General features: G+C 34.3%; 6 protein-coding genes, 2 long non-coding RNA genes and 1 pseudogene across 36 annotated transcripts in view; 4 read left to right on the plus strand and 5 right to left on the minus strand.

The window, feature by feature from the left end:
• LOC115965100 overlaps positions 1-10899 on the plus strand; it is an 11348-nt pseudogene extending 449 nt beyond the window's left edge.
• A 20233-nt stretch (positions 10900-31132) lies between these two features.
• LOC115962514 (UDP-glycosyltransferase 74F2-like) lies at positions 31133-34624 on the minus strand. Its single transcript, XM_031081367.1, has 2 exons — positions 33813-34624; positions 31133-31935 (listed from the first exon to the last, which is right to left on the minus strand). The coding sequence occupies exons 1-2, from the start codon at positions 34455-34457 to the stop codon at positions 31213-31215; spliced, it is 1368 nt and encodes a 455-aa protein (XP_030937227.1). The 5' UTR covers positions 34458-34624; the 3' UTR covers positions 31133-31212.
• Positions 34625-45001: 10377 nt separating this feature from the next.
• Positions 45002-45844, plus strand: LOC115965101. Its single transcript, XM_031084298.1, has 2 exons — positions 45002-45321; positions 45421-45844. The coding sequence occupies exons 1-2, from the start codon at positions 45002-45004 to the stop codon at positions 45842-45844; spliced, it is 744 nt and encodes a 247-aa protein (XP_030940158.1).
• Positions 45845-56306: 10462 nt separating this feature from the next.
• Positions 56307-60449, minus strand: LOC115963179 (putative disease resistance RPP13-like protein 1). The gene is made up of 5 exons (XM_031082092.1): positions 60344-60449; positions 59694-60005; positions 57287-59598; positions 57090-57166; positions 56307-56717 (listed from the first exon to the last, which is right to left on the minus strand). Exons 2-4 carry the CDS (start codon positions 59991-59993, stop codon positions 57136-57138), a joined length of 2643 nt encoding a protein of 880 aa, XP_030937952.1. The 5' UTR covers positions 59994-60005; positions 60344-60449; the 3' UTR covers positions 56307-56717; positions 57090-57135.
• Positions 60450-73519: 13070 nt separating this feature from the next.
• On the plus strand, positions 73520-90554 carry LOC115963229 (formin-like protein 14). Of its 2 annotated transcripts, XM_031082159.1 has the most exons (18): positions 73526-73833; positions 75282-75405; positions 75528-76234; positions 76359-76580; positions 76828-78488; positions 78904-79030; positions 80405-80476; positions 82565-82663; positions 84445-84486; positions 84572-84652; positions 84754-84804; positions 84889-84970; positions 85064-85158; positions 87198-87269; positions 87380-87496; positions 89185-89253; positions 89329-89395; positions 89862-90554. In XM_031082159.1, the coding sequence occupies exons 2-18, from the start codon at positions 75333-75335 to the stop codon at positions 90053-90055; spliced, it is 3831 nt and encodes a 1276-aa protein (XP_030938019.1). In that variant the 5' UTR covers positions 73526-73833; positions 75282-75332; the 3' UTR covers positions 90056-90554. The 2 variants fall into 2 exon arrangements, with proteins under 2 accessions (XP_030938020.1, XP_030938019.1); XM_031082160.1 differs by lacking the exons at positions 87198-87269; positions 87380-87496; positions 89185-89253; positions 89329-89395; positions 89862-90554 and adding an exon at positions 86049-86550 and having other exon boundaries at positions 73520-73833.
• Positions 90555-101813: 11259 nt separating this feature from the next.
• Positions 101814-108696, plus strand: LOC115966032 (BTB/POZ and TAZ domain-containing protein 3-like). 3 transcript variants are annotated; one of them, XM_031085372.1, is made up of 8 exons: positions 101814-102029; positions 102582-102668; positions 103948-104339; positions 104609-104739; positions 104848-105158; positions 105296-105381; positions 107340-107653; positions 108233-108696. In XM_031085372.1, the coding sequence occupies exons 3-8, from the start codon at positions 103998-104000 to the stop codon at positions 108360-108362; spliced, it is 1314 nt and encodes a 437-aa protein (XP_030941232.1). In that variant the 5' UTR covers positions 101814-102029; positions 102582-102668; positions 103948-103997; the 3' UTR covers positions 108363-108696. The 3 variants fall into 3 exon arrangements, with proteins under 3 accessions (XP_030941232.1, XP_030941233.1, XP_030941234.1); XM_031085373.1 differs by lacking the exon at positions 102582-102668; XM_031085374.1 differs by lacking the exon at positions 105296-105381 and having other exon boundaries at positions 101816-102029; positions 104848-105154.
• A 4312-nt stretch (positions 108697-113008) lies between these two features.
• Positions 113009-119803, minus strand: LOC115966038. Of its 3 annotated transcripts, none has more exons than XR_004086290.1 (5): positions 118054-119803; positions 115729-115862; positions 115133-115563; positions 114460-114520; positions 113009-113285 (listed from the first exon to the last, which is right to left on the minus strand). It is a non-coding gene; the product is annotated as an uncharacterized LOC115966038 (long non-coding RNA). The 3 variants fall into 3 exon arrangements; XR_004086291.1 differs by lacking the exon at positions 118054-119803 and having other exon boundaries at positions 115133-115199; positions 115348-115563; positions 115729-116320; XR_004086289.1 differs by lacking the exon at positions 118054-119803 and having other exon boundaries at positions 115729-116320.
• A 456-nt stretch (positions 119804-120259) lies between these two features.
• Positions 120260-122202, minus strand: LOC115965103 (putative disease resistance protein RGA3). The gene is made up of 3 exons (XM_031084299.1): positions 121842-122202; positions 120843-121791; positions 120260-120647 (listed from the first exon to the last, which is right to left on the minus strand). Exons 1-3 carry the CDS (start codon positions 122200-122202, stop codon positions 120260-120262), a joined length of 1698 nt encoding a protein of 565 aa, XP_030940159.1.
• A 19648-nt stretch (positions 122203-141850) lies between these two features.
• LOC115966036 overlaps positions 141851-144179 on the minus strand; it is a 12656-nt gene continuing 10327 nt past the window's right edge. For 23 of the 24 annotated variants that reach the window (XR_004086280.1, XR_004086277.1, XR_004086274.1 and 20 more), the window contains 4 exons: positions 143722-144046; positions 143297-143420; positions 142957-142991; positions 141851-142374 (listed from right to left, as the gene is read on the minus strand). This is a non-coding gene — a long non-coding RNA (uncharacterized LOC115966036). The remainder of the gene's footprint in view (positions 142375-142956; positions 142992-143296; positions 143421-143721; positions 144047-144179) is intronic. The other variant, XR_004086267.1, reaches the window with a different exon arrangement.

Consider the following 144179-nt stretch of genomic DNA (forward strand, 5'->3'; position numbering starts at 1 on the left):
GATTTTTTATTTTTTTTCCTTTCTTTCCTTGCATCCATACGAACCACACGTTTCTTTTTCTTCTTTTTTTTTTCTCTTGTTTTTTATCCTCCACACACGTATCCCCATCCCCATCCCCTTATCTGACTCCTCTCTGCTTTTATTTTTCTTTCTTCATCTCTAGCTCTCATTCTCTTTAGCTCTCTTTCTCTCATACTCTCACCCTGTCACACACACATTACGGGCGAAGAACAAAGCCAGAAGATCTCCCCTCTCGTCTCCAGTTCCCTTCCTCCTCCAAACTCAACGAAGATCTCCCCTTCTTGCTCAAATCCCTAAATTACCCTTTCAAATTAAACAAATCCATTCTCAAAACCCCTGGTACTCCTCACCACTGGCCTTCCATTCTCACTATCATTCACTGGCTCGTCCAGATCACTCTTTTCAAAGAAAATCTCTCGTCTTCTGTGTTTTGTTTTGTTTTTGTTTGTTTGTTTGTTTTTTTTTTTTTTTTTTTTTTTTTAGGTTCAGATTCAAAGGGAAGTAGGGAATCGTGAGAAGTTGTCTAATCACGGTTCTCAAAACCGTGAGGTCCGATTGCGGTTTGCATGGGTCCCTGCTTTTTTCCCATAGAGCGGTTCTTGAGGCTAAAAGAACGGCAAAAATGAGCGGTTCAAGGTTTTCCCAGTCGAACTGTATGGTCCAGTCCGACTTTCAAAACCTTGGTTTTGTACAGTGCACTTATAAGTAGCCTTCGTAATGAAGGGATTTTTGATAGAGGAAAAGAGCTTTTTGATGAGATGTTGGCGAAGGGAATTTTTCCCAATGTAATTACCTATACTTGTTTGATGCATTGCCTTTGTAAGATAGGGTGATGGAAAGAAGCCATTGCTATTAGGACATATGTGGAACTTGTTGTAAACATATGTCATTTAGAGTTGGCTAATCCTTTTGACAAAACGCACTTTACTTGTATTTGGGTAGATCTAGGATAGGCTTAGTATTTCAAGAAACAAGAGTTCAAGTCTAGTATTGAAGTCATGCAAATTTGTCCAAAAAATAAGTGAAGAAGTGCTGATTCATTAAAGCTCGACAGCTACTCAACAGATAACCTATCTATCGAGGTCTCGATAGATAGCTCAACAGCTATATCTATCGAGAATTACGAAATCAGAATTTCCAGATCTGATTTTCGGCCCATGCTAACATGTATGTGTAGAGTTTCTTTTCTCACAACCCTAGACATATATAAAACTTATTTTAAAAGTTGTCACATAAGAGAATATAAAGAGAACACATGCAAAAAGTGATCGATGTCTTATTCTCTCTGAAAGAAGCTACTGCGTCTTTGTGCCTTAGGGTCTTGTAGCCAAGTGCTTCTTGATCTTCATTGTTGATGAAGCGAAGAACTTTGCAACCAACATCTTCTTCAAGTTGGTGTCTTAGTCACGTACTGGGAGCCGTGCATCATTGGTTAGTCACGTACTAGGATCCTTACAAAAAGGGTGGCATTCATATATTGAAGAGTTCAAAGGTTCTGAAGCGGTAGAAGGTTTCTGTTGTAAGTTCATCTATGGGGATTGTAGAGTTTAGGGATAAAGGTTTTGTTCTAGATCTGAAACTTCTTTTTATTATAGTGGATTGCTTTTCGGGAAGATTTCCTCCCAAGTTTTTTACTATGAAACTAGTTTGTTTCATTCGTTTTCCTGAGTCATCATATCTTGTCCTATTTACTATTCCACTGTGCATGATATTGACATGATATTGACGTTAGTTAGTTTTATCAAGGTTTATTCATAATAAATCTAATTAACAACTTGGGTTTAAAACTTGTTAATTCTATCAACCAGGGTCTAAATTTCTAAACAAGTGGTATCAGAGCAGGTACACTCTAATTGGATTAATTTCCTGAGTGTGATCCTTGACCCCCGTTGTCATGGATAGTGGAAAATCTCTTTTTATTCCTCATTTATTTGATGGCACTAATTATGCATACTAGAAAGTTCATATGAAAGTTTTTTTGCAGGCTCTAAGTGAACAGGTATGACTAGCTATTAAAGTTGACTGGATTAAGCCAAAGGAAGTGCCGATGGATTGGGATGAAGCAACAATCAAAGCGGCAAATTTCAACAATAAGGTCTTGAATGCTTTGTTTTGTGGGGTGACCAATGAGGAATTCAAGAAAATATCATCCACGGAAGTTGCCAAGGAAGCATGGACCATTCTTGAGAACATTTATAAAGGTACCAAGGCAGTAAAGACTGTGAAGGTTCAAAGACTCACTATTAGTTTTGAAGAAATAAGGATGGAGGAGGATGATACCTTTGATGAGTTTTATACTAAACTCAAGGTTATTGTAAATTCTGCCTTTAACCTTGGAGAATCTATAGCAGAATCCAAAATTGTTAGGAAAATCCTTAGGTCCTTACTTGAAAGATTCCATGCCAAGATCACTGCCATTGAAGAAGTAAAGGACATTGATCAAATTCCTATAACTGAGCTTGTAGGGAACCTTCAAACCTATGAGATGGGATTAGGTTTAATGAGAAAATGTGGAAAGAGTAGAAACTTGGCACTCTTAAGGGTATAGAGGAAGAGATTGATGACTCTGAAGATGAAGATGAAAGCAAAGATGAAGATGATGATGAGGATGAGGATCTAATCTTCATAGCTAATGAGATTATCAAGCTTCTTCAATTTAGGAAAAAGGATAAGAACAAACCTCTTAGGAAATCTAAATCCTCTAGGAAGGGTAAGAGTGAGAAACCCCTCATCCAATGCCATGAGTGCAAAGGTTTTGTTCATATGAGGATAGAGTGCCCAAACTATCTTATGAAGGAAAAGACCAAGAATTCAAAAGGTAAAGGGTTGGTTGCTACCTGGAGTGATATTGAGAATGACTCTTCTGATGAGTATGTAAATGAATGTGGACACTTTATAGCTTTTGCTGCCACAACTGACAAGGTGATTGTGGAAAGTGCTAGTGACAGTGAAGATTCTTCTGATGATGAAGTACCCAAGAAGGTGACCCTTCAGGAAGCTTATGATAAGCTATGCATTGAATTTATAAAATCTGAAAAGACTTCTTATAAATGTAGAAAATAGCTTAATGAGGTAAAAACTGAAAAAGCTGATCTATTAGTCAAATTAGATGAGACTAAAAGGTTGGTTGAGACTCTTATTGTGGAGAACATCTCATAATGAGAAAGTCAAGAATCTTGAGGTAGAGTTTAGTCAAGCTAGAACTTAAATAGAGAATATGTCTAATGCAAAGTGTTGAGGTACAAATTTTTGGGCCCTAATTTCATTAGCCCACTCACTAAAATATAATTCCCACGCAAGCCCATAAACTATTTTGAGCCCACATAAATATTTCCCACATATTACCCAAATATTCTCTATATTATTGGGTTCCCACAAATATTCCCTATATAAGCCCCATAAATTACCTTGGACCCTCTCACAAATACTACCCATTATATCCTACATATTATCCAACTTGGGCTTTCAACAAAAATGCTTATCACATTACTACCGAATTGGGCCACAGAATTACACTATCTCCACAAAAAAGCCCAAAATCATTTAACTTGTGAGCAAAACCCAAAAAGCCCAACAAAAATCTCTTATAAAGCCCGTTGCTACACAGCAGTCTAAAAGCCTGTTGCTACACGGCACTCTAAAAGCCCATTGCTATATGGCACCTCCAAAAGCACGTTGCTACACGGCATTCTAAAAGCCCGTTGCTACACGGCACCTCTAAAAGCCCATTGCTACATAGCACCTCTAAAGCTCGTTGCTACACGAAAATATTTTTGCAAAATCTTACAAAGTCCAAATATTATTTTGGCACCTAATTTTACAAAGCCCAAATGCTATTTTGGCACCTATTTTACGAAACCCAATATTATTTTGGTACCTATTTTACAAAGCCCAAATGCTATTTTGGCACTTATTTTACAAAACCCAATATTATTTTGGCACCTATTTTACATATACTAAAGTCTCTAATTCATGGGAAATATAATTACTCATCCCTTAAAAAATACTTCTCTTTCAAAATTTATAAAAGCCCATGTATATCACCCATGGTAAAACTATTCATTTTTGTAGGGATGACCAAGCCCAAAGAAGCTCAACTACAAAGCCCAGCTAAGCCAGCTCAGTTCACATTCAAATCCTAGCAGCTGAAGCTCACGTGAGTTGTCCAGTCAAGCTTCAGCACAACCTAACAGCTGGGGCCCATTGTCAATTAGTTCTAGCTTGTCCAATCAGATTAGAAGAGGACACGTGTCCAGCAGGGGCTAAACCCTTCCTTGCCAAGCTGAATTCCATCATTTCTCATGTGACACAAAGCTAGGATGACATGATATAAGGCTGGGAAGCTTCAGCCAGCTGTCTTTCCTTTCTTCTCCAACCCATTCGGTCAAGGACTAAGGGCAGCCATAACCAGGCCATGAAAACTTCTGGAACAACTTGAAATCAGTTCATTATCATGCCAAAAACGTGTACTCTCTGGTTCATGGACCAAGCACATGAACCCCAAATGGGGAAACTTAGGAAAATGTGGTTTGGAGAGCACTAAAGGGATCTCCAACAGAGTTACCAGCAAAGGGCTCCAAGATTGACACCTGGCTTGGGGTGATACAATCTGCTCTAGGCAGCTCTAATCCTAGCAGCAACAAGACCAAGATTATTAGCCTAATACATGCTCTAATTCCATTAGCTGAGGACAATCAGCATTTAATACCAAGTTAGAATTCCAGCTATTATTACCCGAAAGAACAAGAACTTTCTAAAGGCTAAGCTTACCACTCTTGGTCAAAATCTTAGGAAATAATTTTCTAAGGATTTTCTAAAGATTGAGGTTGATTTAGTAGAGATTATTTGCTAATCACCCCCTAAAACTCAATTATAAATAGAAGCTCTCCACCAACACTCCAACACACACTAATAGAAAAGAGTTCTTCCTTAACTTCTCTGTTTAGCCATCTCTAAGCTCTAACAAAGTTCTGAGTCACTAAGTTCTTATCTTCAAGCTTAGAAACTAAGTTCTCCAGCTCCTAGCTCATAAATACCCCTCATACCTCTACCTATAAACACTTATCTATCCCCAGCAGAAAGCTCCAGCAACTTTACTGAACACTCTCTCTCACTACGCATACTACCCACAGATGGCCCTCACTACCCACAAATGGCCCTCACTACTCACTACATATACTATATTCATGAGCATGCCCTGGCATCATAACGATCTTGTTGCGCTAGCTAGAATTTCTCTCTCTCCCTTCATCTCACACTAAGTTTCCTCATTACTTGCTATGATGGAACCTATGATATTTGTTTATTCATTTACTATTGAAGGTTATGACATGACAGTTACTATAGAGTTTTTCTCTCATATTATTGTATTAGAAGACTTTTCTTCAAAGCCAATGGATGATAAGTTTGAAGATATAGATACTTTCCTTAATCTGTGAAATAGCTAACGGCTGAAGGTTTATTCTACTCTGTTTTATTTTACCGCTGGTATACTTTACCGCGGGGATACTTTACTGCTGAAATATTTTACTACTGGGTTATTTCTTTATTGTAGTATGCTTTTTATTGTGCTGACGTGTTTGCTGTAGGAAGTGTTTTTAGGCCATCTCATAACCCTTGTCAGTCCCATCCTAGGCCCAAGGTATAAAATAAGATGAATTCTTCAAAAACTTCACCAATAGCCTTTGAGTCGTGCTTCAAGCCCATCGTCGAGTCTCAGTTTAGGCCCCCAACCCAGCATAAATCTCATTTGTCAAAAGGAAAACTTTTCCACCCCCGACACAAAGCCAATGGATGATGAGTTTGAAGATGTAGATACTTTCCTTAATCTGTGAAATAGCTAACGGCTGAAGGTTTATTCTGCTCTATTTCATTTTACCGCCGGTATACTTTACCGCGGGGATACTTTACTGCTGAAATATTTTATTGCTGGGTTATTTCTGTATTGTAGTATGCTTTTTATTGTGCTGATGTCTCTGTTGTAGGAAGTGTTTTTAGGCCATCTTATAACCCTTGTCAGTCCCATCCTAGACCCAAGGTATAAAATAAGGCAAATTCTTCAAAAACTTCACCGATAGCCTTTGAGCCGTGCTTCAAGCCCATCGTCGAGTTTCGGTTTAGGCCCCCAACCTAGCATAAATCTCATTTGTCAAAAGGAAAACTTTTTCGCCCCCGGCACAAAACTTGATGAGGTCTTAAGTGCTCAAAAGCCTAGTTCTGATAAGACTAGCTTAAGATATGCTATTTCCTCCGGCCCCTCCTCTTCCACGGCTTCTAGATCAAAGATTGTCTTTGTGCCCCAATCTGAGAAAGGTGATACAGGTATGAAATCTATAACTGATTTGTCTAATTCTAAATCCTTTGTTAGACCTCATGTTTGTCACCATTGTTGTGTTTCTGGACACATTCGTCCTAATTGCTTTAAGTTGTATCTTCAAAAGCAAGTGTCCGATGGTCACAAGTTTCCTCTCAAGGATCTACATCTTTTTTTGGAGAGTTATTAAAAGTTTTGAGCTTTTTAACTCAATTTTAGGAGAATTCGAATTCTTCTATCTCCTTTAGTAGGACACGTGCCTTTTCATCTTCACAGCCAAAGACTCATGCTGTGTGGGTGAGAAAGAAGCCTAAGACTTAATTGTCTTTTCTATCTGTCCTCTACTTTAATTCTTTCTATCTATAGTAGGACTCTCTTTGCTTGATTTCTTATCTACTTTGGAATCATGCTTTCATGCATATGCATCTTTTCTTCGTACTTTCATGTTGTTCGTCTGTTTTTATTTGGTTGTTTAGTTTTTATTTTGTTTTGTTTTCAAAATAAAAATAAAAGGAGAAAAATAAAAAATCAGAAAAATACAAAAATAGCTTGTGTTTGTGTACATTGGTACTTGTGTACCTTAGATGACCATTGAAACAAAATTTTCTAAACTTTGTATCTTTTGTAACTTAGATGAGCATCTCTATGCACAACCAAGCAAGTGAGATTTGTGGCTCGTGTTTGTAATGTGTAAGATTTAATCTCTTGTACTTAACATTCGTATCACTCTATTTGACGAGAAGAACTAAAAAATCCTAAGAGAAATGCATAAATAACCATCTCACCACTGTTGCCCACCAATCATGTCAATGACATCTGTATGCTTTGGCATAGCAAAAGTGCAATCAAAAGCTTAACATTATTGGGTATCTATTTTCTCTCTCTTATATGCCCATGCATGATATGCTTTACAAAAGAAAATATGCAAAGAAAAACAAAAGCAAAAAGAATCAAAATGTTTTATATATGATTGCAAGCGTGTCTTTTAAGAGATGTGGGAGTTATAGGATGTACCTTGAAGGTGATAATCCCCATCAAGCAGTTATGATTGTGTGTGAGTTGAAGTGATTTTCTCATATCTCAAATTGTCATAACATGTAGACACTTATGCAATCTTGCGATGTTTTTCACACACAACACGCAATATTCTTTGCTACTCTTAATACATATGCAGGTACAATATAATTTGGTCATCACAAAGAATACACATGTTAATGTATGCTCACTAAATTGTCTTGACTTGTTTTTGAAATATAAAATTTGTTAGACTTGTTTTGTGTGTGTGTGTGTGTGTGTGTGTGTGTGTGTGTGTTTTGGATCTAAATGCTTGACATTTTCTTATTAAGAGATATTTTTGAGAGCTTAAAATGTTGATTGGATCTTTGGCTGAGTAGCATGCTTGATTGCATTCATTTCTGTGTTTTTCTCTTTTTTGAAAAATTGTTTTTACATATCTCGACAGCTTCTCGACACCTAAGCTATCTATCAAGCCTCTTGATCTTCCTTTCTCGACAGAAGTTAACGCATTGTCGATCCATCGAGAAACTTTCTGTTTGCTCGATAGCTATTCAATCGAGGTTGGCTTCTGCTCGATAGCTGCTCAACAACTTCTCGATCTGCCGAGATCCTCTTACATGCATTGTTTTTCACATGTTTTGCATCTTTCTTTTATCTTGTTATCTATAGCATCTTGTTTCATTACATTCATGCATTTATATGGATTCCTTGTGCCTCCTTAATCATCTTTATGTTTCTTGGGTGAAACTTTCTGGCTTCTTTTACCCTTTGTCAATTATGAAAAAAAGGGGGAGAAATTGTGGAGGATATGTGGTTTCTTTTTAAGATTCTACATGTTAAGGGGAGAAATACATGTCTTTGTATGGGGGAGTTGTGTTTCATCTTGTTAGGGGGAGTGTTTACCTCCTTGTTGTTTTAGGAGCTTCTTTTAGCTTCTTGTACACCGGTCTTGTGACCATGTTTACATACATTGTGCTTATCTTTGATATATATATGATGATGTATGTCTTCTTCACTTACCTTTACATGTGTTGTTTCTTTTCTCTCTTTATACACATATTTCTTTATTGTATGTAAACTTTTATTTCTATTTCACACTAAGATGCCTTGATGAGTTTTATTTAAAGTGTTTCAGAAATATAGGTTGTCCAAGTCTATCATACCATGAACTCTCTTCTTACAAAGTTTTTCAAGAGTTTGTGTTAGGATTAGATTTTATTGTATTCAACAATTGATTATGAGTTGAGTGATTTATGACTTCTCTCATATTTCATTTGTTTGTTGTGGTTTTGTCACGAATTGCCAAAGGAGGAGATTGTTAGGACATATGTGGAACTTGTTACAAACATGTGTCATTTAGAATTTACTAATCCTTTTGACAAAACGCACTTCACTTGTATTTGGGTAGATCTATGATGTGTTTAGTACTTCAAGGAACAAGAGTTCAAGTCTAGTATTGAAGCCATGCAAATCTGCCCAAGACACAAGTGAAGAAGTATTGATTCATTAAAGTTCGACAGATGTATCTATTGAAAATTACGAAATCAGAATTTTCAGATTTGATTTTCAGCCCATGCTGACATGTATGTGTAGGGTTTCTTTTTCCACAACCCTAGATATATATAAGGCTTATTTTAAAAGCCATCATATAAGAGAATACAAGGAGAACACATGCACAAGGTGACCGATGCCTTATTCTCTCTGAAAGAAGCTACTGCGTCATTGTGCCTTAGGGTTTTGTAGCCAAGCGCTTCTTGATCTTCATTGTTGATGAAGCGAAGAACTTTGCAGCTAACATCTTCTTCAAGTTGGTGTCTTAGTCACATACTAGAGGCTGTGCATCATTGGTTAGTCACGTACTAGGACTCGTACAAAAAGGATGGCATTCATATATTAAAGAGTTCAGAGATTCTGAAGCGGTAGAAGATTTCTGTTGTAAGTTCATCTACAGGGATTGTAGAGTTTAGGGACAAAAGTTTTGTTCTAGATCTGAAACTTCTCTTTATTATAGTGGATTGCTTTTCGGAAAGATTTCCTCCCAAGTTTTTTACTATGAAACTAGTTTGTTTCATTTATTTTCTTGAGTCATCATATCTTGTCTTATTTACTATTCCGCTGTGCATGATATTGACATGATATTGATGTTAGTTAGTTTTATCAAGGTTTATTCATAATAAATCTAATTAATAACTTTGATTTAAAACTTGTTAATTCTATTAACCGGGGTCTAAATTTCTAAACAACTGCAATGCTGAATGACATGACAGAACATGGAATTCGCCCAAATGTTGTTACTTATATAGGGTTAATTGATGGGCTTTGCAAAGATGGGAGAGCTACACAAGTCATGGACTTGTTGGATTTGATGCTTAAGAAGGGTGTAGAGCTTAATACTGTAACATATAATGTTATAATTAATGGACTATGCAAGGAGGGTGGGGTTGGAGATGCTTTTAAGATACTGGAAATGATGACTAAGAAGGGGAAGAAGCCGGATGTGGTTACTTATAATACATTGCTGGTAGGTCTTTGTGCTGATGGGCAGATTGATGAGGCAATGAAACTTTTGGAGTTAATGTTGAAGGATGAGAACTTTGTTGAACCAGATGTTACGATATTTAACTCATTAATCCAAGGATTCTATAAGGAAGGCTTCCTTGATGGGGCTGTGGAGGTATATCATATGATGGTTGAAAGGGGGATCTCAGGTAGCATGGTAACTTATAATTTCTTGATTGGGGGGTATCTGAAGGCAGGAATAATTGACGACACCTTGGAACTCTGGAAACATGTACTGAACTTGGGATTTGCTCCAAACTCGACTTCCTGTAGTATTATGATCAATGGGTTCTGCAAAATAAATATGCTTAGTTTTGCTAAAGGACTTTTTAGTAAAATGAAAGCTTGTGGAGTTGTGGGCTTAGTCCTATGGTGATTGATTACAATACACTGATGGCATCCTTGTGCAAGGAAGGTAGTTTGGGGCAAGCTAGGGGGCTGTTTCAAGAACTGAGAAATGCAACTCATAGACCAGATGTTGTATCATTTACTACAATAATTGATGGAGCTCTCAAAGCAGGAGATTTTCAATCTGCCAAGGAATTGCTAATGGACATGCTTGGAATGGGTTTAGCTTCTGATTATATGACCTTTTCCTCATTGATAAGTAGATTGTCAAAACTTGGTCAATTGGATGAGGCTAAAAGTGTTTTTGAGAAAATGATAGCTAGTGGTTTTACACCAGACACCTTTGTATATGATTCTTTACCAAAGGGCTTTGCCTCAAAGGGAAAAACCAAGGAAATCATTGACTTACTTCGTCAAATGGCAGATAAAGGTGTTGTTCTTGACTCAGAAATCATTTCTACTATCTTGACATGCCTTTGTGATATGTCAGAAGTTCTTGATGTTATGGAGATTCTGCCGGATTGTTCTTAGAAGCATCAAAAGAAGCAAGCATTTCATGTGATAAGCTTTTATCAAAACTGAATAAGTCTCACCCAGAACTTAAATTATGTGCTGCATGATATTCTCCATCTCATGACAGGTTTGCTGATGCTAATATAGATCTTCATAAATGCTCTATTAAGTAAGTCCTTATGCAACCTTTTCCTTTAAAGTACCTTTTTTTTGGGTTTAATTATAGTGAAGGATTGCTCTAGATGTCATGGTTATGTATGTGATGTAGTCAAAATGGGATGAGAAATGTGAATTAAATAATAAATTGATATCCTTGTATATTTCTTGGATTTATTTTAATGTTCTGAAGAGTGGTCTACCAAAATAGGGGAAGAATTGTCAATATTTTATTTGTTATTTTGATTATTATTTATTTTCATTAGTTTTGAGGTGTTGAATCGATATATGCACTCCTATGGTATGGTTCTTGTAACTTACTTTGAACTGTAGTAATCTTCCAGTTTTGCTCACAAAGAACAGTGCATCTTCTGCTGTTACTCTCACTAGTGTTTAGCCCGCGCAATGCGTGGGATCATTTTACATATTAATGATCTTTGCATCCAACATAAACTTAGTTCTCATAATTTAGTATATTTAAGCATATAGTATCCAATATCCACTAAAATTAAATTTTAAACATTACTCTCTTCAAATCACATCATGTATGTACTTCCATTCTCCAATAGACCACTTGGAGGAACATATGAAATGAGCAACCACCACTTGTATTACTTTCATTGCATTCAAATGAGTTTGAATGAAGGGAATTCTCTAGGGTGCTTTCTATTTTGCATGTAAAAATGCAATATCTTCAAAACCATCCAATATCTTCAAAGCAATTAAAACTTGACTTACTTTGAGCAAGAAGATTGACATAAAAATCTAAACTTGGTGTACTTGTCATCAACTAACAGACATCATAACTTACTTATAAATAAGGGGAAACAAATAATAACAATTTATTACAGTGGAAATCATTTAGAAAATAGTGCAAATATATCCAATGAATTGGTATAACATCGTTGTGTAAACATTTGGGATTAATCTTCAAAGTCAAGTTAGTACATTGAGGAGGATATTCATCAAGGGTTTGTTGTAAATGATAATTTGATGGGACATTTGTTCTTAATCTCTGGGGACCAATATCTAATAAGCAACCTGAAAATTAAGCGAATTCAAAATATCACTGTAAGAAACAGATATAGCACCAAATTTGTCAAGAGTTTGATGAAACTTAACACAAAAAATGAACACAATAATTACATAATGGCAAGATAATAAGTCTGTAATTTAGATAATATATAGACCATGAAGAAAATATATTAAAAGGCAACCTTTATAAAGAATAGCCCCTTTAACTCATCTTTATTCAGTATTAATAGTATCATTACAAACTCATATAATGTGTCCTCTCCTATAATTCCAATTCACATGAAAATTGTTCTAGGTATTATAAGTTCTATTGCAATTTTGTTACAAACCAATTTGGAAGTTGAATTATGATGCCATGCATAACCGGTCGGCAAGTCCACATCAATTCACAACAAAAATGTACTCAATGTCTAGTAGTATAGATCATTGTGAATTAAGTTCAATGCATAATTAACCATTATTCCTCACTAAAACAACCATAATAAACAGGACCCAAAAAGATCTAACCTTGGCAACTAAATCCAATACAATTGACACAAAAAAGTGTAGATAACATTAGATATCCATGCCCATCATTGTAAATTTAGTTCAATGTATAATTAAACAAATACCCATTAATCATTATTCCTCACATAAACAACCCAACAAAATCCAAAAAAAAAAAAAACCCAATAGCAGTACCAACTTCCCAAAAATTCAATACCTTTCACCTCAGTTCACCTTGGCCTCCTTCTTCCCAGTCCCATTTGCCTCCACCTTCTCCCCTGAATATATTTTGATAGTTAATAATTTAAAAAATAAAAATAAAAATAAAAAAATAAAAAAAAAATTCAAAAGGCCTTCACAAAACTTTTTTTTTTTTTTTTTTTAAAAAAAACAAAACAATAGTGGTTGTAGGGACACAATTTTTAATGACCCAAGAATGACATTGGGCTCATATGTAAAAGGCCCGAACAAAATAATTCATAGAGAGTGGGGTAGAAAGGCTGGACCTTGGTCGTTGGACGGCGGTTTAGTCATGATTTTCATGGAAGCTCATACGAAGGTAGGTTTGACTAGAATAGATTGGCTTTACATCGGTGTAGCTCGGAGGGTTCGAGTCCCCGGACTTAGTCCGAGGAGCATCACCTTCTCTCCATTCTTCTTTTTTTTTTTCGGATCCCTTTCTCCCCCCCCCCCCCTCTCTTCTTTTATACCAATGTTTACTCCCCGTTTTTTGTCTACGTGTCAGTTTTTCCTTTTTTGGAGTAATGACTCGTCCTATCAATCCATACGTCAGAGTGGTTGGGGGTGGTTGGGAAAAGTTAAATAGCATGATCTGGAGTATGGGCTTGTCAGACGCAGGGCTCCACATTACGGTGTTGGCAGCTTTCTCCCTTGTACTGCTGTTGTACTGAGTTTTGTCATTTTCTTCAGGCGTTTTGTGAGATTTTGAGCCTGAGATCGTCCTCGGCCACATCCTTGGGCCTTTATGGGGCTTTCATCATACGTCCTCAGCAGCAGGGCTCCTCGGCATGGGCTTTGGGCCCTGAATACAAAGTGGGCTGGGACCTCAGATTTCGGGCCCCACAATGGTATTTATTGAGAACTTATAAAACTTGTAAATCAGTAACTATTGAATCTGAAATACATTTACAAATCATTCAAATAATGGTTTTTGGTAGTAACAATTGTATCCTTCCAAGGTCCAATCCTAACCACATAGTTCTTCATGAAATCAAGATAACTATCTGAAGTAATATCATAGTATGTTTGCACAAAACATTTATTCAATCAAGAACGCAATTAGAAAAGTTACTGTATGGAACAGATAATTAAAAAAAAAGTGACTGCATCTGAAGTACACTTTTGGAGTTAATAGATGATATGGAACAAAATTCTTTATTGTTCTGAAACTATATTGAAAAATATTTTCTATTATAGTACATATTAATGAACTTTGCATCTAACATAAACTTAGTTATCATACCTCTATTACATATATTCAAACTTTAATAACGTAGTATATTTAAGCATATAGTGTCCAATATTCCCTAAAAATTTTAAAAATTAGTTTCTTCAAATCACTTCTTGTGTGTACTTCCTTGCTATGAGAGACTAAAAAAAATCAGAATTTAAGCAATTAAAACTTACATGACAATTTCAAATAGCAAATCTGCTATTCCTAGGAACCCCAATGAATCACACCGAACTAAAACTTGCAAGACAATTTCAATTTTACTACCAAAATGTTTAAAAGGAAATAATGGCTACAGGTTTATGAAAGCCATTCACCAAAACTAATGTCTAGAGTGAAGTTGCAATATCATAACCAACTAAAAATTTGTTTCTTCAAATCACTTCTTGTGTGTACTGCCCTGCTGTGAGAGACTAAAAAAAAATTTGACTTTAAGCAAGCAAAATTTACATGATAATTTCAAATAGCAAGTCAGAAAAATATTAGTCAAATAATAATGCTTAATTAATAGTACTTGGGAATTTCAAATTGTAAAACCAAAACAATACATAACCTTTAAAAGGGACATTGAATCCAACTTTTTAATCGTAAAAGAAAAAAAGAAAAAGCTATAGTGAATTTAACGTTTATACCTGTAGGCCATTGCAAACGTAGTAAATAAATCTTATACAGTAGAAGGAATCAAGTTTGAGTAATATTACAATCAACCAAAAGCAACTATAATAGTTAAATAATTATAGTTCAATCAGGGCTAAACTCCAAATATAACAGTTATGTACAAACATATATATATAAAAGTCACCTTTGCAGAAAGTATTCGCACAGTATATGTAACTGCACTTCTGCAATATTGTTACTACAGTACACGTATCTGGCAATCAAAGAATTTTACACACTAAAAACTTTAAACTTAATACGTTGTTACACCGAAACCCAATCACAACACTACAATAGTAATAGGAATCTTACCGATGCATTAGCCGCAACCATCATCAATATTAGCACTTACATCAATTAACACAAACCGTAACAGGCAATACCATATTATCAGATATTAGTGTACTACTGCGAACATTAAAGTTCACATTACAATGCTAAGACGTTCATTCTATGTCGAAAAACTTCATATTACATTAAAGTTCAAAACCTGAATGCAATCCAATCCAATCCAATCAAAATACTCAGATCTAAATCATATTTAAACCCAGATTTAAAGAACCAGAAAACAGAGACTAACCGGTAGAGGATACGGATCTGATGGTGGCAGAGGCCTGACTTCTTCTCAGATTTTCTCTCTCTCCACTCTCTATGTCTGACCAAATCTCTCTCTATTGTTCTCGTTCTCCCCGTCTCTCTGTTTAATAATTCAACGTTACATATCTTCTTGAAGGGCTGATTGAGGGCAAGATTCTCAAAATCCTTATACCGGTGTAATGATCAGGCTTTCAAACAGTGTATAAATCAGGCTTTTGGTTGGGTTTAACTGTAAACGTGGCGGTTGTCAAAGTCCGGTGATGGAACAGATGGTGGTCTATCTGTGTCGTAATTTTTTTTTTCTCCTTCTCTATCTTTGTATCGTAGGTTTCTTATTTTCCTCCTATCGCAAGTTTTTCTCTTGGACCTTTCATCGTGACCGGTGGTGGTTCTCTGTGTCTCCTCTGTATGGCACGCTTTTTTTCTTCTCCTTCCCCTTCTCTGTATCGCTAATTTTTTTTTTTTTTTTTTTGTTGCACGGCTTTTTTTTTTTTTTTTTAACCGTTTTTTTAAAAAATATATATACACAACCACAAAACGGTGTTAACCTAGTAAAACAATATAATGTATCATTTTTAAAAGTTATACGTATCTGAATTTTGGATAGGCACTTTTTCTATTTGTCACCATCTCCTTAATTGTAGTAATCCACTTTCTCTTAACTGCTATTATATATATATATATATATATATATATAGTTCTACCTGGCATTCCATCCCATGCAGGGCCTCCAATAACTTGGCTTTGGTAGTGCATATTATCTCTCTATAAATATTTTGCTTGCCATGTGTTTGTGTTTTCACTGCTCTGACTCCTCTCTTTGACAGGGCCCGAGCTTCTTTGCCAGGTTTTCAGGTTTTTCCTCTCCAACAATTTGGAATCTGGGGACCTGAGATAACTACCAAGTTGGATCCTCAAAAGAATACTTATGTTATGGTCTGTAGACATTTTCAGATGCAAAAAGTTATGGTATCCTGACACTATAGTTTGGATTATTTACAAATGTCACCGTAGTTCAGATGGGAGAAGTTATGTAGGACATAATAACATACAAAAAGGCTATACGGACTTTTCATAATTGAATGCAAAAGATATCCTCCAATTTCTTCAATAAAAAGTGGAGGATGATGTCTACTCTTGTATGTAGAGTAGCACTTTTCCTCTTGTCCTTGCAAGGAAGTGATGCTCTATGTTGTAGCACTTGATGCCTCACTACTGGTCCTGCAGGTGAGGTAGCCGCCACTCCTTTTATCCTGATTCCCTAGGGTCTCATCAGAAAGTGGTTTGGCATTTTGCTATGCTTTAGACTTTGTCAAAATATAAAATATGGTTAAAAATAAAATTAATAAAAAAAGATAATATGAGAAAGGAAGAGTGAGAGGGTTTATTATTTCCTCTGCTCCAGTATCTCCCTCCTTCATGCCACTCAAGAATGAAAAAGAAGGAAAGGAAAAATCAAGAAATGAATGGAAATAGGAAGAGCTGATTACTCCCGTTCTCAAGAAGTTGCGCCATTGCTTAGAAATACAAAATTTATGCAGTCTGATGCTTTAGCTAGGTTGTTTGCGTCTCTATTATTATTATATGGGTTTCTGATTCACATCTTGATTTTTCAGTCATTGACTGTTATCATGGGTGTTGATCCAGTTGGAAACTTTCTATATTTATGTTTTAATTCCTATGGAGGCAAAAGAGAGCATAAAGCCAGCATGTATATTTGGTCAGGGCAAGAGTAGGTACAGAAAAATATTAGAAGTTTTGGGAGATCGGTTGATGTTAAATGCTCCAAAAATAGATATGAAATAAACCCTATGACCATTAAATTACCAATGCTATATCAGAGGGCCTTCAACGAACATGACTGAAAAAGGCTCAGTGCATGGTGTGTGCAACGTTGCTAGGTGCTGGTCTATGTTTTGTAGTGGTGTATATAGCATAGTAGTGGAGAGTACCAATGTGTTGATCTAAATGCTTCACTTCTAGGTTTCAGATTGCACCACTTGAATGTTGACACCTTTTACAATCATTGTTGGACAAGGCTAAAAATTACAGCCAATACAGAAGGTCCAAAAGAAGGGAGGGGAATAAAGAGTTCAATCAAACTCATTATGAATCTAAAATTCATGTCAACGCAAAAATTTTAATACATTTTCTTACATAGTGATAGTTTATGATAATCAATGAACAATGTTGATTACTTCTACCTGTAAGGTAATGCTTGATATCTATAAGTTTGTAGCTCATTTTCAAGTAATTGTCTTTTTAATATATTAATATACTAGTTGTGGTATTACATAACAAAATTTATCCTTCAATTTTTAGTGAAAGAGATAGATCATTAGTCAAAAGGCCCAGAAAACGACCATCAGAGAGGGATAGTGAGAAACAACCTTTTGGTTGTTGATATTTCTGGTCTGAACCTGGGAAAATTCCAGATCACACGTTCAGACTGGAACGTCCATATGGAATGTAAGGTATTATCCCTCTATATATAATACTGACAAATAGAAGTGTTAGTCAGATTGGGAATTTTCCTCGTTTTCAACTTGTCATGTATTGCAGTTAGTAGAAGTTTATATTGAACATTTCTAGAAAAATATTTCATGCATTGAGGGTAAAAAAATATCCCTTTTCACGTTTACCTGTATTGTGGGAAGACTCATACTTATGCACACTCAGTTCCAACTTCCAAGCCTGGAGGATTGAGTATTATTTCCTTTGGCGAACGAACGGCAAAGACTTCCATTTTCTTCATTTTACTTTTTTTTTTTAATTATCAGCACTGGGTAATGACCCCTTCTAAAATTGCTTCATATGAGTTTCTCAACTTTCATCTTTTAAGGAATAACCCAGTGTGATCAATTCCAAGGATGAGCTTAAGTTTACGTATTCTTTTCGTTGTCCATGTTCATTGAATGTGAATCCTTGCTTGCTTCATAACAGCATCTGTTTATAGAGTACTAACAAATCATGTCTTAGACTGCAGTGTCACCATGGCATGCAATCATTACAGGTTGCCAAGTGGTTGCAGACACAGGTACAACCTTTTCTTTTGTAGTCATTTACTGTGAATGAAATTCTTTTTTCAGTTCTTTGGGCACCTCATGAAAATGGAATCGTGGTTTCAATTTTATTGCTTTATAGCACCTAATTTCTACTTGCATATATATTCAGGACACATTAGGACATTACTTTAAGGTCATTAGCTAATTTTTTTTATATATATGATTATGATATGCTGCCTATAAAGTAGAAATAAACTATTTAAATGTACTATGCCCCGTCATTTATTTAGTTCCAATTTTTCAGGGTTTTAAAAGAATATTTAATGTATCTGGGGGGAATCCATGCATATATGCTGTCAAGGCTGATCAGTCCATTCCTACTTATTGAGAATATGCATTCGCCTTCCATCAAAGGAGTTGCCTTTTTCACCTTCATTGGTTTTCTCTCTCTCTCTCTCTCTCCCCCCCCCCCCCGGTCTTTTTCTCTTTCTACATTATGTATTCTAAATACATGTTCTGAAATTTTGTCAACATCCCTTATGAAGTAATAATTTATGCAATCACTCATTTCTTTTAATTTTTGTATATACAGCAGTCATGATTTCTTTGTGCTCTTTTGGTTTTTCTTGGATTTTGATGGATCTAACCTGCACTCTAACCACCAATTATCTTGCTGGGATTTAATTTCTTAGTATTGGATTTGTTTGACGAGTTTCTTGCTTGGTATTAAAGATGTAGGCGAGTGGATAGAATTTGTAAGTGTTAATTCCAAAAAAAAAAAAAAAGTACAAAACAAATCAGAGGGGGTGAGGCGTCCATTATCTGTATAGTGATGTAGTGAACAGACACTTCCAACGCTAGACATGGACTGGGGTCAGCGATTTGAGGCAAGTTGGTATGCGACCATAAAGGTTTTCTTCAAATTTTAAGTTTTTTTTAGTAAAAAATTATGCAAAAAATAAAAATAAAGATATTTATCTAGGGTAAATAATATCTAATTTGTACGAAATTGGATACGCTACTAGCATTGTGGCAAAGGTTTGGGCATTGAGGGATGGGCTGAAGCTGGCTTCTAGCATTGGTATCCAAAGCTTGGTTGTGGAATTGGATGCGAAAGTGATTGCGGAATTGCTTAATTCTAACAACAGTGCTAATAGAACTTTTTCTCCTATTCTTGATCACTGCAGCCTGCAGATCCTTACTGGGCAGATTCCACCAAGTGCGAGTGGAGCATGTGTATTGGTAAAGAAATAAGGGTGCAGACGCGCTTGCCAGAAGGGGCACGATTATGTCAGAGAAGAGAATTTTGTTGTTTTTGATTTTCCCCCCCAACTTTGAGTCTCTGACATTCTTTCTATTGTAAATATGGATGTATCTGATCTGCACTACAGTAGAATTACGAATGCTGGCCTTGCCCCTTTGGCGAGGCAGTGACTTTGTATCGTGTTGTTTATTTCAATTCCTCTTAACCAAAAAAAAAAAAAAAAAAAAATTGATATGCCTACGAAAACATTAAAAAAAAAAACATGCAATTTAACTATTAATTTTTCAAAATTCAGGAAATTGAATTCTCTCTCCAAAACCTTGTCCCCCGTGTGTGCCCTCATCTGTACCATTTTATCACTATTTTCACTGCACTTTTTCAGCGGGTTTGGTGGGATGAAAGCAAACAAAACAGCTAGTGGAGCATGTTTTGGATTTGAAACATGGAGACTTGTTTCAAATTCAAAAAACACGTCTTCATTTCCGTTTGATTTCACAACTAAGATTTATTGCCTGATATTTTCCATCTCTTAAAATCTTCACTACATTTCTTTGTTTTTTTAATTTTCTAAAGCCATCAAAAACACAGAGAGATTCAAATATCTTGGTAGAAAATCTCAGTCCTGAGGGAAGACAAAAGACAAGAAAAACCCCAAATCCCCATCCAAACCCAAACTCAAACACCTTTCCTTCATAAGCAACAAACCCCAAATCTCCAAACACAAAATAGCAACCAGCAAACGCCACCATACGGATCGATCAGAATTCCAAGCCGCCGCCACGAATGACCAGCCATACCGTCCATGGATGCTGCTAGACCCATTGCTAGATGCTTAGCGGAAAATGCTGCGTATATATCTAGGTTATGGGCTCATTGTTGGGTTATACTTTCTTTGGACTAGTTGTTTAGGTGATAGGTTAGTTAAAATAAATGGTCCACCGTTTAGTTAATAGGCCCACATATTAGACTCACTCATATATTAAACCATACGCTCTGGCTTCGTAATAATTAACTAGTGTATAATTCGAAAATATGAACAGGTACAATTAAAAAAAGCAAGGACTATAAACATTGTTGTAGTAGACTTAAGCACTAACTTTCTAGGCTATGGGCTCATTGTTGGGTTATACTTTCTTTGGGCTAGTTGTTTAGGTGATAGGTTAGTTAAAATAAATGGTCAACTATTTAGTTAATAGGCCCATAATTAACTAGTGTACAACTTGGGAATATGTACGGGTACAATTTTTGTTTTTTTTTTTTAAAAAAAGCTAGGACTATAAACATTGTCGTAATAGACTTAAGCACTAACTTTCTAGGCTATGGGCTCATTGTTGGGTTATACTTTCTTTGGGCTAGTTGTTTAGGTGATAGGTTAGTTAAAATAAATGGCAAAAATGGCCCATTACCATCAATTTTGGAAATAATTTGCTCAGAAACACTGTTTCCGAACTATATAGTAATGTACCACTTTTTCGGGTACTCGAGCATGGTGAGCTCGAGTACCATCTTTTCATTGGTCAAACATCTTCTCAAAAAAAAAAAAAACGCCGCTATAGGGCCCGAAAACGTCACTATAGGGCTTAAAAAACGCCACTATAAGGCCCCTTGAACCTGTTATGGAGACTTATAAAAAATTTTGCAGGAAAACGCCGCTATAGGGCCCAAAAACGTCACTATAGGGCTTAAAAACGCCACTATAGGGCCCCTTGAACCTGTTATGGGACTTATAAAAAAAATTTTGCAGGAAAACGCCGCTATAGGGCCCGAAAACGTCACTATAGGGCCCCTTAACTGGTATGGGGGCTTAAAAACGCCGCTATAGGGCCCGAAAACGTCACTATAGGGCTTAAAAACGCCACTATAGGGCTCCTTGAATATGGGGCGATGGTGGATTAAAAAAACATGGTACTCGAGCTCACCAAGCTTAAGTACCAGAAAAAGTGGTACATTGCCATATAGTTCGGAAACAGTGTTTCTGAGCAAATTATTTCCAAAATTGATGGTAATGGGCCATTTTTGCCTAAAATAAATGGTCCACCGTTTAGTTAATAGGCCCACAGATTAGGTTCACCCATATATTAAACCATACACTCTTGCTTCATAATAATTAATAGTGTAAGAGTTACACATTACACCTTTTTTAAGTCATAAATTTCTAAAACTTGTAATGATTTAAGGCAATTGAGCATAGAAAACTATATTTTGGGTTTTAGAGTTAGAGTTGACTCCAAAATGTTAATAACTTAATTTTTGAATGAAGTTAGTTAATAAATTGAAAAAACTAGATTGACTCAAGTTATTGAATTAATGAATAGTTGTTACAATCAGTTTATGCTTATAATAATTTCATAGATTAGACAGAATTGTAACTCCAGTTAACAACTTATTAGACTTTTGCCATGGGGACTTCAAAACTCTGGCCTTTTTTCATAGATCTTCATCCACAAATGAACTTGTCCACACCAACAACACCAATGAGCTCACTTGTAGTTGTAATTTGAGAGAAATAATCTTGCACGAGGTTTAAAAAAAAAAAAAATTCTTACAGTATTTAGTCTCTCTTGAGGAATATGAGATGTTTACCTTCTCTCCGAAAAGTGTGCATGATATATATATAGGTGAAGGTTTAGGTTCAACGGGTGTTTAAGATTGTTCAAAACTCAAAAGACCATCTCTCCCAACACAAAATTTTCCAACTTATACTTATATCCTAATAACACAAATTATCCCTAAATGTGATCTTAGAATTATAATTTCATATAAATAAATGTGATCTTATAATTATAATTTCATATTAATAATTCCATATTTGAATTATACTTTAAAAATAGAGTAGGAGCTTGATCTTTTTTTTTTTTTTTTTTAATTGAATTGAAAGTTAGAAAAATATAAATGTTAAAAAAAAATTTTGAAAAAGTTTTAATCTATGGCGTTCGCTTCTGATGACAGTTCTTTATTATCAAACCAAGACACCAATCAATTTCTGATGTAAGCGGTAATTGAACCTCGAATCTCTTATTTAATCATCGGAGACTTAAAAAGTCCTGACAATGCTCACTTGTGAGCCACATGGTTCGGGGCCCTAGCACGCCCCCTAAGAAAAAAAACTAATAGGCCCCACTTTGATGGGCTTATGATTGTTCATTTTCCTAGAAAAGGACTAATAGGCCCCACTTTGGGCCTATTAAACATATTCTCAAAAGTCAAAACATTAAAAACTTTTTCTTTTTCTTTTTTTTTGATAACGAACACCGACTACCATTTCATTGATTTGGACAACTATCCATAGAGATTAAATTCATAAGAACCTGATTTGATACAATGGGAGGGGTATCCTCCACCCAAATAATAAATTCATCCTCAAACATAGCATGCTTGGCTAACTGGTACGTAACCATATTTCCATTTCTACCTACATGAGAGGCCGTCTAGGCTTTAAAGTGCAACAGCCAGAATCTTATTCCCTCTATCACCTTACTGATAAAGCTTGGGGCATAAACTGTATCAGAAATGGCCATCACCACCTGCTTTGTGTCTCCTTCAATGATGATCTCCTTGAGGCTTAGATCTCTTGCCAACTGAATGCCTTTCTCCATAGCCTTTGCCTCAACCTCTGAAGGCCATAAAGGGAGCTTAATTCTTTTGCTTAGTGCACCCATGAGCAGGGACGGATCTATATATTGACTAGGCAGGGCAATGGCCCCCCCTAAATTTTTTTTAAAAAAAAATATTAGTATATTAATAGGTACTACTTTTAGCAATTTTGTTTAATAAAATTACATTCCCCTCCCCCCCCCCAATAATGCCATCAATTTTTTTAAGAGTAATGTTATAGTCACACTTTTTTACAACATTTTTACAAACTATTAAGGTAGCAAATTCTTATTAGTTTGCACACTTGCATTATTTTTTACTTATCAATAATCACTCACCACATTAGCAATTTGTAAAAAAATTGTAATTTTATCATTTAAGTCCAATCAATCTTTTTTACCCAAAACAAACAACTTGGCCATTTAAAAAGTTTTAAACAAAAATTCTTAGTGATAAAGTAGTAGAGTCAAAGGCCGGAGCTGCTACACACAACTAGCAGCAAAACCGCCCCCCTAACTTCAAGTCCTGGTTCCGTCCCTGCCCATGAGTTGGCCCTTCTCATTTTTTATTACAACTCCAACACCACAGCTACCTGAATCCGAGAAAATAGCTCCATCCACATTAACTTTATACCATCTAGCCCTTGGTGGCTCGAGTAAGGATTCAAATTGGGGTAGTAGTATCAGATTGTCTGCATTCCTCAGTGTGGTTACGGGCCTCCTCTGCAACTTGCTTAGGCTGTTTACAATGTCCTTCATGCTTGATAGCATTTGTATTATTCTAGATTTTCCATGCCATGACTACGTACCTTTCCCAGTCCTGGACACTCTCATCGTCCTTCAGCCTCCACACCAAGTCAATGAATTCCCTCAGGCACTAAAGCTGGTCCCTAGCCTTTGTTGGCAGTCCCACAATTTTCCACACCTCTAAAGCAAACTTACAACCCCAAAGAACATGACCCAAGGTTTCACACAGACCACACAATCCATAACTATCATCCATTGTGATTTTCCTTGATGCAAGCTGAGAGTTGGTTGGTAGAATGTTTTTCCAAAAAAACTATTTTACCTTATTTAGGCATTCCAACTTCCAAATGAACTTCCAGAATTTCCTCATCTTTGTTCTGTCCGAGCTTCCCCCCCCCCCCAATCATCTTGCTTTTTTTCCTTCCTTAAGGAAATTGTATGCCACCTCATAGGCACTTCTGACAGTGAAAGAGTCATTCCTTGTCCATGCCCAAACCAGCGAATCCTCAAGGAGTGTGGGACTAATGGGGATGCCTAAAATAACTTCTGCTTCATGTGCTAAGAAATTTCTCCTCACCAAATCAGCATCCTATGAACCTCTCCCCTATCTATTAGCTGCTCCACCCTGTCCATTTCTTGTGTCTAACTCCTCAGGCTGACTGCTTTGAAGGTATGTGGGGTTGGGAGCCATCTATCCCTCCACATCTTGACCTTCCCATTTCCAACAATCCAACGGGACCCCCTTTCAAGAACTTCCCTTGCTGCCATCAGACTTCTCCACACATAGAAGGGTCTTTGACCCAAGTTTGCCTCCATAAAAGTGCTTCCCGCGAAATACTTTGCTTTAAGTATTTTGTGGGTAATGGAGTTTGGGTTTTGTTGAATCTACCACCTTGTTTGGCTAGAAGCGCGAGATTGAAAGCCTTGAGATCCTTAAAACCCATGTTGCCTTCTAATTTTGGGATGCACAACTTCTCCTATGAGATCCAAGCCATTTTCCTCTCCTTATCTTTCTGCTCCCACCAGAAGTTTCTCATCATCAAATTTAGTTCTTTGCAAAGGGAATCTGGGAACTTGAAACAGCTCATTGTGTAGGTAGGTGTGGCTTGGCAACCGCCTTAATTAGAATCTCATGGCCCGCATTAGACAGTAGCTTGCCTTTACAATTTGCTATTTTCCTTCTGATTTGGTCTTTGATTAGGTTAAAAGCCTTTTTCTTTCCATGGCCCACTAATGGGGGGCAAGCCCAAATAATTTTCATGTTGTTGGATGATTTGGGCCCTGAAGAGCTCCTTAATTTCTTCTTGGCTCTCTCTGTTGGTATTTCTACTAAAGAACAGTGATGTCTTCTTCTTGTTTAGCTTATGCCCCAATTCTTGTTCATAATCAACCAGTACCTTCATCACCCTCTGACCTTCACTCACACTTGCCCTACAAAAGGTGATACTATCATCTGCAAACAGCAGATGGGACACTTAAGGAGCACCACGGCCCACCGACACCCCTTTTATTTTGCCCTCTGTTTCCTCTCTCTTCAGCATGGCAGAAAGCCCTTCCAAGCATAAAAGGAAGAGATACGGGGAGATGGGATCGCCTTGACGCACCCCCATTAATGGGCTTATTCTTCCTCTCAACTCACCATTGATGAGAACTGCACCGTCGTCACACACATCATGATCAGCTTAATCCTTCACTCTGCAAACCCCAGTTTTCTCATCATTGCATCCAAATATGCCCACTCCACTCTGTCGTACGCTTTGCTCATGTCGTGCTTAATTGTAATCAGACTCTGTTTCCCCTTTCTTCTTAGATCAATGCTATGCATAGTCTCGAATGCTACAATCACATTATCAATTATCTGTCTTCCTGGTACGAAAGCACTCTAAGACTCGCTAATAACTTCAGGTAGAATCAGTTTCAACTTGTTAGCAAGGACTTTTGCTGCAATTTTATAGAGAACGTTACATAGACTAATAGGTTTGAATTCAGATATTTTTTGAGGGAGCTGACCTTAGATATAAGACAAATATAATTTTCATTCCAACCATTCAGCATACATCCAATATTTAGTACTTGAAGAACAGATTTTGTTACACTATCTCCAACAACATCCCAGTACTTTTGATAGAAAATAGGAGACATACCATTGGGGCCAAGGGCTTTGGTAGGGTGCATTTGATGTAGCACTTTCCAGACTTTCATCGCACTGAACTCCTTAAGGGGTGAAGCATTCATATCTGCCGTGACCTGCAGATTTATGGCTTCCAGGCTAGCTGCAAAAGAAGATGGGCTTGCTGTGCTAAAAATAGATGAGAAGTACTCAAGAAATTCTTTCTCAATGTCTTCTGGCTGATCATACCACACGTCATCCGCCCCTTGAAGCCCTTTAATCTTGTTTATTCTTCGTCTTTGATTTGCCTTAACGTGGAAGAATTTTGTGTTACAATCGCCGCATTTAATCCAAAGGGCCCTAGATCTCTAATTCCACATTACCTCCTCCCTTATGAAAGTCTCATTGATTTCCTTTTTCAATCCTTGAATTTCCTCCACTGTCTCATGCAATAGGTTAAATGCTTCCAGTTGTCTAAGTCGCTCGTGTTTCAACTTCAGAACCTTATTCACATTCCTATAGACCCCGTGATTCCACCTTCGTAGCTACCCTAGGCAATTTTTTATCCTTTCTTGAATATCGACATTAGCCCACAATAGATCCCAAGCCCCTTCAATCACCTTTTTGCATCTATCATCTCTAGTCCACATTGCCTCAAAAAAGAATCTCTTCCTCACTTTCTTTGGTGGAACCTTTTTCCTCAAAAACAAAGCCAATAGGCAATGGTCCAAAGCTGCCATTGAAATATGATGGACTTGCGCTTCGGAGAATCTCGCTAGCCAGCCCTCGTTAGCCACCACTCGATCCAGCCTAATTAGAGTCTGTTGGTCCCCAAACCAACCATTGCACCATGTAAATCTGCTACCAAAAAAACCTATATCATGTAGTCCGTAAGCACTCAAGCAATCTCTAAAGCCCCTCATTCGATTGGCATCTCAGTCTGCCCATCCCAGTTTCTCGTTGGGGTGGGTGATCTCATTGAAATCACCAAAGACCACCCATGGAATATCACACTGGTTTTTCAGTGTTTCAAGCAAACTCCAAGAAATACTCCTTTTCCTTGCATTTGGATGTCCGCAAAACCTAGTCGCCCTCCATGGATTCAACCCCTTCTCATCGTACACCACATGGTCAATATGTGAGTTGGAGCAGCTCTTAAATCTAATGTCCGTTCCCTCCTTCCAAATCATTGCCAACCCGTTGCTCTTACCGTCGCTTGGAACATCAATCCCCTGAGTCAACTCCAATTTCCTCATTAATCCCTTCATTCTGCTAGAATTCGCTTTAGTCTCCACAAGGAAAACCAGGATCAGATTTTTTGATTTCACCTCGTCAGTGAGAATCCGAACTATCGAGGGTGATCCAAGACCCCGAAAATTCCAAGCCAAGATGCTCATCGGGCTCAGCGGTGCTGCTGTGCAGCCGCTGCCTCTTCGCCATCCCTATTAGTTTCCTTTTCTTATGTGGTGTTTGTTTTGCTCTCTGTTTTCCTTCGTTTCTGCACTAACGTGTTTTTGTTCAAGTTCTTGAATGGGTATAGGACCGGTTCTCTTACTGCCCAGTTGGTCTAAGCCCATACTCTCCTTTTCACTTTGGGCCTTCCTCATGAGTCTCTTCTAGTGCCTACTTTTCGGGCCCAAGCTCTCAGCCACCCAACCCAGCTCTTCATTAAAACACATGGCCATTGGGCCCTTTACTTCCTCATTTTTAAATGGGCTTTCTTCTCCTTTTGGGCCTTCAAGCCTTGGTGCCAAACAAAAATTGAAATGAGGCTCTTCCCTCTGTTAAGTCCCTTTCTCCCACATCATGTCTTCTCTAGCTTCTTTTTGGGTTGTGGGCTTAGTCAAATTTTCCTTTCCTTAGAAAGGAGAGATGCTTCCTGTGTTCACCCCGATACCACTGTCCATTCCCTTTTCGTGAATATTTCCTGGAGTCTGATTTCCAGAATCAGACTCGTTTGTCTCATCCTCTATGTTCCTACTTTCAAGGCCGTTTATCATTGACCCCAAATCACCTCCCATCCCCACTGTTGCAAGTGGCGCGTGAGGAATCTTCTCTGTGAGCTTTCCTTCATTGCCACACTGTTTGTCTCCCATACTCGGCCCAAAACTTTGTCCTCCTTTTGGTGCCTCACTTCCTGACCTTTGTAACACCTCCCCTCTCAACCACGGTCCGTATTGAAAAAAAAATTTCTCCGATCTGTTTTCTTTATCCGAGGCTTCAGCATAATCTCTCAAATCATGGTTAAGAAGACCACATCTATAGCAAAAATTCGGAAGTCTTTCATACCTAAAGTTAATCCATCTTTGCTCACCACCTTCAATCATAACTTTCTTTCCTCTGTCTAATTTCTTAGTGACATCTATCTTCACACAAACCCTAAGGTACTTTCCCCATTGGACCCCTGAATCAGCTACATCAACAGGCATCACCTCTCCTAAGGTGGAGCCTATAACCCGTCCTGTCTCACAAGTTCTGCTCATCAATGGAAGATTATAAATCTGAACCCAAAATGGAGATTGCCTTATAGATATATCCTTTGGAACTTGCTCACCCTCAAACTCCTTTAACAAAATCAATTGCTTCTCATAGCTCCAAGGGCTCATATCCATGATTTTCTTCTTGTCCCGTCCATCGCTAAACTCAACTAAATATATCTCATCGTCTATCTCCATTATCTGAACTCCCTTATTGGGTTTCCAAAGCATTCTCAAATTTTTTCAAAGCGGCTCCAACGATATACTTCTGTGCGCAAGTACTTTCATCACGAGGCATTTCTTCCCTATTTCGTTTGATGCTTCTGTGCTATTACTCCCCAGAGATATACTCTCATCTTCCTCTTCCATAAAAGAGAATTTTTTTCCAAAGCTCTTCCAGCTCTACCGTCATTGTTTCTTGGAACGACTAGCACAACCTCACTAAACAGGAGGTCACAAACACTCTTGCAAGGAGACCTACAAGACTTAAATTGCTTCTACATGCACGAGAGCACATGAAAGTGGTATTCCAGTTTTTTTTGAACCTGCCTTGTTAAGTTTGCATATGCTCAACTCAACATCATTTTTACATGCCTTTATTATGATTCACTAAAACATTAAAAACTTAAGCGATGGTTTCATATAGGCACACTCAAAATTATTAGAGGGAATTTTTGGGGTTAGCCTTGCCTAAATTCTCGAATAAACATTATTTTAGTATTCCCTCAGTTGACATATTTTGAGGGGACAAATTTAAATTAGATGGAATTCATATAAATTTAGTTCATTAGTAAAGTTTAGAGTCAGGAAATTAATTTTTCTATTTCATTGTATTTTGTTGATCTTGAGGTGTCCTAACATTGAAAGTGTGGTAAATTTGATAAAGCTATTGGAAGAGACTTTTTTTTTCCTTAACTAGTACTATTTTTACTTAAAACATATTGTTTAATTTAACGAAATAATTATTTGTTTCTCTATATAAAATTTAAGACAACGTTTGGCCACAAACTTAGTTGTAACCTAAGGCTACAACTTCAATCAATATCTTTTTATTGGATATGAATTTCACCGTTAAAGTAAATTTACTTATTATATCCTCCATGCTTGCAAAAATTTTACAAAATTAAAAAATCAATATCTATTCCATCAATCAATTGTTTAATTGCAAGGTTTTGTAGTTTAAAATTATTCTTAAAAAATAAGTTTATGAATCTTATAATAAATAATATCCGATTAGCAAAAAATTTGACATGTGTGTTAAGAGTATATAGAATATGCAATCCAATAGTTATATTTTCTTAATATATAGTCATGTTAGTTATTTTAATGGAAATTGTAGTCTTAAGCTACAACTATGTTTGTAGCCAAATTTTTTCCAAAATTTATTGTTGGAATTATCCTAAATAAGTTCTTTAAAGAGAAAAACCATAGTTTCCTTTCCCTAGGAAATGATATAGTTTTACATAATTCAAAAAATTTGGATCAAGCGTGCGAAAAGTTTAGTAAAAAGAACCAGCATTTTGAATGAAATTGATACATAATATTCTTTTCTTTTTTTTGAACTGAGATGTTATCATATTTGATTTCAGATATGACTACAAACAAAATTGATTATGTTGTAGGAAATTGAACAATTACAATCTGATTATTCTTAGGAACCCACAAGTGAACTTATTTATTGTTTCTATGTCTACGGAGTTTATTTACTGTGAACAATTATGTTCTTGTTTTTATATGTTTGTTCTAGCAAGTTAGGTTTATTGATTATTTACTGAGCTATGGAGCTCAGATTTTTCTCCTTTTTACATTTCAAACTCTAAAGAATAGCTAGCTCACAAGACTTTTCTTTCGGCGCCCATAGGGGTACTTTTTTAAAATGTTAGTTTTAGTTCTAGGTTAATCTTGTGGAAAGCTTGTAATTTTGTGGATTGTTTGGTGTTCTTAATTATGTGAGACTGTTAGGTTATGTTTGGTAACAGTTTTTGTTTTTTATTTTCAAAAACCTATTTTTGGGAATATAAAGAAAAAACAATTTTCTTGTATTTTTGAAATCAAAAACATGTTTGGTTAGTTGAAATTAAAAAGATAGTTTTTTGAAGAAAAAAATAGAAAAAACTAAAAAATGTTTTTACTAGGGTTTGAACACTAACACTAACTCATTAAATAAGATAGATTCATTAAATTAAATGCGTGTTTTCATTGACTTTTGAAAATTAGAAACTGAAAACAACATTTTGCATGCTTTCAGTTTCCTTCACAATCTGAGTTTTGAGAACATTTTTTGTTTTCTGTCCATTTTAGGTTGCCAAACAAATTTTTGAGTCTCAAAAATAGAAAATTGTTTTTGAAAACAAAAAAAAATTGAGAAAAAACAGTTACCAAACATACCCTTAGTTGCCACTAAATTTTATTAGAGAACAATTTTTGAATCACTTTTGGAGAATAGTTATTCTTTCTTAATAAGACCTTGCAAACTTGTGAGATTCCTAGACGTGTGATCACTATCACATATCTAGCTCGTATAACTGGGTTTGAGATGTGATTTTAAAAAAATATATAATTCAATAGTTACAACGAGAAAGTAGGATTAATGTTTATGTTAAAATGATCAAGAAGTATCGGCTTGTTGAGCTACAAGATTCTTGGCTTGAGGTGTAATTAGTATTTAGATAATGTTTCACAACCAATCACAAACTTAGAATTTTTTTCATTGACCATAGTGAATATTTAAAAACAATGGCATCACTCTCCGTGACAAGACAATTAGAGAAAAAAAAAGTGATTACATTCTCAAACTGCATCATGAGTTAAGATTATTACATCTAAAAAAAATAGCTTTTAAATTAGGAGTTTATGAATTTGGAGACAAATTCATCAATATTCTTGTCTGAACTACCACCCTTACTAATAGCCTTTATAGCCAAATCCCTCCATTTCTTAGCATTCTTTTGGAAATCTTTCCCTCTCTCACCCTCCATTACTTCCTTAATGCAAAACTCAATCTCTTCTCTTTCAACAATGCCATTCTCACAAACCTTAGCCCTCACTCCCACCTTCCACACATCCCGAAAATACTTAGCATTTGTAGTTTGATCGGTCCATTGTGGCACCCCCACCATCGGCACTCCCAAGCTCAATGCCTCCAAGGTTGAATTCCAACCACAATGTGTTAAAAAGCACCCAATTGCCTTATTTGATAGCACTTCTAGTTGGGAGCACCATTGCACTACCAACCCTTTATTTCCTATCTCTTCCACAAACTTTTCAGGGAGCTTTGCTTCCTCAGAAGCCTTAACAACCCACAAGAAATGGAATTTACTTCCTTTTAAAGCAAATGCCAATTCCTCCATTTGCTTGTTGTTTAAACTAGCCATGCTACCAAAGGACAAATAAATAACAGATCCTTCTGGCTTAGTGTTGAGCCAATTATTGCAAACAGATGAGTCTGATACGAAAAGGTTGAGCCCATAATCATTGTCATTTTCTAGACGTTTGTCTAAATAGAAAGATGGAATTGTTGGTCCGATTGGTAGTAATTGACAGACTTTTGACATGGAGTCCACCACCTGATATGAAAAAGGACAATAATCAAATTTCAATCGGCACAAAAGGTTACAATAGCAACAATTATATAATTGAAAACTTGTTGATAATTACAACCTTAACAATAATGCTAGAATCATTGTCACGCACTCCATTAGAATTGTTCTAGTGTGGTAAATTATGATTGGTTGTTTGTTATTATCATAAAAGACCACTATTTTTTCTTCATGACTTACAATATGTTGGACAGTTGTAGCAAAGTGCATGATACTAGTATTATTGCAACCTTAATTCTGACATGATCTTTATGGAAGTTTCAGGTTAATTATGTTAGAATGAGCATTCGCATCCAATTATGCATAATAAATTGATCAAGTATTAGATGGAATAACTATAGCAAAAGTGCATTAATTAGTATAACATTAATAGCCAAGAGTCTCGTAATTTAATTGACACCTCTTGATATTTTCAACCGAGACATCCATGATTCAAAAAAAAAAAAAAAAGTATAACATTAATAAGCTCAAACTCATTGTTTATGCTTTTGAGATGAAAGATATCTCAACATGTTGTTAGGAACTTATGGGTAGAATTCACCTTTTAGACCAACTTGCACGGAAACAGTGCTCAAGAACTTATAAAAACATGGTTAAACTTACACTTAATCCATGTGGGATACTAAGATTATAACACATGCTATGTTAGTGGACTCGCAAAAAAAAAAAAATGGAAATTAAATTTATAACAAAGTGTGGTTGTATAAGAGATCCTTAGGTGAGAATCAAATTTCTAAAGTGATATATATGAGAATTCCAATATAAGCAGTGTGTAAAAAAGGGGGTAGGGTTGAAATCGAAAAAATAATAAATAACAAAGTTTTTTTTTTTATACAATATAGAAATTCTAATCTAGTTTAATCTAAGTGTATATGTGTGTGAAACTTTTTTCTAAAAACTTAAATTCCAGTCCTTGCCTCCTACCCCACAAAAACTTCGTACTCGTAGAGTGATCATCACCCCAATAATGCCAATGATAATAATAAAGTTTTAAAAAAAATAATGAACTTATTTACTGGCTTAAAAAAATGGCTACATGTTTCATTAATAAAGTCACATAAAACAATTCGAAGATTAAATTTCTAACAAATTTCAAATAAGAGCTTCTAAGCGACCATCAAATTAACTAGTGAATCAAGTGATATTAGAACTTCCTCTATGAGCAAGGTAAAAAAATAAAAAAATAAAAAAAATAAAAAGAAAAAAGTGTTTGAAAAATCAAAATTAATAATTAAAAAAATTGAAAATTAAATAATGCATTTATTCGTTGGCTTAAAAAATGCTATACAAACATGTTCTTTTAATGGCTAATTATGTCCGATTCAAATAGGTTGGTGTGAACATGCAACATATTCAATTTGGATGGTTGTGCCCCAACTAATTCGGGTGTACAACATATGGTCAATATTTTTAATAATCAATTACTAAAATTATTACAAAATTATCTTATAAACTGATGTGACATAATTTGTTGATTTTGAGGAAGATCTTTCTTTAGATTTCTGACTCTTTTCTGATTGTGCACCTTTTTTCCAATAATTGTAGATTTGAATAATTAACATATTGACGGTTGTGAGTATTATCAAATTTAAACACTAATATAAATAAATATCTGAATTTCATATTTTTTTTAAGGGATACCTCTATTTGTAAATATTATAGTTTAAAACTTGTACTACCTTTATGATCACTTTCTTCTCCCCTATTGTTTGCACAAAAGTAGAGTGAAATGATAAAAAAATAATAATAATAATAATAAAAAAAGGCAGTCCGACACTCACATAAACAATTTCTAAAACAAAAATTATAAAAATGAAATTGTATAAACATATATAATTACCCACCTCAGGCTCTAGCTCGTAGAAAGTGTTGACAAGAACTGCATCGGCTTTATCTGAGCTAGAAAATTGATTGAGCACCATCTCAAAGTAAGCTGGGTACGATCCAGGCACACTGATGTAAGATGGCATATCTTCAAGCTCAAGCACAGGTAGACCAGGAATTGAGATGGGTGTGGAAGTAATTGGTAGCTTCAATAGTCCATGATGCACATGATAGTATATAAAATTCACGGCACAAGTTTGAGTGAAGAAAGCAGCTCCAAATATACCAAACTTTTTAGCTACTTCCAAAGCCCAAGGCAAAAAAGGGTCATATATTATGCAATCAATTGGGTTTGCTGTGTTTTTGTTCTTTATAATAAGGTCAGCCAGTGTTTTTGAGCCTATAGTTTCCATATGATTGAGATATGTATGGATACTCTCTGCTTGGGCGAACCCACCTTCATCATAGCCATCTGATATTGTGTCAAATTGGAGAGAGCTTGATGATTGGGGTTGCATGGTGTTGTGGATGAAAAGGGTTGTGGCTAGTGTAGCTTTAAGCCCTTTGGAGACCAAACGTTTAGAGAATTGGAGCAATGGATTTATGTGGCCTTGGCTTGGATATGGTAAAACTAAGACATGGCCTCTATATGCTTTGTTTTCCATTTCTCTCTCACTCGGGAGCTAGCTCAACAACTATTGAGTTTAGTAGCTTTCTAACTTAGAGCTATCTTAGGAAAAGAACATGTCTTGCTATTTGGAGAACCCTATTAGTAGGAGGAAGTATGCGACTCGACATTTCCAAATTCCAAAGAACAAAAAGACTGGTAGGTTGTACGTGCCATCTTTTCTTTTTTCTTTTATAGGAAATCTGGAAATTTCATTAACTAACAACAGAAGACAAGTTGATTACATCTTGTGCACACGTGCTCAATAATGGCATATTTCATTATCAGTAATGTTAGTACAACACATAAACGTTTACACTTTGCCTCAATTATTTTGTGCGGCAAACTGTAATTGTTTATCATCACCATAATATGGGCTCAGTATTTTTTTCCTACCACTGAATTTGTCACATAAGACAGTTGCGATAAAGTGCGTTTTTATATGTTACTAGCATCGTTGTTTTACCATGCCATACTTTTTTTTTTTTTTTTACCTTACACCAAGTGGGACATGTACGAAAGGTTGAAAAATACTTGACACGTTTTAGAAATAAATGGGTTTTTTCCAAAAATAAATGCTTATTGTGTTAATGAAAAAAAAAATGCATTTTATTGACTGCATTTCTTTTTGGGGTTAAATTACCAAGTTATTTTGTTTTTATTTAAGATTGTGTTTGGTTCAACAAAGATTGATTTTAAAAAAATATTTTTCATATTTAATTATAAGTGTTAGAGGTGACAAAAAATGTTGGTCAACTAGAAATTTTTATATAAAAGAACCAAGCTTAAACTATTTATGTACTTAAAATCAAATAAAACAGGTATTAAGAATAATCTATATATATATATATATATATATAAAACCGAAGCCTCTAAAGCTCCCACAATTTTCCACGTCACCATTATTTTCTTTTTCTTTTTATTTTAGATTTTATACCTTATATATTTATTATTTAAATAACAAAAATAATTCATACTGAAACGGTGAAACCCCCGACTCTATTTTATAACCCTAAACTCAAAACCCTGAAGGGAGCCATTGTCTTTGCTCTGAAGATTGACACCAATGTGACTGAGGTTGAAGGAGATTTTGGGGTTGTTATCAATTTCCTTAACTCTGAAGGTTGCTGCCTGGCGGGTTGTGTTCATGTGATTAAAGACTCTCAGGTAGAAGTAAATTAAAGATATTAATTTTATCTCTTTTTCCAGTGTCAGACGCAATGGTATTAATCCTGAGGACATATCTCTTTTTGTAATATGTGAAAAAGTTTTGATTCAATAATATCACGGTCTTGATTCAATAAATCTTTGGTTTTCAATGCGTGATTTTCTCCACCGTTGCCAACCTTTGCTTTCCAATGTAATGATTTTGGTAGTGTTCCTCGAGGTAAGCTTTCTTTTTCTCTTTATTTTTTTGGAGGGCTCATCCTTATGAAGAACACTGATTGTACAGGGGTTATAAAGGTATTATATGAAAGAATTAATATATGAAGAACTATTATTATTATATTTTTTGGATATTGTTGGAAGTTTTTCAAATCTTAATTTATGAAGTGTGAGTAATATCTGAAGCATAAGTTTAGCCATTGTTCTCCCTCAAAAAAAAAAATCAGCAATTGTGCAAGTTAACTCTAATTGTTATATATATATATATATATAAGTATATTCTTTATCTCAAGAGATAAAGCAACTTACTAAGCAAAAAATTTTGGTCTGCTTTTACATATCTCATAATTTATTTAGTTAGTTTGTAGCATTTACATTATAGAATAATAACTACTACTTATGTGTGTATTGCTCATACAAAATAATCTATGCTTTTGATAGTTTTGTGTTGAAGTTGGAAAAGTTGGTGTGTATTAGTTCCCATTTTATGAAGTGGTGGACCTAGATTTGGTTTGTTATCCATTTATGCTTTTGACAATATTTGATTGATGAAAATTGTGGTTATTTAATTTTTCTATATTATTGTTTTAGCTCTTACTAAATTATCAAATAGTCATAATACAATTGTAGGATAACTTATGTCTCTTAAATTTATGATTTGATTCCCTACAATATTTTTTTGGTTAATTGATATTGGTCTTACTTTACAAGAATGTAAAAATCTTGATACTAGGATTTGTGGTAAGTTCAACTTTAAGTGGAAGTCCAGTGAAATATATGTATTCTTGCATGATCAATTTCTTGCAGTTATTGTTGTGTGCTTATATTGCATCTTTTGATATGAAATTGTTGTTTATTTTTGTGTGCCACTTTCTATTTTGGTGAGCCTCTTACATATTTTCAAAAGAATGATTGCATCATTGAAGTAAATATTATGCTCTTCCAAGCATATAAATTCCTTTATAAAAATGTTGTCCTTAGTATAGTCATCATAATCTCTCTCTAAATGCAATTCTTATATAATTATATTTGATGATCAAAGTGTATTCTCAACTGGTATTGTGAGGTGAAGTTTGTATATATATATATATATTTTATGAACTTTTATATATAAATTGAATTATTTATTATCATTCATTTTTAAGTCACTATCTCTTCAAGAAAAATATATATATTTTTTATTAAATTATACTATGCATCGCACGGGTTAGTATTATATATATAAAACCGAAGCCTTTGACTTTTGGTTAACCTCTCCACAATTTTTCTGCATCAGCATTTTTTATTTATATTTTTTAATTTGATTTAATTCTTTTGATTTTATAGTACCAAATTGCAGAAAATTTGAGGAGGGAAGAGAGAGTCCTAACAGGAGTCTCTCTCTCTTTTTTCCTTAATCCTAAAGTCTTTTTTTTTACGTGAGTCTTTTTTTTTTTTTTTTGAAACCTAAAGTAAGTCCTTTTTTTTTTCTTTTTCTTTTTCTTTTTTTTTTTAAATTCTAACGTGAGGTCTAATTAAAAAAATATATAATTATTTTTTAATCTTAATTCTAACGTAAGTCTCACAAAAAGTCAAAAACTTCATTTTTATATTATATATAGATAATAATACTGATGTGGCAAGCTTTAAGAATATGAGAATGCAATTTGTAGATCTACTATCAAGATAACATATATTAGATTGGTAATAGATATTAGATTTAATTGCAGTTGAGTATTACGTGAAGTCATCACCATAGAATAGCCCACGCCGGGATGTATTATGTGAAACCAATGATATGAAAGAAAAAGAATTTTTCTAAACCATTATATTGAACAAAAAATTACTTATTTTCAAGTTATTCAATTTTTTTTTTTTTTTTTTAAGTCAAGTCATAGAACTTTAAGCAAAATAAATACTTTTTATTTTTATTTAACTATCTCGTGCATCGCACGGGTTAGCGACTAGTTGTTTATATGATCCAAAAGTAAGATATCTCAAAAAAAAAAAAAAAGAATTGGCTCATTTACAGCCCTTTAAGCAGGTGCCCGAACAGGTTGCTCTTTTTTTCTTTTTTTTTTCTTTTTTTAACAAAGGAAATTCTGCATATTCTTGCACTTCCACCAATTACTGTTTATTTCCATATTTTCTTTAGACATTCCACGTGCTCCCTGTACAAATCACACGATAATCTTTTGATAATGGAAACTCATATAAAATTACAAAATATGTGCATCAGTGCATACGTATGGTGGAAATCATTGAAATTAATAAAAGACAAGCTCTTTTTATTTATCAAATGGTGGGTAAAGAATAAAAGTTCCAATCCTATCAAGAAATGATAATCTCATGTGTGCCAAAGCGTACTGGCCCTCAAAGACAAAAGTCTGACCATCAAAATAATTGTTGACAGAGAAGAAAAATCTGTGTGGCATGTCATTTTCTACCAATCTAATCATCCTTCCCAATGACCATATCACCAAATACAAAATGCTAAATTAAAAGAAAGCCCAATCTTTGTCGCAAATTTGATGCATAAATAAGATTTATGCACCTTTTTTTTTTTTTTTTAATGAACAAAAAGAATGGATATAGGGGTAATTTGCATTGACATCTTCCATTTGGGTGTTGTCATAGTGACACTTTATTTGTTGAGTCTCAGTCTTCAGAAAATCCGGATGAGTCATATATAATTTTACATCTAGTCCCATCGAAGACGCTATTGAATATAAGTTTAGATTTTTATCGCAAGTTTGATGCATAAGATCTACGCACTTGTTAATGCTTCTACGAAATTAAAATTATAATTGCGTGTGGGAACTGGGAACTCATAAAAGACAAATCACACAATAATCTTTTGATAATGGAAACTCATATAAAATTACAAAATATGTGCATCAGTGCATACGTATGGGGGAAATCATTGAAATTAATAAAAGACAAGCTCTTTTTATTTTTTAATGCATAACATGATAAAAGCCAATCTCGTAGTATGAAGAAATTGAGTCTTTGACATGAAAAGTCATAGACGACTCTTTTATCCAACAATTATACAGGACAATCACCATATTATGGTACGAAAAGACAATCTTGGTCTGTATATATGTTATATAAAACAGTCGTTTATGACCTTTTCTGTTGATAGTTTTTATAATAAGTTGTTACAATACTCAAAGACACTTGGTAACCCTTTTCTATAAAATATTAACGTCAGAACAGAACGATTGGTTGCATAATTCTTTGTATAGATGCATGCATGCATAAAAAATAGTTTATAAAAATATTGGAAACCCATAGAAGACAATCTAATGATAACTTCTTCTTCTTCTTCTTCTTCTTCTTTTTTACGTAATAGAGTGGTTTACGACTCTTTCTGTTCATAGTACTTGTAATATAAAAATTAAAAAAATTGTTAAAAAAAAGTTTCGAGACAATAACATCATAACTCTTTTCTAATATATATATCAACTTTTTTCTAATGATTATAGTTTTTAAAACCAGACCGACTACTGGAAACTGGGTTAACCAAAAACTGGTCACCAATTCAGTTTTTCAAACTCAAAAATTTTGAAATTTATTTTTGCTGTGACCTAGGATGGAGCTATTGTTGGACGAGGAGGGCAGTGCACGACGCCCCCACTGGCCCCCATTTTTTTTTTTTTTTTTATAAATACTAGTATATACATACATATAAGTGGTAAATATTATACAAGTCCAAATCTTCTGTATCATTTTCTCTATTCCACTTTATACTTCACAAATAAAAATTTGACACATGTCTACCTATTTAATTAAATGCTAATTTTTTGCCTTTTTATATTCCAAATTTTCAGTTTGCTAAAAAAAAATTTAAAACAAAAAACCAACACATGTTCAACGGCCACCATCACCGGTCCAACCAGCAGAGTGAGAATAGTAATAACTAATAAGGAAATCAATCAATTCCTTGCCTGCTTCAGCGAAGAGCACTTGGTGTCTCTTTTTGTCAATCAAAAGCTTTAGGCTTACCTTAGTGGCTGCCATGTTTTGTATGCTGCTTAGAGCATTTACCTTAGTGGCTAACTTAGGTCCACCTTAGTGGCTACCTTAGGTCCACATCTCAGCCGCCAGGTCCACACCAACACATGGTTTTGTTGTGTTTATTCTGTTGTGTGGCACAGTGCTTCGTGGCTTTCTATTCTTGAAAATTTTCAGTTTCTGTGTGCTGATTGATTAATTGTGGTAATCAAAGTACGGACAAAAGGTTACACACTGACTTGTACCAATTTGGGGTTGAGTATCTGGTAAATTTTTGATGGATTGCTTGTTGGTGGTGACCAATGAAGATGTGTAGGTGTTTTTTTTTTTTTTTTTTTTTTTGGGGGGGGCTAATTGGCAAACCGGCTGAGGTGTGGACCTGGCGGCAGTAGTGGATGGCCAATGACAATGTTGGTGATCTCTTTTTAGTGGAGCCGGCGAAATTGGTGGTGGACCGGTGATGGTAGCCGTTGTAAGTGTTGGTTTTTTGTTCTAAATTTTTAGGAAACTGAAAGTTTGGAATATAAAAAGGCAAAAAATTAGCATCTAATTAAATAGGTAGACATGTGTCAAATTTTTATTTGTGGAGCATAGAGTAGGGCAGAGAGAGTGGTACAAAAGATTTGGACTCATATTATACACATTTACAAAAAAATAATGGTAAATATTGTACAAATTTTGCAAATGTATACAAAAATTGCCAATTTTTATGTGTCTACAATATAAATTTAAATTGTAAGTACAATGTATACATAGAGATATTGTGAAAATATTGTGACACATGTGTCAATTCCTTATGAGTCAAAATAAAATAATAAAATATCATACTGTGATTTAGTACAACTAAAAATAAAGGTATTGTATTGTGAAAATATCATGACATTTTATTATTATCACAATATTTTCACAATTACTGGGGTGTAAGTTCCTTATAGGTTAAAGTAAGATAATAAAATATTAGACTGAGATCCACCACAGTTGAAAATACTCAAAATAGAGATATTATGAAAATGTTGTGATATTTTATTGTATTTATAAACCCTTTTTTTTTTTTTTGGTTTAATCAAATTTAGTAATCTATATATAAAAAGTGCGAATATGAAAAGTTACAGCAGCTTCGCTACAGTAGGTTTGGCTTGTTCAATTTTTACTATTTCGCTGGCCTATTTTTGTTATGAATGCATAAACTTACAATAGATTTGCTACATTATGTTTGGTTTGTCCAACTCACACTATTTCACATTACAATAAAATATTAACACAGCAAACTCGCACAATATTTTCACAATTGTTGAGGGTCTAATTCCTTATAGGTCAAAATAAAATAATAAATATCATACTGAAACCAACCACGACTAAAAATAAAGATATTGTGAAAAAAGAAGTGCAACATCCACAATATTTTTCATAACACTTTCATAACAAATCATAAGTAGTAAATTGTTATTGATTTAAATTTAAACTTCCCAATGAAACTACTTTTTTGCTCACCAATAACAATCTGTTGTGAAAATGTCGTAAATATAACACTTTTTGTAAAAATGTTAAGACATCTTGTTGTTGTAACAATATTTTCAAAGCTGTTAAGCTACCAATTCTTTAAAATTCGAATAAAATATAACAAAATTATAAAAGTATTATGAAAATGTTATGTCAATTTGTTGTGTTTTTAGAAAATTTTTGTTGGTTTAGTCAGCTTTGTTGAACCAAAATTCACTATTTTACCTCGATCTAACCTTAAAAACTTTAAACCTCTCTATTTTTCAGATCTTTTTTTTTTTTTTAGAATACTAAGTATTTTAACACACACACACACACACAAGGGGAGAAGGGAAAATGTTTTAAAGAAACTAACAATAGCGTATATCTAAAAGGGCCAAATTGAATGGTCTTAGTTTCAAAACCATACTAATGATATATATGTTAGAATGAAGAGACATTGATAATAACTCTTTTCTAATGTTATATAAATTAAGAGATCATCATTGCATTAAAATTAAGCGAAAATACACTTTTGGTCCCTACATTTTGGGCAGATTCTCATTTTTATCCCTAAATTGATTTTGCTACTAATGTGTCCCTAAAAAAAGAAAATCAATTCTATTTTGATCCCTACTATCAATCCACTAACGGAAACCTCCTACGCGGTAGACAAAATCCTATACTTGCCGACATAGCGCTGACGTGATCATTAAAATATTATTAAAAATAATTATTTGGCATTTTTAAATGCCACGTTAGCATTTAAATTTTTTAAAACAAAGCCATGTCAAAAAATTATATAAAAAAGAAATTAAATTAAAAAAAAAAAAAAAAAAAACCTTAGATCTAATTTAATTTTAAAAAATTGTTACTTTTCATTATTAATTTTACTAGTCGCTAACCCGTGCTACACATAGGAACTTACCTCTCTATGAGGTAAACTAAAATAATTTTATAAAATCTTAAATTGATTAAGAAATTAAACCATTGCATGATTTGCTATTGTATGACTTCAATTTGTGTTACAATTTGATGAAGAAGCCATTGCTTGAATGTACAATGACTTACAAAAAAATTGTCCGACAATTTCAAATACTACAAAAAAATAACTCAAAAATTTAGATATTAAAACTTCTAAAAGACCAAGAAATATTAAAGAATTAGATAATTCACTGCTTAGAAATTATTGAAACAAAACAAAATATATATGACTAAATAATAGAGAAATATAAAAGAAAGATGGGTTACATTCAAAAGAATAATTTTAATTATTGCAAGCTTTTTAATTTGTAAAAAACAGCTAAAGAGAGTTTGGTGGTTCATGTATGAAAATTAATTTTTTAAAAATACATGAAATACCATAAAAAAAAAAATTAACAAAGTAGAGGAGAAGAAAATAACATAAGAATAGCTCATACCTCTACTCGACTTAAAAAATATATATATTGGGGTTTGCATTGCTTTTATGTTGTTCATAATTAACCTCACAAATTTAGAGATAAATTATCAATATTTGAGTTTGAGTTTAAGTTGGACTTGTTAGAGATGTAAAATTTCACTCCTGGTTAAGTTTGGATTAAACAAAAATAAGTTTGTTTAAAAAAATGATGGGTTTGAGTTTAAGTTAGACTTGTTAGAGAGAAAGAATTTTACTCCTTGTTAAGTTTAGACTAAAAAAATAATAATTTTATTTAAATAAAATTATAATTTTATTTAAATATTGTACTGACGTAGAAAATTGTGAGAGTTCAAAGGTTTCGGTTTGAGTTTAAGCTTAAGTTGGACTTGTTAGAGAGATAGAGTTTCACTCCTTGTTAAGTAAGAATTAAACAAAAATAATTTTATTTTAAAAAAAAAGTTGATGAGTTTGAGTTTAAGTTGGACTTGTTAGAGAGAAAGAATTTCATTCCTTGTTAAGTTTGGACAAAACAAAAATAATTTTATTTAAATATTGTGTTGACGTGGAAAATTGTGAGAGTTTCACAGGTTTCAGTATGAGTTTGAGTTTAAGTTGGACTTGTTAAGGAAATAGAGTTTCACTCCTTATTAAGTTTGGATTAAACAAAAAAAATTTTATTTTAAAAAAATGTTGAGTTTGAGTTTAAGTTGGACCTGTTAGAGGGGAAGAGTTTCACTCTTTATTAAGTTTGGACTAAACAAAAATAATTTTATTTAAATAAAATGATAATTTTATTTAAATAAAATGATAATTTTATTTAAATATTGTGCTCATATGGAAAATTGTGAGAATTTTAAAGGTTTCGATTATATATATATATATATATATATGTATGTATGTATTGATAAGAACATTACAACTTGTTGTTCATGTTCTTCCCAGATCAAACCCAGTAACCAAGAACTCAAACCCAGATTTCAAGAACACAAACCTAACAACCAAGAACTCAAAGCCAAATCACAAGAATACAAACAAAAAAAACAAAAAAAAATAGAGAACAAACAAAAATAAAGACCCAAATCACAAATAGAGATCAAACACAAACGAAAATCACAACCCGAGCCAAAATCATCAGCGAACCCAACCATTGATCCATGTTCACAACACCCACATGCAAGACTCCAAATTTTTCCCATTGTTTTCACAGCATCAAGACCCCATGGCCTCCATGATCAAAACCTCGAAGATTAGCCTCTTGATTTGTTTGCCGTTGGTCAATATCGAGTGTAAGGTTTTGAGCAGCGATGAGATTTTGATATTAGAGAGTTTGGGTCAGATTGGCAGTGCGTGGCGAAGAAGAATCCAATTGGGCACCAAATCGTCCACAAACCCAATCTCCTCCACCGATCCTAGCGAGTTCACCAAAAACACCAAAGCGACGACGCTCTTCTTCACCGAAAAAGGAAACCTCAACACTCAAGCTAGATTGGCATGGTTGAGATTAACATGAACCAACTCAAAGAGTGGGGTTGGTTCATCTTGGATTGCTGTGGTTTGATTGTGGGATGGGTTTTGTGGGTCTTCAATTTAAAGGGTTAGGGTTTTGGGGATTAGGGATCATGAGATTGTGGGTTCTCTTGATCTTGATTTTGAGTGGTCATGCTGTTTGGCTCTTGAGACCGAGAGATGTGTCCTTGTTGGGAATGAATGGGAGAACTCGGGTTCTGTGTGTGTGAGAGAGTGAGAGATGAAAACATGATAAGAGCTTGAGCTTCAATCTTTACAACTTAAAAAAGGTCAATTTTTTTGTTTTTTTTTTTAATTAAAATTAAAATTGAGAATTCCGGTTTTTTTTCTAAAAAAAAATAATTAAAATGCTAACATGGTATTTAAAAATGCCAAATCATTTTTTTAATAATATTTTAATGGCCATGTCAGCAAGTAGGGCATCCTATCTGCCACGTAGGAGGTTTCCATTAGTGGGTTGACAGCGGAGACCAAAATAGAATCGATTTCTTTTTTTAGAGACTACATTAGTAGCAAAATCAATTTCGGGACCAAAATGGGAATCGGCCCAAAATGTAAAGACCAAATGTATATTTTCTCCTTAAAATTAAAGTGTTTCCTAAAATATCATTTATTTTTTACTTATTTGAACTCTTAAAAACTTTCGTTATAAACAGTCCTTTCATGCGCCACAAAGGATCAAACATTTTATCTGGCGTGCGGCAAAGGACTCCCTTCCCACAAAACAAAATCTAGTCCGACAGAAGATTCCTATGGACGTGACTTGCTCCCTGTGCGAGGATTACCAGGAAACACTCTTGCATGCATTATGGCTGTGTGATCAAGCCAAGTCGGTCTGGAAATCAGATTCTAGATTTTCTGGGTTGTATCGAAAAGCTCACAGGAGTTTCGTGGACCTTCTCGACTTTGTTTTTGAGCAAGGCTCTGTTTTCTTTGTTGCTCTCTTCTCAACAATTGCTTGGTGTCTTTGGCAGCATAGAAACAAGCTGCGTGAACGCCAACCCATGTGGCCCATCCAGGAGATATATCAAAGAGCAAAAGAGCTGGTTGTGGAGTTCTTCGAGGTTCACCAGTGACCTACAAACCCAGTGCACCATGCTCCCCGTGTCAAGTGGTCACCGCCAGCAGAGGGTGGGTATAAAGCTAATTTTGATGCGGCTTTTTTTGAAAGTAGTGAGCTAGCTGGGATTGGGGTGGTGGTTCGGGACAGTTCTGGTAACGTCATGGGAGCGCTGAGTCAAAAAATTCCTAGACCCCAGTCCGTGGAGCATGCTGAAGCACTTGCGGCCTGTAGAGCTGTGATCCTGAAAGAATTATTGCTCTTCCAAGCGTGTTTTGAAGGTGATTGCCAACGGGTCATTCAAGCCATCAACGCATGTGGTCCCAGCCGTACTCTGTTTGGCCATATTATTGAAGAGATTCACTATTTTAGCTCATCTTTAGCAAGTTGTTCCTTTGTTCATGTATGTAGAGAGGGTAATAAATTGGCACATGCCCTAGCTAGAAGAGCAGTTTTATCTGCAGATACTGATGTATGGGTAGAAGAGCTACCCAATGATTTGGATGATATATTCCGATTTGATTTAGTTCAATAAACTTATTTACCTCTTTCTCAAAAAAAAAAAAAAAAAAAAAAAATCAACGGATTTTACGGATGTGCAAAATAAACTAGCGTAAAAGGGATGTGAGAAGACAAATATAGTAAAAGAATTTAACAGTTGTCCATCTTTTTCGTACAACTTATTTGTTTGAGATATGTCTCATGCATAGCTACACTTGTAAAAATGCTCTTATAAATAATAATAGTGCTTTCCATTATTAAAAAAAACAGATAGTCCTTTGTCCCTTACATTATCTGATTGGTGCCTTTGAAAAAAAGTGCTTGTCAAAGCATAATGTTAGAATAAAAGAGTATATAAATGATGTTTTCTTTTCATAGCACACAAAATGGACACGACTCCTATATTTCTTTTGCTATTTAATTTTCCCACTTGTCCGAAAATCTTATCCTCAGAGATCTTTTTTTTTTTTTTTTTTTTTGAGGGGATATCCTCAGAGATCTTAGGCAAGAAAGTGAACAATTTATGTTTTTTCATCACTAGAGCTGCGTTTGGGAACTTGGATTTGGATTTAGATTTGAGTTTGGATTTGAAATTAATAGATTTGAAAATAACATTGATTTTAGAAGTTATTTCAAATCCAAGCATTCTAAATATTTAAAATTCTTTGTGGATTTGTCAAATCCAAATCCTTGACCTCTTTTAAACTTCCCAAACAAAAGATTTGGATTTAAGCCCCCTTAAATCCAAATCCAAATCCAAATCCAAATCTAAGAGATCCAAACAAACCATAAGAACTTATTAGTTTCCAAATTGGAACACGATTGCAATAAAGTTAACATTTCAATGAGAATCCATAGTTTCCTTTTCAAAATTTGTTTTAGGGTATGGTTGATTACTACAACGGCATGCTTAAATAATTAGTGATGTATTTGCATCACTTGGAATGAAAGATTCATGGTCATGGTGGAAAAAATGCCTCTTATGTGTGGGTGCATTTTAGCATATCAGTTCTTAATATGTATTGAATATATTCTCGAAAACACATTCTTATTATGAATTGAATATGTGGGTTCCAGTTAACTCAACTGGTAAAGTCTCTAATGGTTGAATAAGAGATCTGGGGTTTAATCCCGGCCTACACCAAAAACTGATTGATGTCTTGGTCTGATGATAAATAGCTATCATCAGGAGCAGACGCCATAGGTTGAAACTCTCTCTCAAAAAAAAATGTATTGAATATATTCTTGAAAACACATACACAATGATGGTTCAAGGTAGAAGACTTAAGGGTGAAGTATATATTACTTAACGCATTTGGCCATAAATAATGTATATTGGAAGCTTCAATGAGGATTAAGGATGTTCATGGTGCAGTTTGGTGCAGTTTTTGGCCATTTTTAGTACCTTTTAGGCTGGTATATTTTTCAAGATGTGATGACCAATTACTAGTTTAGTATTAATAACCATGAAAATATGACAGTAAGTTTCAAAAAATAATAAAATATATAACATATGTAACAAAAAAAAGTAACACAAATATATATAAGACACAAAAAATAATAATAATAATAATAATCTATGATAGATTTATGGTAAACCAAAAGTACCACAAATATATACAAAACAAAAAAAAATAATTCATGACACTAAACCATATACAATTATACATGTTAAACAAATTAACATGTAACACAAAAATGCTTAACAAGTGTACCATATAGACAACTAGTTATGCTTACTGAGAGTGAGAGAGTATTAGGAGAGAAGAGTGAGAGTATGAGATGGAGAAGTGAGTGAGGTTTTGAACTTTGATTTTGTATTTGACCAAAATGAAGAAGTTTTTAATGTGAAGTTGGAACACACTAACGCTAGGTTGGCCACTTCATATAAAATTAAATTATTAATAGATATTTAATATATATATATATAGGTACAAAGTGGTGCGATTTTGTACAGTTTTCTTATTAAAAAATCGCACTCCACACTATACAATGTGGTGCGGTTCACTACCACTTGCAGTAGTCTTTGTAATTACTGTATTTTGCAGACGGTTTTGTTTGGTTTGAGCGATCATGCAGATTGGTGAACATCCCTAATGAGTACAGTAATCATTATAAATGAATCACTACGATTCTATTAGTAAGTTTTACAAAATGGTGTGGCATTGCCATTTTGCTGATGATTTTCTTTGGCAAAATAGCGAATTAAATCATTTATCAGAAAGCGGGTGAAAGAACATTCAGATTCACGCATTGCAATTAAAACAAGGGAAATCAAAAGGCAATGGCAAGTGGATTGAGTCAACTGACATATTTCCCGACGCTTTATTGTTTTTCCTTTGGTTCACACAAGGATGAAAGGGACATGACATCAACGGCCTATATATCTACTTCAAAAGCTAATAAAGAATAGCTAACCAAGTTCACGTAACTTAATTAAAGTTTGTTGAACAATGCTGATGCATGGTACATTTGTCAATTTTTTATTGGATTTACTCAGCACATTTGTCAATTATTCTGAACATAACTTGTAATTGATGAAAAATATTTTGCCCCTAAACTTTTTATAATTCTAAAAAGATTTTTTTTTTTTTTTTTTTTGAGAAAGTAATTCTTAAAAGTTAAACTTCATAAATTGACAACTAAACATGTTTATTTATATTTTATAGACTAAAGTTTAAACTACATTTATAAAAATTTGAGACTTTTTGGATTTTACACTAGAAGTTTATTTGACTTTTACACTTCAAAGTTTTATTCTCCTTGCTTCAGTATCTCATTGATACATATTTTCCATTTAGTGTCACGTAAATTTGTCATACATATTTTGTTCGTTTAATAAAATGATACTACATCATTTTCAGGTTTTTTTTTTTATTGTAATTTATTTTTGTTTTAAATTTTATAGTTATTTTAAAAAATTTAGGCTACAAAAATGACATTATATCATTTTATTAGACAAATTAAACATGCATGACAACTTTATGTAGTACTTAACGGAAAATATGGATGGATGGACTATTTATCCAAACAAAATATAAATCGATGGGTGGATAGTGATGGGTGGTGCTGTGGTGGCCGGCGATTGCTGGGTCACACGATGCTCACCAATGGGTCATGGTTTTGTTTTGAATTTTATTTTATTTTTTGGATCTGTTTGAGGTGTGATGTAAACGGATCTATTTGAGGTTAGATGTTGGATGGTTGATTGGTTGAGTTGATCTATGTTTGATTGCCTTGTGTGATACTGGATCTAATTGGGTTGATCTTGGTTTGATGGAGGGAGGATTTTTGTTTTTGGAATGTAATGTAAATTTTTATTCTTTTCTAATGAGAATGTATGGTTTTGATTTGAAAAATGGGTACTAGTTTAGTGATTTTTTTCTATAATCTTTCTCAAAATACATGTTTTGTGTATATCTTTTGGACTGGTTTGAGCTTAGAGAGAGGCGTTTATGTTATGGCGCAAAGAAGAAAGTGAACAAATAGAGAACGTGGAAAAAAAAAAGAAAAAAAAGAGGTGTTATGTCCACAACATTTTCACAACAAATCATAGGTGGTTAGTTGTTACAGGTTCAAATTTGAATCTAACACTAAGATTACTTTTTTGCCCCAACAATAACAACTAGTAACAACCTGTCACTTACGATTTGTTGTGAAAATGTTGTAAAAATATTGTGGACATATCATTCCTCAAAAAAAAAAAAAAAAAAAAATCGTTTGGAGAGAGTGAACAAATGGCAGTACACGCTGTCAATTTTTAAAGAGCAAATTGGTCATTTTTAACAAATTTTGGACATGTTTGATATTTCCTCCAACCTCAGGGGAGGTTTTTGGAATTTAACTTTTTTTTTTTTTTTTTTTTGCAGAACATTCATGATATAAATTGTGACTCCAGAGCATGGTTAATAAATAATCAAATGAGGTTCCAAGGGATCCCCTTTGAGTAAAACTATAGTTGCGCGCGGATCTTATGGTTGTACTTGTATCGTATGAAAGACTATATAACTCATAATTGGTTCTTGATAGATTAAGCTCAATTCTTTAGCAAATTAAATGGGCTTTATGCCTATAATCAGGTAATATATATATGATTCTAAAAAAAAGTAGTATATATCTCCTTCTATCTTAGATTCTCAAGAAACTATTTATTCAAAGGAAAATAAAAGAAAAATAGCGTGAAACACATAATATTAGAGAGCATTCACTATATCAAAGATAGAGACAAAGAGCACTTACTATAATAGTAGGGTGGTAATTTTTATCCATATTCATGAATCCACTCATTACCCACCTATTTGTGCTAGTATCATTGGCCTCAGAAGATACTAGTACTAATTCAAGTGAAAACACCAACAATTTGCATGCTTGTTATCTACCAACACGGCATGGCCCTTTGGGTAATGGAACAAATAATGCTTCCTTTTCGACTAGATCACCATGGCAACCTCCACAAGACTCAAACCTTCAATGGACTTGGAATGAAGGTAATGGTCCTTTCATTACAAATGGACAGAGTACCCACCCACACTTTGAAGCTTCAGATTCAGAGAGTGATACTACAACAATTATGTTCAATTTGGACAGTTTAAGTGAAAGCAGACCTGAAGCCATGCAGTGCCATGGCTGGGAAAAGGGTTGCATACCTTAGTCCCCTGATTCATTCATAGAGTCGTTAATACAAAGAGTAAATAAGGGAAGATTCATATTTGAATTGAAGGATTCCAGTAATGGACCTAGACTTCTAAACCCTCAAACGAAGAACAATGGGCCTGTTCTATCATACCAATTAGATAGCCTAGTAAGTGACACCTAACTAAATAGTGTAGGGCCCAATGTAAGGGATCTTTTCCCTTTTGAACTCCTCACTCTTGGCCCAGGACCTTCCTTATCCATAATAAACCTACCTTCATCTATTCCAACTGCTAGTTTTTGGTGTAGTGAAATTGGGAACGCACCTGCAGGGGAGATACCAAAATTGAGCTCAAAGAACAAAATCAGAAAGGAGATAAGAAAGTTTGGGAGGAATATTAAACAGAGATTGATATGTGGCTTATTGGACATGACCCGTGAACTTGACACAACACAATACGAAATTAGCATCTTATGAGTTGAGATTTAATGGGTTAGTGTCATATTTGGTTGACACAACTGAATATTTTAATAAATAGATTGAGTTAGTGTCCAATCCATGGAACCTATTTAGCTTGTCTAGCCCGTTTAATTAAATGACATTTTACCAATATACTCTTCAAACCCTAAGTACATAAACTTATTAGTTGTGGTTTATTTTCTTCAACATTTTATGATTGATTATTTACGATATTGAGACATGCTTTAGTTTTGGATGATTATTTTTTATGTAGTTACTCATTAATTTTGAATTTTATATTAAAAATATTTATTTGTTTTGGTTTTTCATAATTCATATCAATTTGGTTAATACTATTTTTTTTTTTTTTGGGGGTTTTGATAAGGAGTAGATAAGTGTAAAATATTATTATAAAATATTATTAGAAAATATGAAAACATAAGAAGTGATAATTCAAACGAAATCCTTAAAAAATAAAAAATAAATAAATAAATAAAGACTTTCTGAATTTTCTAAGAAATATTGGATGTGTTAATAGAAATTCAACCATCATGGAAGAACCACAATATAGAGCTAAAAGTAGAAGATACATAGAAGCTATGCAATAAGATATGTTAAATATGAATTAATGGTTTGTTACAAAACTCGTTGGATATCATTAACCAAAGAATATGGTAATATATATACAGCAACCCAAAAAAAAAAAAAAAAAAAAAAGAAGAAGAAGAAGCAGAGAGGACAACAAATCATGAACAATTAGTCAACTTCAAAGCAAAACAGTAAACATAAGGAAATAGAGAGGACATACCATTTGTAAATGATTTTAATCTTTACATGGGATGTATCAAAGGTTTATCTCAATTACAAGAATATGGGCATTCTTAGTGATGCAATGGGCTACTTCACCCTAAGCTGATATTGTGGCTTCAAGCAAATATATATCTCATTAATGAATGATTGGTCCTTTGGTTACTGCACAAGATATTCTCACTATTATTATTATTATTATTATTTTTAGAGAAAGAGAGAGTTTCAACCTATAACATTCACTCCTGATAATAAGTCTTTATCTATTATCAGACCAAGACACCAATCAGTTTTTGATGTAAGCGATGATTGAATCTTAGATCTCTTATACAACCATCAGAGACTTTATCAATTGAGATAATTGGAACCCACAGATATTCTCACTCTTTGGTTCTATGGAATGGTTATATATTTCTTATGTTTTAAAGAATTAAGTAAATTTGAATGTGCCTTTATTTTTATTTTTATTTTTTTACCATCCAAGCCAAAAGAAATTGGGGGGGGGGGGGGGGAATATATATATATATATATATATACATATAAGCAGCTTTTAACCCTTGTTTAAACCATTTTCGATATCCCACCAACCAATGTTAATTTGAAAATGTAAATTTTTTATTGGCATTTATCAACACACCTACATTTGAGTATTAGCATTCTGCTAGAGGAATGTTGTTTACTAACAATAGTCCAATGTTATTACAAGTCCCTATTTAAGAGAGCTCTCCTAATTGATACATTTAGTTGGTTGAAGAGTGCATCTTTCCATGCTTCTCCCTTGAGTTTCTTATCCTTGCTAGCAACAAATTGTGGGATGGTCACAAATGAGGTTTGCCATGATTTTTGATTCTGTAATTTTTTTAAAAAGTTTTGTTCTTTGTTGAGATTCTTGTGTATTGCAAAAGGCCAACAGTAGATATTGTATCTTAATTCAAAAAATGTTCATTGCACTCTACCTCTTTACTAATGTAATGAAGATTAATGCATCCTTTTTATCATTTATAGAAAGAAAATAGGCTATTTCTTGTTTCATCAATTTTTTTGAATGGGTGTCCAGTGTTTGCTTGACTTCTAAATTAATCAAATGTGTGGGTACTTGTAACCTTTCAACTCTCTGATTCTTTCCCATTTTCATAGAGGTTGTTGTTATGGTTAAACCAATACAGGAGCTAGAACAGGTAGAAAAGAGATTGATGCAACAAGCATATCAAAGAGGTAGTGTAGAATCAAAGAGGTTCCTCTCACAGCAGATGTGTAGGCACCCTTCCTTGGCTTGGTGCTAAGGTTTAGTTTTCTACAAGAGTGGAAGATGATGATGTGCATTAAAATCAAGTGATTCATAATGATAGAAAATCTTAAGAGTTGTTTAGTTGAAGTTTTTATCTATAAACAAACTCATTAGGCTGCAAATGTGTATTACACACTACCAACTACTAGCATGGTGCTTTTAAGAGCTCCTTGAACCATGGATGCGTCTAACTATATTAGCTAGCCATACTTTGTCAAGGTGTTGTAAATTTCACAAATTATAGGCTAGAGTTTTTTTTTCTTATCATATGGGGTCTTTGTGTTTACAACATAGATTATTATGGGTTTTCTGGGACTTGTTTTTACTACATATATTGCTAATTTAAAGGGATTTAAATGATATTTTGGAGTGTTTTGTTTCCCACTAACTGTTGATTTTTACACTAACATAGACTATAAGATAAAAATTGAAAGTTAACACCAAATCAAGGTGTTCATTTCAAAATTTTAAAGTTAAGGATATATTTACAAATACCCAATGCATTGGCAAGCACGCTGCACGTCCAAAATGCTAAACTCTTCTTAACATTAGTACAAATTTAACAATCAGAAATTATGAATTTTATTAGCCATGTTCTGAACATTCAATAGGTAAAAAATTTCATCAATTTTATAGAGACAAAACAAAAAAACTATATTGCTTATTACATAAGATCTAAATTGCCGGAACATGACTAGTGTTAGATTTAATGAGTCCTTCCTCCAGCTTACTTATAGATTGTTACTCTCTCTCTCTCTCTCTCTCTCTCTCTCTCTCTCTATATATATATATATATATATATATGATAGTAAACCTTGAGAAGGTCAATACCACCATATGCACAAAATGACTTTCATATAAAAAAGAATCAAAGAACAATTCAGTGATGTGGTTGTACTCAATCTAACTATATACGTTGTTTTGGCGATATATGAACACGTGTGTGGAGTTGACACGCACGCCTATTCATAGACTAAAAGTTTGGGTTATGTAGACATGTAAATTGGCTACAAAACACAGTGACTTACTAGCCCCTGCATATGATCCACTTAAACTGACCTCCCAACCGAAATATGAAAACAAAAATCAACAAGACCTTCTGCCACCCACAATTCACACATAAACACAGCAATCATTAACCAGCCCAAATCAACAAAATCTATTGCCAAATGTCAGAGAGCTTTTAAGCATAAGAACTGATTTATGTACTGTTGCAGTTTCAGCTAAAGAAATTAAAAAGGCCAACCTATAAGTGAACTTTAAAAGAGATGTTGAGACAAAGAATGTGTATGTTTTTATCAATGGGCATCAAAGCAAGCTCTAATAGCAACCATTTCAATATTGATTCCAAATTACCATAAAATTTTTTATTTTGAAAAAAATTCATTTGGAATCATGACTTTCATAATTGTTTCAGATAATTCACAAATTTGCAGTAATCAGTGTGGTTGGTGAGATTACTTTCTATTAATTAATTCAGAAGCATTAATCTATCCACGGGTGGGGAGATGTTCGATCAGTCCGCATATTTGGTTTGAGGTTAGTGTAGGGAACCTTATTCCTTTTGACATGATTGTTGGTGTGGCAACCAACCACTGACAGATGCTTTTCCGCTTTCAAAATGAAATGGTCTCAAATGTTGAAAAATGAGCAGAAGATTTCATGAAGGCTTTCCTCAATTGACTGAAAAGCTACTACACCAACACAAATCATGCAAAAATAATTTCATAGAAGGCTTTCCTCAGTTGACTGAAAAGCTACCAAAACCAATCATGCAAATAAATTCCTGAAAATATAATGGATTATCATTTTTTTTTTCATTTTCTAAGTAACAGTTCAGAAAATGCTATTGGAACAATGGGAGGAAGGAGGGGACAATTGGCATGAATAATACACTTATCGGATTGAATCAATACTTTATACACCAGAAGGGATTAGAAAATTGAGAAAACAAACCAACTAAAACTCCTGTTGGCTTGGGAGTGGATGAAAACTTCATAATTTAATTTTTCATCCAGCTGATTGAATAATCTTTTAGGTCTATTAATAATGTGGATCCAGGTGTTATTAATTCTGCTAAATAAGGATGGGAACCTGAGAAGAATTGAGGTTTATTTTGCAGAAAGTATTGAAGTAGAGCAAGTACATAATCTTGGAAGACTAATCTCCCCTTCTCTAGTTAGTAATACAAAACTTTTGTTTTTTCTTTTATTTCTTATAAATTTTATGAGGGTTAATGGACTAAAGGAGTTTTCATAGTCATTTATTCAAGGGGTCAAAGTGTGGCAAATATGTATTCCCTATCTCATTTCTCTCTTCTTTCATTTTTTATTTATTTTTAATTTTAAAGTTTGTTGTTATCTTTAGTTATTTGCTTATGGATTCTGAATAATTTACAGAGAAACCTTGCAGGTGATATACAAGGAGTGAAGCTACAGTGTCTGGGCCTAAAATTGATAGAGAAGGCCAAGAAAGTAATAGAAAAGCCAGCATGCAATTTCAACCACTTCAGCTGCTGCTAATTGTGTGTCATCTTCACCCACCACACAAAAAAAAGTAGAGATAAATGTTACAATTTTGTGCACCAAGATCTGATTAAGAGTACTGGTCCTAATAATGAAAACACATTCAGTTTGACAATCTGTTTGAACTTTGAATCCAAGTTTCTTAAGTACACAAGGACTAGGAAAGTTTTTTTTTTTTTTTTTGAAAAGGTAATTGCAATATATTAAAAATCAATTTGGTATACAAAATAAAGAAAAACAGCAAAGCAAAACAAGACTAGAAAATAAAATAGACAAAACCAGCCAAATAATTAACGGCACAAAGGTTGTCTATCTAGGAAATCCATCAAAGAAAACGTGGAGAGAGTAGAGGACTTCAATCCCCATTCATGAAGAGTCTTCAGAAATGAAAACTTGAAGATTGGTGCAGTGGACTCTGTCCTTGAAAATGCAGCAATTCCTTTCACCCCAAATGCACAAAGGCTGGGAAAGCTAAGGTAAATTCACAATTTTCTTTTGTTGCCATGAAAATTTTACATTTATTACTTTATCACTCTTAGATTTAAGATTATTGTGGTAAAGATGTTAAAAGTTATGTTATAGAAAGAACACTTTGAGTTGTTAACAGAAGCCTATTTGTGATCATTTATAATTCATTAACCTCAGTTTCCACTATATATTAAAAAGAAGAAAAACAGTAAATTACAAATCAAACTATCTATATGATTGACAGAACTTGCTGTTATCAATGGTGAAACAAAGGCATTTGTAATTTATCCGACTAATGGCAAATAAATGACTGGAAATTACTTCATTATATCCATGTCAGCAATTAAAAGAGTCACAGCAAAGGACATTTTGTGAATAAGTTGAAGAAAATGAGAAAATTATGAAGAAATGGTATTTGATGCTATAATAATTAAAAATAAATAAAAATAATAGTTGGAGAAAAGAAAAAGTAGGAATTCCATTAAATACGGACATACTATTGGCTTTCTATGGCATCACATAAATTTCAGATGCTACCAGTTGAATGATCCAGCTATCTATTTGTAACGGACACTCTTGGACCTCCAGGGGCCATTCCTTCAGCACATCCTTCCTTTTAGGGAAAATGAAAAATTTGCAGGTCCCAAAATGGGGTGAGGCAATTTGTAGAAGCAGATGGATCAGTTCTGCAGTCATAGTACTGCTTTTGAAGAAAATTGCCAGTCTTCTACAAAAGCAGAACATTAGGGTCATCAGTAACATATAAAAGTACTTTTAACTGCTAAACAGAATTTTAACAACAATAAACAAAGTGTTATACCATGCAATGGCAATTTTGATTAACCATCTCATATGAAAAAATGCAACAGCTTACATACTCGACAAGCATAAAAGATTCAAGAGTTCATCATTTTATATGTAAGTGTGAAACCACAATTCAGTGATTTGACTGCACTCAACATAACTCTATACATTGTAGATATGCATATTGGCTATAGTCACTATGACTACAAATATATATAAACTAAATTTGGTTTTGTAAATCACCATTTATGAAGTAAATTATGTATAATATCCAAAATGGTAGGAGAAAGCAAACCTGAGGCAACAGTTCCCAGATGCAAACTTCTTGCCAGATTCCTGAGTTAGTCTTCGAAATCAGAGCAATCTGGCCACCTTCAAAAGGTAAAAACCATATAGAAAATGTTAGAAGCATAAAAAATAAAATAAAAAAAATTTCAAGTGGATGTCAACAAATGGAACGATTAACCTAATAAATTGTATGAGTAAACTTACCCACTATCCTGGATGTCAACAAATGGAATGTGGTCAATCTTGGACCGTTCATTGTCTTCCAAATTGGGGCAATCATAAATGATCAGCATTTTCAATTGGGTGAGGCATCGCATGGCTTCCTCGGTGGGCAGATGCACCAAGTGATTGCAATCCACAATATACAGCTTTTGAAGAGAGAAAAGGCAACCCAAACACTCTGGCAAAGCTTCTATTTCAAAAAATCGTTGTATCCACAGAATTTTAAGGTTAATGAAGTATTGAATTTGGCCCAGGAGAGAGTGGGCTGACTCACACAATTTGAGCTTTTGGAGAGAGGGGTGGGAGTATTGAATGGAAGTAGAACCAACACACTGGACACCTGGCCAATACCTCAGCTCAGGACATTCCTTTACTACCAACTTCTGAAGGGACACGCAGGTGTGCAGTGAGTCTGGAAAATCTCTCAGTTCATTACAATAACTTATGGTCAACTCCTCAAGGCATGGAAACACCAACACCTCACCTGCATCCTTCCACTCTTCTAAGGAAATCATCTCCACCAATTTGAGTATTCTCAATGCTGGAAATAATGTAGTAGTATTTCTGTAACTCCCATCACTGTAGCTGTAAAACTCGCTTCCTATACTTCTTACCTTCTCCATTCCTATTATTTCAAGAACCCTAAGACAGGGTAAATGTCCCAAGGTGGGAACTTCTTCACATTCCGTACACCCATTCAAATAGATCTCAATCAAATTTTGATATAGCGACAAACCAGCCCACCATGATGGGAATTTCTTTCCTTCATACCTTTCTATTGTTAAGCTTTTCAAATTTGGGTGAGGCTGGAGGCCTTCCAACACCTTTTCATCTTTATCATAGCTGTCCGCTGCTCTTATTGATGATGTCCAGTGTAATCCCAACTTGAACATTTCCTTTTCTTTTAATTTTGCACTTTTGGCTTCTTCCTCATCTTCCACCTTCTCTAGATTACTTATTTTTATTTCTCCCCTGAGATTCTTTAAAGCTCCCAATTCCTTAATCCGATAACCTTCATCTTGACCCACAACAAATATTGGCAATGTTTGAAGGCAAGTCAACCGCCCTAGATTTTTAGGTGCTTTCTTAATTTCATCAACACAAATATGTCTCAAGTTAATCAAATTGCTTAGGTCTTTTGGAAGTTCCATGAGAAACCCTTCGATTCTTAAAGTTTGCAAATTGTAAAGCTTAGTGATTGAATTTGGTAAATGATTAATTCCAGTGATGTGAAGAAGCCTTAGATGTATTAACACATCAATTGATTCTGGCAGCTCTATCTTCTTATATCCATATAACTTTAAAACACGTAAGCTTTTAAATATTACTAATAATCTGTCACCAAAGTCAGCATTCTCTAAATTTAATGTGCATAATTTTGTGAAACAATCACCTTTAAATGAAATTCTTGGTGTTGTTTGGCCATCAAATCCAACAAATAAACTTCGTACGTGGCTGAAAATACCAGAAGTTCTTGATTTTGAAATTAATAGCACAAAATCATGTACGGAATCATGCATTCTATAGCTGATAATATTACCATACTCATCCCTTTTACCATTTTGTAAAAAGGATTTGTCCAATAAAATCTTAAAATACTTGTTACCAATATCCTCCATCAACATACTTTCTTTAGATGGTTCAAGAAACCCTTCAGCCATCCAATGCTGAATTAGCTCATCCTTTCTAATTTCATAATCTTTAGGGAAGATTGCACAATATGCAAAACACCTTTTTAAAGATGATATTGTAAGACCATCAAATCTTGACTTTAATTTTAGAAAGACATCATCATCATCATCCAGTAAATCCCAACTTTTTAGGACACGGTATTCTCTTCCTATAACTTCTGAATCATCAAGGGAGGAGTCTATATTGTCTAGGCTAATCTTGGGGTTTGAATTCTCAATTTTAAGACCCAAGCCATCTACTATATTCAAAATATTTTCCAATGCATGTTTGACGGTCTTAACTTCATCAAAATTGCATAATGAAAAACTAGGTACCTGATTCATCATTTGGTATTTCAGGAAAGTGTCGTAGCTGAACTCATCTAGCACATTATCAACCTCATAAACTACATCTTTAAGCTCTGTTAACCAAATCCTCACAGACTCATCGCTTACTTGTCTTTTTTGAGCATCATATAACATGACATGAATCTTGCATAACGTGTAAAGAAGATTTTTCAGCTCCTTGTTCTTGGAATGCTCAGTTGTAAGTGAAAATACATTGGCAACTAGTCTGTCCACAATATCATCGAGGAAAATTTCAACTATATATTCTTCCTTGCCCTGCAAAAGAGAAATTAGTATGAAAAGGTTTCCAAAGTGTTAAAAAGGTATGGCTTTGTTAGAAATAAACAACTATGTTGGGACTAAACAAACACCTGTGTGACAATTCTATCCATAATATTTGATGATGAAGATGAAGCTGAACTCTCCTTAGCACTGCTTGAGGATGATGCACATTTAAGCTTTTTGTTAGTCTCTTGAGTTGCCCGGGCTTCTTTTTGAACTTCTTGAGACACGGCTACACATGCCACAATGTTATGGCCTGAAACTCCAGCCAAGTGTGCCTTAATCCTTGTTGCACCTCCAGGAAAATCACCATGACAAAAATTACATTTGAAACGACCATCTAGACGTTGCTCAGCATAATCCCAAAATTGATCTCTCTTTCTACCCATATTTCTTTTTTCCTAACAATAAATACATAAAGAATAAAATTTCATAACCGAATTAGAAATTAAAATAATTATATTTATAAAAGATAAAAATAAGTTTATTCTATTTCTTTAAAAATATTAGAGAGAGAGGCTTCATTTAATGATATGATATAGACATGGTAATCGTATTTGCCAACTCAGATCTGTATCAGTATCAGTTCTCAACAACTGTTACTATTGAGCATGTATGGCGTTTTGGTACGAATCTAGTCAATTTTCCCCCTCCCTTATTGTGGAGACAGATGATGGAGGAGGTTCTTCCCTTTAATTGTGTTAATTAAAGCATAAGAGACATGTCAGAGTGCACTTACTCCAGAATAATTAGCTTGCAAGCAAAAACTCTGTGAAAACAAATAGGTAGATACGCAGTCAATGGACGTCAGGAAGAGCGAGAGAGAGCACGAGAGCGAAATCTCTGAAAAGAGCAAAATAGGGAGAGTACGAAAGAGAGAAGCGTGGTCTCGCAATTTATATTTGTTTTAAAGTTTTAAACGGTCCTATCAAAAAAAAAAAAAAAATTTAAACGAATTTAGATCCCGTGCAATACCTAGGGTAGGTATTGCACAGGGTACGATAGGAAAAATTATTAACTCTATCACAGCTTATGTAGTTTTTTTTTATCTCTTAACCAATAAAATATTTTTATTTATGTATATGTAACATTCTCTAATAATTTTTATTTTTTATTCTTTGTACTAATTAAGAAGTTCATTCACATATTTACATAAATAACATTATTATATTGATTGAAAAGACCATATTAACCGTATTACATCTAATAATTTCTTGTGTAACAGGACAAATCCCATCCCACTATTTAATCCAATGGTTAATTATTTTGACCTCTCACCTGTCTAGGTTGGCAATCCATGTGTCACTTCTGTTTTCATTTCAACTTCCCAAAATTTGAATTTCATTGAAACTCTCTTTTTCTCTCTCTCTCTCACTTCAATCGGGTTCAGTCAGACCCATCAACAAAAACAAAGAAAAAACAGTAACTCACCATCTGAGATCCTGACCCCCAAACACTCGCACCCTTTTTAAACCCAGATCAGAGAGAGTAAGGCTAGGGTTTGTAGAGAATCGGGTGTAGAGAGACGTCAATGCTTTTCAAACACTGAATGTTCAATAAATTGAAAAGCTTTCACGGAAAAATTTTGACAGCATATATTTCCATTAGGAGGTAATTACATAATATTGACTTTCAAGACTTCTTGCAGATGTGTTGTTAAAAAGGCATGCTTTTATTGTGTTGAATGATTCATATCGAGTGTCACTCCTTAGATATAGAAGAAACTAAATGGGTAGCACAGATGAGCAAATTCTTAATTATACAAAATTTACTTTTTCAGATTTTCAATTGTCCTGGCATCCCCAGAAACTACTATAGATGCAGATCATTAGCCATGAAATTTGTTGTTTATAATTTCTTTGATAAAATTGGTTCTCTAATCTTAGTCTTTTTGGATTTAATTTGTAGTCAATTCGGTTACTTGTTTTTTTAATAATTTGTATTACTTCCACAACTGAAAACCATAACAGCTCATTACTGAGCTTTGGGTATGGCTGAATATGCTTTGGGTGTTGATTTTGGGGCTTATTGGGTTTGAAAGATTTGAGGTGAAGAAGGTTGGGATTGAAAGGGTGTGATGGATCATGGAGCACACAAACCTTTTATTCTAGTTACCTTGGTTGTCAATGGCTATCAACAACCTTTATTCTTCTCTAAAATTTAGTTGTGTATAAATATTATATATCTATGTTTGACAGCAATTATATTTTTTTCTGAAATCTGGTTAAAAATGCATGGTACTAATTTTAATGCCACTTTGTCAACATTGGTTACATTGATTATTTTTCTTGTGAGATCTTTTGTTGCTAAATTTGTTCTGTATTTTGTGGGATAAAAGAAAAATAGACTAAACAATGATATTATTTTTGTACCTAGCTATAAATTTTGTAGCTCTCCCATATTTCTTGTTATGGGTACATAACTATAGGTTCTGCTGTTTTATTGGTGTCCAACATAAGCTAATAGTTTGTTAACTTGGGTTCTCTTCTTATTATCTTTGTTATAGTTGATTGGCTTACTCAAAGAACTTGGGCATACTGAGCAAATGATTTACAAATTTTGACAAAAGCAATTTAGCTTTTGAAGTTTTTGTACATTCACATTAAATTTTGAGTTTTATAAGTTTTTCTTGGGGAAACATTGGTATCTTGAACTGGAGCAAAGCATTGAATAAATTTGCCAGTGATATTCAATAGAAAATAAAGCATTGTGAGAACTCACAATAACTTGCAACTTTATTTTAAGGAACCTTGCAGTATCATGGATTTCTCTAGTTGGTTATAATGTCTATACCCAGTGTTAAGTAATATTTTTTCCTTTTTTGTTTCCAGTCCTTATTACTCTAGTTCTTTATCTGGTTGAATTTATTTTTGTTAAAAATATCTTGCTTCTAAAATTTTAAATTGTCGTCTATATAAGTCTGCCTTTTGGGTTAAAAAACTTTTTCCCCCCGTGGTGTCTTTGTTGACAGGTATCATAGAAATTTTTTATTCCTTGCTTAATAACTTTGTTTTGTTTAATCTTGCAGATGTGCCAAGCCAATACCAGATAAGTAGTATCTACTGATTTTGTGGCACTCCACTTTACAATGAAATATTAGAGAGGCTAAAGAGTGCCTTCATGAGTTTTTTGGAACAAGGTTTTTTTGGGATCCAATTGTGCAGTTAACTCTCTTTTTCTGAATTGGTAGTGATGACAAGGGAAGGGCTGCCAAAGTTGCACCGCTTGAGATCATCACAGCATTTGATCTTGAAACATACACTTTTTCCCTACCTGTTTTCTAGAATCTTGAAACATACACCTTCTCCCTACAATTTTTGCTAGAATTATGTATTTTGGTGCTAGAATCTTGAAACATGCACTTGTATCGAAGTCTATATTTCAATAGAACCCTTGTTGTTGTGGTTTTGTAATCAAAGTGTATATTTCAATAGAATTTGTACATTTTTAGATTAAATTTTTTTTTTTTTTTTAAGTCCAGTTTTAAGATTGCAAGATTGCATTTGTCACTAAAATTGGTTTGTTGTCTACCAATTTCGATGAGGGAAAAAAGATACAAATTAAAGATGATAAAGTCTCTTACCATCATTTTTGATGAAATCAAAACTACCATTGTTGGTTTGCTAACATTTCGAAAGATAAACTACAAGCATCATTATAGATATTAAAATATTTAGAAAAGGATAATTACATTTTATTCCATTCTCTTGGTTAGGTTTTTAAATAAATGAATGAGAACACTCATGCAACAAAATTGGACAATACAATAATACAATACATCTTTTGCCTTATTACTTAATTTAAACTAGAAAGGAGGTAGCATATGTTAAATTTGAAACTTCACTAAAATTGAACGTAGCTCCCTTTATAACCTTCAAACAATAAGATCACCACAATGAAGAAAGGTAACGAAAGGTTTTCAAGACTTGCAGAATTCATAATTACAAAGTGAATGAAATCTCTCATTCATTCTACCATGAGCTAACAAATTTAGGAAACAAAAGTTAGGGTATGAAGAGATGCTGCATTCCATTGAGTAAAAGCATGTAAAAGAAATTGGTTATCCATCTCCTAAACAAGTTCTCTTCACGGAGCTTCTAGAATCAAGCATGTACATGTGATGAAGCATAAAAATATTAATAACTTGCATTTAAAAAATGAACAAGATTTGGTACATGACATTGCATTTAAAAATATTAATCACTTGCATATATAATTAATGTTTGGATTAGGCGTTTGGATTTAGACCTAAAATTTCTATTTCTTTTTTTTTTCTTTTTTCTTTTTTTGTGGCTTTCTTTGGGGGCTGGATAACTACCTCCCACACTAAGGTTTATTTATATGAAATGTTTTATTATAAACACAATAAAATGTTACAACATATTTATAGTATTCTTGTTTTTAATTACGATGTGTCTTAGGGTATAGTCATTATTTTATTTTAACATATGATGAGTTGACACCTTAACTGTTGTGCAAATATTGTGACATGTGACCGTAGAACAACTTAGATGTAGAAATGAAGTACTCGTGCCAACTAGTTTTGCTGAGATCATTTTTTTTTTTTTTTTTTTGGGAGTATGTTTTGGTGTTTGGTATGATGGTAAATACAAGTCAATAGAAAATGTATGGAGTTAATGAAAAAACGAGTCCAATAGAGTAGGAGGTTGTTTTTGGAATGTCACTGTGGGAACACAATCTATTTGTCCGCTTTGGGGATTTTCACCTCACCTCAGGCCAAGGGCTTACCTTGTAGCCGATATTGGATTTTGGCTTGACACCCGCACGGCTTTGTCCTCTTAGCGAGTGTGGGCATGCTCATTGTGCAAGAGTCCCACATCGCTTAGAGAAGCGCTCCCCCTATGCCTTATAAGCTTGTGCTCAAGGCAATAGGGTACCACTAGTATATATATATATATATATATATATATTATTATTATTATTATTATTATTATATCTAAAGGCTGAAGCGTAGCATTTATTATTGCTACGCTCCAGTTGAGCCACCTTAGCAGTCATGTTATTATCCTTTTTTGTTTCTAATTTTTCCTATATACTTTCTAAAAGATTTTCTCATTATTAAGTTGACTTAAAAATTACATTATTTAAAAATTAAAATATATTTTAACCATTATATTTATTATAAATTTTTGAAAACTCTTTCTCCCTTTTACCTATTTATCTCCCCACTACTTTCTACCTTAATATCATTCATTCTCTACCCTTTTTTCTTCCTTTATATTGACTTTTCTTATTCTCAACATATTACTATAAATTTGACATTTTCTTTTTCATTCTATGCAGAGTTTTCTCACATAAAAAAGGTTATTTCTCTGTCTCTCTCTCTCTCTCTCTCTCTCTCTCTCTCTCACACACACACACACACACACAATTTGTTTTTCATTTTTTTTTTATTACATCCATACTCAGGTTGATGAATTTTTTTGTTAATTAGATTTCTACTTTGGGTTGATGCAATTTAATTTTGCGTTTTAAGTTGTTGTCTTTTCTATTCTCTTTGATTACTAAATATTATCCTACTGCATTATACATATAATATATAATAATATAATGTTATTATATTACATAGAAATTATAGAATGACTTGGATGATTTGATGTTTATTGTTATATATTTTATTTTTACTCTTTTTTCTTCTTATCTTATTTTATTCAACATTTAAATTCTGTCATATCCTCCATATATACTTATGTAGCATAAATCAAGAAAAAGGCTAGACACACACTTGCCTTCTTTTACCATACATTAGGAAAATCAAAATATTTGTGTGATAAAGGGTCATATAATTTATAATTTAGATAGCACTCTTTGAATGTGTCTAGGCCTATAGATTGAGCAATTTGTAGTCTTATAAGGCTATTGAGAATGGACTTTTTGAATCAAGACTAAAAAAATATGGCCTACTATATATCATTTAGATAAAAACTTTTATCATAGATATATTAATTTTTTTGCCACAAATTTAAATCACGCAAACTTAATAATTTATATTATGTGTTAGAATCATGTCTGCTTCTTCTTCTTCTTCTCAAAAATATTATGCATTATCTTTAAAGGATGCCAACAATATTGATCTTATGGGAAAATTTACATAAAATATTGAGAAAAAAATGTTTTATATTATAGTCTACTAAAAAAGCTTTTTAAAAATTTAAACCTTTCTATTTTTCATATCACTGACATGTTTTACAGTTATCACATGTGATAACTTAAGTTTTAATATTCTTAAGTTGTTTCGACAAAAAAAAAAATTAAAATTAAAAAGAAAAAGTTGTCACAAAACAGGAGTTCATGTAAGGCCACCAAACTTGATAATTTGCAAATGATGGAACCATTTGTAACAATATTTTCATAGTTATATAGTTCTAGCTAAAGGAATCAAGCAAACTTTTAGTTTTCAAAAAAACACATATCTATCAATGGTTAAACGTTCATCTTGAACAGTTTTAACTTTTCATAAAGTTTTATCTCTACATATTCATCTATTTTGATTTCTATTTTAAAAAAAAAATAATTTAGATATTTATAAGTAAACAATGAAATAATGATTCATGAATAAAAAAAATTAAAAAAAAAATCATCTATACATATGTGGTCTACTATAATTTAGATGATTATAACTTAATAATGAAGTTTATAAATAAGGTAATTAAAACAATCATATTTCTACAATTCAAAAAGTTCCCATTTCTTTTTAAAAAGGCCTTATACATTTCTTTGGACTTTTTTTTATAACTTTGACATACCACTAACCTAACCACTTCATACAATAAAAAAAAAAAAAAATTTAATGCTCATTATTACTTCCGTTAAGATATTATGGATATCTTAATTGATTGAGACCAAACTAGAGAAATGTCTTTCATGTTTCCTTGAAAATTCAAAAGGAGGAAAAAAAACCTTTGATATACCACTAACGTAACTATATTTATAACTATTTAAGTCATCCATGATATCTATTTCTTATTGATAACCATAAAAACTACAACTAGTGAGGGAACATACAAAGCAATCAAGAATAAATTATAGAAGAAAAGATGAAATGAAATCAAACGTCAATAGTAACCATTATTTGGAAAATAAATGTGGCCAAAAGGAATAAGAAATAAAATAGAAATGACTATACAGAGGACATTGAAATCTTTATAGTGCAATAAAATCAACCATTACATTCACTTAATTAAATCAATAATCAACAATTAAATATAATAATACAAAATTTAAACTTAAAACTAATTAAACTCTAACTAGGGAAATTATATTTCCTATCATAACTAAAAATTAGATGTTCTTCAGTAATTTAGAAATTATATTAGAAATAAAGTTGAAAAATTTTATGATCTCATTTTTTGACATTTCATTTAACCTTATATATATATATAGACACACACACACCATGACTTAAAAAAAATCTAACGAACAATTCTACCTCTTATTTAATGTCTATGTTATGCAAATCATCAACCAATAAATATATGATAATGGTAAGAAATGTTATAAACAAGATTATAAAAAATATGATAAAACTATTTTTTTTATAATTCTTTACAAAGTCTAGGGACTAAAATAGTATTTTACTTAAAAATTATCATGCGCAACGCATTTGTTTGCAACTAGTTAACCATAATAATTAGTTGCTGTGATTTCATTTGTCATATTTGATTTTGATGTTCTTTCCCTTATTGAATTATTCTCTGTTTTGTTTTCCTTTGCCAGCTTGGCACTGTGTGGTCTATCTAAAACAAGTCATCATCGAACTGAATTATGATTATATTTTAATTTTTTGTTACAACAAACATTATTTTAGTTGCGATGATGAATTTTTTTTTGAAACTTGAACTTTTGAGTTTCTTTTTCTTTTTCATTAAAACACTATTCATTTTCATTAGAAATAATTATATAAATTTCTAGATTTTTATAATTACCCTATATTAAATCTTGGATTTTTAATTGTTGCAAATACAACCCCACAATTTAATTCATTTTGCATTTTCTTTCATATTATTCATTTTGCTCGTATTACCATTGTAAGGACTCAATTTATAACGATCCCAAACTGGTATTGGGTTCGTATGTTAAAGGCCCAAACAATAAAATTTGTAGAGAGTGGGCTGAAAGGTTAAGCCTTGGTCACCGGACGGTGGTAAGTCATGGTTTTCATGGTAATTGCACAAGGGTGAACCCAGCGTATCTAATAAGACTTGCTTTCAACACGACTTGAGGGGCTTCGGTCCTTAGACCTCGTCCAAGGAGCTTCATGTTCTTATTATTCTCCATTTTTAGGGTTCAATGGTCCAGGAGACAATATGTCCCCCACTTCTTCTTGGCCGTTTCCCCCTTCTTTTATACTAACTTTTCCCCTCTCTTATGCGTCCACATGTAGGTTTTGCTTTTTAGGGCTAATACTTGTCTTTTCAGCCCATACCTAAAGTGGTTAGAGGTGGTTGTAAAAACTAAAGAGCATGGACCTATCAGGCGCAGAGTACTTAATTGCAGTATTGGCAGCCTTTCACTTGGACCGCTCCCACACTGTACTCGCCCTTTCTTCTGGGAGCGCTTTGGAATGCCGAGGACAAAACCGTCCTCGACTATATCCCTAGGCCATTTGGACTTTCATTGTATGTCCTTGGCAATGCCTCTCCTCGGCTCGAGCCTTGGGCCCTAATGTAAAGTGGGTCGGGGTCATAAATTCTCTAGCCCCACAATAGCCCCTTAAAATCCTGCTGTCCGACCCCTTGGTTGGAGATGAGGGTTTTGGTGATGTCGGGCCTATATCACGGCTTGCCCAGTCTTGTCCTTCATCAATGTCGGTGTCTCTTCATTTGCCTGGGAAATGCTCCTGATTATGAGACATTCCTTTAGTTTTACTCACGCCGTGTTCTTACCGTTTCGATACACGAGGCGCATCTTTAATGAGTTCCCTTTATGAGGTGATGCAAATCCAACGGTTGAAGATGGCGTTAGGAGTTAGGTGGGACTTATCTCGTTTGTAGTTTTTCTTAGAGATTTGTATAGAGTAAATGCCACCAGGCTTGCCCCCCATATAAGAAGTGCAGTGGGAGGTCATTTTCTTTATTTGCAGACCCTTTAAGCCTTTCAAATCCCTAACCTTCCAGTTGTGCCCATAGTTCCCATTACTAGTGTGACTGAGCCTTTGAGGGTAACATGATCAGGGCCAGGATGGGGGTGAAGAGACCACACCCTCTCCAAAAGCATTAGGTCTTCCCGAGACTCAAGACATATCTTCCTCTTGATAAGGCTTCCTTTAGCTAAAATCCGAAGCAGGTGGAAGTCGCATCAGATTTTTGGTGCGACAGCACAGAGGTTTCTCACCGTTAGTACCATCCACTCTCTCTCGAGCACTGCTAATGTGACATTTGCTTGATGGGAGTCAGAGCTGGCACGGGGATTAAACATCCCCGCTTCTTCCTCTCTTCCTTCACTGGTGCCACCTTTTGCCTCTGCTTCTTCTTCTCTTCCATCACTGGGGCCATCCTGGTTCTTCTACTTCTTCTTCTACTTCTTCTTCTCTTCCATCAATGGGGCCATCCTAACATACTTAGTCGCTACTTAGAGCAGAAATATGAAGGATTTATCGTTCCCTTATATCTTTTTCTTTTTGCTTCTGTAGTTAGCTTCTGGTATAGGCTTGCTTGAGCCCTTTATTGTACACTGTACTATTTTTTTGTCTTAATAAAAGATGACTTTATCCCATTTTACGTGTTTTGTTTTTTTTTTTTTTTTGCAATAATTAATTTGTGAGTGGATGTGCTGGTATCTTTTTCTTTTGAACAATATTTAGGGGCGGAACCCCTGTTAACAAAGAGCTATCACTTTGAATTTATTAAAACTAACGGGCACAATAATGCCGACCTGAAGTAGGTTAACCATATAAGACTAATCAGGATAACAGCCGAATGCTCTATATTACATATGGGGTAATCATCCGAGGATGGGTAACCTAAAATGAAATATTCGAGAAGGTCGCCGAGCACTAGGGTGCTTCGCCACCTTCCTGACAACATTCATAGCCTTAAACTTTTTTGGCATCTGGTCCGAGGACCGAGGTATGAGTACACCGGGTCTAAATACTCGGTTACATTAGTTTTCTTGGAACTGGGGATCCGAGGATAGTGCAGGATTTTCATTCTGTCTAGTGACTAGTTTCCCCATAGGTTTGAGTCTGAGGACCATGTAAGACCTTGGTTCTGTCCAAAACTTTATTTTCTTTTAAGTAGTTGGTTTCCCCATAGATTTGAGTCCGAGGACCATGCAAGACCTTGGTTCTATCCAAAACTTTATTTTCTTTTAAGTAGTTAGTTTCCCCATAGGTTTGAGTCCAAGGACCATGCAAGACCTTAGTTTTGTCCAAATAATTATTTTCTTTTAAGTAGTTGGTTTCCCCATAGGTTTGAGTCCGAGGACCATGCAAGACCTTGGTTCTATTCAAAACTTTATTTTCTTTTAAGTTTCGAGGATTAGCCCCTCGATCAAGGTGTGGGGCGTTGACTTGGTGCTGGAAGCCCCTAGAACTGCCTGTGCCCTTGGCACTTCGAAGGGTAGCCCCTAGCGGAACTTCATGTTAGGACAACAACGGCGTGCTGCTGGAAATGATGGAGGGGCTTTCGCAGACCCTTGTTTGACAAGATATTGATCCTACCACCACCTGTGCCAACGCATAAACCTTCCCACAGACGGTGCCAATTGTAAGGACTCAATTTGTAACGATCCCAAACTAGTATTGGGTTCGTATGTTAAAGGCCCAAACAATAAAATTTGTAGAGAGTGGGCTGAAAGGCCAGGTCTTGGTCACCGGACGGTGGTTAATCATGGTTTTCATGGTAATTGCACAAGGGTGAACCCAGCGTATCTAATAAAACTTACTTTCGACACGACCTGAGGGGCTCCGGTCCTTGGACCTCGTCCGAGGAGTTTCATGTTCTTATTATTCTCTTTTTTTAGGGTTTAATGGTCCGGAAGACGATATGTCCCCCACTTCTTCTTGGCCGCTTCCCCCTTCTTTTATACTAGCTTTTCTCCTCTCTTATGCGTCCACGTGTAGGTTTTGCTTTTTAGGGCTGATACTTGTCTTTTCAACCCATACCCAAAGTGGTTGGGGGTGGTTGTAAAAGCTGAAGAGATGGACCTGTTAGGCGCAGAGTACTTAATTACAGTATTGACAGCCTTTCACTTGGACCGCTCCCACACTGTACTCACCCTTTCTTCTGGGAGCGCTTTGGGATGCCGAGGATAAAATTGTCCTCGGCTATATCTCTAGGCCATTTGGACTTTCATTGTATGTCCTCGACAATGCCTCTCCTCGGCTCGGGCCTTGGACCCTAATGTAAAGTGGGCCGGAGTCATAAATTCTCTGGCCCCACAACCATTATGGTGAAAGCTCATTGATTTTTGACCATGTGAATATTAAGGAAAAAATTGGAAATCGTTAGATATTTGATATATCAATGGGCAGTGAAGGGGCTAATTCTAAATCCCCACAGCCAAATTCATGTGACCCAAAAGTGAAATTAGATACTTGATAAAGTCAAGAATTCAACAATTAAGTTCCAAACCAAAAGTAAAACTAAATTCCTAATAACATCAAGTGTTCTTTAATCAATCAAGTGGCATGCCAAGAGAGGAATTAAATTCTTAACAGAATCAAGTGTTCATTAATTAATCAACTAACAAGCCAAGTGAGGAATTTAAATATTGACAAAGTTAAATAATTAATTATTGATTAATAAATTATTCTTGATAAAGTTGATCTCCTCCACAAAGTTAAATAATTAATTATTGATTAATAAATTATTCTTGATAAAGTTGATCTCCTCCACCACATTCTCGCATTTAATGCTTTGATATTTTCCAATATGCACATTACCGGTAACAAAAGAAAAAGAAAAAAGCAACAACTATCTCCTCCGCTGCCACCAAGAATGGAGCCACTAATGAGCCTTGGAGGCAATGCCCCCAATTTATTATTTATTTAGTATATATGTAGTATTTTTTTTGTTTAGCTGAGAAAAAAAAGGGTAGGGAAGCGGTGTCTTTCACTCGGGCATGATCATAATGACATCCTACCCGCTGGGCATGGGCCTGTGAGAACATAGGATTTGGATGAGTCTCAACCTTCCAAACCTTTAAGAGTGAGCCTATGACCATTAGACCATTGATTCTTTTAACAATATCATTAATTCTTTTAGGAGGAATACTATAGGCACAAAATTTTCTACAAAATTTTTATAAACTATTAAGGGGCAAAATCTTATTGGTTCATATATGGGTCTATCATTTATATCACTTTTTTATTTGAATAAGTCTATTACCACAATAATTTCACAACATTGGCTGTAACTCGCCTATGTGGTGAGTTGTAAGTGGTAGAAAAAATGGTAGGTCCATGTGAGTTCACAATTCCATCACTCACAAGTTACCACATAAACAAGTTGAGGAAATGGTTGTTGTACCAAAATTATTTTTTTTACTCATCAATAATCACTCACTACATCGGCAATTTGTAAAAAAAATTGTAACTTTAGCATTTTCCTCCTTTTAAAAGCCATAAAATTTTTTATAGATATAAAATTTAAAACAAAATATATAAGTCCCAAAAAATTATCCCAACAGCATAAATTGCCAATAGCAAATCTAAAAAAAATTAAGTCTAATAAATCAAGGGTAAGGATTTGTTGCAAACTAAGTTGCAGCAATTCTTGCAAAAATGCACACGTGTCCAGATTCAATTAAGCCTAAAAAATTATATTTTTCCTTATCAAGATTGATTTTTCTACCTAATGGGGTCTATTTGAGGATGAGGTATTTGGTATCAAATGATACCATATTAGCAATATCAAAATCCAATAATTATGAGACATGTTAACAAAAAATAACTTACCCACTAACAATTGAAAGACATGTGTTAGTGGACATTTATTTTTGTATACATGTCTCTCATTTTATTGGATTTTGATACACATGACGTAGTATCATTTGATACAAAATATTTTTTCCTATTTGAGGCATTGACACATGTGCGTTTTGCAGGAATTGCTGCAATTTAGTTTGCAACAAATCCTTATTCATAAATCAATTTCACCCAAAACAATCAACTTAGCCCTTTAAAAAAGATTTAAACAAAATAATTTTTTCATTTTTCTAGCAGCAGGTGCACACATCAAAGACAAAATTAAAAAAGAAAACCCTTTAGCGGCTAAGTAATTGTAGCACAAGAGGTCAGAGCTATCACACACAGCTAGTAGCAAAGACTATAAGGCTTGGCTTTGTCCCTACCTCCCACACGACTTAACCAAAAAACTTATGTTTATAAGTTTGAGTCCAATTATGTTGTATTACCCACTAATTATTATAATTGTTATTCAATGTAAAACTTATTCACATGTTTATACCCAACATGTGGGACTACACATGTAATAACTAGATACTCGAAGAGTTATGAATACTTTTATTTTCATGCAAATATATATTTGAAACTTAGTTGATAATATCACTTCTATGTACAAAGAAAATGCGTGATTTGAGAAATGAGGCCACCAATTTTGAGTTTTAAGTGATGAAAACTGATATGAGGTGAGGTGAGGTGTGAGAAATTTGCAGCGTAAATTGGAGACAATTCTGTTTGGGGGGTGGTTGATTAGAATTACCAATAAAATTTCTTTTTTTTGACCCAAAAAAAAAAAAATGTAAGATAGTTGGATTGGTCCAAGTTTAGTAGTTTTTCTTCTTCTTTGTGTTGCGTCTTCTATTTAGTTTATCTACTATGACAAAGTTAATCTAAAAAAAGAAAAAAGAAATCCTGATAAAGTGAAATCACAACAAGTCTTTGATTAATGATTAGTTCAGATTTTTTCTTCATTCAAAACCGGAAGAGAGAGAGAGAGAGAGGCCTTCGATTTTGAATTCTTTCCGCACGATTCAAAATCCCCCAAAACAAAGAAAAACGACACCGTTTTGTCTCATTCCAATACCAAAAAAAAAAAAAAAAAAATCCCACACCGAAGCACAGCACAGTAACATCGTTTGTTTCTCTCTTCTTCTCATTTCTGATATCTCTTCTTCTTCACGCTCACACATCCACACGATAACGCTCCACCACCAACCACCACCGTCCCTCCTCCGGCGACGAACTTCCGGCGAGCTCTCCAGAGCTACGGGCTTAGCCCAATATCAACATCACTGAAAATGAAGGTGATTTCTTCAAATTTCGTAAATCTCAATGCTTTTGTTCGATTCGTGTTTTTTTGTTTATACATTACATGGTGTGTCTGTGTGTTTGTGTGAGAGAGGTAGAGAGAGTAAAGAATAATCTGATAGAATGTAAGTTGATAATGTGAATTTTGAAGAAACCCTCAATTTTGGATAATTATGGAGGTTTTTGGTTCTCTCAAGGTTTCGTTTTTAGGGTTTCGTCTTTCATGTGCTCGAATTATTGGGAAAATGGGAAGTGGGTTTTGAATGTTGTCATGGGATTTTGTTGAAGTTTATTAGGTGTAGCTCAAATGGCACTTCGTTCCCTTTTGTGAGTAATGTGGAGGGTGAGGTTGTAGGTTCCGGACTTGTTAGGTAAGTTTTGAAGTTACAAGTAAGCAAAAAAGTTTGAGGATTTTGTTGAGGTTTATGTTGGAGATGTATTTGGGATTCTGTTTTGAGAATTTCGAAGTTGAATTCTTGGGTGGAAACATTTTTGTTGTGAGTTCGCGTGGTATGATTTGTGTGGGAGTTTTGAATTCCTATTGTTTTCCATGAGTTAGGGATAATTGATAGAATGTCAGTTGTGAATGTGAATTTGAAGGGCGGGAAAGTGCTGGATTTAGGGCACTTCATTCCGCTGTGAGAGTAAGTTGGAGGGTATTGTTGTGGAGTCAGGACTCATTTCGTGAGCGTGGAACTTACCAATAGAAAAAAAAAAGTTTGAGGGTTTTGTTGATTTATTTTATGTTGGAGATGTATTTGGGATTCTCTTTTGAGGATTTTGGATTTGAATTGTTTAAACTTGGTTGTTGTGAGTTGGTGTGGCATGAATTTTGTTGGGAGTTTTTCATATGGGTTGAGGAACTAAGGGTGGTTGAATCTCTATACTTGATCATGAAGGTTGGACTATGGTCACACGCATACGTGCACACCCTAAATTCTTGTAGCAATGTATTATTTATTTATTTATTTTTGTGGCTAAATCAAGAATTGGGAAGAGGGGGAAATGAATGAAAGACCTTATTGGTGTGAGTTCTATGCCCAGTAGATTTCTGTGGCTGAGTTGAAGAAATCATGGGTACTAAAATTGATCTTGTGTAAGGGGCGTTGGTAGGCGACCTTAAAGGGCCAGAGGAGTCTCATGTGCAGTTCAAGTGCTCTCTGTTAGGCTAAAATTCTGGGAGGATATATCTGATTTTCTCTTTTTAACAATCTTATGTCCTTTTTTTGATTAGTAAGTTACACATGCAAGTATGAATCTGGTTACCGTTACCTATTTTTTACTTATATATAAAAAAGAAGTTACACATGCAACTGGTGCCTGTTGGGCCTTGAACTTTATTATCTTATGTTATTGTTTTTGTTATTTTAGATGTCAAGTATTAAGTAATGAAGATGAAAAAATTGAAGAATAGAACTTAGTTCTTTTACTCCATTTTCTTCAGGTATTGAGTTCATTGGCTTAGTACAAAGCACATGTGATTCGGTCAGCAAAAATGTCCCTTTTAAGTAGGTTCTTTTACAGAAGACCCCCAGATGGCTTGCTTGAATTTGTTGACAGAGTATATGGTAATGGCCTTCATTCCTTAATCTTGAATAAATTGCTATTTAGCTTTGTATTTTTGTGAATTATGAATCCATACATGTGTTATAATTGCATACCCACTGTTTGGTTTTATGAATATCTGCAGTTTTTGATTCGTGTTTTTCCACCGAAGTCTTGCCTGACGGAATGTACCAAATATACTTGCATGAAATCATAACTGAGTTACATGAGGAATTCCCAGGCTCATCATTTCTTGCGTTCAATTTCCGTGAGGGTGAGAAACGGAGCCAGTTTGCGGAAATTCTATGTGAATATGATGTTACCATTATGGATTATCCAAGACAGTATGAGGGCTGCCCTCTCCTTCCATTATCTTTGATTCAACATTTTCTTCGTGTTTGTGAGAGTTGGCTTTCACTTGGGAATCAACAGAATATTATTCTTCTACATTGTGAGAGGGGGGGTTGGCCACTCTTGGCATTCCTCTTAGCTAGCTTTTTGATCTTTCAAAAACTGCATAGTGGAGAACGCAAGACTCTTGAAATTGTGCATCGAGAGGCTCCTAAAGGCTTCTTGCAGCTCTTGTCTCCTTTAAATCCATTCCCATCTCAGCTTCGTTACCTTCAGTATGTAGCAAGAAGAAACATAGCTCCGGAGTGGCCACCACCTGAACGAGCGCTTTCTTTAGATTGTGTCATTCTTCGAGCCATTCCAAGCTTTGATTCTCAGAATGGCTGCCGGCCAATTATCCGTATCTTTGGTAGGAATCTCCTTAGTAAGGGTGGGCTTTCGACCCAGATGTTGTTCTCTATGGACAAGAAGAAGAAGAAGACCCTTCGGCATTACTGCCAAGTAAGAGGTCTTTTGTTCTATACTTTTTTTTTGGGGGGGGTTCTAAATGTTCTTGCTTTAGGTTTGTTTTTGTCTGTATTAAGTTGCATTAACTGATGCCAGTATGATGGTTCTCTTATTGCAGGCAGACTGTGATGTGATTAAAATTGACATTCAGTGCTTGGTGCAAGGAGATGTTGTGTTGGAGTGTGTTCATTTTGACTTGGATCCAGAAAGGGAAGTTATGATGTTTCGAATAATGTTCAACACAGCATTTATCCGGTCCAACATACTGATGCTTAACTCTGAGAATTTGGACATTCTTTGGAATTCAAAGGAGCGGTATCCAAAAGGTTTCAGAGCGGAGGTGAGCATATCACTAACCCTCATTTCAATCTTGGATTGAACAAGAGAAATTATTACTGATGATGCCTAAGAGAATTAAGATTATTTAGTCATCTTGGGACACTTTTTTCCCTTCATTTATTTTTGATATCCACAAAGAACCTAAAACTTCAATTGGATTCATGCATCCCCCCCCCCCCCCACACACACACACACACACAAGCTCATCTACAAATATTAATCTGATCAAATAAACTTTCTAACTTCAGGTTTTGTTTGGGGAGGTTGAAAGCATCTCTCCCCCAAAAGCTCCCATTGCTATTTTGAATGGTGAGGAGAAAGGTGGATTGCCAATTGAAGCTTTTTCTAGGGTTCAAGAACTTTTCAGTGGTGTTGAGTGGGTTGATAGCAGTGATGATGCTGCCTTGTGGCTACTTAAACAACTTTCTGTTTTAAGTGATGTGAAAGAACTTTCAAAGTTGCAAAGTAAAGCAAGGTTATATTTATCACCTGCTGATTCTGAAGAAGACAATAATGCATCTAGCACTGCCGATAGTTCAGATGAAGCATTTGATGTTCCCAAATCTTCAACAAATGTAACAAAATTAGCAGCAGAGGACATTTTTGATTCAATTCCCTTACCATATGAAAGTGATGGTCAACATGATGTAAATCTTGCTTCGGAACCTCCTGATCAAGCAGCAGTTGGAAATGATCCATCATCTCTTCATGACCAATCAGCAATTCCAAGTAAAGGATCTCCACCTCCTCCTGCTAGTTACCCACCCCCACCACCTCCTCCCCCTCCTCCTCCTCCTCCACCTCCACCTGTTACTTCTGGCAAAAATATTTTGTCAATGTCCCATCAATCAACTCCCCCTCTCTCTCTTGATTCTAGTAGAGGGCCTCCGCCTCCGCCACCACCCCCTCCTTCATTTAGCATTCCCAACAGTCATTCTCCAATACTTGCCCCTCCCACTCCCAATAGGGGTTGTCCACCACCTCCGCCACCCCCTCCAACACCTCCTAGTGTTTCCTATAAAGATTCTTCTACGGAATTTTCTATAATGAGTAAATGCCCACCACCACCTCCTCCACCACCACCTTTCAATTCATCTAAATCTCCCCCACCAGCCCCCCCACCTCCCCCACGTTCCTCTATATCTAGTCAACAATCTATAAAGCTGACAACACCACTAGCACCAGCTCCGCCACCGCCACCACCACCACTGCCGCCATTGGCAAGTACAACTAACAAGTTGCAACCACCACCACCACCACCCCCCTCAAAATTGCCTCCTCTGAGTTCTACATCTAATGTCACTTCCGTTCGTGGGGTGCCACTGCCACCTCCACCAGCTCCACCTCCACCTCCACCTCCTATTGTTGGTAACCGTAGTAATGGCTCTAGGCCACCTCAACCTCCACCTCCACCTCCCCCTCCGATTGCTGGTAACTCTGGTAATGTCCCTAGGCCACCCCCACCTCCCCCTTTGATTGCTGGTACCTCTAGTAATGTCCCTAGGCCACCTCCACCTCCCCCTCCAATTGCTGGTAACTCTGGTAATGTCCCTAGGCCTCCTCCACCTCCACTGTCTTCGGGACCTGCAAAGCCAGGTTTGATCCCTCCACCTCCACCACCAGTACCAAAGCCTCCTGGTGCTCCTCCATTGCCAAGTCGTAGTGCAACACCAGCTCCTCCCCTGCCACCTGGAGCAAAAGGCACTGGTGCGCCTCCACCGCCACCTCCATCAGTAGGGAGAGGGAAGGCTTCTTTAGGGCCAGCAAGTCTTGGAAGAGGTCGAGCAGCTGGTGGGGCTACTCTTGCCCCAAAGAAAGCTTCACTAAAGCCCCTACATTGGGTGAAAGTTACACGTGCAATGCAAGGGAGTTTATGGGCTGATTCTCAAAAACAGGAAAATCAGTCAAGGTGTGCATAAAGAACCGAGCATGGATATTATATGTCCCATGTGATATCTTCTTTTAGATGTTAAAGTAACTTATGCATGTCTACAACTATTTCATAAGAATTAATGAAGTTTTTAGATCTCTTATTCAGTATACTGAATGGTAATGGCACTTGTTGATACGAATCAATTCATTCTAATCAAAGGCTGAGTATGTTAAATTGAACATCAACTTGAGAGCAGCCATTCTACCTTTAGTTTCACATTTTCTGTTTACTTTCTCTTTTTCTGAATGTAGCACTATGTTCTCCTGTGTTTTTAGTTGATTTGCATTATTTTTCTGGTCTTTTGCTTTGTTCTCTGTCTGTTTGTTGGGGGTGGGTTTAATTGGGTTTGCTCTTGTAGCACTTCTCATATACTGTTGGAATTTTTTGTTAGGGCTCCTGAAATAGATATAACAGAGCTTGAGAGTCTTTTCTCAGCGGCTTCTGCTTCAGATGGGAGTGGCACTAAAGGTGGAGGTCGACGTGGTTCTAACATGAACAAACCTGAGAAAGTGCAACTGGTAAGCTCCCGTGTCCGTGTGTGTGCGTGCACATGGGTGTGTGTGTGTTGCATTTTTGTATGTATCAAAGTAGTTTTGTGCTGAACAATTTATAACTTTTATGGACTCATTTTTAATTTTTTTGACAAGTTTAATATTTATGATTTGCTATTTTTTAATGTTATTCAGTTATGAATGATCAGGAATATATCTGTACCAAGTATGTAGTTTTAATGATAAAAGCACCTGTTTTAGGTTCTAAGTGACACAGACAAATCCTTAGAAAAGGAGTTAACATTGAACGCTACAATTAGCCTGAAGAAGTCCTATTTGGGATGGAAAATTTATAATTGCAGTCCTTGTTTATTCACTGTGAGGAATTGATGCTTCCCTAGGAAGTTCAAGGACAATATCTTACCAAGGAAGTTCCTGAAGCCATTGTACAAAAAAATTTTTAAAAACTCCAAACCACTTGACCCAGCTTAATGGTACCAAGCTTTAAGTTTCAGATCCTCCATGAAATCCTTTATGGTTATCATGTGTTAGTCATGACTAAAGGCAGTAAATTAAGATTTGCATAAGAATATTTGAGTAACTACTTTCTGCCTGAATTAAAACCATAGCATGAATATACAATGGTTGCAGTTAATTAGCATCCAAATGAATACCAAAAACAATTTTATTATGATGTGAAGTGTATCATTTGAAACAAGTATATGATTCACGTCTGATACTTTTAACATCTGCAATATGAAACTCTTGAAATTGTGACGTTGGCTATTTGAATGATAAAGAAAACTCAATACTCAGGAGCCTTATTTAATCTCTCTATATATAAAAGGAGCCTTAGTGATGCATAGCCAATATATCACAGCTGTTCACTTTATCAACTTAATTTGTACCTAGAGCTATGGAAATATGATCCAAAGATTCAGGACAAATGTGTTCCTTTGCTTTATATTTTTGCTTCTAAATTTGTTGTAGATTTGTTTTTAAACCTTGTGTGCTTTGTTATTTACATTCAACACAAACAATTAAAATAATATTTTCACAAATATATATATATATATATTAATTAATGTGTCCTCCCCATATATCATATCATCATAGTTTTTCAAGAATTCTTGTATCTGTATCATATCATACCATTATCTTTATTTGTGGCAAATATTCGTTTATATCTTTTCATAATTAACTTTAAATTTGACCGTTTATTGCCGGAGTTCATAATAACTTTCTCCATCAACAAATCATATATGGTGTACCTAATGCTTTTATCTTCCTATTTTTGTTGTGAAATTGTTTTACTTAAATGTGACATTATTGTGATCAGTTATTCCAAATGCATCTAAACTCAAGTTTTTTTTTTTTTTGTGCTGTATTTCTTTCTGTCAGGTTGACTTGCGTAGAGCATACAACTGTGAAATAATGCTCTCAAAAATAAAAATTCCATTGCCAGATATGATTGTAAGTTATTTTCTTTTACTCCTGCTACACGTTCAACTAACTGAAATACAATTTGACAGATCTTGGAAAGAGCTTGTTTGTAGGTCTTGTGGGTTTCTTTTTTAATCATTAAAAAATGGCTGCATCTAGTTTTATGCTGTCTAATGAAAGAATCATGTTGGCTTATGGTTGTGAGGACTTGTTGAATGATTTAAGTCCTGAAAAGGAGAGGTTTAACTTGGGGTGGTAAAGAGGCGAAAAAAAATTGACAAGCTATGAATACTGCATGTGCACAGCAACAGGAAATAAAAAAGAAGGAAAAGCTAATGATATTTGATCCAAATAGCATTTTCTTCCCATAAGCAAGGGATGGAGGTGAGATAACAGTTTTAATCCTATGTGGCTACTTGAGTTATGTTTACTAATCAAGGAGAGAAGGAAAAAGAAGAAAGAAAGTGAGAATCACACTAGGTATTCATGTGTTCCACAAAATGGAGCATTTACTTCTCACTTATGGACTTAAATTTCTTTGGTTAAGATGACATCTTTATAGAGCCTCACTTTTCCTGTCCAATAAGGTTAGGATTCTTAATTTGAAAGGCCAACAGAAAAGTCTACAACTAAACAAAACTTACAAACTAATAAGTGTGGTTTTAAGTCCCTATCAAAAAAAAAAAAAGCGTGGTTTTAAGTACCAGTAAATAAGTAAAAATAATCTAAACTAAGAAATAATTAAAAATAAGCTGATTCTTTAAATAATTATAGGTTGTTGTCAACTTGATTAATAAGATTATGTTTGATAAATAATTATAGTTAATATTTCTATTAAAGCTAATTTAGCTTAAGAAAATGCAGTCCTTAAAATGAAACAATTGATAAAATTTAAAATTAAAAAAAATATAAGTTACAAGTTTTTCTCTCCTAATTCTTGAATTTTAGTGTCCAATAGCAAGTTCACTTTGCCCAAACACGTGTCATGGGTTTGAGTGCAAGAATCATACTCCAAAAATTGGGCCTAAGGCTGTCTACTAACCACCTCTCTAAGACCCTACTGAAACAGGAGCCTTGTGATATGAGCATGACCTTTTTACTCTCTCTCTCTCTCTCTCTCTCCCTTTAGTCATATTGCCGACTGACCATAACCACTTATCTTTTCGATCTTCCTCTCTCTCTCTCTCTCTCTCGTAAATTCTAGTTCTGAACTTTCTCAATCACGTCTTCATAGCTTCCTTTGGCTCTAGTACTAGTCAACCCTCATATTGAGTTTTATGTGAAATTTCGTAATTATAAATATTCGAATCAGAATCTGCCCTATTTCTAATAACTGAAACTTGGAAATGTGATGTGAAATTGAATTTAAAAAAATGATTTGGTATAATAATCAGATCCTAATTTGGTGGACTAGTTAATTCAAATCCCAAATGGATCAATTGTGAGCCCTAGTTTTGGGACCTTGGAGAGAAGAGATTAAACAAATGATAACGTTGCATGTTCTCATTGTTGAGGATTGAGTTGAACCACAATGTTTGAGTACATTGGACCTCATTAAGGAAAACTAGCATAATGTAATAAGAGGCAAGGTAATTTTCTCAAATAAATGGGCTTGTCTTTGTTGCTTATGTATGGTTTTGTTATCTTTTCTGGTTGCTTAAGGGGGAATTGGGGATTATGGGAGTGCATTTCTGTTTCACTTTTTTATGTTTTCTCCAGCTTTTTTTGTAAATCGTAAAATTTATCAAAATAATAGATATTTTCAGTGATTTCACAATTATCTCATTGATTTTGCTTAATTTTCTAATACAACTGTTATCACGCCTCACATTGTTTCTATATATGGTCAGGAGTGACATCTATTAGTTTTTGATTTTCTTAACACACTCTAAATTATTAGACTAAGGAATCACCTAATATTGGCTCACAATTGTCTCTTTGATCTTGATATGTTATGTTAGTATACTGGTGTGCTCTTCTTTAGTGGAGTTCGTTATATTGCTTCCCTTATATAGTCTCAAGGCTCAGCCCTTTCTTCTTTTTGCTTGCAAAGCTTAACCTTTTTGTGAAACTTTACTTGTTAGTTGACTGTCCTACTTTTGTCATCTGTGCCTCCAGAGTGCAGTTCTGGCTTTGGATTCTTCTGTTCTAGACATTGATCAGGTTGAAAATCTTATTAAATTCTGTCCCACAAAGGAAGAAATGGAAACGCTTAAGGTAATCTCTCTCTCTCTCTCTCTCTCTTATGCTTGCATTTAACTTGAAACTGAAGTTATGGTGTCCCTTGTTGCTTTCACAATTAGGAACATAGTTACTATGCTTGGTTTGTTAGATGAATAAAGAAATCTGTTTAAAGAAAAGAGTGACTTGAGGTATACTAAGCTGCAAGGCCTAAGCTGAAAAGATTTAGACTCAAAAAAATAAAATAAAAAAAAGATGGAAGGGCTAAGGATATTTCCTCAGAAGGAAATAAAAAAAAGTTAAAACCATCAGCTTAAAGGTAGAAGCTCTTCTTTCTTGAAGATTTTTTATTATTTGGCTATGTGCAAAGGAACCATAGAAGGCAATGGTGCTCTAGCTTATCTAAGCTATTATTCTTGTGTCCTTGCTACTTCTTATGTTCGCATTGATCCACCACCTCTAAACAAATTAACATTGAATTCAGCATCAGCAAGGTACCCCATAAGAAATCATTGATGGCCAAATTGTTTACCAATCTGAGGATGAAATAGATTTATAGCAATTTATTAGTCTAGTGAATTGCAATTTATGATAGTTGTACCAAAAGATGGTTCGCTTTTTCTTGGTTCAGTTTCTTTTTATATTACATGGAAGTAAACTCCTTGGTACCAATGGTGAGGAATTGGAGGCCAAGATGTAGCCATTGAAGTAGACAACAGAACGGATTAGTAAGATTTTGAAATTATGGATGCAAAGTTGAGCAAGAAAAATATCCAGACTAAATTGAGGCTAAAGAGTTCAAAAACAGAGTAGTAAGCTTTGAAATTGTGGATACAAATTGAGGGTAAAGAGAAGGTTCAAGAGAATAAAGGATGCAAGACAAAGACTTAAGATTGCAAAGGAGCAAGAAGAGATCAAACATTATTTCTTTTTGAACAAGACATGATCAAAGATCAGTTGTTTCGTTTGTGTCCAGATTAACCTTTTAAGCTTATTTGCTGAAATTTGGCAAAAGTACAGTCATACCTAGAAAAAGTGAGGTTTTAAAAAGTTGTACATAAGCAAATAAACAAAAAAACACTAAAAGAGAAAAGCTAATCCAAACTCACACTCATACTATTCAAATCATTGTATATGTCATTCCAAATGAACCTGAAAATGTGGAGAAAAAATGATGTGTCTATATATATATATATATTTTAATGAACCTTGTTATCAAAAGCAGAAGAAAAGTCAATGCAAGTTTGTAGTTTGAGAATTCTTGTACTGCAACATTACAAAACTAAGTTCAAGTTGCTCCTACTCAGGGAGAATATTAAAGTGTTGTCTTTAGAGTGATATGTTTGGCAACGTAGAACTGTTGATGTTTGTGGCCCACATGTGGTGTCTTGTCAAGGAGTTTTGAAGCTTTATTATAAATGTCTTAGGGTTTCAAACAGCTTTAAACTTTGGTCAATGGTTGAAATAGCTTGTTTTAGAACTAGATTATATATATATATATATATATATATATATAAATATAAAGCACCTTTGCAGAATTTTATATTTTCTTAATTGGTGTTGTCAAGTACTTTCTAGTTTTAAGTGTCCTAGGGGCATAGATGCAGTCAGTTGTTTCATCAGTTTCTAATCTGGTGTCCCAGTCTTTGCAGGGAGAGATTAAGTCAAGAGTATGCTTCATTCATAAATTGTATCATTGTTATCTGGTGAAAAAATGAGGATTTTATAATGTGTGTAGTATTGTAACTGGTTTAATAGGTCACTGAAACTTTGCTTGTTACTAAATGATTGTTTCTTGTTGATTATGTTTGTTTCAGAATTATACAGGTGACAAGGAAATGCTTGGAAAGTGTGAACAGGTTCTGCCAGATGCCAATTTCTTCAATGGATTCCAAATTCTATAATATGATTGCTAACAAATGTTGAATTTGATATGTATTTCAGTTTTTCCTTGAGCTGATGAAGGTTCCGCGAATAGAATCTAAGTTACGAGTATTTGCTTTTAAAATCACATTTTCTAGTCAGGTATATTGTTTGAGGATCTGCTTGTTCTTTTATAGGTGACAAGGTTTTGCATGCTAGTACTGTTGATAACTGTGGGTGCTTATAGCCTTGTTGTTGTTCAGGTCAATGATCTGAGAAATAATTTGAATACAATTAATGGTGCTGCTAGAGAGGTACCACTGAAATTAATTGTCTTTAAATTGGTCTATATGAACATGTGTTTGTCCTACATGTTAAATGTAATACACAAATTGCAGGTAAAAGAATCTGCCAAATTGCGACAGATAATGCAGACTATTCTTACTTTAGGAAATGCCTTGAATCAGGGCACTGCACGAGGTACCACTATATAGTATCTTGTTTATCGTAATATTTTAATGATTTTTTTGCTGTTGTGATGCTTGATTGATGTTTCTTTTTTGGATATTGCAGGATCTGCCATAGGATTCAAATTGGATAGCCTTCTTAAGTTATCTGATACTCGTGCAAGAAACAGCAAAATGACTTTAATGCATTATTTGTGCAAGGTAGAATTTTTGGAACTTCCCACAAAATATTGGCTTCGTGGTTTGATAATATTGAGGCTACCATTAAATTATCCCCTATAAAAGGTGAATATAATTTAAGTTAAAATATATATATATATATATATGAATGAATGAATGGAAAATATGTCCATTTTCTTGCAAATTGGTATTGCTGCAACTTTTGGTTTCTTTGTCATTATGCAGCACTCCATTTAAGAGTTGAGGAGGATGGTAGTGAAACTCTACTTTGATATAATCTCCACCTTTTTTCCTTTCACATTATCCAATTCTGACACCAGGAACTCCCATTTAAGCTCTTTCTTGATTCTGTCCTTTCCCATGAAGGGTCTCTTTCTACTCATCCTTGGCTTGTACAACGTACACACTCTCTCACTCACAAACACACTGCACAATATTGACCTGTGGCTCCACTATCATCAGATTTGAGGCAGAGAGGTCTTGTTCTTTTCTTCTTTTGTCAGTCCTGGATATCTTAATCTTTCTTTGAGGAAAATATCCTTAGTATTTTTCTTTTCAATGGTTGTTCCTGGCCGCTTGTAGTGCTGCTGTGCTGAATAATGACTGGTTTAGGGTCATGCTCAGTTTGAGGCTTCCTTTTGATACATTTTGTGATTGTTGTTTGACATATTTATTTCAATGCTTTAAAATCAGTTTTTGTGTGTGTGTGTGTGGATAACTTAGGGAACCTTTTTAAAGAAAATCCAGATGGACCATAAAACCTACGGCTATGGGCAATTGACCCCGCCCGCCTAAACCAGTTTCCGGGTAATCCAGGGGTATTCACCCCTCATGCCCAGTATTATACTCTGTTTTTTTTAAAAAAAAAAAAAAGTAATCAGCATTATACTCTATTGTGTTTTATTGATCAGTTATGTTACATTGGAAACCTCCTGCTACCCAAGACTCCAAGTCAGTATAGGGCATGCCTTTTAGGTATCAGTTTATATCAATGCATGACATCTGGCATGTTTGGGTAGTATTGCTGATTGATCCAGAATTCTCCAGCATTAATGAAGGAAAAAAGCAATGTCTTGGATGAGGTGTGAAGTGTCACTGCTTGTCTTGACATATCACAATATGTGTTATAAAGCTATTATGTCAATGATAGTGTAATAATGTGAAATGTGATTAATGAATTCTTTCTATTAAGACATGAGGGAGGAAAAAAAAACCCTAAACATATACCTGCTTCTGTCTCCTTAAGTGAAAAGAGTCTTTGTTGCGAGTTACAATGGAGTAATTGTTTGCACTCTTCCTATCACTATTGTCACCAATTGCCATTTGTGGGGTGCATTGGCAATTTGAATATTATCTAATTGGGTACTTGTTAGAAGTATTGGTTGAATGATTAAATTTATTATATCCTAATAGCTTAAGCTTTTGAGAGAATCGGTAATTTAACATGGTATTAGAGTATGAGGTCCTAAGTTCAATCTGTCTCCTCCACTCTACCTCCCATTTAAATTCCCACGTGTTGGGCCTCACCTATTAAAAGGTAGTTTCAGTCCGCACGTGAGAGTGTGGGGGGGGGGGGTGTTAGAAGTATTAGTTAAATGATCAAATTTACCATATCCTAATAGTTTAAGCTTTTGGGAGAATCAATAATTTAACAATACTAAAAGTTGCTTTTTTTGAGTGACCCCCTCCATCTTAAAAACATGAACTTACCCAAATAGATGGCAAAAGAATCTTCTGATTTTTAATAAGAGGTGTTGAGTTTGTGAACTTAGCTATGAACACCATAAGCATATGGTTAAATTCTTTAACATCCAAATTTTGTTGGCAGTATTATCATAGATCAATACACTGGAGAGTGGAGTAAACTGTCTGTTTTAAGATATTTTTATTTGTCTAATTATTGTTGTTGATGTTTCAATTTCAAAATTTCAGCATGTTCAGGTTCCCTTCATTATTTTATTCAAATGTTTTGTAGAATTATTTTTGCATTTGGACGGGATTTTTTATGCTTCCATATTAATTTGTTTTTTTTTTTTTTTTTCTTTTTCCTTCGTCGTTAGCTCCTTTCTGAAAAAATGCCAGAGTTACTGGATTTTGATAAGGATCTTGGTCATTTAGAAGCTGCCGCTAAGGTCTGTTTATTATCTTGCTAGTTTTGGCTCCTTTGTTTCTTGTAACTTTTTAATGGGCGGTTTATAGCTGACCTACATTACCTTTTGCTTGGGCCTTCACAAATGACTAGATTCAATTGAAAGCTTTGGCTGAAGAAATGCAAGCTGTCAGTAAAGGTCTTGAGAAGGTTGAGCAAGAACTCGCTGCTTCAGAAAATGATGGAGCTATCTCTGTGGGATTTCGAAAGGTGAGGAATATCAGGAAGATGTGTGTTTGTGTGTGTGTGTTTTTAATTGTTATAAACACTAGTAAACTACTGACATTATGGGATCAAATCTGTGTGATTTTACCCTACAACTGTTGTTTATAGGCGGAGGAGATGCTATTTGATCGAAGATCATTTAGCAAGAATGTTTTTCTTTTTGTTAAACACTCCCCTCAAGGATTTTTGCTTCTGAAGATCACCTTTATTTCTGTGGTTCATATAGTCAAATACTAATTGAATAAGAATATGAATATGGATAGTGGGTTTAGCTGCACATTGGAAGAATTTTCTTCTTCTAGTTAGAATATGGTGACCAGTCAAATATGCAGGGTTGCAGGGGAATTTCCTTTTTATATTACATCCAGATAAATTTCTTGCTCCCTTATAGACTAAATTTAATACCTGGAGAGTCTGAAGCATTTCGCAGATTTTTGCCATTTAATACTTTTTTTAAGTGCTAAAAAAAATTTGGTTAATTAGTTGGCTTGCTTTTACTGACAGCCCTTTAAGCTATAGCATGCTGATTTTATCAAAGATAAAGCATCCCTGAAGACATTCTTGATTTGTATGACACTGCCATCATTTTTATTTGTTTATTTATTTGCTAAGTGGGATGTGCAAAGCAGAAGAATTTATTAAAAAGTGATCACCTAGACTAAGACTTCATGAACATCACCTATTTTTGTGGTTTGTAGAAGAAAGATGTCTCCACCCTGCCCCAAACAACCCTTAACACCCCCCACCCCAAAAAAAAAAAAAAAACAAAAAACAAAAAAAGGAAAAAAAAAATACAGAGGCACTTCCTCTCACCCCAATAATAGGATGGAGAATTAGGTTTTGGGTTCAAGTCCCAAGGAGTTCCTATCCTATCAATACACGCACCCATATATACATGAGACCCAAAAATTAAAATTATGTATCACCAAGTAAATCCTCAACAATGGCAAAATTTATTGAGATTGGCTAGAGTATATTGTATTTTGGTTCTGACAAAAGTTAGCAAAAAATTCTCCTGTTTGGTTTTTATTGATTGTGATTGAGTTTCATGTTAATATTGTTATGTCATTTCTCGTTGTAATTTTATCATATGTACTTAGCGTAGTAGCATCAGGGCACTAGTTTTTAGTTTTACATCATTTGGTCTTTCTTTTGTATCTCTTGAATATGTATCAGTAACCATTTTGCTCAATCTTATATTTTATTATCTCTGGCTCTCTGGCTTTGCATCAATATAATATTCACATACACTTTTATTTTGATGTCTTGTAAATTTTTTATTTATGTAAAAATTAAATTTCTATGTACTTTAACTGGCAAACACCAACCAACTAGTGAACAAATGAGACACATCTGAATAAACTTGTGTTTAGCTAGTGTTGAAACGACTTGATACTTGTTTTAATTCCATGCTTTTGGATTATTTGCTTCTTCCACAAATTGGAAGGTACTATGTTATTTGATGCTTGGAATATTGTAGTCAGCAATCCTTTATTTCCTTCATCTCTTTGATGGAGTAGCTTCTTTTTAGTACAAATTTTTTCTTGCCTATCAAAAAAAAAAATCTATTGTAGTCAGCAATGGCACCACATTGCAAATAAGTTGTTTGTATATCATTATTTTTTGGCTTGGACCTCTAGTAGGTATGAATACCAGAAACTCCTCATTTTCAGGTGCTGAAGAATTTTCTTGACACCGCTGAAGCTGAAGTTAGGTCACTTATCTCCTTGTATTCTGAAGTGGTGAGTCCTGTGCACAGTCATAATTATTCTTAAACACTGCTGCCTATGACTGAAATCCTAAGTATTGCCTTGCAGGGAAGAAATGCAGATTCATTGTCCCAGTACTTTGGGGAGGATCCAGCTCGGTGCCCCTTTGAGCAAGGTCTGATTTGTTTTTCTCTATATGTGTACACACACAAGCAATCATCTTTCCTTTTACAGACTGGTAAAATTTCGTTGTTTGATATTTTACATCCTTCACAAAAGGAACTCGCTTTTCTTGAGGAAATTAGAGCTTACCCTCATTTTGTTTAATCCATGGGACCAGCATGTAATCAATATTAACTGGATTTCCAACATTAAGGAATGTTAGGAATTGATGTAACTTTTATGGTTTCTCTGAAATGAAGCTCTGATTGCTTCAATCTTTACTGATTCTCATAAAAATCATAACTTCAAAAGATATATGCGGTTACTATTTGGTCCATGTTGTAATATATCTCCTTTGAAATGTAAAACAGAGATTATAACCCCCCCCCCCCGATTTATTTATTTATTTTTTTCCATGTATATAAATATTGGGTTTGTTATATGAACTGATGAAACCTGTTTGGTGGCTTTTGCATCAGTGACACAAATCTTGGTTGTCTTTGTTAAGACGTTCAATAAGTCACGAGATGAGAATGAAAGGCAGGCTGATGCTGAAAAGAAGAAATTGGAGAAGGAAGCCATGAAAGAACGGACAGCAGCTAATTCATCCACAAGGAGAGATGGTGTTCAACAGAGCAGCATGAAACAGCATGAAACCCACATAAATTCTTAGGAAGATGCAAGAGGCAGATTGCTTCTTGAATATGTCAGCCCAGCACTTTTGGGCTGACATTAATCGATGGAGGTTGACTCATGCATTCAAATTGCACGAACCCAAAATCAGACAGCTGAAGTGGCAAGTTGCTGCTTTTCTGGGAATCACTTTGGCAGTGCAGATGTGTCTCACAATGCACAGTTTACTTGTCCAAAATCACGCAATTTCAGGGAAAGTTGACACATTTTGCTATTATCAGGTACAGCCTTTGCCTTTCATGTAAATCAATGACATTATGGCCTGCTCAAATTGTATTCAATCTGTATATAATTTAGGAAAGGCACACTTAGCATTAGCAGAGCGGAAGCCCTCTCCCCTTCTTCCCAACAAAATGTCTCATGCTATATAGATTTAAAATTTTGTAGCAGCTGCAATAGTTGCAAGTTTAGCCGGTTGATTCTTTTCTTTCAGATGCTGGCTCATGATATTACATCATTATTCCCTTCCTTACAAAATAGAATGGAGTTTGAGAGTGGCATGCATTTTAATAATACCAAATCAATCTCCAAATAAATAACACCTAATTAACTTAATAATCTACCTAAAAAATACCCTTAGTTGAGCGATGTGAGGGGTATTAGCCAGTAGCCACATTTTCGGTCATCCCTTTAAGGAAAGATTGTTTATATTTATCTCGTTTCAATAAAATATGAAAATGCATGCTATGCAAGTGCAAAGTTGTGAATGGCACAAATTTAATTTAAAAAATAAATAAATTATAAGCATCTTTCTGAAACACACTAAGTTGGAATTCGTGTGTTTGATACCATTGTTTCCCATACTTGCATCCGTCACTTTTTCTTGGATATTTTAGAAAGATTGTTGTGCTTAATTTGTTTCATTACAACGCATGCCATTTGCAAACTCTTATCTATTGTGGAATTTAGTGGGATGAAGGAAGCGTTATATTCTTAATGTTGGCAAAGAGAAAAACAAAGTATTGCCAATTGTATCAATATTCTTATTGATGAATGCAAAGTCTTCATCAAAGTGAAAAAGAGAATATTGCCAAATGTATCTAAGATTTTAGGAGTTTGAGTGAAGTCTTCATTAACGAACCTTTTTTAGTCACTATTCAAACATGAATGGTAGGTTTATTTTGAAAAGCAAAATTAAACTAGATGAATTAAAATGAAAAAAGAAACATCTCAAAACTTTTAAGATCAAAATGAGCACAATTTTACACATAACCTAAGTCATGATCTTGTATGGATTGAAATACAGATTAGTCACTATTCAAACATGAATGGTAGGTTTATTTTGAAAAGCAAAATTAAACTAGATGAATTAAAATGAAAAAAAGAAACATCTCAAAACTTTTAAGATCAAAATGAGCACAATTTTACACATAACCTAAGTCATGATCTTGTATGGATTGAAAATGGACCTGAATTTTTGAGTGATAGCTTGAGAAAAAATAGAGAGTTATGTAACTGATAATTATCTATTTAATAAAATCTCAATTTTTCTTATAAAAACAAAAACTTTTACTCTACTAAGAAAGTAGTATTAATAATAGTTAAATAAAAAAGTGATATTTAACCAATTATAACTTATTACACTATGATATTTTATTTTATTTTTTTTTTTCTGACGAGTGTAGAAAGTAGAAACTACTCCAATATTGCTCCACCATAAAAAAATTTTTGGGTTCAGCTCCACCATAAATTTTGAGTCAAACCATAAATGAGAATAAATCAAAGAATCTTCGTGACAAGGTAAAGGCCACAAGAGCAAATAAAAAAAAAAGGACCCCACCATGGGTTTCATAGTTCTGATCCACAAAAAAAACTGGCCCCACCTGAGTCATCGCGTGAGAGCCCACCTCTAAATCACACATCATTCTTTTCCCGTGCTTTGCTGATTCTAAAAAGATCAAACTTATGATTCATTCATTTCTTCCATTCCCAAGTTTTCCAAAACGGACCGTCCCTTTCTTTGTCTTTTGGCTTTTATTTTCACACTTTTTCGTCGCCGCCCCACTTTTACACGCAGTCTCGCTATTTCAACTCACCACTTTTCGAGAAACTATTGGTTGCTTAGCTTTGCATACTAGGATGGTTTTGTGGGACCCGAGCTAGGTCGGTCTCCCTCCACTACCCACTAGTCCAACTAGTTGTTCCTTAACACCGACCATGTCTCTCTTTATTTTCTGATTTCTCATGTTGCCGGTCTTCTCATCCACATGATTCTTTAACATATCTTTCTAGTTTCTACCTTAAGGCTACACATTAATATGTATTTTAATATTTTGTGAGTTCACATTTTGAGTGATTTGTGGTTTAATTAGTGCTTATGTTAAAAATTAATTGGTGTATTAAACTTAATAATAAAGAGCTATCATCATGTTATAAATGTTATACATTATAATTCTATTGTATCTATTAAAAAAAAAAAAAAAACTTAATACTCTATTAAAATGGTGTTTTAAAAAAAAAAAATTGCGTCACATGTCTATCTTATTATTATTATTATTATTTTTGTCAAGTGAGTTATTGGGTTCAAAATTCAAAGAGATTATCCATAACTTTGATCAACAATTCTTAGAAACTTCCAAATTCTTTTTCTCTCTCATACCCATTGATCTCTTAAAGGATTTTTTTATTTTTTATTTTTATTTTTACGTTCCTCATAATTATCAATAAAGGTTGTCCATCTTCCCATTAAACACAAATACCAAATATTTATCCCTCTTTTACCTCTTTCAAGTGCCAAAGGTCTCTAAAACACTAAATTTCTACTCCATTTTAAATCATAACATGTTACTATTGTTAATAGAATAAGAAATAGTCACCGAAAATAAAAAACACAACTTAATTCTTTTTACAAAAACAAGACGCAGACTAAACTATTTCAATTTGACACACTTTATTTTCTATTTTTAGAAAAATAATATAAATAATATTTAATAAATTCTGTGCATTGCACGAGTTACATATAAATATGAAGAAAAACACATATAATCTTCACCAATTTGTACATGAAATTGATACTTAAGTTATTAATAAAAGCATTTTTGTTTCACTTTTTTTAAAATATGAACTTATAGCTCATAATTGAATATGTATATTTCTTAATAAGACCCTATTTATAAATGCACCTCGTTGAACTTGAGGCAACATTGTTTTTGTTTTTTTGTGTGGAATCTAACATTATTAATACAGTGTTGAGAATTGTATAATGAGTTGGATGATATTTCTTCAAGCCACTAATTTAAGTACATGTGGGTAGATGAAATTAATGAATCGCATCCATGATTGAATTTGACAATTCATGTAAAAAATACAAATTCATTGATTTTTGTTTTTATTTTTCATACATCAATAGTTGGAGGTTCGGAGATTTGAAGTTTTAAATCCTAGATGTTTTTGCTAGAAATACCACAAAATGTTAATTGAGTTACAAAATTTTTGACAATTGACAATTGAATTTCAATTAATGAGTTAATAGAGATTTTCTAAAGTATAAACTAAATTTATTCCTTCAAACTAGAATATTAAATTCATCGCTAGGCCTTGGATGGAATCCTTCGAGTTCGAGGAATGCATACATTCTTTTCCCAGCAACCATATAATATTACAATACACATATCTAACCAATACTTCAACCCATAAACAAAAGCTAAGATATTATATCACTTTTAATATTGCTATTTAGTATGAGAAGGACCAAATTTCCTTTGAACTGAATTGAAAAAAGCTCCTCAAAACAATTACATAGCAGTGTATAAGACGCTAATAATATGTATCATTTTCAATCACATAACTTGTTTGACTACAAAAAAGGTTATGTCATATGTGATTAAAAGGTTTTTGTCCATACAAAATTCCGACGCACGTGAATATTCTTTTCAATATAATAGTATTCACAGAATAATGGGTTTCATTGCTAAATTCTTCATCAATATAATAGTGTTTATAGAATAATGGGTATTCATTGCTAAATTCTTTCCTCCTTATTTTATTGTCCTTGTCCCTTAATGAGGAGAACCAACATGTTCAACCCGTAAGATTACAACACTTGTCTGTAAAATTCTCACCCTTTGAAAAAAGAAAAATTAAAATCTAATCAAGTAGCAATAAAGAATAAATTAACCAACCAAACCTACTTTTTTAACCATTACGATCATGATTCACAAATAAAGACACTTTACTGACCGCCACATTTATTATCAAATGTATTATTTTTCAAAGAATTGAACTGAGCAGAGGAAGTGTCAATTACTAGTCCACAAGATTTGCTTTTGGCTAGGGACAAACTATGAAATGCTAGTATATTTTACCGACCCTCTATATTTGCTAAAGTTTAAAGGCATGTATGTCACCGACTGTAACGTACCCTTAAAGTATAGGACAAAACCCAAGTGATTGGTCAACTTGAGTTATATAATATATAGAGGAACTTAGCCAGCAGCCAAGAGCTAGAGGACCACTTGTAAAATAATAACAATGAAATCATCTGACTATAATTCTTGATGTTTTATAACCACCGCCGCACTGATAGTTATGTCTCAGAGGTGTGATCTAAATTATTTGGAGTATACTTTGATGGTAAGACAAGTTTAAATTTGAAGAGGTATAATATAATGAGAAGATTTGACATTTGCTTTATAATAATTATTTTTTATTACTCAGTTCAATGAACATGGTGTTATGATAAACCAAGTGTCAAATCTCGCTAAGGATAGGTTACACTAATTTCAAAGACATACGAGTGCACATGCATTAGGTACCCAAGAGAGCAAAAAACTCTAAATGGTAACCCCCCAATGAAGAATGGTACTATAAAACTAACTTTGATGGAGTTGTCTTTTTTGGAGTAATAATCTGGGGAATGATGGTTGGAAGGAGAGCACCCCAGCTCGCACTTGAGATTGGCATCACACGTTCAAAGATTTCGAAGATAATTATTAAAGCTCTACAAGATTAAACAACTTTATTTTTACCTTGTTAATAAAGTTTGTTAGAGTACTTTGTAAAGTTATTATTTTTCTCACATAGGTTGACAAGGCAATGAGGTTGCTCATGCCTTGACCACAAGAGTGAGATTATCTTTTTCATTATTGGTTTGGATGGAGTCTATTAATTTTTTGATTTTGTGTGAGGGAATTAGGATTTGGCAAGGATCTAGTGTCATGGCCGTATAGTTGTTGCACAATACTAAAACAAGGGTGGAAAATAAAAAATAAAGTGTTAAATAATTTTTTTTTTTTACTTGAACAAAAGTCACAAAACTATGTAATTTTTACACATTATAAATTTTTCTTTTTGAGTTGCAGTAGTATTTAATAGCTAACTCATAACGGATATAGACAACAAGGTTCAAATCAGAGCAATATATAATCTTAGGATGGAATCCAAATTTTAATACAAAATATTGTAAAATCAAAATGGTCATTCCAGAAGAAAGTTTCACATCCATATATACTTAAATTAGATTAGAATAAAATTTCTATAATATATATATATATATAATGATCTCACACTTAAATGATACAATTTATCATTTAAACTTAAAAAATGGTTACAATAATTCCAAAAAAAAAAAAAAAAAAGGTTACAATGATTCCAAGCGATATTTAATGCGAGTCGTAAGTAGTAAGAGTTAGACACAAGGGTCTTGTTCAAAGGAGTGAAACTTTGGCATGAGTCAAAATCTAAAGACAACTCGACCCTCATAAACGGCTCAAAATTGGGTAAGCAATGAGAAAGCAAAGGCATAGCACCTTAAAATCGATGAAGATATTATTTTTGCCGACAAGGGTCTATGTACAAAGAATGAGTAGAGTAAGAGACCTTGTCATGAGTCCAAATGTCAAGACAAACTTGAGTCTTGACCCTTTCAAACAACTCAAAATTTGGGAAAGAAATATAGTATAAATTAAGAAAGCCAATTCTCAAGGCATAGCAGCTTCAAATTAATGAAAGTATTTTGTCGAACTTCATATAGTAATAAATAATAAATAAATGTGTTAAAGTTATGTTTGGAGTTTGGACCTTCCAACAGTCTTTTTCGCCATGTGTTTTTTTTTTTTTGATAGACTTTTTCGCCATGTTGTTCTCAAGGGACATGTGTTTCCTTTGACAACTGCTTGTTTTGTTAGTATGCAAACCAACATTATTATCATGGTAACTACTTAACTCACAACTTGTTATGGTGATAATTGGTGAGGAGTAAATAATCACTTTCAAATAGATTTATCATTAATTTCATTTTAATTCTGCACAACTTCAACCTATTATTTCAATAAATTATGAAAAAAATTATAAAACAAATCGTGTCATTAGATTTGCTCTATAACAAAATCAAAATCGTTTATTTGAACTTCTAACACCTTGCCAATAAAATGTATTTTTTTTATACATCGACAATTGGGGTAAAGAGAATTTGAACCATAAATTTCTCGAAAAGATCAGAATATGCTAATCAATTGAGATATAAAACTTTTGGCACCAATTCTTAAAATCTCAACCAAGTATTCATCATTAAAAAATTAAAGTTAGATAATTTAAACTTAGTCCTAATAGCTAAATCAAAATTTCTCTTAATCTTATGGTATTCTAAGTTTCTAACACCCATAGCGTGCATAACTAGAATATCAAATTCCGTCGGCAGAATGGTGCTGTTTACTTTGAGCATACTTCTCTTTCAGTCTGTTTCACAAAGCAAACGTGGAAAAGATTATGGAAAATTACGTAGCACATACCATCATTGAACATATATATCTTGAAAGTTGGGATGGAAGATATCCATATTAGAGAAAGGAACAAGCCCCTAATTTTGAAAATGTGCACCATTATCAGCAATGACTTTGCTTGTAGGTAACCAGAACGGATCAAATATTGTTTTCAACTCCTCCTCAATTTGCAATTTTAGTAAATCTCAAATTGAGAATTAACCTTTTATGAAGCAAATAAATCCGGTGAGAGAAGATTACTTATAATAATGGAAGGTATAAATTTCAGAATTCAAAAATGATAAATATATATATTATACACACACTAACTTCAAGACCAAGTTGAATATTCCGTCAAAAGCTTTATAATTCAATTAATTTACATATATTGATGTTTCTAACTAAGATATCTAAAATTCAAATTCTTCATCCGTCATAACTATGGACTAATCAAGCATCCAAAGAAAAGCAAAAAGGGGAATATTACACAGGATCCTTTAGTACAAAGATAGGTACTCAAGTAATTCTATGATATAATTGACAAGCTACCAATAATAACAACGTCCAACTCCAGCCCACGTAGACTAAAGGCTCTTTAATGAGCTTGCATGTACTTAGTCGGTGGCACTGTAACTGTACACCTTTACTAGTTGGAGGAGGTTGGTTGCGCTTTGGCTGCTGACTTGGGGTTTGGTATCTTCTTTTTATTTTAGCTGAGTTTAAATAAGATTGTATTTATTGTTAGATTGTTAACATTTTATATATTTCTCAATTTATTGTGTATAATTTTGGGCGTAAAATTAAATTTGATATTTGAGTACGTTTTATTTTCATGATTGCTTGGGATTATAAAATTTAATCTATAGGTTAAGACTTCAGTACTTTGACCTAGCATAGGTGGGTTCCAAGAGACATCACAATAATAGCAAACTGTTATTTTTATTTATTTATAATATTATGACATTCTCTATTTTAAAAACAAATTTATTTCATGGTTCATATTAAATATATTAAGAGTTTCAATTGATTGATTGGTGTTTATGTTTCCAATAAAGACGTTTAAGATTCAAATCTCTTGACTTCCAACTACTAAATTATCGGAAAAATATTTAATATTATAAATTTAAAAGTCTATTAAATATCATGTCATTTAAAATTTAAATAATGTGATCCTCTATATATACATTTTCACATCTATAAAATCTTAACCGTAAAATGAACTTAATCAACTTAACTTGAATGCATCTTAAACTAATCATATACATACTTCATCAAAGGGATGGAACCATATTTGATGATTCAAGACTAAATTAATATATAACATATAAAACATTAAAAATAGCATTTATTTAGTGTTAAAAAAAAGGCTCAAAGCAAAGATACATATATAGTTTTCAATACATTTATCATTCATTAAATGAAATTCAATGTAGTTTTAAACCTCAAAAGTCATCTATTATTGATTATATACTAATTTCATAACAATTTCCCTTCTATTGTACAAATTCAAAAGGTCCTTTAGAAAATCATATTTCTATTTGTTGTAAAACTTAATTTTGACAATATTCCTAACTAAAAAGTAAAAATTCTTATTCCATACTTGTTAAAATTGGGAGAGTTAGTACAAGTATAATTACTGTGTAAACAAGTTTTAGTTTGATCGTCTTCTAGCCCTTACCAATCGTTGACACAATCATAAAGAAGAAGAAAAATGATGAAGAATCAAAAGCAAATACGTGACTACAAGTATACAATCTTTATATATATATATAAAGTAATATTCAATATAATGATAAAAAATTACAAAAATAGTAAATAAATAAAAGAGTAAATTTGCTTAAAGACCTCTAATTCTTTTTTTTCTTTTCTTTTTTTTCTTTTTTTTTTCGGATTAGAAAAAAAAATTGTTGTATAAAATAATTCAAAATTTCAGAAATTTTTTTTTCAATAAATGGTTTTTGTTATTTATTTATTTGGGAGAGGATGCCCATATGTCATGAGCCAACCAAAAACTGATTGGTGTCTTGGTCTGATAATAAAAAACTATCATCAGGAGCGGACGCCATAGGTTGAAACTCTCTCAAAAAAAAAAAAACTGAATTTTTAATGAGGTTAGATGTAATTTTCAAGTACCAGACTTTAAATATTTATATATAAAAAATAGGTATATTTATCATGGGGCCCTAATGTATGTCCGTTCAAGTCTGATCCCAAAGTTTAATTTTGGGATTAAATCTTAGTCTTTTTTTTTTTCTTGTCATATGATATTGCCACTTAGCACAATTTAAAGGGTACAAGATTAGTCTATTAGCTTATGTAATAACTATTTAAATAATAGTTAAATTCCTAATTTCTTTTAACAACCCACAATTTTATCAACAGGTGCTTGCTATTCAGAAGTATGTTTTTGTATTCTTAAGAAGATTTGTAATATCCATTAAGGATCAGAGAGAGATATGATCATCAATATATTTCTTTTTAGAAAGATGAAAATATTAATTGGACTATATTTAGCATATGATCCACTTTTAATCACTATGCTATAAGTCCAATTCTAGATTTTTCTATATAATTATGAAATCTGCCATTGATAATCTCTCCGATTCTCCAATAATTGTTATTGCCATTTAACTCTAATTTCGTTTGGTAAGATTCAATCTTATCTGGCTCCACCCTCCACTATTTTTTTTTTTTTTTGTTGACACGATATGGTATTTTGGTGCCATTCACTAACCTCAAATTTCACCACATATATGAGGGATGACACTTATCCTTGGCTTGCTATGAACACGTTATCACTTTGGCTCCTCACTGTCCTGGAATTTTCTTGGCCTCCAATCAAATTAATTCCCCTAAAAACAAATTGAGGTTAGCAAGATTTCATTCTAGTTCGAAATTGTGTTCTTTAAGTTAAAAACATACGTTTTAAATTACAAAAAAAAAAAAATTTAAGTCTTTGTCATGGCCTTCATAAAAGCTAGGCTTGGCTTCCAAAACAATTTAACTTGAACTAAAAATTTTCAATATATTTATAAGATAAATTTTTTTACTAGATTCTAAATCTTGGGAGTGTGAAACTTCTTAACCTTCAATGATTAATGCATGATATTTATTTGATGCTAAGTCCACTGTAGTATATTTTTCCTTTCTTATGATTAAGACATTTAGTCATACATAACGTCTAAAGTTTTGTGTATGGATAAAATGGAAAGTGAGGAGAGAATATGGAATTTCAGATTTATGCATGGGAGGGTGGGTTGTTGAAATTGAATCTGATATTCGTTGTCTTTTTTTCTTTTTTCTTTTTTTTTTTTTGGGGGGGGGGGGGGTGGTGTTGATTTTTCGTTCTACCCTTTTCTTAAAATTTTATCAAGTTAATGGAATTTATTTTAAAAAGAAAATAAAGCTCAAAATGTTATTTCTTTCAGTTCTTTCTTTCGCAATATGATCTTGGTACATAACTTTTTGTTATAGTTCAATTTTAATCTTAAATTATCAATTGTATCAGTTTAGTACCTAAAAGGGTTTAAATATTCTTTTTGCCTCAATTTCTTTCAGTAAGGACTAATGTTCGAGAAAATTGTCTTATATATGAGTTTTGTTTGTTTTAATAGAATACCTTATGTGAAGATAATTTTTCATGTTTTCTTTGTTAGTATTAAAAAAAAATGTCAAATGAAAATTATCTCTTAACTTCCCTTATTTAACTTAAGCTTAATGTGAGATAAAGTTGTTTTCTATTAAAATTTTCTAGAAAATAATTTTGTCTTAGGTGAAGTTAAGTAAGGAAAACAATTTTATCCACGCGTTGCTAAATAGAAGAGGTTAATAGATAATTTTACAATTTATTTTAAGGTCTCTTCTAGTTCTAAACATAGAAAAATTAAATAGTTTTTAGGAAATATTTTTTAGAAAGTGATTTATTATATAGAAAATATTTTAAAAAATTTGAGATAACACAGAGAAAATATTAAATATTAAAACAAACAGAAACTGTAACATGTAATTTTATATTAAAAAAAGAAAAAAAAAGAAGCTCTAGACCCTGCAAATAAATCAAAGTATTCAAATGTGGAACAATTTTTATGATGTCAACAGTCAACTTTGACAGCAAGTGGTATACTTTCTCTGAAACTTCAATAAATAAAATTGATACATTCTATACTGTAGGGACAAAATTCAGCTTTAACAAATAATTCAGCCACAAAAATAGTAGTAGTTTATTATCCTCTTTCGATAATAGTTGTTTATTATCCATAGTCTTATAAAGACAATAACTCAATGGCCAAGAGCATTAACTCAAATAATAATTTTTTTGGTGATTCTAAGTTTCTAACAATAAAATATGTTACTAAACGGTTTCATATTCAAATCCTCTGTATTATTACTATACCACTTTTTGTGTACCATTTCATGTTATACCAATTTCAATTGGTCATCAATTTTATTTTATTTTTTTTTTTCGGTCACAACTTTGAGTATTTTATAAGAAAGATTGAATAAATACATTATAAATTGTGATTAGTGAAACATGAAGTAAAACATAAAAAATAGTACAAAAGATTTATATTTATCTCATAAGCTATGTATCCCATAAATATGGGTCTCACAATAATATGAGAGAAATTCCATGAGATATTTTCTCATTTTTAAAAGAGGTTTATGAGCCCCACATGTATGGGTCCCATATGTTAGGAGAAAAAAAGTTTCTTGAAATATTTACTTGTTTTTCTAATTTTTTTAATAAGAAAAATGCTACATTTTTTAACAATGTTGTAAAAATATTGTAAAGATAACATTTATTTTTCTGATATCCAAGATCTAAAATAAATCCTCACCCAAATATTAAATTAAAAAAAAGAAGATAATAATTGAATATACCATGAGATGACAAATAACCATAACAGCAACAACCATGATGATAAAAAATGAAAGAAAGAAAAAGAAACAAAGTTTACCATAAATAATAGACTTAAATGACATTAAAGACCAAAACTAATGCCTTTCATTCCCCCAATAAATAACAGACTCCTACTCTCAATTTCCCTCCTGTTTTAGGCACACGTCTTTCTCTCTCTCCCTCTCTCTCTCTCTCTCACTAAAATCTTTGTCTATATTACTCTGCTCTGCTTCACACACACAAAAAAAATAAAAATAAAAATACTCACAGACCCATCAGTCTTTTCATTGCATTTTCCATAAACAAATCTTGACCCATTTCCTACAATCACTTGATGTATCTACCTCTTCATTAAGGTACCTCCAATTTCTTCTCCTTCATAACTATTTCCCATCTGTTCGGTTTGATTAGCTGCTTTCTCTTTTTTCTTGTGAAATTTGAAGTTAAAATCACTTTGATGCAGTTTTAATCAGTGTTTTCCGGGTGGGTTTTCTTTTTTTAATAGTTTCTAAATTCTAGAAGATTTTTATTTATTTATTAATTTTTTTTTTTGGGGTGAGCATATTTTACTAGAAGAAAATTATTTTGGCTCCATTGCTACTTTGTGTTTTTATTTTAATAAAAATAATACCCATCAAATATTTTCCCTGAAAATCAAATCAAGTTCGTTTTTTTAGAAGTGTGATTTTTTGTTGGAAATTGAAATACATTTCCACCTTAAAAGTTCGGATTTTTCTCATCAGAGAAATTTTATATAGCAGAAGAAAAGTTTAGGACTTTGACTTGAGGATGCTTTTGTTATTATGTTTTGAATACTATGATTGATTTGGGTTTTGATTTTTGTGAAGATATTTGAAGGGGCTTGTTTGGAATATTATTAATAATTTTTTTAAAAATTTGATTTTCAGGTTCTATAGCTCTGTACCATTAAGCTTCTAGGAAGAATTGCACAAATCTCAAATATTTTTGTGTGAGATTTGCTGCCTTTTCTGAAGGTAACTCTCCCCATCTGATGTGTATGTATTTGGTTGCTGAGAAACCTTTAAAAAGTTAATTAAATTTAACCCACCTGTGATTTGGGTCAAAGTTTGATCCACCAAAGAGTGATTTTACCCACTTGGGTCTAATTTACACAGATTGTAATGACTACACTAAACTCATGAGCCAAAACTAAATACAGTCAGACCCAGGAGGGTAAAGTCTAAATTTTTGAATCAGGTTGTTTAATTCAAACTTGACCAGAACTTTTCCCCAAAGGAAAATACTTTTTGTAAGACTTGAAGTTTTTTTATTTATTTTCTTATACTTCCTTGTCATCTAAGAAATTTCTACCATGTAATTATCGTTTGTTTTGTATTAATGCTTAATGGTTGACTAGCTGCCAAACTTGGTTTCTATATAAAAATTCCTTTTATTTCTTCATGTTCTGTGGATATCATCTTTGTTTAATAAATAAAAAGGAAGTCTTATTTATTATTTATTTACATTTTATGCATGTTCTTGTAATCATTAATCAATATGTATCATTTGCAATTTTTTAATTGTTAATGTGTGTGTGAGTGTGGACTTTTGTCTTGAATTTGACACTTCAATCATTATCGTAATCTCCAACTACTTTTTTTTTAATTACTTTGGTCATCAATGGAATAGATGCTATAATCCTTGTATGTTTTCGTTTGTTACTTTTATGATTAATTCTTCTGAACACATTCCCCTATAAAGGTTACAGTATGTATGCACAATTGCACATTTCAATGTCTAAATTTGTGTGAATGGCACATGTAAGATTTATGGAAGATTCATTTAACCAATTTGTTATGGTTTAAAGTAAAGTATCTGTTTAAGGTGGATTCTGAACTTTTGTGGTAGACTAAATTAAGGTTTTCCTAGTATTGAGTTTTGTGGGCATGGAAGAAATCTGTAACCTCAAAGCAAAGCAACTTTATGAATGTTCTACAAGTCATAGTAAAGGATGTATGAAATTGATTCTTTTCCTATTTGATAATATAGGGTGTTCTGCTTTGTTTGTTTACATCTGTTTGGCATTCCTTTTCTGAAGAAGTTTGACATTTTGATGCAAACTTTAGATCCCATTTAAGCAACTATATATCTAGATTTGTTTCCAACATAATCACTGTTTCATTAATATCATCGTTAAATACCATGCACACTATGTTCCCTTTGTTTCATTGATACTCTTTTAATATCATTTTGAACTTTAGCCGCTTGCAATTAATTTACACTTCTCATAATCTATTTTTATCTTGTATGCAGATCCTTGATTAGAATTTGATAGCTGTGTAGTACGTAATACCTAGTATATAATGGCTTCATCAGATCTTGACTATCCCTGGCCATCCTCAACTGGTGAATCCTTCTGTGGATCTTTTAATATACACCTAGAAGAAGATAATCCAGCCGATATTTTACCTGTGCTGGAAGTTCCCTCCTCTTCTGTATCCTCTAAATGTAATATTCCAACACCACCTTCTCTCCCTAGTAAATCCTGTATTAGAATCAAATATTCCAATAGGCTTTCAGAGTGTAGCTCTGTCCCCAAGGAAACAAAAGATACATGGGACAAGCTTTTCAAGGAAGGATATGGTTCAGATGTCTATATTATTACAGAGGACAAATCATATATTCTGGCTCATTCCAGTATTCTGGTGAGTCAATTGAACTTCCTTTTATAATTTTGAGCTAGCCCAATTTTTTATTGCTGGTCCTGACTTAAAAGTGTAAAGACATTCACTTGAAAATATTAACTGACAAAGTTGCTGCCTTTTCAATTTCTAGAAATGCTGGTTTAAATGAGGCAATGGGACTATTGAAACTATAATTTCATCACATGCAAATTCCTGGAATTTCTTTATTTTAGTTGCTGAGGAATTTTTGAACAGGGATGGGCCTAAAGGCTTTTTTTTTCACTATGCAGAGTGTTGCATCTCCTGTGCTAGGGAATATTCTACAGCAATCAAAAGTTAAGAATGGTATGAGATACATCAAGATTCCCGGGGTGCCTTATCAAGCTGCCTATGCTTTTATCCGTTTTATTTACTCGTCCTGGTATGTTGGAGTTGTCCTTTTCCATCTTTTTGCATCCCCATCTCTCTCTCAGATAGCGATTCTAGCTAAAATGCTCAAAGTTATTTCTTCTTTAATATTCTAATGCAGCTATGAAGAGGATGAAATGAAGCAGTTTGTTCTCCATTTGTTGGTTTTATCACACTCCTACTCAGTCCCATCGCTGAAAAGAGTTTGTATATATGTTCTGGAGCAGGGCTGGCTGACCAAAGAAAACGTGATAGATGTACTTCAATTGGCAAGGAATTGTGATGCACCACGGCTCTCTTTCATTTGTGTTCATATGATTATCAGAGACTTCAAAACTATATCTTCAACTGAAGGTTGGAAAGTAATGAAGCGGGCTAATCCTGCACTTGAACAAGAACTTCTAGAGTGCCTTGTTGAGGCAGATTCAGTAAGTCAGTTCCTGTTCTTTGTTCAAGGAAAATTATATCTGTCATCATGAACTAAGCATGGAAATTTTAATGGATATATAAATATATGCTTGCTATAATTTATGTACGTTAACTATCTGTTGAATTTTGTAACAATTAAGGCAACAAGGAAGGTTTTTGCACTGGGTATGTGGTAGATCCCTGGCTCAACAACCTCCTAATGGATCCACAATATACTAACTTCCTGGTTAGTTAACTTTTAAGCCTTGTAAAAAAAAAATCCTACCTTTACTTTCTTACTGTTGGGATCTGCACAACATATCCTGCAATGGACTATCTACTTGGTCCTAGTGTGTAAAAATATCCAAATCTATGCTTTTCATAACATTAATATAGAAGATTATTTACTTCCCCCCACCCTTCTCACTACCCTTCACATATTAGTACAGAGGACCCACTCCATTTGTTGAAAACTACTCTTCATCTTTTTTAATCAATGGATTAACTCTATGTTTTTCCCCCTCAAATTAGGTAAAGTACATTAACTTCCCCCGTGTTTTGGGGAAATGCTAGAAATCCACTTTTATTTTTAAAATTTACATTTACTCCTTGTAGTTTTAATTTTCTTCATATAACCAATTTGGATAGTAAGCATTATATTGAGGTTATCCTGGATGAGAATTTAATTTGAAAAACATGTATTTTGACTTCATTTGTTTTTTTTTTTTTTTGATAAGTAATAAGAATTTTATTAATCAAACTGAAAAATAGAAGAAAGCAAGTACAAGGTGTTCATGATGGTGAACACAAAGAAATGCTACAAACAAACAAACAGCAACAAACAAACAAACAGCACCAAACAACAAAAATAAACTTAATGAGCAATACTAAGAGACGAAATAAACTCCAAGATAGTGGAACAATCTGAGAAGCCCCAACATCTAGACCAATCAAATAAAGTCTTTTGGCATAGCGCTTGTAACTGAACCAAGGATTTCTCGGTATCCTCAAAAGAGCGCCGATTTCTTTCCGTCCAAACAATCCACATCAAACAGCCAGGAACCATATTCCAAATGTCTGAATTAAATTTTCCCAGCCAAAAACTCCAACAATACACCAAACTTTCCACAGAACCTGGCATGACCCATTGCGTCCCAAAGATTTGAAACATATAAACCCACAAAGAGTGAGCTATAGGACAGTGGAGGAGAAGATGATCCACCGTTTCCTCATTCTGATGACACATACAACACCAATTCACCAAAATGCGACCTTTAAGCATAAGATTATCCAATGTAAGGATCTGCCCATGAACCGCTGTCCACACAAAAAAAGCGACCCTCTTAGGAATTTTAGCTTTCCAAACACCCTTCCACGGAAAAATGGATACAGCTGCACCCTTAATGGTATTATAATAGGACCTGGTATCAAATTTGCCATTCCCTTTGAGACACCAATGAGAAGTGTCACTCCCACCTCCCCTAGGGATCCGAGGTTGAATGCACTCAAGGAAAGAGTAGGCATCCTCTAATTCCCTTTCATGAAAATCCCTATGAAATCTCAAATTCCAAATTCTAACATTACCATCCTCCTGGTAGCATACAACATCCGAGATGCAAGCTTCTTTATCATTAGAACACACATACAACTGAGGATAGAGCCTTTTTAGTGAGTAATCTCCAACCCATTTATCATGCCAGAAAAGAATACGAGTGCCATCACCCACCACTAAGGCCACATGTTTGGAGAAACTCTCCCAACCATCATGAATACCACGCCACAAACCACATCCGTGAGCCCTTCTGCATAATTTAGTAGTCCACCCCACTTGACCCTCTCCAACCCACATCCGTGAGTAATCTCCCAACCCATTTGACTTCATTTGTAATGGACATAAATGATCTTGAGGACTTATTTGTTAATATAAATCAAAACCTCAAAGAGGTGGATTTTCATTTATAAAAATAAGAGGGTTTTTCTTACATTTCCCTAAACCTTGAGGGAGGCTATTATAGTTTACCCTTTTTAATTTTAGGTGAATTTAAAATTATTTACATTGTATACTTGTCAATTTGTGACTTTCATAAGTAGAAAGCTCATATTCTTCAGTCATTGATAAACAATTTGTTGGACAACAAATTTTTTTGTTCTCAATCATCAGCTTACATTTCTTTCATAATCTTTTTCTTCGATTCTTTGTTTCAGAGAAAAGAAGACCGATTGAAGAGAATGGAAGAGAAAAAGGTGTACTTGCAACTGCATGAGGCAATGGAAGCCCTCCTTCACATATGCAGGGATGGGTGTAGAACAATAGGGCCTCGTGACAAGGTTCTGAAAGGAAGCCAGGTTGCTTGTGGTTTCCCAGCTTGCAAAGGGCTTGAGACTTTAGTCCGTCACTTCTCCAGTTGTAAGACCCGAGTTCCTGGTGGATGTGTTCACTGCAAGCGCATGTGGCAGCTGCTTGAATTGCATTCTCGCTTGTGCAATGACCATGATTCTTGCAAGGTCCCTCTTTGCAGGTAAGCATGAAACTTCCATCTTTGCCTCTATGCCCTTCATTGTCTGGGGAAAGTATATGATTAGTCCAATCCCCACTTCCCCAAAAAAAAAGTGATGAAAGATGTAGAATGTCATGTTGTGCACATGTCAGCCAGAGTCTTAGATTAACATTTGCTCAATAAGATCATTATCAAAGGTGAAAACCTCCTATTGAATGGCAGTCAGGTTGAATTTCACCTAAGTTATCGACAGACATTAAAGAAAAAAAAAATCTATTCTAGAGACTTGAGAGTAGTTAGTTCAATCACTTGGGCAATGCTCAGTAGGCATTGAACCGAAGACTTGGTAACTGGGTAGTGCGCTAACACTGGCAGAATCCTAATCTTAGTTGTGTTTATTTTGAGTGATTAATTTGGGCAACATTCCTATATGATAAATTTGATAATTGTCTTAATAAGATTATTTCTGTTCTCCTGCTTCTAGGCATTTCAAGTAAAAAATGCAGCAACTTGTTTTGAGTGATACATGTGGACAACATTCATATATGATAAATTTAATGATATTGTTAATAAGTTCTCTTTTTTCCCTCTTGCTTCCAGGCATTTCAAGGAAAAAATGCAGCAGCAGGCGAAGAAAGATGAGGCTAGGTGGAGACTGTTGGTCAGCAAAGTGATATCTGCAAAGAATTCACTGGGGCCATTCTCAGGTCGGCGCTCTGCTTTTTTATGACCTTTTATATGAAATGCACCTTGTATATTCTAAAGAATGTGAGGCGATTAATAAAGCATCTTGGATTTGTTGGGGGAAAATGAATTAACGGGAGGTGCATAATCCCAGTCCTTGTAAGAAATAATGAAAATTGTGGAAAAAATTAATTAGATTATGTGTCCTTGTGGACAATGAGAGTTTGTTTGCATGCAAGTCTTTCAGGACTAAAGTTATAAACCAAAAAGGTTACCAAATTAAATTCAGTTCAGGCTGTGAACCATTGACAAACAAACTTATAAAATGCTTGTAATGGCAGCACAAGTGTCTGATTTTGTTACTGCATGAATGATGGTGTTAAATTCTGTTGAATGTGCCACATACCAACCTAAGGCCATATTTGGCTTGACTTACATAAAGTGGAAAGAATAAGTTTATTTATAAGGGTAACACTTAAATACAGTATTTTAGGTGTTGTAGCTTGGGAATTTTCAATTAAATTCAACCAGCTAGCTATGGAAGCTGTAATTATACTCAAGGAAGTGCATTGGCCAAAAGTCCCATGGTTGTGCTACACTGTCGTATACATAATATGGTTGAATTTATTTATAAAACCAAAGATATAATGTCTTAAGGAAATATACCAAGTTTTACCACAAAACATGTTTCAAAAGCATCCATTATGAAACTTCAAAAAATTCAATTCCTTTCATATATCTATCTTCCTTATGCAATATGATTTTTCATGAAATTTGAATGATCCAGAATGGAGCATAAGGATGCAGGGGAAAACTGGATGTAACTTATGTATGCAACAAAAGAAGCTTCAACATGTTTATTTAGAGGAGCCAATTTAATTTGCTTTCCAAACAACCCATCAGGGTGCAGCCTAAGTGGTTGGAAGCTTGGGGTGAGCTATAGACCCTGACATCTTAGGTTCAATATTCACAAACGGTTCTTTTGAATTACTTAATATACTTGATACACAGCTCCGGTGGGTGGGAACATATATCCATAGTTTACTCTCTAAAAATGGGTCTAAAGAGTCTTGCTTTGGTGAGGTTTTACGTCAATTAAAAAAAAAATTTCCAAATGGAAATATATATGAGAGCAAACCCAGCCTATTTACAGTGGCATAATGCCCAGTGGGCAAAATACTCAGCGGCCTATAATGAATAATTGATCCATACTGTTCAGAATACATAATGTATAAGCATGGCCTTCAGCATCTTTGCAAATCCTCACATTTTGAACCAGATATATATGCATATGATTGAATAGATGAGTAAAATAAAGAGTTAAAATGCAAGAGAGATATACTATACATAATGACACTAGTTCCCTTTTGACGCCCCATTTCGAAACCACATTTCTTCAAAGTACTACTTTTTAAATCTTCCTTTTTCTTTTAGAAACAGCTCTTTCAAATGGTCCATTTTGAAGAAGCTAAAGAAATAAGTCGTAGCTAATAGGTACTAAATCATACATAGGAATTTGAACCATGGTTTTCCTAATAATTAAAAACAAAATATGCTATTGTGATATAAGTTAAATAAAATAATGAAAAACAAGATATATTATTGTGTTAAAAGATAAATAAACTCAAATTCTTTAATTATTACATACAACAAGTTAATCTATATCTATACCAATATTATCTATATTTAAAAGCTAAATTGCAACACTTTATTGTTGCTTCGTTTCAGTTGAGCCACATTAGTGGCTATTTTATCATTTTCTTTTCATTATTTCTTTAAAAAATATTTATATAAATATAAATATATGTAATAATGCATTATTCCTTTGCTCCATCCCAAAACTAATTATCTTATCAATCATGATATGATCATCAACTTTCACAAGCTTGTCTTTGCACATTCTTGAACCTAAATTTAACTATAATAGAAAATACATGTAATACAAATACCTTGGATGGAGACATCATTTATTTATTTTTAGTTTATAGTTACTTTAAAAGATAGTCTCATTCCATAATTGTATTCATATCTATATGCTAATATAGTATTTAAGGCCAAGTTGTCTAGTTCCGCTCCTATTTAGAGAACCATATGTCATTTTTCAATAATTTCAAGAGATAGAGATAATAAAGGCCATATGATATATATATATATATATATATATATATTTGTTTCTTTTTGTTTTTGTATAAAATATTACATGCAAGTGGTTTTCTTGATATGCTTTTTTGTGGTATACCAACTTTCTCTACATCTTTCTCCAAAAAAAAAAAAAAAAACTCTACATGTAACTAAATTCGACTTGAATAAAACCTTCAACAAGTACATAGAATCATAAATGCATGCATAATAATTTAGTTAAAAATATTAATGTGATAAGAATTTGAATGATGTTACTTTAACAACAAACCACTTCCATCATGTTGGAATCCATTACTTATCACATATTATGGTTTTTACATCACTTTATTAATATAATTATTGTTAATTTTTTGAGTTATGTTTACTAATTATGGTTGGGCATTTGGTCCAATTCGGTCAATTTCGATTCATTCGGTCCAATTTGGTCTATTCAGTCCACATTGGTCAATTAGGTCCATTTCAGTCTATTAGGTCTATCTCGATCCATTAAGTTCATTTTTGTCCACTTTGGTGTACTTACTTAAAAATGGAAGATAGGTTTGAATTGCTATCAGTTATTTGAGTAATATCAATTTTAATTATTTGATAATTTATTATTATTATAATAATCTTCTTAAAAGAATGAGAAGTTTGAATAATAAATTTGAAACTTAAACATTTTAGTTGTACTGAAATAAATTAGGCAAATATAATGCATAAGAAAAATAGTTAAAAAAATATAGAACATTTCAAAAATGAATAAGATCAATAAAAAAACACCAAAAATGAGAAAAATTATATATTTTTAAAAATAGTCATAAATTTCTTTTAAAAATTGTTTCATTTTTAGGAAGAACAAATTATTTACAATAAAATTTAGAGAATAAATCATACATTATACCACATCTCAAAATAATTATATATTCCCATATATTGTGTGAGTTTGTGACTACGCTGCCTAGTAATCTATAACAACATTTCTTTCTCTTTCTCATGTCACGGTTGCAAGGCCTTCTATAAAGTGGTCCTTTGTGACATTGAATAAGAAAAATAATAAGAAATTAAGTGTGGTTTATTGATTTGTTCACAGTCAATGTATATGGCAATAGAAGAGTAAAAGACTATTAATTTTCATATTATAGCAGATTATCATAGATTGTCCTCGTATACAATCATCTTTAACACTTAGACCATTTTAACTTCTAATTTGAATGAAGGGGAGGGGGACAAAAAAAGGAACATGACAAACATCTTGGTTTTAATCTAGCTTAGGCACCTATAGCAGCGAAACCATGGGTTGCCTAACAGGAAAGCATAACTTTAAAGGAATAAAAAAAAAATCCATATTAGAAAACTGTTGATAAAGTAAATTGTAAACTTCTCTAGCAATTAATATGAATAAAAATTTCAAATTCTTTAAAATTTACGTTTGTTTCAAACAAAGGGTCTGTTTGGATATCGTTTATTTTGTTGAAACTGAAAAATTATTGCTGAAAGTATTGTAGATAAATGTAAAAGTTAGTTGAAATAGTATAGTAAGACCCATGAATAGTGTCAAAAAGTGCAGTGGAGCCTATAAATAGTAGCAAAAATAAGCTGAATAGTGAAATAATTTTTATTTTTCATCCTAACCCAAACGCACACAAAATAACTTTCTAGTAGAAGATGAAATTGAATACAGTACAAGATATATATATATATATATATATATATATATTTAATTCTTCTTTTGTGAAAATGACTTGTTTTGAATAATGGGTGTACACAAAAGTGACTATGATCTTTAACCATCAAAGTTAGCCAACAATATTGACGGGGTGATTAATAACGGTAACTAACCATTAACTAGCTTTAGGTCTAAGGATAGTTAAAAGGTTAGCAGAGAACTATTCAAAGTCACATATGATTAAACATTTTCTAGTATTCTTCCCAAGCTTTGAATGTAAAACCAAATGTGATGTCCAAAACCATTTCCCTGAACCAAAGAGAGAACAATAGACATTCTCAGAGTCACCTATGATTAAAAATTCTCAAACCATTTCCTCTAATGTTATTTTTGGATTTCCTCTATTTTTTTTTCTTTCCCTCAACTTGAATAAAAAAGATAATGACTTTCAAGTAAAGGAAGGCGAAAGTTATGAATGTCATAAAAGTGCCTATTTACTTCTTAAAAAAGACAATATTTTGACACGTGGTGAATTGGAGTAATCCAATATACATCCATCCAACACATGGAAAGGGTATTACGTAATGAACTCAAGCTTAGTGCAAAGAGTAGAGTTGTCAATTTCTTAAGTTCCAAGAAGTAGCTAGACCTCTATATAGAGATCTAATATATATAACCATAGAGGATTCGACATTAGGGTATGGTGAATGGAACGGGTTAGGCACCAAAAATTGTCTAATTTGAAGATCAACCTTTATCAAGAAAAATAGCCAATTAATTCAACACACAATGAAATTATTTTCTTTTTCTCTCTTTGTGAAAATTCAATGAGTATTTCAAATAAACTAGCAAAACATAATAACCAATATTTAAAAAAAAAAAAAAAGTGTAGAAACAACCCACAATCAAGATACCAAATTTTTACGTGGAAAACCCTTCAATGGGAAGGGAAAAACCACGAGACCTAGTCCAGTAAAATCTTCCACTATAGAATAATGTGTTTACAACAATCTTTCTAGAACAAATGCTAGAGTCTACAAAGACATAAAAAAAGCCATTCTTGGATTACAACAATAACAACTAGAAAAGATCTCACAAAGTGGGTCCTACCATCCGTGCAAATGGAGAGGGATTTCAAGCAACACCAGTCAACACGAGGCTTTCTTTGTCAGGAACAACATTCTGAAATTTCATCAAAATAGGAGTTGACCTTCCAATTTTGGCTTGAAAGTAGCTGGTTTTGTAGAAAAGTTTTCTAAAATCTTCAACTTTAACAAGCAGATCAGAGTTTAATGAACATGAAAACATAAGGGAAAGGGATAATTCAAGAACTGTACAAATAGAGCTAAAATTTAAAGATACACAAAAGTTATGCAGTAAAATATGTTAAAAAATATGAATTAAAGGTTTGACACTAGACTCTTTGGAAATCATTGGCAATATATATAAAGCAAACAAGCGAAAGCAAAGTGGAGAACAAATCATGATCTTTTAGTTGACTTCAAAGTGAAAAAGCAAGCAGACACAAGAAGGTTTGAGAGAGCAAACCAAATTTAAATGATTTTGACCTTGGAGTAAGATGCATCAAAGGTTTATCTTATTCACTGGAACATGAGCAATTTTAGACCATTTTGTGCTAAACTAAAAGACCTCTAATTTGGGACAATGACAGATCACCGGTATTTGTAATTTTGTGACACAATGACACTTACACCACTATAGAAGATATTCTCACTATTCAGTTCTGTGATTTTCAAATATGTTACAGTAATGTGTTCAACGTAGATGAAGAGTAGAAAAAAAATTAAGCCACCCACATATAGAAGAGCCTATTTTACACTATTGACATGTTATTGACTGGAGAAAGGACTGATTCTTGTACTTTTCCTTTTACAATACAAAAGAATTCCTCCAATTTTAAATTTTAATTGTGTATTGCTGGTAAGAAGAAATTCAAGTGTGACAAAGAGATTCAAGATGCATTAGGGTTGACAAATTTTATAAGCTCCAATTACAATTTACTTTCTGGATAATCACTAATATCATTTATATATTTGTACACGTACATGTTTTAGCAAGGAGCAACTTGCTCTATATAATATAGTCCATTGAAGTACACCTCTAAGGCTGGATCTCTGATAATTAAGCAATTGTTAGAAAAATTGTTCAAATGAACAAAAACTTAGTGTCATTTGAAGACTTTTAACATTTGTGAAATAACAATCAAGTGTATGTATTAGTATTGTTTTAGAACTAGGGAAAGATAATTGTAAGAAAATAACTAACAAAAACACAGTTTCTCATGCATTATATTATGAAAAGAAAAATGCCTTAGTAAAAAGGAGAGATGAAGTACCTTGACTTGTTCCAAATAGATTTGAACTATCCTCCCAATTGAAAATAACTACAAAATAGCCCTTCAAGAGCATGATGCCCAAATTTTGTTAATAACTTAATAAAAGTGAGTATATCAGTGAAGAAATACTAGGTCACTTATTTTCATAAAAAAAAAAAAATACTAGATCACTTATTTTAATTAAAAAACAATACTAGACCACTTATGAAACACATATAAGAAAAATAAATAAAGAAGGGAGTAGGAAGTCAGCCTGTGAGGTGTTTATCACTTGCTTTCTATGATGTCTGTATTATTTGAATTTAGGCAATCTTAGGACACAAGGTACCCTTTCCCTTGGCATATCCTTCTTTTACATGAAGGCAACTAGAAATCAGCAACTTTGGTGAATAGGTTAAGAAATGCGGTGTGGCAATAAGGAACAACTAACATATTCCGAAGTGAAACATTAGACAAAAGGGCATTGGAGAGAGAGTTTATCTGGATATTCAAAACAAGGGAAATCTTGAAGAACATTGTGCTGAAGTACACCTCTAATTAGGATATGAAGGATAATTGGCATCTGTAAGTAGTATAAATAATTTAACCTAGAGAAAAGGGAGGAATCTTAGTAGGTTTTATTGGAAGAGGTGAAGGAAGCGGGAGGGTAGCCTTCAAATTAGAGTTGAAGTACCTGCAATTATTTGTGCTTAAGTAGATCTCAATTCTCCCGGCTAAAAAATGAGTACTTGAAACTATCCCTGCAGACACATCATTCCCAAATTTGTGACTAACTTCAAGGAAGTGGAATATGTTAGGAAAGATAAGCTGATATTTTAGTAATATGAAAAAAAAAAAAAAAAATGTTGAAAAAGGGAATGGAAGGAAGTCTGTTTTAGATTGACTTACCAGTGGATTTCTATGACAGAATATGAACAATCTTTCTATTTGTATTATATTTGGACAATCTTGGACCACCCTGGCTCTTTTCAGTTTTCCCTTGGCACATATCCCTTTAATGGGGGACAACAAAAATCTACAATTTCCACTATATGGTGAGGCATTATATCAGCTTTTTGCAATCATAATTACAATAAGCAGGTCTTGAAAAGAACCTTCCTTTTCCTAATAGAGCAAAGTATTAGCACCATTAGTACAAAAATTACTTTAATTCCACAATAGCTAAAGAAATCTTTTACTATGTACAAAGCATGATTCTATGTCATGTTGATTCTAAATAACAATTCAATAGCACTGAACAAGACAAACACAAAAGATTCATGAGTTCACCATTTTATATATTGTGGCCAGGTATATCCATAACATTTGGCAAACTTATTTTCTTCATGCCAATTTAGGACCACCTGGCTCTTTCCCTTCACACATCCTTCCTTTAGATGGGGACAATAAATGCTTTGCAGTTTCTGCAAAATGGTGAGACATTGTGTGGGTACAGATGCATCAAATTTTCGCAATCATAAGTAGTGTATGCAGGATATAAAAGATCCTTCATTTTTCTACTAAAGCAGAGTATTAGGGCCATCAGTAATAGATAAATTAATTTTAATTCCACAAGTACCAAAAGATCTTTCCGCTATGGTCAAAGCATGATACTATTTATTATTATGAATTTCAAAGATCAAAGCATGATACTATGCCATGAATATTCTGAATAAATTATCAAATTTGAGAAACAATGCAACAGAATAAAACTAGGCAAACACAAAAGATTCATGAGTTCACCATTAAAAATTGTATGTGGACATGTATTAATATCCAAAAACGTTTGGGGAATATATTTTCTCAAGGTAAATATCTAATCAAATCTCCACAGAATGAAAGAGTATATAGTCTTGAATCCAAAGTGAAGAACAATCTTGTCAAGTCTTTAGAAAATGAAAAAGTGGGAAAATTTTATGTAAAGAAAGTTTCGAATGAAAGTATCACTCTAAAATCAAGAAAGAGAATAATAGTTTCTTCTTGACTTTGAAATTTCCTACACTTTATACATGGCTCTTAAAATCAGAAATTCTCTGTTAATTAGTTGCGGAGGAGAAAAGAATAAGGTTGGTGGTTACTTGGCAGGTTAGATGGATAATTGTATTGCATATTTGCATTATAACAATACTATCTCAAGATATAGATTTCATAAAGGCTTGCCCCAGTACCAACACTAATCACGCCAGAATAATATTATGTAAAATACAGAAAAAACAATGGATAAAAAGAAGAGAAGTGTATATAAGATATGACTAAGCTTACCACTCATTACTTTTAATATTAAAAATCTATATGATCTTCAAAGTACATCCTGTTTGACAATGTTACCCCTCATCTGTCTTGGACCAATCTAAGCTACAACCCTTCAATATATTTTCCATCAATTTCAGACCACTCTGCTGTTGTGCAAATTGGGGCAAGCTTGTAATCATAGCATTCCTCCTAAGAGCATCCGCAGCCCAAATGCCATATGACAAATGTTGAGATGTTTTACCATTTCAGCCTTCAAATGTTGCTCCAGCCGGACTTGCAAAATGTGTCAATTGTAAAAATTTTTACAATACTGCTACAGTACCATTTTATTTGTAAGATGGTACTGTAGCAACATTGTATAATTGAAAATTATTATTATATTATCTCATTCTTCTTTCTCTTCCTTTTCTCTCTCTTTCTTTCTGCTCTCTTTTCTTCTTGCTCTCTCTTCTTCTCATTACTTCACTCAAGGCTAAACTCTCTGGCAACTCTCTAGATTGACAAGATCGGCGCAATTCTCATTACCTTCACTCTAGGCTAAACTCTCCGGCAACTCTCTAGATCGGTGTGGTGGGTTACTAGATTGGCGAGCAGCGAGATCGGCGCGGTTGAGTTGGAGATCGGCGTGGTGGGTCTCCGCGTTTTTCCTTCTCCGGCAACTCTCTCTCTCTCTTTCATTTCTCCTTCCCCACGTGGGTCAACAAAATCAACTTCCTTCAAGCTTCCAAGCGGCGAATCTGCTTCCTTCGAGCTTCGGCGGTGGTGGGTCTGATTTTTGACCATGGGTTGCTTTTTTTTTTTTTTGGTCGGAGAGGGTGGTGGTGGTGTTGATGGTCGGAGAGGGCAGTAGGTGCAGCAGCGTGGGTCTGGTCTTTTCTCTGGGCTTTTTTTTTTTTTTTTTTTTTTTTGGGTGTTGACGGTAGATTGTGGGTTGTCGATGGTGGTGGTGCTGTCAGGTGTGTAGTGTAGCGGTGGTAGTGACTGTGGTTCTTGAACAGAAAGAAAGAGGGAGAAAGAATAAATAATGTGTTGTACTATATGATGTAATTGTAGGATATATTATTTTATTGTGTAGAAATATTATTTTAATGAGTAGAATAGGGAAATAAAAGTTGGAATGCTGGAAGTATTGTAAAATTGTATTATATAATTGATAAAGTGACTTTTTGGGATGGTAAAATAAGATGAAATGAGAATTTCGGCTGTGGATACTCTAATGGTTTCGAACTGATTTATAAAAAACAAAAACAAAAACAAAAAAAAAACACACCAAAACAAAATCAAAAAATGATTTATACGATTTTAAAACTAGAGTTTCAAATTATAAACATTGGGCAAGGATATTGCATTAGGTAGACTTACCCGTAACCATTAGAAGAAAATTTCGGAATATGGGCAATCTTAGACCACTCTGCGCCGCTCCCTTCTGCACATCTTTCCTTCAATTTGGGGCATTCATGAATGGATAGTTGTTCTAGTTTGATGAGGCGTCGCATGGCTTGTGTTGTGGGCAGATACATCATGTTCTTGCAATTGTGAATATATAGCTCTTGAATAGAAGAAAGGTTGCCTAACCAGTCAGGCAAAGAGACCATTTCATCAAATTTAGATATGTCAAGAATTTTGACGGCAGTGAAGAATTGAATTTCCTCCGGTAGAGTGTTGAGACTAGCCCACCCATACAGGTATAATTCTTCAAGGGGCGCATGTGAGCGTTCGTTGAAATTGAAACTGGGGAAAGAATTTAATTCCTTACAAAACCCACCGATCCGCAAACACTTCAAGCGGGTGAAGTCTAATCCGTCTGGCACACACCTCGACTTTTGGCAATCGCTAATTTCTAAATGGGTAAGAGAAGGCAATTCACGCATATCTGGAATCGATATCAGATTAGGACAACCAGAAATTTTCAGTAGAGTAAGAGAAGGCAGATCTGGAATCGATTTCAATTTAGAACAATCCCAAATTTTTAATTGGGTAAGAGAAGGCAATTCTTTTAGATCTGGAATCGATTTCAATTTAGAACAATCCCAAATTTTTAATTGGGTAAGAGAAGGCAATTCTTTTGGATCTGGAATCGATATCAGATTAGGGCAATGGTAAATTTGTAAATCGGTAAGAGACTGCAAATTTCGTAGATCTGGAATTGATATCAGATGAGGCCAATCGTCTATAAACAAATGTTGAAGAGACACACAGGATTGTAGCCCAGGTGGTAGAGCTTCATCACTACAGCATAACCACAAGCGTTGAAGAAAGGATGCGATACCTTGTATACTTGGAAAGGACCTCAGGTTACGACACCATTTTACCTCAATATCCTCAAGGCAATGAAGGTTGTGCAGTGCATCTGGGAATGTACTCAGTTCGTCACAGCCATCTATAAAGAGTGATCGGAGAGAGGTGCAGATGGGCCATACATGGCCATGTGGCAAGATTGACTCCAAATCAGCACAACAACTTATGGTCAAATCCACGAGACTCCTATTTTTTTTGCAAAAAATGCTCTGGCAGACAAGCAAGTTCTGAAATTTCTGAAATATGGAGGGACGTGAGTGTGGTAAGCTCGCTAATAAGCTGTTCAAATGCCGGGCCTCTGATGTTGGAAATATATAATTCCTTAAGAGACGGAAAATGATGTGGAGCACTTGTTAGTTTCTCGCATCTCCAAACCTCCAAACACTCAAGGCGAGGAAATATCATTCCTAATTCTGCTGCTGGTTCCGTCACGTCATTCCATTCTTCTAGATTACGCATGCCACCCAAAACAAGTTCTTCCAAAGCTGGGAACAACACGGTGCTGCCACTGCCACCTCTACTATTACTCGATCCCTCACCATTATAACTGCCGTAAAATTCAGTTCCTATGCATCTCACGTTATCCATTCCCCGTATTTCAAGAACTTTGAGACTGGGTAAATGTCCAAGTGTAGGAAGTTTTTTACACTTCGAACAGTAGCTTAAGCGAATCTCCAATAGATGATCAAAAAGTAACAAGCCACCCCTAATATTATCACTCCCCAATAGCCATGAAGGGAAATTCTCACCTTCGAAAAATACTATCTTTAAGCTTTTCAAATTTGGGTGAGGCTGAAGGCCTTCCAGTACATCCTCATCATTGTTCTCCAATTTGACCACCAATGTCTTGACCAACGTCAAAGAAAGGCAGTGTTTGAAGGCAATTTCATTCTGTTGTCAATATCAATGTCTCAAGTTAATCAAGTTTTGTAGATCTTTTGGAAGCTCTTTGAGAAGACGACAACCCTTGATTACTAGAGTTTGCAAGTTGTAGAGCATGCTAACAGAATTGGGTATTACTTTGATGTAGGTGTCCTTGGTGCGAAGAAGCCTTAAATGTCTCAACATACCGATGGACTCGGGTAACTCTTTTATAAATGACCCAGATAAAGATAGACCACGTACGCATTTAAACTCCAATAATTTGTCTCCAAGATCAACAAAATTCAAAAAAATTGTGCGTAACCTACCCATGCCATCTTTAGATAATGGGATTGCAGGTGTCGTATGGCCATCAGATATAAGAGATAAACGTCGAGTATGAGAGACATCAATGCCATCCCCCAAATTGCCCTCCAAACAAGGATGCACGGACGCGGCTCCCAAGCCGGCGCACCCGCGTCCGACGCGGCGGGGACGCGGCGACGCGGGAGGGACGCCGCAGACCGCGCGTCCGTTCCGCGTCGTGCCGCGTCGGGCCACGTGGCGGATCCCGACTCGGGCCGACGCGGGCCGACGCGGCCAAAATCGGCGCCGACGCGGCCGAAATCGGGCCGACTCGGCCGAAATCGGGCCGACTCGGTCCGTATCGGCCATATCGGCCGGCGACCGATACGGCCGATACGGCCGAAACAGGCCGGAATCGGCCGAAACAGGCCGAAATCGGCCGTGAAAATCGCCGGAGAGGCCGAAATTCTGGCTTTCTTGCCTTATTCTTTCTTTTTTTTGTGAATCAAGTATATTAATGTGTTTTTTAAGAATATTTTAATAGTAAAAATATATAGAAAATATAAATAAAAATATTTTTAATAATTTTTTAATCGCCGAGTCCCGCCGCACCCGCATCCTACTTTTTCAAAAATTGCCGAGTCCCGCACCCGCACCCGCACCCGCACCCGAGTCTCGAAACGCACCCGTGCTTCATAGCCTCCAAATGCAAGGTTTCCCCTTCTAAAATTGAGAGCGCAAGATCATGCATCTTGCACCAAGTAATATCACCATAAGAATCCCTTTCTAGATCTTGAAATAAGGAATTTGCTACTAAGAAATCAAAATACTTGTTACCAATATCCTCTATCACTGAAAAACTTCTTTTAGGTGTTTGAAGGAACCCTTCAGCCATCCAAAGTTGAACTAGTAGTTTCTTTTCAATAATAAAATCCTTGGGAAAAATTGAACAATATGCAAAACATTGTTTTAGAGATGGTGTTGGGAGATGATCAAAGCTTAACTTTAATATTGGAAAAACTCCATTATTGTCCTCCATCGAATCCCAAGTCTTACTATTTTGAATCAATAACCATTCACTTTTATCCTCTTTAAGGCGCATCATTCCTCCCAGAACTCTTGCAGCCAATGGATTCCCTCCACATCTTTTAGCAATCTTTCTTCCAATATCCTCCAAATCTGGAGTTACTAGAATTCTTTCATTTGCAAATGCCTTTTCCTTAAATATTAACCAACATTCATCTTCTGATAGTTTTTCCAATTTATGTATGAGACTTGTCTTCATGATTTGTGCCACATTGTCCTTATAAAAAGTTACGAGAATATTATTTACATTATTTTGATTAATTCCCAACAAACTACTCCTTAAACCATCCCATTTCTCACGATCTTCATCCCACATATCATCGAGTATGAGAAGATATCTTTTTCCCTGCAACTTCTCTTGAAGATGGTGAAGTATAGCATTTTTATTTTCTAACCCACTACAATTATTGTCAAGGATTTCAAGAATCTCTCTTAAAATCCTTTTAACATCAAAATTATCAGATACACATACCCACATCTTCACATCAAAATGTTTCTTTACTAGTTCATGATTGTAAACTAGTTTTGCTGTAGTTGTCTTTCCGAGACCTGCCATACCCACAATAGGAACAACAGAGATAACTCGTTGATATTTGCACCAATCAACAAGTTAACAATTTTTAAGACATCATCTCCTCGTCCTACAACTTCCGAATCATCAATAAAAGAGTCTGTCTCCCGATCCAGACCGATCTTGGGGATTGGGTTCAAAGACTCTCTAAGACCAAGGAGAGCTACATCAGTCTTAATTCTATCCAACGATTGGTTGATGCTTTTTATCTTGTTTCCCATCTTAAAGGGGAATACAATAGGATTGGAGGGTGAAAAGAAGCTGCGTACCTTCTTTCTCTTTTGAGACTCCATCTTTCGACGAAGAATCTCATACCCAAACTCATCTAGGACATTGTCAGCTTCATAAGCTACATCTTTAAGCTCCAGTAGCCAGATCTTCAGACTCATCACTTATTTGCCTTTTCTCAGCATCATGTATCACAGCCTGAATCTTGGTTAATGAGACTTGAAGCTTACGTAGCTCCTCCTTGAAACCCCACGCAGAACCGATATGCTCACTAGCTAGTGACATCGCCTTGGCTAAGATTCCCTCTGCAACAACACTGAGGACAAGTTCAGCCATCTTTTCTTCCTTACTGTGCAAAAGTGAAAATAGTGTGAAGGGTTTGCTGGTGTAAAGTATGTCTCTGCTACAAACAAGCGACTACTTATTGATAATGGTGGGGCTTGATAAACACCTTTATGTCAAATTTTAACTCTTTTAATTTTTAATTTTTTTTTTGAATAAGGTGATTCAGGGCGGCTCATTGAATTGTAAGCCCTTGACCACTTTAAGTGGAGAATCAAATACAAATTAAATCATTTTTATTTAAATTTTAATATCATTTTTTTTAAAGCCTAATTTTCTTTATTTTGAGATGTCAAATTATTAATTAAGTTTTTGCATTCAAGTTCTACTAACATTTTCATTTTAAATGATAATATGGCCAATTGACCAAAAAAAAAAAAAAAACTTTATTTTTCTTTAGAATGAATGACAAATTATCTTATATAAAATTTTATCACTAAATATAAGCCATCAATATTATAATAAATATTTTTTTTGACATAACATTCAAGATATTATAGACAATATTATTCAAATTATCATCATCGCTTAGTAATTTTAATTTTTCAAAATTAAATAATAAAAAAAAATTATCTTCATATTTTTTAAACTCTTCTAACCTACTATGAATGGAAAAAAATAGCTTGATCTATTTATATATAAGAAATAATTAATTATATATATTTTTTATTTTTTTACAAAAGTTAATTATTTTTGAACAACTAAGAATTTATATACTAAGGGTCCGTTTGGATACAGCTTATTTTGTTGAAAACTGAAAACACTGTAGTAAAATAATTTTTAAATGTGTGAATAGTGCCGTGGGACCCATTTTTATTTTTTTTCCTGAATAAAGTGGCTGTGGGTCCAGTGAACAGTGCATAATGTCTCTTGAACAATGTAATCCGCGTGCATTAAAAAAAAAAAAGAAAAAAAAAAGAAGGAAACGCCAGACACAGACGCTGGCTTTTCATCCGGATCCAAACATATACTAAGAAAATCAAAGAAGGAAGTATGTATAAAAGTTTTGAGATAAACCACCTGTGGAGGAGTGTATATAATAATGAAGCACAGTATAAGAATAATAAAGAAATTGAAGTTAAAATTTTAATTTTAAAAAAAAAAACAAAAAATTTTTTTTTAAAAAAAAAACCAAGAGATTCTCACATAAGTATGGATAGGTTTGGTGGATTAATTTTTTTTTTTTTTAATTTAAATAAAGGGGTAATAACACTATCCTCTATTGAGATTTGAGGGAATGACACTCCACCCCAAACCTAAAAGGATAAAACACTTTCCTCTCTTGAGGTTTAAAAAAATTAACATTTCCCTCCCCCCTATTTATATTGTGGGGCCCGAATGATTTGTGGGCCAGGCCCATCTGCCTGGGGAGAATCCAAAGGCCCAAGCCGAGGAGGGCTATGGCCCAAGCTCGACGAGATAGCCTATGGACACCGACGAGGGCAGTTCAGTCCTCGGCGGACCCAAAGTCCCCCCCCCAGGCAGAGGGGTGAAAACGGTATAGGACTGAAACTTGGAAAAAAGATCTAAAAATATCCAGGGAAAGCTGCCCTTACTACCATTTAATACTCATAACCTGACATGTCCGCATTCTTTGGCTTTTACAGCCACCCCCAACGACTTTAGGTATGGGCTGATGGGATAAATATCAGCCTTGGAAATGTTGACCCTATACATGGACGAAGGACAGTGGACACTGGCGGAGATAAAAGGAAAAAATCAGTAACCTAGAAAGGGACTGGGAAAAATGGCCAAAAAGGAGAGCCTCCCAGCCCACCTCCAAGAGAAAAACTCCAGGGGTGAAGGTCTCTCAACCTTGTATGAACCCTACGAAAAACCCATCACCTAGAGATCAAGGCCTAGCCTTTCAAACCCACGCTCTACAAATGATATTGTCTGGGCCTTTTCATGTGCGAACCCAACACAATTAGGTTCGCCACGGTTCGTGCCCTTACAATTGGCGCCGTCTGTGGGAAAGGCTTGTGTGTTGGCGTAGGCGGTGGGTCGAGAGAATTTCGGTGTTATTTCTAACCGTTGGTTATAGAGTTCTAGCATAAAGATCTGTTAAGGGCTACGTTCCTTGACTAGGGGCTTGACTGAGGAGCTAACTCCCATAAAGCCAAGGTCCCCCGTAAAGAGCAAACTAGGCGCTTGGTAGAGTTGATCGTACCGTGGGTTATAGAGTTCTAGCATAAAGATCTGTTAAGGGCTACGTTCCTTGACTAGGGGCTTGACTGAGGAGCTAACTCCCATAAAGCCAAGGTCCCCCGTAAAGAGCAAACTAGGCGCTTGGTAGAGTTGATCGTATGGATAAACGCTAGGGGCTCGGTCGAGGAGCTAATCCCCATAAAGCCAAGATCCCACACATAGAGAAAACTAGGTTTTGGACAGAACCAAGGCATTGCATGGTCCTCGGACCCAAGCTTACGGGGAAACCAACTACCTGGATGAGGAAAACTAGGTTTTGGACAGAACCAAGGCATTGCATGGTCCTCGGACCCAAGCCTACGGGGAAACCAACTACCTGGATGAGGAAAACTAGGTTTTGGACAGAACCAAGGCATTGCATGGTCCTCGGACCCAAGCCTACGGGGAAACCAACTACCTGGATGAGGAAAACTAGGTTTTGGACAGAACCAAGACATTACATGGCCCTCGGACCCAAGCCTATGGGGAAACCAACTACTGGATGAGGAAAACTAGGTTTTGGACAGAACTAAGGCATTGCATGGTCCTCGGACCCAAGCCTATGGGGAAACCAACTACCTGGATGAGGAAAACTAGGTTTTGGACAGAACCAAGGCATTGCATGGTCCTCGGACCCAAGCCTACGGGGAAACCAACTACCTGGATGAGGAAAACTAGGTTTTGGACAGAACCAAGGCATTGCATGGTCCTCGGACCCAAGCCTACGGGGAAACCAACTACCTGGATGAGGAAAACTAGGTTTTGGACAGAACCAAGGCATTGCATGGTCCTCGGACCCAAGCCTACGGGGAAACCAACTACTTGGATGAGGGAAACTAGGTTTTGGACAGAACCAAGGCATTGCATGGTCCTCGGACCCAAGCCTATGGGGAAACCAACTACTTGGATGAGGAAAGCTAAGTTTTGAACATAGGTCTAGCGTGCATCGCGCAGCACTCAGCAGTTATCCCGGTTAGTTCCAAGAGTTTAATTTATTGAGGATTGCCATTGTTGTACTTGATAATACTCGTGAGTTTAAACTAGTAGGAATCTGTGTTAGGGCATTTTTCTGCCCGGAATATCATTAAGGGCAAGCTTAGATTTAATATTCATGCACAAAGTAGTTGTTGCAGAGAAGAAAAGTATGTATAAAGAAATAAACACATCTTCTGTTAAGACAAAGGAACAGTACAATGTACAATGAAAAGCTGAAACAAGCTTACGCTAAAGTTAACTATGTAAGTAAAAGGAAAATGCAAGGGAGTGAAGATAAAGCCGAGGAGATAGCTCAGAGGAGAGATTGGTTACTGTTCCAAGATGTCGTCTAAGGAAACTATTCCTTGACGTTTCTACATGTCCATGACTCAGGCAGCCAAAGAACCTGACCTCAGGCTAACACCATCTACAGAAAAGGTGCAAGGAGCCGGAAGTTGGGAAGCCCCCGCAAAAATTTGCCTGCTACAAGGCAGGCGGCGCTGATGGCGGAAATTCCTTCTTCGGACATACCAAAAATCTGGTATGACCAGTCCCTGCTTCGGATTTTGGCTAAAAGAGGGAGGAACACCATCTTCCTCCTGTCAAAACGGAGGACTGGCTCGAATCTGTGCCATCCTTGTCCATACCGTATCACCTTGAGGATTCGGTGCCTCTGAAGCGCGCGGAGACCTTTCATCCCCATCCACGCCTCAAACATCTCGCTTTAAAGCAGTGGTACTAGAGAGAGAGATCGCGGATGTAAAAAAATATATAGTTCCTAAGAGAACAGGAGAGTTCATGTGCAAGTGAAGTGATCCCCTATCCTATTTATACCCAGAGGTGAACTGGTGGCATTTAATTCGTGCAAGTTCCCAAGGAACGGTACGGACGAAGCAGACTTGGCTCAATCTCCAACCTCATCCTCAGCCGTAGGATTTGAAGATCCTCGAGAAGGCGCACCTCGAACACTAGGACGCCCAAAAAATACCGCGTGATCAAAGACTACGGAAATGCCTCAAAATCTGTGGGCCTAGTAAATTCGCGGCCCAGGCCCGTTCTACATGACGGCCCACAGACTACGGCCCACGCCGGGGAATAACCGTTGCCGAGGACAACCTCCTGCTCGGCAGCTTGTGAGATACCCGAGGTAAGGGGATAAATTGAACCAAGGCCTTGCATGGTCCTTGGACTCAAGCCTATGGGAAAAAAAAAAAAAAAAAAAAAATTTATTATTATTACGAGTTTTGGATAGAACCAAGGCCTTGTATGGTCCTCGGACCCAAGCCAATGGTAAAACCGACTACTCGGATAAGAAAAGATTTGAATTTCGTACGATGGGCTACTTGATAAAAATGTCAGGTCACTTCATTCACGGCTTAAACACCCTAAAGGGCTAGGCCCAACGAAGGTGTAGGTAAGGTGCTAGAACGCCCCGGTATTCATTGGCCTAAGAGGGCTGTACATCTGGTGGGTGATATGTCTTCAAATGGTTATTTCTCACACGGCGTCAAGCCCTCAGTTCTCTCCCCGGCCAGCATGGGTAATTATTACTTTTTACTGGTCGGCCTTATTGGGCCAAGCACTTCTATTAGAGTTATGGCGACATCTTTTTATTATCAAATACTTTGGTCTTAGTTGACATTAATCTAGATGTTATATTATTATGCCGAGCAGCACTTGCAAATTTATAAAAACATAAAGACAGAACAGGCGAAGTAACATAATAACAATTTTTATTAATTATTACAATATACAAAGAAGGGCCCAAACGAGCCTATACAAAAGGTGAACTACCGAAGCAGCGATAATACTCGCAGTACAGATAAGTAAACAGTCCGGCTTCTTTCAAACTCGTCTTCAAAGTCTGTCCAATCTCTCCCTCACTACCGCGCATATTACGATGAAAGCCTTCTTTGGAAAAAGGTGAAGGAAAAGGAAATAGTAAGGAAGAAATCAATGAAGAAGATGGAGGAGATGAATGAAGAAGATGGAGGACATGAGTAAAGAAGGAGGAGAAGAAGAAAGAAGAGGTGAGAAGAAAGAAAAGGAGCAAGAGAGGGAGAAAAGAAAGCACCAGAACGGACCTGGTGCTGGGAAGACTATAAGAGGAAGGCGGAGGAGGGCACCAGTGAGCAAAGAGAGGAAGAAGCAGAGGCACTTAGTCCCTGCCCCATTCCTGACTCTTAACACACCGGGGCCATATTAGGTGTGCTCATAGGAGAGCGGTTGGTACTGATGATGGGTGTTCTCGACTCAGTCACGCCGAAAGTTTGACGTGACAAGTCCCTGCTTCGGATTTTGACTAAAAGAAAGGTGAGGCTGATTTTGAGTCTTCGCCATCCCTGTCCCGATCGAGCCACAATGAGCTTTATTGGAACGCGACGTTTACGAGAGGGGTATGGCTCCTGCATCACTCGTTGTTATGGTAAAGTGTATCGCGATTTAATGTATAAACCAGTGAGTAAAATGAACCCTAGGGGAGGCCAAGTATTTCAAATCTCAGATGGATGAAGAGGGATTCTTTACAAAAACAATAACCTCCTCCCTTCTTTCTTATACAGAGGGCGGAGCCGGGGGGGGGGCATTTAACAGGCACGGATCTCCAAAGGAATCTGCAAACACGAACATGCCGGTTCCACTTCTCTACTTCATCAAAACAAACCGACGAATTAAAGTAGTTCCGTAAACAGAGGTCATTAAAAGCGCATTTTGAATACCCAAACGGTAAGAATGCACCAAGAGTAAAGTCAAAAGACTGTCTCGCGGACCGGTGCATTTCTTGGGCAGACGAAGAGCCGCAAGCATTATTAACAGGCCAAATTGATTGGGCCGTAGGAAGAGGCTGGGTGTTACCAAAACCCCCCTCTCCAACCAGAAGGTTGGACAGCAGGGTTTTGAGGGGCTATTGTGGGGCCCGAATGATTTGTGGGCCAGGCCCATCTGCCTGGGGAGAATCCAAAGGCCCAAGCCGAGGAGGGCTATGGCCCAAGCTCGACGAGATAGCCTATGGACACCGACGAGGGCAGTTCAGTCCTCGGCGGACCCAAAGTCCCCCCCCCCAGGCAGAGGGGTGAAAACGGTATAGGACTGAAACTTGGAAAAAAGATCTAAAAATATCCAGGGAAAGCTGCCCTTACTACCATTTAATACTCATAACCTGACATGTCCGCATTCTTTGGCTTTTACAGCCACCCCCAACGACTTTAGGTATGGGCTGATGGGACAAATATCAGCCTTGGAAATGTTGACCCTATACGTGGACGAAGGACAGTGGACACTGGCGGAGATAAAAGGAAAAAATCAGTAACCTAGAAAGGGACTGGGAAAAATGGCCAAAAAGGAGAGCCTCCCAGCCCACCTCCAAGAGAAAAACTCCAGGGGTGAAGGTCTCTCAACCTTGTATGAACCCTACGAAAAACCCATCACCTAGAGATCAAGGCCTAGCCTTTCAAACCCACGCTCTACAAATGATATTGTCTGGGCCTTTTCATGTGCGAACCCAACACAGTTAGGTTCGCCACGGTTCGTGCCCTTACATATATTAATAACAAAATATTCTAAACTTCTTTAAGAATTTCTTTACAAAAGTTTAGTCATGGTTAATAAAAATATTACTAATAAATTTAGAATAAAAAAGAAAAATTTATCAAGCACCAAAACACTTGCAATAACAAATCATTCCATTACCCATTAAAAAAGGGGAAAAAAGTAGCAAAAGCCATACTTAATATATTAAAATACACTTTAATTAAAAATTTAAAACAACTTATTTTAATTCTGAAATAGAGGATAATTTTGTAAACCTACTCTTAAGTAAAGGACAGCTTAGTTACACAATATTAATTTTTACTATTAATTTAACAAAGTTTGGTTAAATGGATGTCAAGGGAATAAAGTGTTTTTTTTTTTTTTTTTTTAAGTTTGGGGTGGAGTATCATTTCTCCAAACTTCAAAAAAGAGGAGTTACCCCTAAAATAAAACCTATGCTATCCAATAGAGCCAATAACCACATGCCCACCTGTTTCTTATCAAAATGTATAGATCACAAGTGTGTATCCTATCTACCACTAACAACCAGAAATAAAAGAAGGCAAACTAAAGGGAATGCCCAACAAAGAAAGAGGTCTGAAGGTCCAAAGCTGATTACAAAGAAAACTACTAAAACCACTTTTTCTCTTAAAATGTAAAGAGCGGCAAAATTTCTCAATAATTAGTAAAAAATTGAGATCTAAGATTGAATTTTTTTTGGGCCTTTTGCTTTTAGTTTACTAGAGAGAGAGGGAGAGATTTTTCAGCAGTATGTGTAGAAAATTAATGAGTTTTACACTTCACTCATAGAGAAAACGAACTGTTCGACACATTCAATGAAATGTTTTTGTTTTTCCAATTGCTTTTTTGATAAATAATATATATAGTTTAAATTTATATTCTCATTAGTTAAAGACATAGAAATATCTATTGGTTAAAATTTGGCAGCATTTTTCCATTTGGGGCCTTAGGTTTTTGTCTATATGCTTGGGCTGGAGTGATTATTAATTTCTAAATTAGCTTGGTACGAAAGTTATATATATATATATATATATATATATATATATTTTTTTTAATTAATGCAAAAAAAATTCAACCACTCCGTAACAATTACTCTTTTATCTTTAAAGGTCAATACATCAATTAGCTTTGGGGTAGACATGATTTGAAATTTTGAAGCCATTAGTTTCAAGATACCAATTAGTTTTTGGAAAATGTTAACAAATGTTCTAAGAGTATTGGTTTAGGAACTATTTTTAGAAATATTTTATGGAAAAATGATAAAGTAATTAATTTTTTTGATAGTTTTTTATATTTCTCATGAAAGCGATGTCAAAAATTTTCTTAATATGATTTATTAACAATTGTCCTAAATGCGTCTGTTAATATGACCCTTAGTTTTTTACCTAGTTTGTATTTGAATTTTAAATTTGTTATTCAATGGACAAAAAAAACTTCATTAATTAAGTTAATTGAAACCATAGTATAACAACAATATTATAGGATTAGAAGGAAACAATTTTTTTGATCCAATATTTTATTAAGTTGCATTACTAAGAGACTTTGAGGATTTTAAGGGGGAAAAAGAAGACACATGTAGTTTTTTTTTTTAAGAGAAATCTGAAATTTATTAATATTGAAATTGAAGTACAACAGGAAGATTAATACACAGAGGAAGGGGGAAAGTAAGGACATTCCTGCCAAAGCAGACGCCGAATTTTCAAATCTGAATTTTCAAATCTGAATTTTCAAATGCTGAATTTTCCAAGAACTAAAGATAGAAAGATCAGACAGTGTCCCTTGGAGGATATGACCAAAAGTGCCATTTGCCTCCTTTTTTTGGATGCATTCAATACCTAAAAATGTTGAAGTTGCATTCAATTTTGAACAAGGCTTGACAAGTTTGACTCGTTAAATTAACGTGGTAGTGACTCGTTTTTTTGGTAGTACTGTTCATGCGAACAAGGGAAGTTTACACGGTTGAAACTTTAAGCACTACTTTTCTTTATAAATAAATAATAAAAAAAAACTTTAAGAACTATAAAAATTTTAGGGACAAAATCTTTTTCATCAATTACAAGTTATGTTCATTCAACAAACAAAAAATTACAAGTTATATTCAGAATAACTGACAAATGTGCTGTGTAAATCCAATAAAAAAAATTGACAAATGTCTTATGTATTAGCATTATTTAACAACCTTTACATAAGTTACATGAACTTCTTTTCTTTTCTTTTTTTTTTCTTTTTTTTTTTAAGAATGATAAGTTTTCGTGAACTTGGTTTGCTATTCTTTATACTTTATAAGCTTTTGAAGTAGATATATACTCCCTCCGTCCTAATTTATTTTTCCTTTATTTCATTTTGGAATGTCCTAAAATATTGTCTTATTTTTAAAATTAAAAATCATTAATTTACTAATATTCCTATTATACCCCCAATTTATTACCAAATTTTTTTTATTAATTTATTTAAGGATAGTTTTGAAAACTTATACATTTTTATACAATAGAAATAACAATTAATAATATTTCCTTAAAAAGTTGAATTTTTGAGACAGCACAAAAATAAAATTGGGACTGGAAGTGGCCCGTTAAGGTTGTTAGGGTACTTTTTTTTTTACACCTAATTTTATTTTAGTACCACCTATTTATTTTCAAATACCACTAATAAGTTATTGGGTTTTCCCAAATATTTTTTGCTCTATTATTATGTTAATGACAAATGTTTCATATCTCATTATCTAAATTGGGTCATGATATAAACTATCACAAAGCCCAAAAACTCATATTTTATCCAATTTTATTTTCATTATTTAGCTAAGCCCAAAACCGGCCCTATGAACCCAATACACACATCCTATTTTATTTAAAGTCCAAGAATACTTATACTTGACAATATTTGAAAAGTCCATGATTCAAGTCCATGATAAAACAATTTTATCAATGGAATTCAAATCCATAATCAAAACCACGATTTAAACCCATGACAATTTATTTATCCAAAGCCCAAATCACATTGACAATATTTAAAGCCCAATTTTCATTAGCAATATCAAAGTTCAGTTTTTATTGGCAATATCAAAACTCAATTCTCACTGGTAATATTTAAAGACAAATTCTTATTGGCAATATCAAAACTTAGTTCTCGCTGGCAATATTTAAAACCCAATTCTCATTGGCAATATTTAAAGTCCAATTCTTATTGGCAATATCAAAGCCCAATTCTCGCTGGCAATAATTAAAACCCAATTCTCATTGGCAATATCAAAACCCAATTCTCATTGGCAATATCAAAGGTCCAACTTACGTTGTCACTATTAAAAGCCCAAGGTTATTAATACTTGGCAAAATATTATATCATAATTATTTCACTTAAAAGTCCAATAATGAATAATATTTTAGATTCTTAAACCTATTACTATATATTATAAGCTCATGGAATTTATGATTTATCTATTTATAAAACCCATGACAATCATCTTATAAAAGCCCATGGAAAGTAATAATTATTTATCTTAGACCCATGACATTTATTTATTTCATATCATATTATAAACTCATGTACACTATCTATCTTACATCACAACATTCATAATATTTATTTCCAAAACTCAAGGTAATTATTCATCCTACATGCCCATTTTGATATCACATTATTCCATTATAGTGGTTGTTACCATATTTATTTAAAACCCATGGTAAATGTTATTCTTAAGAAAATATTGGAGGTCATTATTTAAAAAGCTCTAAAGAAAATATCATTTACAAAGTAATCCATAGCAAAAATTATGAGAAACTATACAAGTTGTTATTTAAACCCCATGAAAATAATTAATAACTAAAACCTACCATAAATATTTATTAAAGCTCATGGACTCATTTTATTTCTACTAACAACTAAAGCCAAGTGGAATAAAAATCCATGGCAATATATGATAGCTTTGTCCATTTTGTAGGGCTCTCAATGAGAAAGCAAAAGGATAGGCCCAAGTGGAGAGAACCACCAAGTCAGAGGCCCACCAAAAATTCTCAGCCCTCATGGCCAAGCCCACATGAAATCTCAGCCAAAACAGCCCATGTGTGCAAACTGACTCCACTGGAGAACTCCATTCAGTTCTACCTTCCGCTAGAGGTCACCTCAAGAAGTAACCAAACTCCCAAACCAAATTAGGAGCTGGCCACCTGTCCCACTACCAACTCTGACGTGAGGCTGACACCTAAAGGCTAATGGGCAATAAATACCCTCCTTCCCCAAGTTTTGGTCATAACTCAAGAAAGCCATAACCAAGACCTCCAAGCTCATGAAATTCTCAACCAAATAATTTATTTTATTACTAAAAATGTATGTAATTGGTTCATGAACCAAGCCCATGAATCCTAAAGGGGAAAATTTAGGAACATGTGGTTTGGAGGGCATAAAGGGATCTCCAGCGGAATCCTCTGAAGTGGACTTAAACTTTGACATCTGGCTTAGGGTGTTGAATCCTACTTCCTAGGGTCCAAATCTCAGTTGCAGCACTAGGATTCTTCCTTAATATTTGCCTTAATCCCATTGGCTGAACACAATCTCAGCAATCTTAGCATTTAATGCAAGATTACCCCAAATACTACCTATGTGTGACATTGCCCAAAGAAGCAAAACAACCCCAAAAGCAAATCTCCCATTTTAGGCCAAATCCAGGTTATTAATTCAACTGTCCTGCTCCCCTGAATGAGACCTACGGTTTTTGGATTTAAGCTAATTAATGCTTGCTCTAATCCTCTCTATAAAAGGTAAACCACTCCAGCCCCTAAGGGGGGGAGGAGGCCTCTCTAAAAATTCCTATCATTGACTACATTCTACAAAAATTCAATCCCTCTTAAGCTTTCTTTAAGCTTCCCCAAGCTCTCTTGAGCTCACTCACAATCTTTCTCAGCCTATAGTCACCATAACACCAACATTCCCCACCTTGCTTACACCTTCCTACTCCATAAACGTCTCATAACTGACCATAACTAGCCTAAATTTCCTCCATAAAACTTGGCCAAGCTTCCTCTTAACCAACTTCTCATAAGCTCACACACTCACCCAACAAAAAACCTTCTCCTAACATACCACCCACATTTCCCTTAAGGATCTTGGTAACCACATGCTGCACTGAGCTGGGATTCCCTCTCTCCCTTCATACCATGCCAAATAACTCCTTTTTTTCATCACTATGCAGCCACTAATATTTACCTATTGTTTTCCTATGGGAGGCTATAATGTATTTGAGACTTCTTTGGAATTTTTTCTTCATATTAACGTAATGATGGCTGAGAGTGCTGTGGACCCTATTGAACAAAATACACAAGAATTTCTTGAAGTTAATGCTTTATTAAAATTAGTTAATAACTGAATATAAATTACCCTACCTCTGGAGATAATACCGTACCGCTAGAAGACTGATTTGAACTATAATGCTGTAAAATGACTAATAATATAACAAACTAACAACAGTAACGTGTTTATTGGGCTTTATTGTTGTCTTCTTGTTAAGGTGCAGCCTCTATCTCTTGCTTGGGTGGGCTTACACGACACTGAAAGCCTTTGGGCTTTATTTCAAGGGCCCATCGTCGAGTTTCGGCTTGGCTACCCCATATTCTATTTAGGAGCATCAAAATTTTACCCTCAACAAAGGTCATGTCCCTTTCATCCTTATGTGAACAGAAGGAAAAACAATAAAGCTTCTAGCAGTATGTCAATCGACTCAGTCCACCTTCTAGCACCTTTTTTATTTTTTTATTCTTTTAATTACAGTGCGTGAATCTGAAAGTTCTTTCACCTACTTTCTAATAAATGATTTATTCACCATTTTGCCAAATAAAATCATCATAGTAATTTTCACACTTTTTTTTTTTTTGAGAGAGTAATTCTCACACACACGAGCTTTGAGAAATACAACTATGATTTAGATCCCAAGTTTAAACAACTAAAATGTTGATTTTAGGCTAATTGAACAATTTAGAGCCCATTTGTTTAAGTGATTAGCCAATTAACACTAGCATGCACGGGTTAACATAAAATTGAAAACAACCATAGGAAATCAAAACAATCACAATATACCAAAGTGTTTACAAAGAGGAAACCTAGGGTATCGGGTGGAAAAACCACTAATATATAAAATGGATAAAAGCAAGAACAATAGGAGAATTTGTAACTAAATTCTCTCTAGTTTTTACATTTTCGCTCAAGCAAAAGCTTTTCAAGACTGAATCACGTGTCGGTTTACCAAACGCATCTCCAATTATGCTGGACCAAAAATCTTCCTTGCATAACTCCAACAAACCTCAACCCAATTACAAATAGTCCCACAAAATAAAAAATTTTAAAAATTAAGTTTTCAATTACATGAAAACTTTGGTACGAACATGCTAACACACTAAGATCCTAACACCCTCATTTTGAAAATCCAACTACCTATCACAAATAGAGTCGTTGATTTGAGGAAGCCATCATCAATAAGAGACAGAGAGAGAGAGAGAGAGAGAGAGAGAGAGAGAGATCTTCCCGAGTTATGAGAAAAAAGACAGAGTTGTTACCGGCTAAATATACATGTTTATTTAAATAATAAAAAATTGAATAAACATTATCCATTTCGAAAATTAACTGAATTCAAGCATGAAAATATACGTCTTTATTATTATGTCATTTTTTGTCAATTTCTCACGTATATAAGCTCTTTGGCAATTGGTAACCATACAATTTTAACATTTTAAAGCAATTTAGCACTATAAATTCAAATTGCCAAATGTCCTAAGTATTTCCCCCAAATGCTCTGAACAACAAGCTCTTTTCAATTAAAGCATTTTACCGCGGAATCTCCACATCTAAAGTTCTTCTATGTCCTAGTTCCTACAACAATACTAAAAGGATACTTTGATAATTTCAATTAAAAAGTTTTAACCTTATCAAAGCATTTCAACTAAAGTTCTATGTCCTAGTTAAAGCTTTACTTTCTTAAGAGCTTTTAAGTTGTATACTTTAATTATTACATACAATTTTTTTAAAATAATATTTCTTCAATCAAATTTTTATTTTAAAACATCGTTACAACAAACTTTGATTTCAATCTCAAAAACAGCTTTAGAACAATTTTTAAAAATCACTCCTAAACAACATCCGGTTTTTTGTCTCTCTAACCATACAAGAACTTGTAAAGTGATCATTATGCCAAGAGTGAGCAATAGTGTTCCTTACTTCCTTAACAATAACAAAATCTTAGCTTATTAATAGGTTTGCAAGTGTCAGTATAATTTATTTATTTATTTTAATTTTTTTTACGAAGTGAAAATTTATAAACCTAAAAAATTGATGATTGTGAAATTCTTTGGAACAATCTTACGTACTCAAGTACCAAATTTAATAAATTGTACACTTTTAGAAAATAATGAAAATTGTCTACCTCTTCGTGCATACCTTGCTAAAACATGTGCTATCTCATTCCCTTCCCTTCTAACATTGTTGCCTCACCCCAATTTCTTCCGAAAGATTTTGACATCATCCACAATATGGCCAATGAGCCTGCTGGATTCAAAGTGACGTTGAACAATTTGCTCAGTGCTGCCCGTATACTCATGTCGCACACCTATGTCATTCTTTAACCCATTTATTGTGTTGCAAAGCATCCTCCGTGTGGCTTTCACATGAAAGAATTTGGTGTTCCTATGACTATGTTGAAGCCATGATAGTCACTTATTCTTGCTTCAACATAGTCTCCTCCTTATTCAATGGTTAGTTCAATTCCATTATGGCGCCCTTCCATTCTTCTAATCCCTCCCGATGGTACTCTATCAACTCACTCCCATATGGATATGGTTGCTGCTCCAGCTCCATTGTTGCACCACCTGAATTTCTGACCTATGAATCCCACATCGATGACTGCACAGTCATCCAAAGCTTCTGGCTTTGGGCTGTACGATCCACCTTCTTTCATTTCAATGGGCTTTAGGCCCATTAATACTAAAGCCCCTTCGGTCCAACCCCATCCACGTAATTCTACTTCCTGGGCTCATTACTCATACCATACCTACAGAGTAAAACTAAAAACAAAGAGGTTTTTAAAAACCATTTCTCCAAAAGTAAAACTAAATTTGAAGCGTATAAAGTTTGACTAAACCGAATACTGGTCACCAACTATAATGCTTCTCTTGGTTCAAGTAAAATTTGAATATAATATAAGTACAATGCAAAATAGTTTACTTGTAATCAAAAGTTATCTCTAAACAAACAATTCCAAAAAAGAAAAATGCTTTGAAAAGCTATACAACAAGCTTCAATGAATAAATTTATCTGTTAACCCGCAAAACAGATAAAGAAAAATAAATTTTGAAAGTTAAAAAAGAGGTCATCCATCATCTCACAACAATATTTGCAATTGTAAGTGAAGACAATAGTCACCAATCACTATGATTCTCTTGCTTCTTTAGCAAAATTTGAGTAAAACTAAAGTTTGTTACAAAATATTTTCTTACAATCTTAGGTAATCTGAAAATAATAAGGTGTCTCTCTAGCAATATTTTTTTTCTATCAGTTTATTTAATTATATACAACTTTTATAACCTCACTCTTTTGTAGGTAAAAAAATAATTTAACCAACTTTCAACGAATAAATTACAATACAAGTATACAACCATAAAAATCATAATTGCAAATAATAGTCGTACCTGCATACTCTATCAAGTCACTATGCTTATCAAAAAAAAAAAAAAAAAAGTCACTCCCATATAGTAGTAGGCATAATAGCCTATTTGTGTAATAATTTCTTCAGGATAACTAAGCAAAGATAAGTGTAAAGTACAAGTAAAGATGAATAGTTTCTAATGTATTGTGCCATGTTGAAAAGAAAAACACCCCAGCAAAGAGGAGGGATGAAGTACTTGAATTTGTTTCTTGTTCTAATGAATTTTAGCTCCCAGTTGAAAAATAGCTATAGAATAGCCCTTGGAGACATAATGACCAAATGTTATGAATAACTTGATGAAAACAAGTATAATAAGAAAGAAATACAAGATCACTTATGAACAAACATATTTGGTATTTGGATTTAAAAGAAAGAATAATTAGAGAAGAGAGTAGGAGTAATAGGAGTTCAAGTTCAGAGGTACTTACTACTTAAATTTTAAGATATCTATTGCTTGAAAATGGGAAATCTTGGGACACCAATCATCATTCCCCTTGGCATATCCTTCCATAAAATGAGGGCAACAAAAAGTCAGCAACATCTATAATTTGTGGAGATATTACATGGACGCAGACGAATCAGCATATTGAAATCGTGAGTACTTTTTTCTCCTTTTAGGATCAAATATGAGGGCCTTCAATAGCATATAAAGCTAAATTAGTTTGCAAAACTGTTAAAAAGATGCTTTACACGTAATTAATGTATGAAGGTCTTAAACTATTGCAGTATCATTTCTAGAAAAATGCAAAACTCATGATCCACCAACATTTATGAATTCTAAATAACAACATAATTCTAATCCCAACCATTATTGATTTTTTTTTTCTTCTACTCATTGTAAATTTCGATTTTCTCCCTGAACAATATGTGCAAGAGGCTGAACACCAGTCATTAACCACTATGATTTTTTTTGGTTCAGAGGAAATTTTACGAAAAATTGAAATATATTACAAAGTAGTCTCTTGCAAATTGAAGCCATATCGAAAGTCAAACAAATGATACCTCAAAAAATCCATGCAGCAAGCTTCAATGTATAAGCTTATCTATTAAACAATATTGTCATCATCATCATTGATTATATTGTTAGGCAAAGATGACCTTTCACCACCAAAACAAGACAATTTCCCACTTAAAATCAAATATTTCAAAGCTCATTCAATTACAAGTAACAGATAACAAAAGTTTTATTTGTCCATTTTCTAATCCACATTTCCAAAATCCACACTCTCTTACGTTAAAATACAAGCATAAAAATCATGAATGCAAATGACACCTACATGACATGATAAAAGAGAGGTAATTGGTCGCACAATTTTGGTGACCTCAAAAGAGAGGCCCATTACTAGTAAAGCCCGTGGGTCCAACCCCTTCCACACTATTCTCCTTTGTGAGCTCATACCACAATGTGTCCTTCACAGACTTGTGCCTTTTGACAATATTGTAAGGTTATAACTTGAAAATGGGATGTTAACCAAAAAAAAAACTTGGAAGTGGGAAATAGTACTAGGAAGATATCCCTAGGTAGTCCAATTTGCTTGGATACAAACATAAGTTGAAAATATTGTTGGGCTCAGTTTGTATTCCTACTTGTCTACTTTAGATTTTTGCAACACTAGGTAGTGCTAACATTGGCAGAATCCTAATCTTAGGTTTTTTTTTTTTTTTTTTTTGGATAAGGAATCTTGGTTATTTTATTTGAGTGATTGATGTGGGCAACATTTATATATGATTATTTTTAATTTTTTTGATTTATGTATATGATAACTTTGATGATTTTATTAATAAGTTATTTTTGATTTATTGGGTACAAAGAATTAATGGAAGTTGCTAACATGCATGCCCCCGACCTTTGTAAGAAACAATATAAAATGTGGAAAATAGATTAATTAGGTTATGTTTCCTTGTGAACAAAAGGGGAATTCACTATACGATCTTTAGCCATCGAAATTAGCTGTCAATATTAAAGAGGTGATTTGTAATGGTAACTAACAACTAACCATCAATTAGCTTCAGGTGTAAGGATAGTTTGTGGGGGCGTAGTTGAGAACTACTCAGAGTCACCTATAATTAAACATTCTCAAATCATTCTTCCCAAGTCTTGAATATAAATCCAAATGTGATTTCCGAAATCATTTTCCCTAGCCAAAAATAGATAATTAAATTTCAAAATAAAGAAGGGCCCGCATCTTCTCACAAAAATATTTGCAGCAAGCTAAACACTAGCTACCAACCAACCATTATGATTTTATTATGGTTTTCTTGGTTCAAAAATTTGAGTAAAAAATTAAGTAAAATGCGAAGTAGTTTTCTTGTAAACTAAAACCATCTAAAAACATATTCACGCTAGTAGAACACCCCCAGAAACAAAAGATGCCTCTAAAAGTTATGCATCAAGCATCAATGTATAAATTTATTTGTTAAGGAGGAGTCATCAATAATGGAAGCATTGATATTTATTTGTTGTGTATAACCAAATGATAGTCAGTGTTCATGCAAAATAGAAATAAAAAAAAATAGAAAGAAAAAAAAAATCACATGGGAGAACAAAAAGATTTACATGGTTCAGCCATAAGCCTACATCCTCGAGCGGTGTTAAGGAAAAAGTTTCACTAAGAAAATAGGACCAATTACAAAGATAGTATAAATGTGCTATCACAAAACCCAAACATCAATACACCTAAAGAGCACTCTCACCATAAGCATGTGAGAAGAGAAACCTATAATTTCTCTTAAACAAAGCACCGCTTGAACTTTTTTTTTTTTTGAAATTCTTGAACTCTATTTTTTGTCACACAACAATTAACAATACCACATATATATAATAGTTTAGGTTTGCAACATGAACCAATAAGGTTGGCTAATCTTTGTGTGGAGCGCAAGTGATGTGGTGGACACTATTTGAAACCAAGTACACGACAACATTACTTAAACATTGTCAAGGGGATATTTGCAGAGTAGCTGTGTAAGGAGATTGTATACAGTAAGTTAACTAACGTTTCAAAGGATTAAGGAAAATAGCATCTCGAGTTTTAGAAACTCGAGATCTATTTATAATTGAGTTTTAGAAACTCGCTTTACAACTGCTGTGCAACTGCTGACTAGGATTAAAATTCCACATTGATCTCGAGTCTTAAAGACTCGATTTCTACAAAATAAAAATCGAGTCTTAAAGACTTGATTTTCTAATTGATATTTAAATAAAGTTTACATAGAACTTGAGTCTTAAAGAATAGAGTTTCTATGGGAAAAATTTTATAAACTTACACGCAGTCTACAAAATTCCCAGACAAAATTATCAGCCCTCACACTCGAGTTTCTCGAGTTTGAAACACTCGAGTTCTTCTCATATATTTATTTTTAAAATCTCGCTCTTTTTTTGTTTGTTTGGAGATATCAGTTTTTTTCCTGAGGATCTCGAGTTCTTCTCATATATATATATATATATATATATATTTTAATCTCGCTTTTTTTTAGATATGAGCTTTTTTTCTGGAGGATCTCAAGTTTGAAAGACTCGAGTTCTTCTCATTTTTTTTTTTTTAATCTCGATTTTTTGTGATTTTTTATTTTTTTTAAAATCTCACATTTTTTTTCTTTTGTACAAATTAGCTTTTTTTCTTAGCTATTGCTTTTTTATTTGTTGTTGCTTATTGCCATTTACAGTGGTTATAGTTTTTCGCAGTGGCAGAATTAGAAATTTTGAGTTGGGGGACCGAACTATTGTGTCAAGATAAACTCAAATCACAAATAGACACTACCCTAAAAATGAGAGGAATATGTGTGTGTATGAAAACATAAATTTTAATTTGCTTATTCTAAAGTAAGTTATATACGTATGAGATACTTATGAACAACCGCAATGTTAGTCTAATAAATTTAGTGGAAATATATATACATAGGTTGTCAAGATTCTTCTCCAGCCAAAAACACTAAGAAAGCAAGGGAAAGCAAGATGCTTTAGGTTAGCATTAGAAATTCTAAAACACTCAATTTTCATTTGTTTCATACTTTCCATTAACAAAATGGACAGAAAAGAGAATTGAATTTTCAGGTTTACATATTACAAACGGGGAAGCAATTAGCAATGAAATTACAATATTTTTTCTAGAAACAAAATTTAAGTACATCTTTTAAGTTGAGATCCTTTAATTGTGCTGATGTAAGTACATCTTGTACCATAGTAAATAATGAGAATACCATTATTTAACTTACAAAAAGGGCGTTCCCCTTGCTCTTCCTTGACTGGCAAAGTCAGTTTATTTCATTTTATTTTGTAACCACTATGTTAAAGACAAGTAAACTGTACAAAGTGAGAACTGAGAGATATGCTAAATTGAAATAAGGCTATTGCATCAAACATTGAGCTTAGGGTGGAAGCAATAGACATATAAATGGTGCAGTCAACTCATCCAAACAAGCCATCCGGATGCGTTCGGGTGTTACGGGATTAACCAGAGCAAACCAGTCATTACAACCCACTTCTGCTCTTGAAGCTGTAATGGCATCTTTGATGGCAAAAAAGACAGCCGACGCCAGAAAAAAATCGAGGCTCACCAACACCTTTAGATGAATGGATGGCCTTCACATTTGGATGACCCTGTCAATTGACACAGAGACACATGAGCCAGGGAACCTTATCAGTAAGCTGGTATAGATTTATACCAGAAATGCAACAGCAAACTCAAAAAAGCAAGGGAAGACAATAATTTACTTTTGACATAAAAATAGCAATACAAACAGTTAAATCCCTAATAAGTTACAGCCAAAGTTAATAGCCTAATATTATATACTTAATTTACCAAACGGGAGTCATCAATGGAGGCAAGCAAACATGGTTTGCAGGCTAGGTAACAAGTAATGTAGCATTCACTTGGTTTATTGGATTATGGTCTTTGGTTTAAGAATATAGTCTTCTATGGTCTATCTAGGGTACCAATAAAACACAACTTATAGAGAGGAAACTCTAGACAAATCCATAATCCTGTATTAAGGCGTAGATAGCAGTACCAAAAAAAAAAGGAAAAAAATAAACTCTTCTTTGTTGCAGCATAGAAAAAAGAATTTACTACACAACTAATTGATCATAAACTAATCCACATGCATTGCTATATATTATGTAAAACTTTTTCAGAAATTTAGTTGAAAGGGGGAGGGGGTGGGGGAGAGGAAAAAAACTTACTTTTCTCAGATGTAGAACCCATCCTGCAGTAATGTCTAGTCCCATGAAAAAAATGACAGCATTAGGAAATAATCATAGAGGCAAGAAAGACAATTATAAAAAGAAGTTCTTTTTACTTCAAACTCATATTCCCCCAAAAGTAGATCATGCTCTAATAGCTCCAAATAAATTAAATACATGCATTAATGATACGAAGGCTTCTAAGTCCACAGTAATGAAAGCACTCTTTCACTCTTTCATATCAAGTTAAAACATTATTCAAAAACCAAGTACAAGGTTGCAACGAGCAAAACATTAGAGAAGGTTGCTAAGTGATCAATAATGAGAAATTTTTTTATACCCACTAGTGCAAGTCTGTCTGCTGGTGGTACTTGGACAATATGATCCAGCTGAACAGAATAACTCATTGCTACTACCAACATCAGCCCAAATATTTGCTCCTCCACAAGTATGGTTTGGATTCCCTGGAGACCAACAACCAGAAGAAACATCAGAGACAGCTTTTAACCAAGGAAAAAGAAAAAGTACATATGTATAAGTACTACTTGATTCCTAGGAGATATGGAGGGAAATGGTTGACCTTTCATAAATTTTTATCCCAATGGTAACATTTATATGTGGCCTCCTATTTTAATAACTTGGTATCACAAATTTATTATGGCAATTGATGTCTACAAGACAATTTGACATTTGAAGTTTTATCAATTAGAAGCTCCTCCAGGTTTTTATAGAAAGAACTGCTATTCAGGACTCTCAAATACTTACGAATCATGCAGGTAAGACCATGAGGGCAGAAGAAACCCTCACAACAAGCCTGACAGTTGAGTGTTCTTGCGGGGATGACCTTTGAATCATTTAGGTTAACCTTCTGATTTGAGCCAACACTACAAGCCCATCCCAGCTCACAGCCTTTTACCCATGAGGTTAAATTACAGTTCTTATTAGGTTTCAAGTAATTGGTACTCCCAGATCTTTCAAAGAAACTATTGAAGTAAAACTTCAATTCTACTACTGAACACAAGCGATGTGTAATGTCTCCTGTAGGAGAGTGAAAACCACCATGAATAGATGAAGATATAGAGATGTTAACCTAAAAAGATTTTCAAGTAGATTGAGAAAAGTCAGCAAGGACAAAAAATTGATGGTTTGTAAATTGACTCTCATTCTTAACATATTGGAAATGAATTAATGTGAACCATGGCATTCTTTTCCTGATAAGTAAA

This window comes from Quercus lobata, chromosome 10 (genome assembly GCF_001633185.2).
Source record: "Quercus lobata isolate SW786 chromosome 10, ValleyOak3.0 Primary Assembly, whole genome shotgun sequence".
NCBI lineage: Eukaryota > Viridiplantae > Streptophyta > Magnoliopsida > Fagales > Fagaceae > Quercus > Quercus lobata.

What these genes read in the sequence shown, in the direction of transcription:
- LOC115965103 (XM_031084299.1), bottom strand. Translation starts at nt 122,202, where the DNA reads ATGAGTCTGAAGATCTGGCTACTGGAGCTTAAAGATGTAGCTTATGAA. An exon ending in AATTGTTAACTTGTTGATTG is followed by an intron (nt 121,792 to 121,841) that starts GTGCAAATATCA and finishes TGGGTATGGCAG; the next exon opens with GTCTCGGAAAGACAACTACA. An exon ending in TTGGAGGCTATGAAGCACGG is followed by an intron (nt 120,648 to 120,842) that starts GTGCGTTTCGAG and finishes CACAAAAAAAAG; the next exon opens with AAAGAATAAGGCAAGAAAGC.
- LOC115963179 (XM_031082092.1), bottom strand. Translation starts at nt 59,993, where the DNA reads ATGGGTAGAAAGAGAGATCAATTTTGGGATTATGCTGAGCAACGTCTA. An exon ending in TGGATAGAATTGTCACACAG is followed by an intron (nt 59,599 to 59,693) that starts GTGTTTGTTTAG and finishes TCTCTTTTGCAG; the next exon opens with GGCAAGGAAGAATATATAGT. An exon ending in GTTGACATCCAGGATAGTGG is followed by an intron (nt 57,167 to 57,286) that starts GTAAGTTTACTC and finishes TACCTTTTGAAG; the next exon opens with GTGGCCAGATTGCTCTGATT.
- LOC115965101 (XM_031084298.1), top strand. Translation starts at nt 45,002, where the DNA reads ATGGACGTGACTTGCTCCCTGTGCGAGGATTACCAGGAAACACTCTTG. An exon ending in GAGTTCTTCGAGGTTCACCA is followed by an intron (nt 45,322 to 45,420) that starts GTGACCTACAAA and finishes TTTTTTTGAAAG; the next exon opens with TAGTGAGCTAGCTGGGATTG.
- LOC115962514 (XM_031081367.1), bottom strand. Translation starts at nt 34,457, where the DNA reads ATGGAAAACAAAGCATATAGAGGCCATGTCTTAGTTTTACCATATCCA. An exon ending in TCTACGAGCTAGAGCCTGAG is followed by an intron (nt 31,936 to 33,812) that starts GTGGGTAATTAT and finishes TTTTCATATCAG; the next exon opens with GTGGTGGACTCCATGTCAAA.
- LOC115963229 (XM_031082159.1), top strand. Translation starts at nt 75,333, where the DNA reads ATGTCCCTTTTAAGTAGGTTCTTTTACAGAAGACCCCCAGATGGCTTG. An exon ending in TTCCATTGCCAGATATGATT is followed by an intron (nt 80,477 to 82,564) that starts GTAAGTTATTTT and finishes CTGTGCCTCCAG; the next exon opens with AGTGCAGTTCTGGCTTTGGA. An exon ending in TAATGCATTATTTGTGCAAG is followed by an intron (nt 85,159 to 87,197) that starts GTAGAATTTTTG and finishes CTTCGTCGTTAG; the next exon opens with CTCCTTTCTGAAAAAATGCC.
- LOC115966032 (XM_031085372.1), top strand. Translation starts at nt 103,998, where the DNA reads ATGGCTTCATCAGATCTTGACTATCCCTGGCCATCCTCAACTGGTGAA. An exon ending in TGGCTCATTCCAGTATTCTG is followed by an intron (nt 104,340 to 104,608) that starts GTGAGTCAATTG and finishes TTCACTATGCAG; the next exon opens with AGTGTTGCATCTCCTGTGCT. An exon ending in TGTTGAGGCAGATTCAGTAA is followed by an intron (nt 105,159 to 105,295) that starts GTCAGTTCCTGT and finishes GTAACAATTAAG; the next exon opens with GCAACAAGGAAGGTTTTTGC.